At 43.4% G+C, this 144,179-nt stretch overlaps 3 protein-coding genes across 4 annotated transcripts in view; 1 reads left to right on the forward strand and 2 right to left on the reverse strand.

Moving 5' to 3' along the window:
* Positions 1-6,757: 6,757 nt before the first annotated feature.
* Positions 6,758-30,551, reverse strand: Mogat1 (monoacylglycerol O-acyltransferase 1). 2 transcript variants are annotated; one of them, XM_059278073.1, is made up of 6 exons: positions 30,458-30,551; positions 23,019-23,197; positions 22,111-22,315; positions 17,598-17,772; positions 15,094-15,293; positions 6,758-6,985 (listed from the first exon to the last, which is right to left on the reverse strand). In XM_059278073.1, the coding sequence occupies exons 1-6, from the start codon at positions 30,549-30,551 to the stop codon at positions 6,831-6,833; spliced, it is 1,008 nt and encodes a 335-aa protein (XP_059134056.1). In that variant the 3' UTR covers positions 6,758-6,830. The 2 variants fall into 2 exon arrangements, 1 of the variants encoding a protein (XP_059134056.1); XR_009382531.1 differs by lacking the exons at positions 15,094-15,293; positions 22,111-22,315; positions 23,019-23,197; positions 30,458-30,551 and adding an exon at positions 18,855-19,072 and having other exon boundaries at positions 6,883-6,985.
* A 14,495-nt stretch (positions 30,552-45,046) lies between these two features.
* Farsb (phenylalanyl-tRNA synthetase subunit beta) lies at positions 45,047-113,086 on the forward strand. Its single transcript, XM_059278188.1, has 17 exons — positions 45,047-45,142; positions 52,479-52,534; positions 54,952-55,106; positions 56,809-56,878; positions 57,928-58,043; positions 61,655-61,805; positions 64,277-64,385; positions 66,163-66,233; positions 67,864-67,925; positions 68,808-68,859; positions 73,098-73,159; positions 73,384-73,591; positions 74,036-74,116; positions 78,522-78,614; positions 83,228-83,345; positions 94,757-94,912; positions 112,532-113,086. The coding sequence occupies exons 1-17, from the start codon at positions 45,085-45,087 to the stop codon at positions 112,681-112,683; spliced, it is 1,770 nt and encodes a 589-aa protein (XP_059134171.1). The 5' UTR covers positions 45,047-45,084; the 3' UTR covers positions 112,684-113,086.
* An 8,758-nt stretch (positions 113,087-121,844) lies between these two features.
* The window catches only part of Sgpp2 (sphingosine-1-phosphate phosphatase 2), a 110,629-nt gene continuing 88,294 nt past the window's right edge, over positions 121,845-144,179 (reverse strand). Inside the window, exons 5-6 of the mRNA XM_059278509.1 lie at positions 144,137-144,179; positions 121,845-122,495 (exon numbers count right to left, since the gene is read on the reverse strand). The exon at positions 144,137-144,179 is cut by the window's right edge and continues 47 nt beyond it. Coding sequence (XP_059134492.1) covers positions 121,944-122,495; positions 144,137-144,179 — 595 coding nt within the window. The 3' untranslated portion in view covers positions 121,845-121,943. The remainder of the gene's footprint in view (positions 122,496-144,136) is intronic.

The raw sequence follows: 144,179 nt of genomic DNA on the forward strand, positions 1-144,179 counted from the left end.
TTAATCTACAAAACAATAAAACCCGCATATTCTCTTTCAAATAATGTGTTTGACTTTTTAAAGAATGGTTAAAATCAACAAGCTAGCTGATCTCCCAATATGAACAACTACTGAAAAGTTTAAGTGACATTTTATTCATTTTGTTTGTTTGTTTGGAGACAGGACCTCCCACATCCTAGGCTGGCTTCAAACTCCTCACTGTAGTTGTGGATGACCTTAAACTTTCGGTCTTTCTGCCTCTACCTCCTGAGTACCAGGACTACAGGCATGCACCACCATTAACGGTTTACGCAGGGCTGGGGATGGAAATCCAGAGCTTTGGACATGCTAGGAAAACAGTCTGCCGGCTGAGCTCCATCCTCAGCCCCAAGTGATGTTTTCCATGTAATTGCTACTTTACATATCTTTCCTAAGATTACCTATTCACCATGCAGAAATTTTAGGAAGGGAATAAAAGTGCTCTACCAACCGAGCACTGGCCCCAGACCTGTGTGCAGTATCTAACCTAGCTGGTACTCAGTTGGTTGAATGCTTGCCTAACTCAGGAGGCAGCACAGGATGATCATGCATGGTCAGTCTCAGTTACACAAGAATATAGCTAAGTTCAAGGCCAGCCTGGGATATGTAAGAGGCTATCTCAAAAAAACAAAATAAGGGCTAGGGAGACACATTGGTTGCTAAAGTGCCTGCCACGAAAGCATGAGTGTCCTAGATAGTTTTATGTCAATGTGACACAAGCTAAAGTCATCTGAGAGAAGGGAACCTCAGAAAAGAAAAAGCCTCTGCCCTGGTGGTGGTGGTGGCGGCGGCGGCGGCGGCGGCGGCGGCGGCGGCAGCGCACGCCTTTAATCCCAGTACTCGGGAGGCAGAGCCAGGCAGATCTCTGTGAGTTTGAGGCCAGCCTGGGCTACAGAGTGAGTTCCAGAACAGGCAGCAAAACTACACAGAGAAACCCTGTCTCGAAAAAAAACGAAAGAAAAAAAAAAGAAAGAAAGAAAGAAAGAAAGAAAGAAAGAAAGAAAGAAAGAAAGAAAGAAAGAAAAGAAAATGCCTCCTTAAGACTGGACTTTTTGCAAGCCTGTAGGGCATTTTCTTAATTAGTGATTGATGGGGAGAACATAGCCTATTGTGGGTGGTGTCATCCCTGGGCTGGTGGTCCTGGGTTCTGTAAAAAAGCAGGCTGAGCAAGCCATGGAGAGCAAGACAGTAAGCAGCACCCTCCATGGCTCCTGCCTCCAGGTTCCTCACCTGCTGGATGAGTTCCTGTCCTGACTTCTTTTGATGATGAAAGGTACTGTGGGAGTGCAAGCAGACTAAACCCGCTCCTCCCCAATTTGCTTTTTTGGTTATGGTATTTCATCCCACCAACAGAAATCCTAAGTGAAATGTAGGTCTCCTTCCTCCTGGGGCATCATTGGCTACTGGTCCCCAAGGGAGGGGGGAGCAGAAGCTGCGAGCAGAGTTCAGACAGCTGGGACTATGACAGAAATAGCCTCTGGCAGTCAGCTTCAGTGAAACAGCTCAACTTTCAGAGTGAGGGGAAGATATAGAGTGGGGACAGTAGCTGGGGCAGTGTGGTCCTATCACACAACTGGAGCAGAACACCTAATTATCGTGTAGTCGACAGGGAGGTGGCATCTGCAGGGAACTGTGTCAAAGGTCACACTTAAGATAAGTCAGGCACCCAAGCCCAGGGACAGCTTCTAAATAAGGTCAGGCAGAGAGCAGGAGGCGCTGCTGCTGGGGGAGGGGAGTCCTCCATTTTGTGCTGAGCTCAGAGAGCTGTCCCCGACATGGTGGGCTGCAACCTTGAGCAGCAGGGATCTGAGTTCAGACTCCCAGGACCCATCTAAAAAGCCAGGGTTAGCAGCCTATTCATGTAACAGGGCAGGTCAAGGCAGTCTCGCTAAATAGATGTGCTTGAGATTCAGTGAGAGACCCTGTCTCAAAAAAAATAAAGGTGGAGCGTGGAGACAGAAAGATGCCTGAACACATGTGAGCATCTACATACATGCATGCCTGCGTACACCCACACAAACTAGTACAGCACACACATTAAAACAAGCAAGGGTGCTAGAAGTATAGCTCATGTGCTGGCTGGTTTTATGTCAGGTCAAAACAAGCTAGAGTCATCTGAAAGGAGGAAATTTCTACTGAGAAAATGCCCCCACAAGATCTGGCTGTAGGGGAGTTTCTTAGTGATTGATGGGGGAGGACCCAGCCCACAATGTGTGGTGCCATCCTTGGGCTGGTGGTTCTAAGTTCTATAAGAAAGCAGGCTGAAGCCAGGCAGTGGTGACACACACCTTTAATCCCAGCACTCGGGAGGCAGAGGCAGGTGGATCTCTGTGAGTTTGAAGCCAGTCTAGTCTACAAAGTGAGTTCCAGGACAGCCAGAGCTGTAACAGAGAGAAACCAAACCAAGCTAAACAAAAAACAAAAAACAGAGAGAGAGAGAGAGAGAGAGAGAGAGAGAGAGAGAGAGAGAGAGAGAGAGAGAGGAAAGAGAAAGCAGGCCGAGCAACGTCATGGGAAATAAACTGGTAAGCAAGACCCTCCATGGCCTCTGCATCAGCTCCTGCCTCCAGGTTCCTGCTCTGCTTGGGTTCCTGTCCTGATTTTCTTCTGTGGTGAACAGTGATGTGGGAGTGTAAACTGGATAAACACTTTCCTCCCCATGTTGCTTTTGGCCATGGTGTTTCATCACAGCAATAGTAACCCTAACTAAGACAGCTCATCCTTTTTTATCTTAAAAGTTTTTGAATATTCTATTATTTATTTTAGAGATTATATTATAATTACAATTTCACCTCCCCTTCCTCCTTCCAACCCTCCCAGATACCCTTCTTTTTGCTCTCTTTCAAATTCATAGCCTTTTTCCTCATTACTTGTTGCTATATACATATATGTACACACACACACACACACACACACACACACACACACACACACATATTCCTAAATACATGTGTATAACTCCTTTAGTCTGTATAATGTTACTTGTATGTATGTTTTCAGGGCTGACCCTTTGTTATTGGATAACCAGTTGATGTGCTCTTCCCTGGGGAAGACTATGTCTCTCACTCTTAGCATTCTTAGTTACCTGCCGCTTTCTGTAGGGTTGAGGCCTCAGAGTCTTTCTCTTGTCCGCTTTGCATGTCTGACACTGTCCTCATTCAGCTCCTGTTTGGGAGGTTTGGTCCCACAGGAAACTCCCTGATTCTCTCTCTGTCTCTTGTCATCTTCCTGCCCCCTCTTCTGAACTGTTCCTGGATAGCTCATCATTTAAGAGTCTTACTGCTCTTCAGGAGGGCCTGAGTATGGTAGGTGGTTCTCACTTCACCTAACTTCAGCCTCAGGGGGTCCAACCTGGTCTTCTGGACTCCACAGGCACTTGTACTCATATACATACACACATAGACAGTGTGTGTGTGTGTGTGTGTGTGTGTGTGTGTGAGAGAGAGAGAGAGAGAGAGAGAGAGAGAGAGAGAGAGAGAGAGAGAGAGCTACACATAATAAAAAATAAAAACATGTCTTAAAAACAATTATAAAACCAACCCCAAAACTGGTACAAACACAATTATCACTTGGACATAAAAACACACTTATTAAATTTAATTTAAACTTTGTGAAACTTTAGTTAAACCCTCACCATCAGAGAGAGATTTAGAAATACCCAGAAGCACATGCAGTGTAGGAACTACAGAAGTTCATCACTCCTAAAAAAGGATTTTTAACAAGCAATAAATGATGTCACAGCAGTCTTCTTATACTGGGATCACAGGAACGAGCCGCTGTTCCTGGCTTCATGCCCTACCTCTTGACACAGACTTCCAAAAACCTATGTGGAACTTCCAGCTGTGCGCTACGTATCTGAAAGACTACTGGCACGGCTTGATTAAGTCTTCGGGAGACCCTAAGAAGTTGAGACGTAAGCCTACCCTCTTCCATATATACTGAAAATGACATTTTTCCACACGCCAAGTTTTGAGTCATTTATGTCTACGTTTTGAAGATCAAAATTTGTATGAACGCACAAGGGAGTGTTTTCCTCAATGTGCAAACTCTGCTTTGCCAAGCCTAGGCTCCAACTGCCCACTGGGTAACCTAGCTAATGATGGATGATCAGCCTGGCCTCTTCACTAAATGTGGTATTAAAATTCGGGCCTCCTTGAAATCGAGAAATTATGATCCTGGGCCTGTAATAACTTTTTTTTTTTTTTTTTTTTTTTTTTTTCGAGACAGGGTTTCTCTGTGTAGCTTTGCACCTTTCCTGGAGCTAGCTCTGTAGACCAGGCTGGCTTCGAACTCACAAAGATCCACCTGCCTCTGCCTCCCAAGTGCTGGGATTAAAGGCGTGAGCCACCACTGCCCGCTGTAATAAAAAGACTCTGCTTTGGCAAAAATAATGGATTCCAAAGCTTTGGGGCAATGGATTCTCAGACTGCCCATTCAGAACGACTGGAAGGATCATGTTCTCCTACGCGAAATATTTCCTACTCTTGCTGTTGTGTGGCATGATTTTTTTTACATGCAGTATGCATGTGTGTACAGATGCATGCGTGGGGACGCATGTTGTGTGTGCGTAGCATGCGCGTGGAGACCAGAGGACAATCTCCACTGCCCTTCCATGGGTGCCGTCCACCATGTTTTCTGAGTTGAGATTTTTCACTTGGCTGCCTGGCAGCTCCAGGGGTCTACTTGTCTTTATCTCCTCAGGGCTGGGATTCCAAGCACACACCACCGTGCCTGGCTTTTTATGTGCATTCTCTGGGTGCTGAGAGCTCAAGTTCTCATGCTTGAAATCCACAGCCGGATTGACGGTGAACTTGTAGTTTCATGGAAACAGCTCTAGTTGCTAGTGAGAGTGTCTCAGTGAGGGAGGTCAGAGCGAAAATGTAGGGTGCAGTGGGGACTGATGGAGAGCCGGTGCTGTCTAAGACTGTGGCCAGTGAGCTGCCCACAGCATACTGTCCCGGGGTTCGTGATCTCTGATCAGGGCATCTTCTTCCCTAAGAACGACACCATGGCTGGGTTCAGTCCTATTCCCTTCTTGTGAAGTTTCTTTAAATTTCAGTGGGTTCTTCCAGGTACTCAAATATGCCCTTTTCTAGTGAATTAATCACAAGACCTCCTCTTATAAGAAGCCTGTAGCCCATTTGTCTTTCTCTGAGATGCTGAAAGTTCCAACCTTGCCCCCCTAACCTCCAGGAAGTCAATATTTAAGCCTAGCATTCTTATTAGAAGGTTTAAAAAAAAAAAGTCTCCATTGCTTTTTAGGGATAAAAAGGAAACTTGAACCCTGAAGGTATAGGAATATAGGAACAAATTGTGATTGGATGGGCTTACCCGTAGATACTACCAGGCAGAAGATAAAGAAGCAAACATCTCGTGCTGGAGGCGTTTGGAAAGGACGGTGTTTTTGGTGCCGTTCTTCTTACCTAACACCGAGTGACTGAACAGCAGAAACCTGACTTGCTTATGACAGTGTGTAGGACTGTTGTTTATTGCTCTGGGCCAATTAGATAACAGGAAATGGTCCTGTTTCATGTCGGTCTTGGCTTATAACAGGTTTCACTACTATGGACCAGCTTCAGAAAAAATCTTCACATTATAGCAACGTTATTTGTTACACCCACTGGGCCAGTACTTATGTTACACCCTCTGATTGCCCCAAGCTGTGCCAGGCTCCGGGGAGATACCAGTGAACAAAGATGGCTCAACTCTGGTCAACTGAACTGGACAGCACGCAGCAGAGAGGGCACTTTCAGAGCTTGTCTTAAGTGAAAAGGCCACCTGGGGAAGAGAGTGACAAGTACTTCTGCTGTGCCACACAGCTCCAGCATCCCTCCAACGTGTCCTAAAACAGAGAGAATGTCGTCTTCCAAATATAGGCCTGCTTTTCCATTGCAAATACCCAAAGAGAAATAATACAGGTTCTCGTCCATACGGGATTCCAAGTGTTAGACTCATCCTGCTTCAGAAATGCATAATTCTGCACTGATAAAAAAACAAACGAACAAACCCAAACCAAAAAGCACTGATATGACCTGAAGGACCTACGTCATCTAGTATTAAAATTGGCATTGGTCAGGGCCGGGCGGTGGTGGCAAATGCCTTTAATCCCAGCACTCGGGAGGCAGAGGCAGGTGGATCTCTGTGAGTTCTCGGCCAGCCTGGGCTACCAAGTGAGTTCCAAAAAAGGCGCAAAGCTACACAGAGAAACCCTGTCTCGAAAAACCAGAAAAAAAAAAAAAATTGGCATTAGTCAGCGACAGATGTTGTTTTTAAGTGGAGGCCTGCCTCTTCGGCTTTCTATGTGGCAAGTTACACGGTCTCTAAATGTTCAGCTGTGCTGAGCATCAGCTGCCTCGCTCTGTGAAGACCCCACCCCAAGCCACAGTGGTGCACAGAGGCTGGAGTCTCTTTGGAGTTGGTATTTTGCTTTTGCTCTGAGCGCATGAGTAATTCTAACCCTCTTAGGAACCCGAAGAACAGCGCAGTCTCCCTAAATTCAGAAGGTTCTTAGTCATCTCCAATCCTATCCTGTAATCATCTACTGTATTTTTGTTTTCCAGTGTTAAGGAGCCTTGCCCATGCTAGGTGAGCATTCTACCCAGCCCTCCGTTTACTGTGTTTTTAGTTGCCACCGTATACAATAACAGCAGATGTCTCCACGACTGATACCTTTCAGTTACAATTCGATTCTATAGTCAAACAGAAAGACAAACAAACAAACAAACAAAAACAAAACCTCCACAGTGAACTTATTTAAAATATTTATTTTCTCAGTGCTCTCTGGCCTTCCTTTATGCCTTGGGGGAGGAGAGTCATTTAAAAACCAGGGTTTTGTGCTCTGGAATGCCGTACTTCGCTTTGTGCTCATCGAATAGTCTCCTCAGCTCCTCCATGTAGGTCTGATGCAGCTCCTCCATCTGCTCTGGGGTCGGGTGCAGAGTCTGCCGGACAGGGATGGGGCGGCCAACTGGGAAAACAGAGCACACATCACCCTCGAGGAACAACACCCCTTGCTGGGGCCCCAGCCCGGGTCTCCAGTGGGCAGCTGAGGGCTGGGCTGCCAATCAACACCCCTCCAGCCCGCTGGCTCCGCTCCTCTCCCCAGCTCACTGGCTGCCTGCCTCAGTCACACCATCCCACTTGACAGCAAAAAAAAAAAAAAAAAAAAAAAAAAAAAAAAAAAAAAAAAAAAAAGAGTCTCCCTTCTCAGCAGACACTGGGCTGTCCTTCTCCTGGTGGTTTGACTTCTGAGTCAAAGGCGCTGCTGTGCAGGCTGCAGCTGTGAGCGGAGTAGGCGTTGCTGGGTGCCACGTCACCCCCATTCTCCTCTGGGCACAGCTGGCAGCAGCCAGACCACAGTGTTCTTATTATGACTGACTGAAATGCTCAGGTCACACGGCATCCCCTCTAGTCTGACTCACTTTTTTTTTTTTTTTTTTATCTTTCGGAACAATTGAAAGTGTCACATATCTTTAAGGGCAGCAGCTGTATGAGAGAAAAGTCATAGAATCATAAAACCGAAAGCAACCACAGCTCAATAGAAATACGGTTACGTAAGTTACATAAGTTGATCGACATTACTCCCTGGAATTCTAGGCAAAGCTATCTTTTTAAAAGAAACAGCAAATAATGTGGGATGCGCAATGTCTCAAATGTCAAAGAAAAGTTGCAAAATAAAGTGTGATCTTGTCCATGAAAAAAAATTATATTTCTAGGTGCACCAGTATTTTTAGTGCACAGAAAAAAAAATCTGGGAAGATCAACATTTCCCTGTGAGGAAGGAGACAGGGATAGGGAAAGATTCATCTTATCTGTATCGTATGAATGTTCTACAAAAAAAAAAAAGCATTTACTTCATCTGTATAATTACAAAAATACTGATTAGTTGTAAATAAATCTGGCGGCTTCTGTACATATTTTAAAAGCGGTTTCTGTACACATATTTTAAAAGATGTTTACGTAATAAGCAACCTCAGAATTGTAAAGAGTTCGGAACAAGTCTTTGGCGCCTGTATACGCTGCGCCATCTGCTGGCCCGATGCTGCTACTGCTCCAAGGCCAGGATAAGCAGGGTCAACGTCAATCCTCATTGCAAACCGCTTCTTCTAAAGTCGTTAGCTTGGGCATGAGGCCTGTGCATGTGACCGTAAGGGGAAATTCGAGCACACAAGGGGAGGGACCCCCTTTGTCTTTCTCCCAAGCTACATACAAGGGTGAACCGGTGCCAGAAACAGAAGGTGGTTATTTAAGAAAAAGATGAACAAATGTGAAGAAATAGAACGGATAGCTAGTGATAAAGAGCATGAGTATGGGAGTTGAGGGGCACAGAGAAAGAAGGGACACAACCACACCCGGAATTGCCGAGTGTTTCAGCAGATGGAGCCTTCAAATGCTCATGGACGGGTTTTCTTTGATCGTTTGGAAGTCAAATTTCTGCACGGTAGACATCAGCCCTCTGATGAAATAAACCAGGCAGGTGTGGGGGGCACATGCCTGTGGTTCCAGCCCTCAGGAGGCAGAGGCCGGAGGATCAGGAGTTCCAGAGCAGCCTTGGGGTAGCCTGGGTCCATCTTAGCTTTCCCTCTGCTCTAAATTTTCTTGGGCATGGGATGAGAGAGTACAAATGAAGTTTCTCAAAGCTTCCTCGAAGTTCTGAACTTTAAGGAAGGAAAACTGAGAAATCTACACCCGGATTGACGGTGAACTTGTAGTTTCATGGAAACGGCTCTAGTTGCTAGTGAGAGTGTCTCAGTGAGGGAGGTCAGAGCGAAAATGTAGGGTGCAGTGGGGACTGATGGAGAGCCAGTGCTGTCTAAGACTGTGGGCCAGTGAGCTGCCCCCAGCATACTGTCCCGGGGTTCGTGATCTCTGAATCAGGGCATCTTCTTCCCTAAGAACGACACCGTGGCTGGGTTCAGTCCCATTCCCTTCTTGTGAAGTTTCTTTAGATTTTAGCGGGTTCTTCCAGGTGCTCAAATACGCCCTTTTCTAGTGAATTAATCACAAGACCTCCTCTTATAAGATGTCCATAGCCCGCCTGTCTTTCTCTGAGATGCTAAACCCTGGCCCCCTAACCTCCAGGAAGTCAATATTTAATCTGAGCATTATTAGAAGGTTAAAAAAAAGTCTCCATTGCTATTTAGGAATAAGCTAGAGATAACAAAGCAAAAATTTGATCATTGAGACCACACTTAGACTAAAAACTCAAGGAAGTTCATCTGGCAGCTGCGAGGTGAAAACCGCCCAAGCAGTAGCAGTGGGACCAAGCTCCTGCCTGGGTTCAGTTGGACTCTTGCCTCTTGAAAATGAACTGAGCCCTTACTGGAAACCTTAATGCTTATGGGTGTCTATCAGATGTCATTCAATCCAATGCTAGAACAACCTAGAGAGGTCTCCCGGCTGGTTTTGTGTATCAATGTGACACAAGCTAGAGTCATCAGAGGGGAAGAGCCTCAGTTGAGGAAATGCCTTCATGAGATCCAGCTGTAAGGCTTTTTCTCATTTAGTGATCGGTGGGTGAGGGCCCAGCCCATGGTGGGTGGTGCCATCCCTGGGCTGTTGGTCCTGGATTCTATAAGAAAGCAGGCTGAGTAAGCCATGTGAAGCAAGCCAGTAAGCAGCACCCCACCATGACCTCTGCATCAGCTCCTGCCTCCAGGATCCTGCCCTGTTTGAGTTCCTGTCCTGACTTCCTCCAATGGAGGACTATGATCTGGAAGTGTAAGCCAAATAAACCCTTTCCTCCTCACCTTGCTTTTTGGTCATAGTATTTTGACCCAGTAAATAGAAACCCCAACTAAGTCAGGAGGTTACCACAGCTGCCTCTGCTTCACAGATAAGAAAGGATCAAGATCCAAACCAGCCTGGGCTACAGAGTGAGACCTGGGCTCAGAAAAATGGAGGAAAAACCCCACCTGGTGTGGTCTAAGTTTTCATTACATTGTGGCTGCCACGCTCCAATGTTGCAGCATTCGATTTTGTGCGACAGTTGGAGTTTGGCTGCTCATCTGTGGTCTTCCACGGCAGTCGTTTCTATATGCTGTGCTAAATTTATCTGGGATAGAGAAGGGGAAAAGCCCAGCCCAGGGGACCATGACTCCAGGGATCCCTATCTTGCTTCAAATCCATGCTACCACTGTGCGACATGCACCTAGGACAGAGGATGAGGAGTTTCATGAGCCAGTGCAGACAGCAGCAGGAGGGGTTGAAATGAATGCTAATTCTTTTCTCATGGGAGTAAAGAATAAATCTTTCAAAATAAAAACACCATCTTCTGTTTGTCTGTGGGTAGAAAGATTCTATTGAGTTTAGAACCCTCGTGGGTTATTTTGCTTTTAGACATAGTCTCTCTACATAGTCGAGCTAGCCTTGAACTCACTAATAGCCCAGACTGGCCTCAAACTGCTCCAGTCTCTCAAGCATCAGGATTATAAACTTGTATCATCAGGTTAGGCAAAACTCTCCTAGTCTCATGTTGAAAGTTTCCCCAAAAGAACAGGTGAGCATGTGTGACCAAGAGTTGTGGAGAATCTTGGGAGCTAGAAGAACCGAGTTCAGATCCAGTCTCTGATGGAAGTTCAAAGGATGGCCTGTGTATGTACATTCATGCATATGTGCATTCTGTGTGCATGGAAGTACGTACACGCTCACTTAGGAGCTTTCATTGAACAGTTAGCATGTTGTACTAGGGACTGAAGTGCCCTAAATATGTGGTGGGATATGCCACTTTGGCATGGGGATTATTTGAGCTAAAGGCACTGAGAGCATTGTGATGATACTTCTGTGATGTGAGAAGGGCGTTGTGGGCTTCCCTTTTCTTCCTGAGAGAAGGAACTAAAGCTTTCCTAGACCAGGAAAAAAGAAAGTCTTTTCAGCCGACAGAGGAAGTTAGCCAGGAGAGACCCCTGCAGACGCTGTAACAAGAACTCTTCCCTGTCTATAGTTTCTGTGTACATTTTAGCTACTTGTCCATCACTGCCTGTCTTTGGCAAACCTGGCATATAAATGTGTCCCCTATCCACTCTGTGAGTCTTCATCTTCCGTGGGGCCCCTTCGTACATGGGAGTTCTGAATGCTTTTCTCTTTTCATCTGGCTCATGCCAGTGAAAGCTTGGGCCCTGCTGGGAACGCTAAAACCTCAGAGAGAGTTCCACCTCCTCTGCCTTGTCCTCATGACATCATTCTCTTTCAATCTTTCCCATTTTTATAAATACAACAAATTCCCTTCCCTTCCTTTCCTTCGATTTCAGAAATCCCTTAGCCCATGCTTCCCCCACCAGTATATGATAAGTTGGAATCAGTTTTATTAAAATAAAACCTATTTCCTTATCTTTTTTTATTTAAAAAAACTCAAGGCTACCAGAAGCACTTGCATCCCCTCAGGTACATTCAGTCATTCATGTGTGCTTTGCATGCATAAGTACACATATGTACATCAACATACATGGGGATTATTATCTTTTTAATGTTTTTTTTTTTTTTTTGAGACAAGGTCTCATTTAGCCCAGGCTGGCCTTGAACTGATTATGTAGCTGAGAATGGCCATGAACTTTGGATCCTCTTGCTTCTAACTTCCAAGTGATGGGATTACAGGTATTCACCCACCCTACCTGTTTTATGCTGGCAATCAAATCTAAGCTTTGTGCTTGCTAGGCAAGCATTCCACCAACCAAGTTACCCACCTTGCCCCTCATTAGAGCTTTGGCTTCTCTGTTCATTTGTCGGTTTGGTTTTGAGGCCCTGGCTATGTATGTAGCCCTGGCTATGTATGTAGCCCTGGCTATGTATGTAGCCCTGGCTATGTATGTAGCCCTGGCTAGCCTTAAACTTGAAACAATCGCCAGGCCTGCTTTTTAATCTCTAACAGCATCTGTAGGGCGTGGATGGCACTAACTCAGTCATATGAATCTTCCCTGACTATTTTAGTTCCTAAGAACGAGAACAGTATCCTACACATTGCCACGATCACACCCACAAGAGACATACCATCATGCGACATTTTACACATAATCCACATTCAAACTCTGCCAACGGCTTCATTAGCTATGTTTGCTACCTCAGCCCATGACAGCTGTGTGTCTCTGGGTGTTTCCTCCTCTCTCTGTCCTTCCAGAAGCTGAGGTTTTGTTTTTTTAATGAACCGTTTGTCTATTTCCTCACACTTGGATTCGGGTTAATGTTTTTGGCAGGAATTCCTGCTCAGGGAAAACTCAATACACTGGAGACTGTCGGCAAGCTGGGCGGGAAGGCTCTGCCCCGTGCATCTGCCTCCCCCTCCCAACACTGGGGTGGCACAGTGTTGCACACATTGTGACATGTTATCCCTCGAGAAGCCCAAGAGAAGATAAGCCAGTTACAGGCACTTTCCCTCTTAGAATTAGAAAATCTAAGAGTGAGAGAAAAGGAAACACTCCGAGTAACTCAGAGTCAGACCTCACCACTTTCTTCAGCCCACCCCCATGATGCATAGTGTGGATCCTTTTTTTTTTTTTTTTTTTTTTTTTCCTAGAGCTAAGGACCGAACCCAGGGCCTTACGCTTGCTAGGCAAGTGCTCTACCACTGAGCTAAATCCCCAACCCTTATAGTGTGGATTCTTAATGTCAATATTACTCTGTGTACAGCTGGGGCTGTGCTAGACACAGTCCATTATGACAAGCCTACCAAGAACCACCCCCTCCCTCCTTCCTTCCCTCCCTCCCTCCCTCCCTCCCTCCTTCCCTCCCTCCCTTCCTCCTTTCCTTATCTCTTTCTCTTTCCTTCCCTCTCTCTTTCTTTTCCTTCTTTCTTGGAGTACTGGGAACTGTCTTTCACATGCTAGGCGGGTCCTCTACCACTAAACTATATAGAATCTAACCATGTAGCTTATGTCCAGGCTGGCCTTGACCTTACTCTGCAGCCCAGGTCAGCTTTGAACTTGTGATCTTCCTGCCTCAGCTGCCTACACATAGGGATTACAGGCCTATGCTTGGTCTGGTTCCCACAAGTTGGGCTGTTTTGAATCTTTGATTCCTCCTCTGTTGTCCTAAGAGTATGAGAGCTGGGCCTTTATGAAATGTTCATATTATTAGCTTCATTTAAAGGTTTCAAAAAAGCACAGGCTGCTGGAGATGCCTCAGACTCAGAACCACTGGAAGTAAGCAGAGGGATGAGCTGGTGGCATGTCCCCTTATTCTGAGTCTTCCAAAGGAGCACAATACACAGTATGAATGAAAATGTCCTGACAGCTAGCTCACATTAGGCAACTCCATTTGACTCTGGCTTTGTCAGGAAAGGCACAATTTAACGACATCAGATACCAAAGTCACTCTACTTAAAAAAAAAAAAAAAGTTAATGCAATGAGATAATAACTGCAGTCATTTAACTCAACAGAATGCCCTTTATTTTCAGCATTTGCAATTTTATGTGCGCATATGCACTACATCTAATTAAACGTATTCCCCAAATCGTAACTTGTAATTTCCATTATATCTCTCCCCCAAATCAACAGTACAACATAAGGGGACAGAAATGATGAACTGATACGATGCCAAAGAAATGGGCCAGTCGATCGTGAAAGTACAGTTGTACTCTGAAACGCATCTCAGGGTTCCCCGGAGTAACTAACCGACAGGGTGCTGCATGCCATCTGAGTTAAATATGGCAGCTAAAAACAGCATCGTGTGACACCATCTGAACTGCAAAGCTCATATAAACTGACGGCAAAAAACGCTATGTGTGTACTCCTAGCAGAAGGGGGTCCTGGGGAGGCAGGAGGATTAGAAGTTCAAGATCACATGGCTACATAATGAGTCAGGCTAGCCTGGGCTACATGAAACTCTGTTGTGAAAAGAAAAAGAAAGGGGAGGAGGGGGAAGAGGAGGAGGAGGAGGAATGAAAGAAGTCCTTTTCTAGTGACACTAACCTAAAAAAGAAGCCACTATGTTCAGATTTTAGTTACTGCTTATTGAGGTAAAAATATTATTTCCATTTCATATTAAATGCAAAGCTATGGTTAATTCTTCATGGTTTGGCATGTCCTCATTTTCAACTTCCTCGTCTCTTCCAAACCTCAGAAGGAAATTACTTCACTGTTGCCATTTATTTATTTGTTTATTATTTTGTTTTGTTTTTTCAAGACTGGGTTTCTCTGTGTAGCTTTGGTGCCTGTCCTGGATCTCGCTCTGTAAACCAGGCTGGCCTTGAACTCCGAGAGATCCACCTGGCTCTGCCTCTCAAGTGCTGGGATTAAAGGCGTGAGCCACCACCGCCCAGGCTACTTGTTTACTTTTTGAGACAGCCTTGAGTGTTGCTCAGGCTAGCCTTGACCCTGGATCCCTCCTGCCTCAGTATCCCAAGCAGGTGACACTACATACACATCACCAGGCTGGGCTCTACCCTTTTCCTTTCCACTTCTTCTCCCCATCTCTAGTCAATCAAACATGCACCTTTTATAAATAGAATCATTCGATACTAGAACACATATAAGCAAAATTAGTGGCACAAAGCATGCTTTTAGTAAGAAACGGGTGCTGGGCTGTGTGTGGCTATCAGCCTTTGAGCGGGTTTGTCTATCTGTCAACCACTGAGATACTGACATGTGCCATAGGCACGTGCAGAGAAACAGGTTCACTGAGGAGCACTAGAAACTTCGAGTCTAAACTTGGACTCTAGTTCAACAGTGGAAGTATACAAGGTGACCAATTCCCACACAAATATGAAATAGAGATGATTTATTAGATGTCCATACCATGGTTAAAGTTCAATCAGGGTCTAAGAACGATTCTCAACCCATGGGTCGTGACCCTTTCACAGGGGCCGCCTAAGACCATTGGAAAGCACAGATATTTGCATTGTGATTCATAACAGTAGCAAAATTACAGTTATGAAGTAGCAATGAAAATAAGCTTGTAGTTGGGGGTCACCACTGCATGAGGAACTGTATTAAAGGGTCACAGCATTAGGAAGGTTGAGAACCACTGGTCGAAGACATTAGGAAATCCAAACTCAAGGCTACTTCTTTTGAATTATTAGCCCCTAGACAATAACAGTAAACACTGTACAAGGTAAGATCATTTTATTTGTTTCATGTACGTACCAACGGTGTAAATTGGTTTCCGGTAGGGCACTAGGCCAAAGCTGTACTGGAAAAGTCCTCTGGCATAGAACAGTGGCAGGGGCAATCCCGTTAACTTCAGCACTCTATCTTGTATAGTCCGAAGCCATGAGCCTTCGGGGTTGTTAATTTGTTTATAAAGTTCATTTTCACCAAAAGAAAACACTGGGACCAAATGGGCACTGGAGAAACAGGGAAAGGAAGGATACGGGCTTTACAAACAGATGCGAAACGTTGGTTCCATTGCTTGTGCGAGCGCATGCACAAATGTGTCTGCAGGTGCACACACATGGGTACGCTGAGAAGCTGAAAGAGAGTGTCCCCCCCTCAGAGCTGGGGCCCTGTGCGTTTGCGGTGCTGAAGTCAAAAACTCCAGTCTTCATAATTGCACTGTTTAATCCTGGAGCCATTAATCTCTCCAGCCTTGAGGATATGAATTTAAATAAATGATTTACTTTCATCCAGATTTTTTTTTTAAAGATTTATTTATTTATTATGCATACAGTGTTCTGCCTGCATGTATGCCTGCCGGCCAGAAGAGGGCACCAGATCTCATTACAGATGGTTGTGAGCCACCATGTGGTTGCTGGGAATTGAACTCAGGACCTCTGGAAGAGCAAGCAGTCAGTGTTCCTAACCTCTGAGCCATCTCTCCAGCCCTCATCCAGATTTTTAAAGAAGACCTCCCAAATTCTAAACACGCTCGTGACACTGAATCTTCATTGTTAACTCGACTGGATTGGGAACCCCCTAGAAGACACACCTGGTGTGTCTGCGAAGTCTTAAACGAAGAGGGGAAGATGAACCCTGAGTATAAGTGGGAACATCCCATGGGGCCAGGGTCCTAGACTGAATAAAGAAGAAGGAAGGAGAAAGTGATTTGAGACCAATTGCTCATTGCTCTCTGCCTATAGTCTGTGGGTCCAACATGACCAGTGGATCCAACATGACCAACGGCTTCCTGCTCCCCAAATGCCTTCCCTACAAAATTGGACTGTAACCCCTGAGACAAGAAGCCTAAGTAAACCCTTTCTTCCTCAAACTGCTTTAAATTTATCTCATTATTTTATGTTCATTGGTATTTTGCCTGCATGTATGCCAGTGTGAAGGTGTCAGAAGCCCTGGAATGTCAGCTGCCATATGGGTGCTGGGAATTGAACCCAGGTCCTCTGGAAGAGCAGCCAGTGCTCTTCACCACTGAGCCATCTCACCAGCCCCCTTCAAACTGCTTTAGTCAGGCATTTTTCAGCAATGGGAAAAGTAACTACTATAGCATCGAAGCCTTCCCATGCTGCATCCCATCCACATCTGAAACACTGAAGCTGCATGAACTTCAAAACACTGCAAGCTATACTTGAAATCCTTAGGAAGTGCTTCAGCAAGCTAGCCATGGCCGGAATTTTATTCTGTAGAAAGCCAAGTTTGGGGTACACTATTCTTTTCATTGGCTGTGGTGATATATTGTGTATCAGATAAAGCTTGCCTGAGGATCAGAGGACAGAGCCAGCCATTAGATTAAACACAGAGGCCAGGCAATGGTGGCACACACCTTTAATCCTAGCACTCGGGGAGACAGAGATTTACGTGGATCTCTGTGAATTCAAAGCCACCCTGTACTACAAGAGATTGATTCAGTCTAGGAGAGAAACAGAGCCAGGCTGTGGTGGCACACACCTTTAATCCCAGTACTTGGGAGTCTCACACCTTTAATCCCAGCATTTGAGAGCTCTTGCCTTTCCTACCAGTATTTGGAAGCACACATGCCTTTAATCCCAGTGCTAGGAAGGAAGTGAAATGGCTGGGCGGAGGAAGGTATACAAGGCGTGAAGAGACAGAACTAGAGCCCTTTTTTGCTGACAACTCAGAGGCTTTCAGTCAGAGGATTCATGGAGATTGGATCTCGCCTTCCATTCGGCCTGAGGATTCGGTAGTGGTGAGCAATTTCTTTAGTGGCTTGTTCCTCTGTCTCTCTGATCTTTCAGCATGTACCCCAATATCTGGCTCCGGGTTTTTATTAAAAGACCATTTAGAATTCCTGCAACAGTTGGCTTCTGTTCATTTTGTTGTAAATTTGCACTGAGTATGTAAAATGTTGTGTCTACTGCTGTTTTTTTTTAAATTGCTGCATGCTGTGACATTCCACTTACCTTGGTAGAAAGCTCATCCTCCATTTCCAACCTGTCCACTTGTCTTTATTGGAACCTTGATATGGAGACTGTTCTTTAAGGACTAGAAAAAGTATTATCATTCTTTGCCCTCATTTAATGTCTTATCCATTTAAAACATACTTACCCTAAACAAACAGCCACTTGACTAGGCCAGGGCGGGTGGCTCATACCTGTAATCCCAGGATTTGACGGGCTCAGCAGCAGACTCACCACAAGTTTGAGGCCAGCCTGAGCTACATGGTGAGTTCCAGTCTAGCCTAAGCTGCATATCAAGACCCTGTCTCCAACAAAACTGGAAAAAAAAAAAAAGCCACTTACCCATGGGTCAAGGCAATCTTAACAAATCCTTTGCGCTGGCGGATACAGAGGGTGTATTTTCCTGGCTGGGCCTCCAGTGATTCCCTTGCACCCCCAAGGACAATGACGGAAATGTTCCCACCGCCATTCTTGCTCAACACATGGGACACACTCTTCTTAGAAACGGAAACCATCCCTTAGTGAAACAAATAGAAAGTATAACTAGCCATTCCTTCTGAAGAATTATTTTTTTAAAAATAATATTCTACAGCAATGGTGATGATTTGATTATGATTCCCAACTCTTAGAGAAACGTAAGGTTCTGAATGACTCATTCTCTCTCTCTTTTTCTCTACAGGGTCACACTAGGCTTGCTGGCCCTCGACTCATTACCCTCAGCTCATATCAACCTCCCGGCAATCACTCCACCTCAGCCTCCAGTATGTCACATCTGGCTTTGAATGGCCCTTGAGAGAAAAGGCAGGGGCTGATGAGTGACAGGACGAGAGAATCTGACCCTGCTTGGGTGGCTTGGAACTTCACCTGAGTTCAAGACGTGTCATTTTGCTTGGAGTAACCTGAGTGACAAATAATGCATCTCTTCTCTCGCAAAGACAGCCCCCCCCCCCCAGCTCTCTCCCAGACATTTCTTGTGTGCTGCTAGGTTCCATTTCTGGCCCATTCTGTAAGCGGCGATTTCTGAGAGTCCCTTCATTATTTCTATTGTCTTCTAGCCTCATCTAGACTCACGAACACAACTACCACTTCTGTGTGCTGAGTTCTGTAAAACCCATCTCCTGGAATATATCCACCAGCTTCCAGGTCCACCGCGCCAATGGTCAAGTGGAAATCTCCACTTTGAGAGCTCAAAGACACCCCAAGTTCATGTCTCCAAATCCAGTGTATCAAACTATGCCCCAGAGCAGAGCCTGCTCTAACATTAACAATTAAGACAAAGAATTCCATCACCCATCCAAGTCATCCAGGTCGAGATATCAGTCTGTTGTACAAATCCCCTTCTGCCAGCCATCAGCTGACTGGTCACTCACTCATTCCAAAGCATTTATCTGTAATATCAGATGCCGATAATAATGATAATACATACACAGCTGCTGTCTACCCGAAGACCACTCAAACGTGAAGTCTTGGTACTCTATCAAACATTCTTCCCATCTGGATTTCTACCATCAGAGCACTGTGCCAATGTATCCCTCACTGGGTCTCCCTGATCTCTGCCATAGGTCTATTCCGTTGTTCTAGTGTTCAGATTCCACCCACCTATCTAATCAGCCTCCATGCTGCTGTGTGAAAGATCTCTTATCACAAAACAAACAGACAGATAGCTTTCTTGCTCAAAGCCCCTCAACAGATTGTCTGTGGCTTTACCCGGAGGGTAAAATCTAAAGTCCTCTGCACGAGGCAAGAGGCAATTGTGACTCAGTCCCTGCTGCCTGCCCCAGCTTAATAGGCACACAGATAGAACGTAAGTCTGGAAACACATACTAGTGTGGCTGTCACCTGGTGGTGGCCTACCCACCAAAGTGGGCCAAGAGGAATGGGTTGTACTTAGAGTTTAAGAGAATCTGTAGCCATAGAAACCATGTGCGGAAGGTAGGTCACAGGAGGAAGCCTTGGACCACACACTGTCCTTGCGAGCTGGTACTGGAAAATGCCGCTGAGAATTTATAGACAGTAACAGCCTAATTCATCATTGGCTACAAGTTGGGGTATTCTTATTTGGCTTTTAAGATGTGATGGCTGCAGCATTGTATGATATTATACACCAATATCGATCATACACACACACACACACCACACACAGCAGGTGGATCTCTGTGAGTTCGAGGCCAGCCTGGTCTACGCAGCAAGCGCCAGGGCAGTCATGGCTACAGAGAGACCCAGTCTCAAAAGATCCAATAAGTAAATACGCTAATGATGGCACATAGCACACAGATTTAATCACAGCATCAGCTCTAGTCAACAAGAATGGCTGGGATCACTATATTGAAAGACTCTGAGACTGTGTCTGACGTGGCCATGGAGAGGGAAATGCCCGCCTGTCTCTGCCACACCTGTTCTCAACTACTCAAATTTACTGGTGATTCTACTTTCAATCAGCGAAAAGTAAATTTAAAATCTATTTCTGTGACGTTTAGGAAATTAAAAATTTATCTTTAATTTTGTTCCTTTTATAAAACTCTAACTCAATGTCTACCACGCATTTGATAGTTTGGGGTGTTAGTGCGCCCTCTAGAGGCCATATGGTAGATCACTCGGTAGTTCGGGGGATAGGGCGCCCTCTAGTGTGTCCTGCAGCACTCACTGGACTGAGTTCTGCTTTTGAGGCCACAAACAGGCACAGTCCCTGCAAAGCCAGCACGATCCTAGTGCCCTGTGTTGTAAAGATCTCCAAACAGACATAACGACGGAAGTGGCTATAGAGGAAGCCATGAAAATCTGGAAGGTTACATAACGACGGAAGTGGCTATAGAGGAAGCCATGACAATCTGGAAGGCAAAAGAAACAAACTCTGTTACTAATAGATACTGAAGTTACAATTTTCTCAAAAAGGCTACTCGCTTTTCTTTATACTCAGGAGCTGCAAACGCAATTATTTCCAACCACCCTACATAATTTTGACAAGTGTAAAATATTCTGTAAGCTACTGAAGCGCATAGTCAGAAAGCCGGTCAAGTTGGAAAAGCAAATAAGAGTCTCTTGAGTTAAAAATGAAGGCTACTGGCCTGTGTTCAGGCTTCTTTATGTGTTTATAAAGCATTGCTAAAGCATTCCAGACTGATTATGTTCTCAGAACTAGTGATTCCAGAGGATTCCATTGACTCATAGGCGTAGTGACACACACCTACAATCTCAGAATGTAGAGGTAGAAGCGGTACTGTTGGGAATTCAGGGCCAGAAGCCCAGCCTGGGTTATAGAGTGAGGTTCTGTCTCAACAAGAGCAAACTGCACCAAACCAAACCAAATAGCAGAATAGCAGAGGGGTTCCTTTTTTTTTTTTTTTTTTTTTTTTTTTTGGAGACAGTTTCTCTGTGTAGCCCTGGCTGTCCTGGAACTCCCTCTGTAGACCAGGCTGTCGAGGGGTTACTTTATTTCTCCCCTCCCTCCCCTTCCCTTCTTTTCCCTCCCCCTCCCCCTCCTCTCCCTTTTCTTTTCCTTCCTTACAGATCTGGGGGTAGAACCAGGCCTTGCTCATGCTAGATAAACACTGTACCACCACCAACATCCACAGCCCCAGGAGGCACAGATGACCTAGGATGACCAAGCCAGCAGAGAGTAGTTTATGTCACTATCAATACTGCGAGACCCAACAGAGGACATTTTCCAGTTCTAACATCGATAAGAGAATGCAAAGTGCCTCTCCAAAGTATGATTTATCCTTTATTTGATAGATGACTTTTTTCACATTTGAATGTACTAAATGCATTACCAATTTTTTTTCCCATTGAATTAGTGTTTATTGAAAATTCCTGTGTTCCATCACAAAACCAAATACCTGGGATGGACAGAAGAATAAAAGGCAGAAGTGGGGGGTGTGAGGAAAATCCACAGAGCGTAGGGAGTGTAAAATCAAGGGGGTGCTATATGTGCTGCTGCCACCCCAGAGCACTGCTGCACTGTGGGGACAGTGGCTGTGTCACTGGATGCTGTGGACACAGTGGCTGTGTCACTGGATGCTGTGGGAGCAGTGGCTGTGTCACTGGATGCTGTGGACACAGTGGCTGTGTCACTGGGTGCTGTGGGAACAGTGGCTGTGTCACTGGATGCTGTGGGAGCAGTGGCTGTGTCACTGGATGCTGTGGGAGCAGTGGCTGTGTCACTGGATGCTGTGGACACAGTGGCTGTGTCACTGGATGCTGTGGGAACAGTGGCTGTGTCATTGGATGCTGTGGACACAGTGGCTGTGTCACTGGATGCTGTGGGAACAGTGGCTGTGTCACTGGATGCTGTGGGAACAGTGGCTGTGTCACTGGATGCTGTGGACACAGTGGCTGTGTCACTGGATGCTGTGGGAGCAGTGGCTGTGTCAGTGGATGCTGTGGACACAGTGGCTGTGCCATTGGATGCTGTGGACACAGTGGCTCTGTCACTGGATGCTGTGGACACAGTGACTGTGTCACTGGATGCTGTGGACACAGTGGCTGTGTCACTGGATGCTGTGGGAGCAGTGGCTGTGTCACTGGATGCTGTGGACACAGTGGCTGTGTCACTGGATGCTGTGGGAGCAGTGGCTGTGTCACTGGATGCTGTGGACACAGTGGCTGTGTCACTGGGTGCTGTGGGAACAGTGGCTGTGTCACTGGATGCTGTGGGAGCAGTGGCTGTGTCACTGGATGCTGTGGACACAGTGGCTGTGTCACTGGGTGCTGTGGACACAGTGGCTGTGTCACTGGATGCTGTGGGAGCAGTGGCTGTGTCAGTGGATGCTGTGGACACAGTGGCTGTGTCACTGGATGCTGTGGGAACAATGGATGTGTCACTGGATGCTGTGGATGCAGTGGCTCCATCACTTACCAAAGCTCATCAGATAATCTCGGAAGAATGGGGCTGGGAGCCAGTAGGAGGTCACATGGAGATATGACGTAAAACCAGGAAACAGCTTCTTGAAGTCCGAGTAATTTGTGCAAAAATTTCCAAAGGCTCCAGGCACGAGTATTCCATGAGGGTGAAATCCAAATATATAATTGTGCCCTGGATCCAAATCCTGGGTTTTGATGAGCTACAGCACGTTCACATTGAGATAAGGAAATGAAATGACCCCCATCACTGAGAAGCGGAAGGGTTCCCCTCTACTCCTTATGTCAGCGGGAAATGAAGAACCTGATTCATCTTACTTTCCTGGGATACAGATGTTCTGACATTTCTAAACCATCCACTGAGCCCAGTCTTCTAGACTTTGTCAACTTGGCTTAAGACTCATTTATTAACTTGAACCAAAGTGCAAGCTTTCTCTGGGATGATTTGAATCTGTCTGTCAATCACCCACAAAACAAGGATAACTCACTCTCCAGTGCAACAGTATAGGGATGTGAGGCTTCATGAGGCGGGGTGGCTAGATCATGAGAGCAGAGAGAGTAGAGACCAACCCCTTACTGCTGGTGTGGATGGGTTCTTCCTAAAAGGACAAGTTGGACCCCTCTTACTCTGCCTTTTGTATCTGCCATGAGATCATGGGGCAAGATGATACTGGTTGAATATTGGAACCTTAATATTAGACATCCCACCACCATGCCAGATTTCAGAACTGTGAGAAATAAATTTTCTTTATGTGGATCTGAAGCTCTGGTATTCACTATAAGAGCACAAAACGGACAGAGGAGCACTCTGTCTGGAAAGGAATAAGGTGGAGCTACACAAGATGAAATCACACTCCCACTGTCCTCCCAACTCAAAAGAAGACTTCAGAAGACAGTTCTACTCACATGGATCGGAAAATAGTCCTTAAAATGCCTCCACACAGTCCAGCTTTGGACCCAGTTGAATCTCCTGCCTCCTTGCTCTGGGGTTTGCCAGTCGAAGTAGAGCCAAGTCAGATATGGGATGTAAAGGAACCAGTAGTTGTATATGATGAGCATCACCATAATCCCAAAACATATCTCCGCTGTAAGAGAGGGAAAAGCCAGGTGGAATTGGTCCATCAGTCACTGCTCCCCATACTTCACATCCACTGGTCATGGAAAGTAGAAGATTCGCTACTGTAGGAAATCTTTTCTTCCTACTTTGGCTCTACAACATAGTTCATGTACCCTTGAAGAGGGTCTATGTTGCCGGGCGGTGGTGGTGCACACCTTTAATCCCAGCACTTGGGAGGCAGAGGTAGGCAGATCTTTGTGAGTTCAAGGCCAGCCTGGGCTATAGCATGAGTTCCAGGAAAGGCACAAAGCTACACAGAGAAACCCTGACTCAAAAAAAAAAAAAAAAAAAAAAAAGAAAGAAAGAAAAAAAAAAGAGGGCCTATGTGGGCCACAGCCTCCATTTTTGAGAACTCTATTGTCAGAAACAGAAATAGCAATGTATTAGTTACTTTTCTATTGCTGTGACAAAATGTCATGACCAAGTGAACTTATAGAAGAAAGTGTTTCGTTTGGATCTTATTGTTTCAGGCCATGATTAGGGAGCAAAGGCTTGGAGGCAAGAACAGTTGGGCTCACCTCTGCAAGCAGGAGGCAGAGAGGGTACACCAGGACTAGCACTTGGCTTTGAGAGCCTCAAAAACCTGCTGGCAGTGATACACCCCCTCCAACAAGGCCACATCTCCCAGTCCTTCCCAAACAGTTCCACTAAGGACCAAGTATTTAAACAGATGAGCCTATGGGGGCCATTCTCATTTAAAACACCACAAACATAAAAGGGGGCACTTCAGGTTCTAGTGCCTATGAGTTCTTGCTCTGTTTTATGAGAGTCATTCCAATCTTTTATGCATTAACAATATTGCTTAAAAATATGGGGAGGGGGTGAAGAAAACTTGACCTGAATATTGACAACAAAAAAGATAACTTTACAATAACCCATTATGTTTAAGGTATACTTTTGGTTTTTGAGACAGGGTCTTACTATATATCTCTGGTTGGCATGGAACTTACTATATAGAGCATGCTGGCCTCAAATTTACAGAGCTTTGCCTGCCTCTGCCTCCCAAGTGTTAGGATTAAAAGGTGTGTGCCACCACACTTGGCCCAAAGAATACAGTTCTAAATGTTTGACTTATATATTATAGATGAACACATTTATAAGCCAGGTGTGGTGCTGTGTACCTGGGAGAATTAGGTAAGAGGACTGAATTCCAGGCCAACTTAGACCACATAGGAAATCCCTGTTTTGAAATGAATAATAATAAGAAATCTATCAATAAGAGAGAGGAGGGCAGAATAAAAGCTTAAAGCCTAGTAGATGATGAGTGTTCACTAGTGTAGGTCCCTTTAGGGAGTCATGCTTCAGCCTGCTCTTATGCAGTGAGGCCTCCTATCTAGAGGGCTCTCCAGACCCCAAACTCCTGTCTACTCCTTTTCAACCTTGTTAAAAAGAGTCCTGTACCAAAGATACATCACGGTGTCTTGGTGACAGCCACTGGATCTCACCCTGAGACACCACAGCTCCTTCTTCTCTATGACCTAATGTGTAGGGATACCCCTAGTGGTTGCCTGAAGCTACTGGTTGCTGGCCAAGGATACTATGCTTTTACCAACATATACATATCTGTGCTAAAAAGTCAACTAATAAATCAGGCGCAGTAAGAGACTAACAAAAATCAGTAGCAATAAAACAGAACAATTAAAAGCAATATACCAAAATATTAAATATTATTCAAGAATTAATGTAGGTAGAGTTTTTCATTGGGACCATCAGCTCACCAATAACCACACAGAAACTTATTATTAATTATAAATGCTTGGCCAATAGCTTAGGCTTGTTAGTAGCTAGCTCTTACATCTTAAATTAACCCGTATTTCTTATCTATGCTCTACCACATGGTGGTACCTTTTTTCAGAATGGCATGTTGATCTTGCTTCTTTCCGTGTCTCCTGGAGAGTCCCATAACTCTGCCCTTCTTCACCACACTCTCTTTTTTTTCCTGCAAGTCACGCCTAACCTTTTGCTGTCCAGCTATTGGCCAGTCAGCTCTTTATTAACCAATGAGAGTAATACATACCCACAATGTACAAAAAGATTGTTCCACAGCAAATTAATCATCTTTAATTCATTTATTCCTTTTAATCTTTTGTTCTGGAATTTCCTATTTAATATTTTCAGACCTTGGTTGATACTAGATAATTAAAACCAGGGAAGTAAAAACTATATATAAATACATAGATTAGGAGGGGCTACTATATACTATACATAAATACACAGATATATATGGACATGTATGACCCAAACTAGAATTTTATTTCTATTCTATTTCCATATGTACGTGTGTGTGTGTGTGTGTGTGTGTGTGTGTGTGTGTGTGTGTGTGTGTGTATCATTGCTTTTCCCACTATGGATCTGACCAAAATATACATGTGGATGTGGTCAAGGACTGGCTTGTTACTGGTCTCCAATGTGAACAATGTTAAATGTCAACAGACTAAAGGTTGAGGAGGCCTGTATTCTCTTCTTCTTGTGGGCTGTCTTACTGCTTTCTAGAACTACCAAGAGTGTATTCAGAAGCAGGGCAGAGAGGCTGCCCTCTGCTCCTATTCCTAGCAGGACCATTTCATTTTACTTCACCTACTTCTCTCCACCTGGGTTGGAATACTGAAAATTCACTGCTTTGGTTAATTTTTCTCTTTATCTCAGTAAGGTGTGTGAAAGATTTACAAGACACGTAAACACAGCTCATTCTGTGTTGAGAGTTCTAGTGGGTGAGCTAAGGTGAAGTGGGAAAGGAAAGAGCCAGTATTGGGTGGGAGTCAATTCCTGACAGTTCATAAGGTAACTCATCTCTTCCTCCTTGCAACCTACTGCTGCTCACAATCCACATTTGTGAAAACGGATGCCCTTGGAATGTGGCTGTCCAAAGGATTTGGACTGGGGTCTGTCTAGTGCCTAAATCTGAGCACTGAAAACAACACCACCACAACCAAACCAAGCAAAACCACAAACACCCAAACCGCTATCTTCCCACGAGTAGTTGAGCTTAGACATATTTGTTATAAGTTCATATGTGGGTTCATAGCATAAAGGATCAGGCACATAGAAACGTGTGTTTGTTTCCACGAAGATGGAGAAACTGCCTTCAATAGCAAACTGACTTCCTTTTTCAGTTGCAGAGGTATCCAAAAAGAGGTCGAGAAACAGAATCCACCCCCCCCACCCCTGCTTCACATGCAGAGTACCCCAACCCAGCTGCACAGGCTCCATTTGAATATATCCCGCATATCTCTTTCATATCTATCACACATTTCATATGTACAGTACCTAAGTGGTGAGTCTGAAATTGGACTTCCTCTGGTAGAATTCACCACTGACCAAGCTGCCTAGCCTGGGGCAGGTTTCTTTACCTCTTGAGTCTCAGTGCCTCCGCCTGTGAAGTGGGTGTCTGCGGGAGCCCGTTCTCGGGTTCCTCGTGGTTTACCCAGCATGTCCGCATAGAAGAGGATGATTAGGACCACGGGCCTGAGTGCAGGTGTCTGAGATGGTCTGCACTTGGCTGTGCTGGGGGAGGAGGTCTTTTGCTCCACCCCTTGGCGTCTCTATAAAAACCCTGGGGCAAAGACAGTCGGGACCCGTTGGAATAGGTTCCAGGCCCTCTCGAGGCTATCCTTTATTTTCTATCTGTTTATTTCCGCCATATAAATCCTCCTATCTAATATTTCCTGCTGCTCGTACTCAAGAAAACTCTGGGGAACTGTGGGGTTGGTGGGTAAATGCCCCACAGGTGTCCAAGCTAGAATGTGGGGTGTCTTCCGTTGGCTCATGTGTCTGCACACTTGGTCCCCATATAGCGGTGCTGTTTTGGAAAGTTGTAGACTCTTTAAGAGGTGATGTCTACCCGGAGGAAGTGGGTTCTAGCCCACCCTAGATGTGGCTCAAGCCTTCTCTGCTGTCTGGTCCACCAAGATGTAATAAAAAGCCCTAGTCATATGCTCCTGCCATCATGACTCAGCCATGGTGACTGCACCTTCTCAGGCTGTGTGCCAAGGTAGATCCATCCTCCCTGAAGTCACTCCTGGTGGGTTCTTTGTCTCAGTGCAGAGTAATTACTACATGGTCTAATGATGTGCTGGGCAGTGGTGGCACACACCTCTAATTCCAGCACTCAGGCAGCAGAGGCAGACAGATCTCTCTGAGTTCGAGACCAGCCTGGTCTATGGAGTGAGTTCCAGGACAGCCAAGGCTACACAGAGAGACCCTGTCTCAAAAAACAAAACAAAGGGCTGGAGAGATGGCTCAGAGGTTAAGAGCACTGACTGCTCTTCCAGAGGTCCTGAGTTCAATTTCTAGCAACCACATGGTGGCTCACAACCATCTGTAATGAGATCTGGCGCCCTTGTCTGGCCTGCAGTCACATATGCTGTATACATAATAAATAAATTAAACAAAACAAAACAAAACACTAAGCAATAAATAAACAAACAAATAATCATGGGCTAAGGACAACATCTGCTTTCAGAGGCTGCTGAGGGCAAGTGCCTGGCACAGAATAAGTGATCGAGCAATCTGAACCATTATCACAAAATATTCCTTACCATCGTACTTGGAAGAATGAGGAGAAAATAACAGGCAGAGAAGAGTATCAGCCTTATTCCTGGTAGTGTGTACATGCATGTGTGCGTGCATGTATAGGTCTGTGTGCCTGTGCACGCACAGAGGCCGGAGGAGGGTGTCAGGTGTCCGTCTCTGTCACTCTTCACCTTATTCCTTTGAGGCAGGGTCTCTCTCTGGACCCAAAGCTCTAGCTCTTTGGCGAAAATGGCAGACAGGAAGCCCCAGGGGTCCCTGTACCTGCCCATCACTGCACTGGAGTTACAGGTGTGCACGGGCCTGCTGCCAGGCTTGTTACACAGGTAACAAGCACTCTTTATCTGTCAAGCCGTCATGTCTCCAGCCCCATGTTAGGTTTTTTTTTTTAACATGGAAGGTCACATGCCATTATTAATTCTAAATTTCAAGAATTAGGATATTCTTATACCAGCTGTTTGATGAGTCTGGTATTATAACTTCTTCACCAGTGTTATACTTAATCAAAATACTGCAATGGTTGTCAGCACTAATGCAACCGTTGTCTTAGTTTTGCCCGTTTGGGTTTCTAATAAATTTTCTCTGTAAATGTGTATCAATGCATTTCCCCACATTTTCACGTATTTCATGGGACAAAAAGTAACAACTAGACCACTGTGCGGAAACACCTTAGTCACATGACCTGCTCTGCCGCTTCGCTGTCCAGCGACTGTCTAAGTTAAAGCCAATTCTCCACACTGCTTGCGCCCTCTACAGTTTATATCAGAAATAGAACACAGTTTTTAAATTTTCTAAGTATAATTGGCTTGAAATAAGAGAACACTACACAAACTACATGGCTATGTAGCCCTCTTTTTTATTTTTATCTCATTAAGCAATCCAGAGTAACTTGATTCTCTTTTTTTCTTTTTTTGTTTTGTTTTGTTTTGAGACAGGGTTTCTCTGTGTAGTTTTGGTGCCTGTCCTGGATCTCGCTCTGTAGACCAGGCTGGCTTCGAACTCACAGAGATCCGCCTGCTTCTGTGAGTGCTGAGATTAAAGGCATGCGCCTCCCCCCTTCTCTTAAATTGGAAGTCCCTGAGTCCCTTCCTCATCTATGGCAGTAACGGTGGACCCCTTAAAGCACCTTCATGCTTCCTTTGTGCTCCCTTGTAACAATCCCTCACCCATGTAACCCTAAACTCTACATTCTGTAACCCCAAAACCATTTCCTCCTCATCATCACCTCTGGTGCCTCTTTGCTCTCTGGAGATACCAGGTGACCGTCTCTTTAAGAATTGCTCTCAGTCCTGCTCTTCATCAGTACCAACTTCAGGAACTTTCTTAGCCCCTGAAGGAGGATGGCATGCCTAGGTGCTTGGAGGCCTAGTGGCAGTACCGAATGCTGGATATAGTGTCCCCAGCATGTCTTCCGGCTCTTGGTCCAGAGCAGAATGGAATGCACTGTCACCAGCCCAGCCTCTGGGGGTTTGGGCTCTGAGGACCTAATGAGTTAGTTAATGCTTTGAATTGCCTTTTCATAAGCCCTGGCTGCACGCTTGGAGAGTTTTGTTTCTGTTTTTGTTTTTATAAGTCTCAGTGAAGGCTGAATTCCAAGACAAATGAGCTAGAAATACCAGGGCTGGCACCTGGGCATCCCAGTGTTTAAGAAGCTTTTTTTTGGAAAGAGATCCTCATATGCAGTCACAGTTGAGATCTGTGAGTGCGTTGAACAAATGGAACGACTTCCAATGTGCAAAAGCAGAATGCAATGAATATTGTTCTTATCACTTGGCACAACCAGTGTGCAGTTCACTGTCTTAGCCCATCTGGACGAGTTCTGCTTTCAGCCAAGTTTAGCCATGGAAGCTCTTAGTCCGTCCTCTTTTTCTCCAAGAGCACGGCACAGGAAGGACAGGCTTCCCCCAGGAGCTGTCCACAGAGATCTGATTCCTGTACTGCCTTAGCACGAGAATACTCCGGAACACAACCCTGGGTGGTTTGTTTCCAAACGGGACTCGCAAACCCAACCCAACCCAACCAGGTAGTTGGGTCGAGGCAGAAAAGCCTGATTCTGCACCCAGGAGCCGATGTAACTGGAAAAGTTAAGGCTAAACACAGAAAACTAACTGTAGCTCTTTGTCTTGAGATAGAGGAGGCAAAGACTTCAGGTTTTAAATACCTTAGAGGCATTACCCATTTAAGAGTCCAGATCCAGAAACAAATTGACAGCCTTTGAGGTGCAAAAATGCAACTTTCTATAACACCCATTTTCTAGATAGGGTCATGGCTATATATGGGGGATTATAGTTACCCAAATTCACCCAGCTGTATATTTAAAACCTGTTGTAAGTAAGACACACCTCACTTTATAAGTAAAATAGCGTAAACTAGGCATAGTGGAACATGCCTTTAATCCTAGTACTCGGGAGGCAGAGGCAGACAGAGGACCTGTGAGTTTGAGGCCAGCCTGGTTCTAGGACAACCAGAGCTACACAGAGAAACCTTGTCTCGAAAAACCAAGAAAGGTAAGGAAGGAAGGAAGGAAGGAAGGGAGGGAGGGAAGAGAAAAAGAAAACAGTAGAAGGCAAATAAAGTTGGCAAAGTGAGAAAGAATCCAAACCATTGTAGGTGAATGCCCTTTCTGATCTGGCTGACCGGGAACCAGTGGGGTGAGAACTGTGCATGGGAAGAGAAGGTAACACCGCGGGGCTCTTACTCAGCAGGATGAAGCTCAGGACCCATTGAAAAACCGCAAAGGTCTGCAGGCGCCGGGCCAGCGGGATGTTGAGTGGAGCGAACTCGATCTTCATGGTCTCACCCGGAGGACAGTACCTTCCACAAGGTCTGCAGTACTGATACTGACCCGGAGGCAGTGGCTCCAGCGGGCGGGGGTTGAGGGGTGTGTGTGTGTCAACCTGCCTCTTACCGACCCGGCTAGGGCCTGGGTTTCCACAGGCTTTGACCATTTGCTCATGTGATCTACCACACTGCGCTGGGCTCCAGAATCCGCCCTTAAACCCACCCCTTCCTTCGAACCCAGCAACTGGGGAATGGTTAGTTTGGTTGTTTGGGGCTTAGAGCACCAGCTGGAGGTAGATGTGGGACTTAAGTTTATTGGTCTGGGTCTTCACACTACCCTCACGCTGTGTGTGTGTGTGTGTGTGTGTGTGTGCGCGCGCGCGTGTGCTTTCTTTTGTGTCCTAAAATTCTTACACAAATCTTGGGTAATTTTCTTTCGTTCATTCTCTCTCAATCCATTTTTACTGAAAGCCTACCAAATTACCATTATCTTGTTTGCAGAGAAAAATGACTCTTGGGGAAAGGACAAATCTAAGCAAAATAACCACACAACTGAATAGTATATAATTTCAAGACCCTGTTATGGGCACAAGACTGAAAGATCCAGAATCTGGAGGGACTTGACCTCTGGTGTCTGCCGGTCCTTCTTAGAGATTACCTGAGTAACAGTGACGTGTGTGGTGGCCAGAGGTCAGCCTCAGATACGTTTCTCAAGACTACTGCCTCCCCTTTCCACTTTGTTGAGATAGGACAGCACCACTGGAGCCTGGGACTCACCCAATTAGGCTATGCTGGCTATCCAACAATCCCCAGGAATCCTCTGTTATCACCTCCCCAGCCTGACTTTTTACCTGATTCTGGGCACAAGACTCAGATCCTCACGCTTGCAAGCATTTTAACAATTGAGCTATCTCTCCAGCCCTTGACCCGAGTTTTAAACGATTAATTGATGGAGATCTACCGAGCAAAGAGAAATGTGTGCGCAAAGGTCGTCCTAAGAAAAGAGGAAGGGAACCATTTATGACTTCTTGCTGGCAAAATTGGTTTTGTTGTTGATGTTGTTTTTGTTTTACTTTTCTGGTTGAAGAGTTATTTTCTTCTCTGATTTTTTCTAAACCATCTTCGATGCTAGGTGGGGACACTGTGATTATAAACTGTGTCCCACAGTGTGAAGATCCCTTGCTAGGTTGGACCTGGCTCCATAGCAACACTTCAAAGTATCCATTCCGCTTTGCAGCTAAGGAAATCAGGGCTCAAAGTAGAGGCCAGCCTGAGCTACACCAGATACTGTCTCAAAAATTAAAACAACCTTGTGTATGTGGGGGGGTGAGGGGCTGTTGTAGGGCAAGTGCTAAGGACCATGGCTTACCCTGTCCTGGAAGCTAGGCAGAACAGAGATGGATTGAGACAAGGATGAAAGACACAAACAGTAGGAGAAGCTGAACACCTAAAACTCCTGGTCCTAATCACTTAGAATGTTACTGATGATGCCTTTGTCATTATCCCACAGAAATCAGCTGGTAAATAACAATCAAATCTTTTGTTGAGTATGGAGGACGGATTTAAGAGAGGGACTCTTGTAGCTTAAGTGAGCCTTGAACTCCATGTGTTCATGGACTTGAACTCCTGATCCACCTGCTCTGTCTCCCTAGTGCTAAGGGGCTACCAGCATGCAATGTAGTGATCAGCAAGAACGATTATATATTTTTATTTATTTATTTATTTTTTTGGTTTTTCGAGACAGGGTTTCTCTGTGTAAGGACGATTATATTTTTTAAAAGACTTATTTTTATTTTAAAAGTGTGAATGGATTTTTTTACATTTTGATTTTATGTATATAGGTGTTCTGCCTGCATGCCTGTCTATCTGTGCACTATATGTATGTCTGGGGCCCACAGAAGACAGAAGAGGGCATTAGATCCTCTGGAACTGGAGTTACAGACAGCTGTGAACTGTCATATGGGTACTGGAAATTGGACCCAAGTCTTCAGGTAGAGCAGCAACTTATTTATTTATTCACTTTACATACCAACCACAGATCCCCTCTCATCCCTCCTCCGGCTCCACCCACCCCCCACATTCTCTCCTCCAACAAGGTAAGTTCTTCTACAGGGTGACAGCTAAGTCTGGTACATCCAGTTGAGGCAGGAACAAGCCCCTCCCCGATTTATCAGGGGTGAGCAAGGTGTCTGACCATAGGTAATGGGATCCAGAAAGCTGGCTCATGCACCAGGGTTAGATCCTGATCACACTGCCAGAGGTCCCTCAAACAGACCCAGCTACACAACTGTCTCCCGTATGCAGAGGGTCTAGTCCGGTCCCATGCTGGCTCTACAGCTGTCAGTCTAAGGTTTGTGAGTTCCTTTGAGCTTGGTTCAATTGTCTCTGTAGATTTCCCCATAACGGTCTTGAGGCCCCTTGCTTATATAATCCCTCTTCCCTCTCTTCCACTGGACTCCCAGAGCTTGGTCTGGTGCTTGGTTGTGGATCTCTGCATCTGCTTCCATCCATTACTAGATGAAGGCTCTATAATGACAGTTAGGATATTCACCAATCTAATTACCAGGGTAGGCCAGTTCAGGCACCACCACCACTGTTGCTAGTAGTCTAATCTGGGGTTGTCCTTGTGGATTCCTGGGAATTTCCCTAGCACCGGGTTTCTCCCTTACACCATAATTTCTCCTTCTATCAAGATATCTCTTTCATGGTCTCCCACTCTGTCCCTCCCCCAGTTTGACCATCCCATTCCCTCATGTTCTCATCCCCCATCCTCTACCCTCTATTGTCCACCCCTCATCCCCAGTTTACTCATCGGGATCTCCTCTGTTTCCCCTTCCCAAGGTGATCCATACACCCCTCTTAGGGTGCTCCTTGTTTCCTAGCTTTTCTGGAGCTGTGGGTTGTAGTCTGGTTATCCCTTACCATCTAGTGTCCACTTATGAGTGAGTACATACCATGTTTGTCCTTCTGAGTCTGAGTTACCTCACTCAGGATGATATTTTCTTGCAAATTTCATGATGTCATTTTTTTTTTTTTTTTTTTTTTTACAGCTGAGTAATACTCCACTGTGTACCACATTTTCTTAATTCATTCTTTGGTTGAGGGACATCTAGATTGTTTCCAGGTTCTTGCTATTATGAACAATGCGAGTAGCAACTATGTTTAAACTCTCCAGCGCAACCACGTATTATCACAGTCCACTGGAGCCATCCTCAGATCCAATAGGGCCAACCAGTTCATTGGCCTATCATCATGTTGTTGTTGGGTTTTTTTTTTTTTTTTTTTTAGACAGGGTCTCACTATATAGCCTTGGCTGGCCTGGAACTCACTTATGTGGACCAGACTGACTTTCAACTCACAGAGATCCACCTGCCTCTGCCTTCTAAGTGCTGCGATTAAAGGTGTGTGCTGCCACACCCGACTCCATCTTCCTTTAATCAACAATTAAATCATTACTCAGTCTTTGGCCAATCAGTGTGTGTCCATCTGTGTTTGTGCTGTGTGGGCACTGGACTTGGGTGTTTACTGGGTTGAAATGGTGAGAAAGTTCTAACTCTTCAAACAATTGTTGCTTATAAGTTTCCTTGATCTGTAGAATTAAAACTAATAGGAAGCCATGCATGGTGGTAGATGCCTGTAATCCCAGCACTTGGGAGATGAGGAAGGAAGAGCAGGAGTTCAAGGTCATGTTTGGCTATGTAGTAATTTTGAAGCCAGCTTGGACTATATGAGACCCTGTCTCAAGAAAACCAAAACAAACCAAACAACCCACCCCTCACCAAATATCAACCTTTGATATTATCCTTCAACAGGAACCTTTGATATTATCCTTCCAAGATACACACTTCACGGAAGAGGAAACTGAGAGCATAGAAACTGAATAGTTTGGCCAAAACCACCAGCTACTTACTGGTCATTGGTAAGCCTAGATCTCTTTCTAGCCCTTCAAGCCATCCCTGTTTTTAAGGATTAGAACTGATGAAGAAGAAAAGCTAAGAAAAGTTAAGACACCGGTTTCAGACTTTTTTCCCCCCACAGAAATATTTTTTAACACTTGAAACCTTCCAGTTTATAAAACAAAGTGAAGCAAAGCATCTGTGGCAGAACCAGCAGAGACACCGACTCCCACCAAATCCACATCTTCCTCCTTTGGGAGACCATATTTTTAGTGAAATGAAACCTACATATACCAACCACCAACAGTTTCAGCTTTTCTGAGTCCAGCAAGAACCACTGCTTCGTTCATTCTTTCTTGGGTGTTGATCTTATTTTGTGAGTGGCTCGATATTTGGAGAAATGCAGTTCAAAGAGGGGGTTGCATTTCAAAATCCAACATACATACCCTCCATGTAGAGTGCCACATACTTTACGATGCATATCTGACTTCAACCCTATAGGGACCTTCTGGAAAAAGTTTATTCCTTTTATTAATGAAGAAACTGAGTTGAAAAGCTGAGCAAATTTCCACACAGGATGGGTTAAGATAGGAAAGAACAGAACCATGTTTCTACTTTTGAGAAACAACTTTGTTTCTAGCACCCAAGCAAGTAGCTACCGTAGTAAGGCTTTTCTCAAACAGAAGGGAAAGAGTGTGGTAGTGATCTGTGGGTAGAAGAGTGCACTCTCCACATCACCAAGACCAAGAGAGAGAGAGAGAGATTTTTTAAAATGAATTAATGGGGTTGGAGAGATAGCTCAGTGCTTAAGAGCACTTGCTACTCTTGCAGAGGACCTGGGGATGTGGGTTCGGGGCGGGCATGCAGGAGGGCTGCCTAGCATACCTTGGCTGTCATACCATCACCAGGCAGCAATCTGTCTTTCGGTCCGTGTTTTCCTGTTGCTAGAGTTCTCACGAGGACTTGGATCCGCAATCCCAATCCTTTCCACGCCTCCTCTGAAAGCTTCATGGGACTAGCTTCAGTTGTTTCCTCCACTAGTGTGTCGCTAATACACGAGGACCACTTTACAAAGCAGGTCCTTCCCTGGCTGCCTTTCTTTTTCTTTCTTTCTTTCTTTCTTTCTTTCTTTCTTTCTTTCTTTCTTTCTTTCTTTCTTTCTTTCTTTCTTTTTTGAGACAAAGTCTCTCTATGTAGTCCTGGCTGTCCTGGAACTTATTAAGTAGACCAGGCTGCCCTCAAACTCACAGATATCCTCCTGCCTCTGTCTCCCAATTGCTAGGATTAAAGGCATGCACCACCACACCTGGTCACTGGTTGCTCTTTTAAATTATATGTCATGACACCATAAGCTACGGCTCCTAGAAATTATTATGGTCATTGCATTCTTCCCATGACAACACCACTTTCAGGTATACCAGACCTGTGAATTTGGAGCACCATCCAGCCAATCAAGTCAGGGGCAATGAGAGACTGGGGAGGCATATTGAAACTGTGTGCAGGCACATTCTTGAGACAGGCAGCCAGTAACTAAACAGCTGTGGGACAAAGCAGCTGCCATCTGTTAGTTCCAGCTTCTGAGAAGGTTTACTTCATGGTCTGAATATTTGCATCTCCCTCAAAATTCACACAGAAATCCTACCCACTAAGTTGATAGCATTAAGAGGTGAAGGTAACTGGGAGGTAATTCTGTCTTTTAATTATTATTACATTTTATTTTGTGTATGCATGTTTATGTGTTGTTATGTATATGTTTATGTGTTTATCCATTGCATATGTTTGGAGATCAGAGAACAACTTGAAGGAATTGGTTCTTTTCTTCCACCGAGTGGTTTCTGGGGGTTGAACTCAGGTTGTCAGGCTTGGTGGCAGGCACCTTTACCTGTTGAGCAATCTTACTGATTAGCAATTAGGGGAAGAGTCGTTATGAATGGGATATTGTCCCAAAGAAAGAGGCCTAAGGGAGCTCATTTAGGCTTTCTATGTGAGTACTCATGAGGAAGTCAGCTGTATGCAATACACCCACCCACAGGCTCTTATCAGAACTCAACAATGGCACCTTGATCTTGGGTTTTCCAGCCTCCAGAGCTGTGATGAATAAACTTTGTTATTTATCCGCTGCTATGCCTATGGTTCATTGATATAGCAGCCAGAACCATCTGACACAGTCCACTCCAGAAGATGGGGTTTGTGCGGGGCCATCCCACCCCCCCCAGGGTATTCTTGAGCAGGAGCAGCAGGAAATATTAGGTAGAAATATAGCTAGAGAGAAACAGAAAACACAGGATAGCCTTGGGAGGGCCTGGATCCTAAGCCATAGGGCCCTGACTGTCTCTGCCAAAGGGCTTTTAAAAGAATGCCAAGGGGAGGAGAAAAAACCTCCCCCTAGGCACAGCCAAGTGCAGACCCTTCCAACCACCTGGCAACCTCGCCCATGGTCAAATCATCCCCTTATGCAGCTCTGCTGTGTCAGGCAAACTCAGATCTCAGAAGGAAACTTCTGTGCGCTCCCACAGGGGTTGAACTAGAGCTTGTGTCTTTCTGGTTGTTTGTGTCTTCTTGTTGCCTTCCCTGATGCCCCTCCATCATCATCAAAATCACCACCATCACCACCATCATCATCATCTTATGGTTGTGTTTCTTCTACACATATTTTCCCCCTGTCCTGGCCACTATCATCTCCCCCTTATATTACTGCAACCTCCTCACTTGTCTCCCCACCATGAAATTTTCTCTCTCAACTATCCCCTGATTTATTTTCCATAGTATATCTGCTATGGTTTGGGTGAATGTCCCCCAGAGATCCATGTTAAAGAATTGCTTCCTTGTGGGGGTGGAATACTTAGGGGAGGTGCCTAGACCTTGAAGAAGTAAGGTCTGGTACGTCTCTAAGTATTGTGGCATAAATTCCAAGGGGATTGTAAGACCTTCTGTTTTTGTTATTTTGTACATACTGTGACAAAACCTTTAATATAAACAACTTAAGAGAGGGAAGATTTATTTTGGCACAGTTAAGAGATGTCTGTCAATCATGGCTGGGAAGGCATTGGAGCAAGAACTCGTGTGTTCACATGGCCCCAGAACAGGAGGCAGAAAACACAGGGTCTAACCAGGAATGCTTACCTTCAAAGGTCCTTTCCCAGGGACCTATTTCAAACCAGCCAGGTCCCATCTCATGAAGGCTCCACAGCTTTCAAACTAGTGCTGTACACAAAGGATCCAGTGTTCAAAATATGAGCCTTTGGGGGACATTTCAAATTTAAACAGTAGCACCCTGGCTATTCCCTCACCTTCCTGACTCAAGATGTGAACTGTCACCTCAGTGTAGACTCCTGCCCTCTTTCCCATGAGTTGCCACTCTCACCAGAAAACAAAAGGGCCTGCTGGATCTTGAGCTTGATGCTCTGGGGTTGTGAGCCAATGTAAACCTATGCCAGGAGTCATCTTAATATTCTATTTCTGTGAAGAGATGCTACGACCAAGGCAACTTATAGAAGAGTTTATCTGGGGCTTACAGTTTCAGAGGGTGAGTCCGTGACCATTATAGCAGGAAGCATGGCAGCAGGCAGGCAGGCATGGCTTTAGCGCAGTAGCTGAGAGCTTATGTCTTGAAACACAACCATGAGGCAGAGAGAGAAAACAGGAATTGGCCTGGGCTTTTGAAACCTCAAAGCCCAGCACAGTAACACACCTCCTGCAACAAGTCCATACCTCCAAATACTTCCCAAACAGTTCCACCAAACAGGCCAAACATCATTCCCATTCAAACACCACAGGTACTTTGCTTAGAATGATGAGAAACTAAAACAATGATTACTGTGAGTTTTTCAAAATACCAAACTTTAATCTTGTCATTTACAAAAATCCCAGAATTTCTTTCCAATTCTCTCACAATGAAGTATCAACTTTTTAAAAAGATTTACTCATTTATTTATTATGTATACAGTGCTCTGCCTGCATGCCAGAAGAGGGTGCCCGATCTCATTACAGATGGTTGTGAGCCACCATGTGGTTGCTGGGAATTGAACTCAGGACCCCTGGAAGAACAGCTAGTGCTCTTAACTGCTGAGCCATCTCTCCAGCCCGAAGTGTCAATTTTTAAAACAAGACTTAATTTTGTTTATGTGTTTATGTGTGTCATGCAAACCTTTGGAAGAAGACCATGTCATATCCTCTGGAGCTGTTACAGTTGGTTGTGAGCACTTCAACAGGAGTGCGGGGAACCAAACTTGGGTCCTCTGGAAGGGCAGCAAGCCTTTTTAGCCTTTGAGCCCTTGCTCCTGATCTTCAACTTTTTAATATGGTTTTGGACCCCCACATTATAGGTTACCTATGTATTTCTTGACTCTCAACTATAACTTTCCAGCTTGCAACGCTGTAAGCTTTATCACTTTGAACATCTTCCTGTTGAAAAAGCAGGTTTCAGGAAGCATAAAGGGATACACATGTCTTAAAAACTGCCAGGGGCACGCCTTTAATCCCAGCATTCGGGAGGCAGAGCCAGGCGGATCTCTGTGAGTTCGAGGCCAGCCTGGACTACCAAGTGAGTTCCAGGAAAGGCGCAAAGCTACACAGAGAAACCCTGTCTCGAAAAACCAAAATAAATAAATAAATAAATAAATAAATAAATAAATAAATAAAAATAAATAAATAAATAGAAAAACTGCCAGGGATTTCAGCCTTTTAAAGAGGTCCCACTCATTTTCCTTCTATCTTGTCAGTTATTTTCTCCCACTGAGAACTAGTTTTGGGTTTATTCTAGGGTCACAGCCTCACTGTGTTGCCCAGGCTAACACTGAAATCACAGTCTTATAGCTTCCTGAATGAGTAGTTGGGGTTAAGGGAATGTGCATAGGTTGTTTTTGTCTTTGGTACTCAGGATAGAATGGGGTCTCATACTTGCTGGGGAAGTAAGTGCTCTACCACTGAATTACATTCCCTAGAAAATAGAAAGAGCATGTGAGATTTTGATTACAGGTAGTAAGGATACACAATGAGTATAGACTAGACAATTAGAGTAAATTGTATAATCTGCCTGCACCGTCTTACTTCTGGAAGACAGTAGATCAAATTCCATTTGACTTAACATTAGAGAGAGGTTATAGCTTTGGATCACTTGGACTGCTGGCTTCAGTGTAAATATCTAATATTCAAATAGTGCTTTGCAGGTTTAAAATGGTTTCTACATACTTTATTCTGACTGTCATCAGAGGAAGTGCTGTGTCCTTTTTATGAACGAGGGAATGAAGGCTGGCAGTGGACAACACACACGTGAAAACATATGCAGTATCTGTGTCGTGTTAATCCCCTTCTGCTCTAGTTTAAAATGTACTGTCTTCTAGGTCCTACGCAGAAAGAAGTTCATACCTGACAGTATCACTTTCTCAACTACTTTCTGAGCCACAAGCATCACAGTTACACGTTCCTGTCAGCAATGTTTTCTATGAATATTAAATCACTGACAGGCAAAATCAATCAGTCCCTGAGCCTATGTGGCGGTGACACCGAGACTGTCTACCAGTGATTGGACATGGAAAAGAAATAAGCATGATTGTGTTGTGTTTCATGATGACACTTTTCCTCATAATAAAAGCAATAACTATTAACTACAGTTCTGTAAACTATAAAATATATAATGAAGAAAATAATTGCATCACCTAGAGATAGCTATTAATAACACAAGGTGTATATCATGCACTAGTCTATTTTCAGTCATATTCATTTAGACAAAATTAATCATTTAAGCATAATACTTAATAACTGTCTTTATACTATTTGTTGAAGAGTTTTTTTACATTAAAAATTTCTCAGCATACATAGGGCTATGTTGGTATATGCCTTTGATTCTAGCATTTGGGAGGCAGAGGCAGGTGGATCTCTATGAGCTCCAGGCCACCTGCTCTATCATATCAAGTTCCAGGACAGCCAGGGCTACATAGAGTGATCCTCTCTTTTAAAAAAAAAATCTCCCAGCACTATACACATACATAATATATGCATGTGTGTACCACAAGCAGATGGTTATCTTAGTTTTTTCCCTGTTGCTGTGATAAAATATTCTGACAAAGCAATTTAAGGGAAAAGTGTCCATTTTAGCTCACTTTTCAAGGTACAGTCCATCGAAGACAGGAGGTCAAGCCAGTAAGAGCTTGAAGCAGCTGGTAACATCGCATCCCTAATTAAGAACTAGGAAGGGATGCATTGCTCACTTTGTTTTCACTACTTTCTACAGTCCAGAATCCCCTGCTCAGGAAATAGTCCCATCCACAGTTAAGATGAGTCTTTCCACGTCACAGTCAATAACCCCTCACAGGCATGCTCAGGGGCCCATCTAGATTCTGTCAAGTTGAAAACACTGACCACCTCAATAGTTAACGTTATTCTACTTATATTTTACTTTGGGGTGTTGGGCTTCAAACCAGGGATGTGATGCATGCTGCATAAGCACTCTACCACTGAGCTGAATCTGTGGCCTTCTACATTATTTTTTAATAGTTTCATATTAGGTTGTATCGAAATACTTTAATCAAGCCACACTGTTAGACGTTTCTGCTGTTTCAGGTTTTTTCCTATATTACAAAGAAATGATACCATTTTGTTTCTTTAGAATAATTCCAAGACTGGAATTTCATGATGAAAGAGAAACATGCTTAAGAAAGTTTTATCATTGCCAACTTGACTGGAACACCTAGGAGATGGCGAGGCACACCTCTGGCTATGCTTGTGAAGGCTGACGCCAGAGAGGGAAAGATCTGTTTTGCATGTGGGTTTTTGCACCATTCTATGGGCTAGAGGCCTGGCCAGAGTGAAGGGCTGAAGGGAGAAAGCTAAGTGAGCACCCACATTTCCCTCCCTGCTTCCTGGCCCTCTATGAAGTGAACTGAACTGCCTCTCCATGCCTCACCCACCATGACGGGCTGAACCCTCTGAAAGCATGCCAAAACGAAATTTTTCTCCCTTGAATTATTTCTTTTGAGTAGTTTTGGTCACAGCAATGTGAAAAGTAACTAGAGAAGGAGGGTCACTGGTGTAACTAAATGACAATGTGGTTCTTTGGCCTTTGGAATTGGTTCCCAGGAGGGATTTGGAAAATGACACCATAATCATTAAAATAGCTTGGTACTGGCATTGAAACAAGCACTTTGGCAGTAGAGTCAAATATATGTGGAAATTTAATATGCAATATTACAAACTGGAGGGGGAAAAGACGCTTTTTAATAAGTGGTATTGGCATTTCTGTTTGAAAAGAAAATAAAACTGGCTTGTTCATTAACTCCAAAAACCAAAACAAATTTCAAAAAAGATCTGAGATTTCAATGGAAAAGAATTCTACTGATGTACTCAAAGAGGAAAACAGGATTTTAAACAAATTGTGTGGAGGAAGACTTTTAGAAATACAACTTAAGATCCAGAATCAATAGAAAAAATAATTTAAACTGGGCTGAAACTTTATAAATAACTCTCTGTGGGGAAACAAACCTTAAAAGAAAAATATCAAGAATTATTCCTCTTTGACTTCTCAAATAGCATCATTTACAGCCTTTGTTGCCCATATCCACCTATAATTTCTTAAAATACACCTATGGTAACGTATCAGGTAAAACAAAGCAGTATTTTTTAAACCTCTAATGTATTAGGAGGGTTAGTTTTGGTTGTGAGCCTATCCTTTAACGGCTGAGCCATCTCTCTAGCCCAAGGTAAACTGTATGGTCACATGATTGAGTTAAAAGATCCCTAGATAACTGGTCAAATATTTGTGTGCTTCTGAGAGATGAGCATTTGAGTTGGAGAACTAAGTGGAGTAGATACTGTCTAATGTGAGTGGGCACCATTCAACTCATCAAAGGCTTGGATAGAGCATGGAGCGGAGGGAGTGGGAACTCACTCTTTGAGACTGAGCTAAGACACTGATCTCTTCCAGCCCTCGGTGTTCCTGGGCCTCAGATGTTCAGATGGGGTTCCTCAGACCCTCAGAGAGGTTCTTTGCTTCCAGACCTTCAAGCCAGCTTATGCACTTTTCTGGGTGTCCAGTCTGTAGACAACAGATTGTAGAACTTCTCAGCCTCCTTATTTGCGTGGGCCACTACATCTGTCTGTCTGTCCTGCCTGTCTATCTGCTCACTCTCTTTCTCTGTGTGAACACTAATGCTCACCTTCCTAGGCTTCACTCCTTCCATCACACTCACAACTAACTGGTTTGCATTTGTTGCTACAGGCTTTTATTTTATCTTATAGCTCCACCATTTATATATGCCGGAAAATATATCTTTATGTTCATGCATTCACTGCCTGTTACTGTAACAACATTTCGTCTTTCAGGTTGGCCCCAAAACAATGACACTTATTTGTATTTTGTGATGCACTACTTCAGTTTTTCCCCCAATTATCTTGTCTATCAATCAGCTAATGTCATTTGTGATGAGCATTCATGTGCTACTTTTGTTTATTCCCCTAGAGTCTTCTAACGGCTTTTTTAAGGCACACAGTAATTGTAATGTAATGAGAAAAAGCATGATGTATTATTGGAGAGATGATAGATGGAAACAGATTTTGTCACAGACACTCTGAGAGTAGAACATTGATGAGGAAAAACAAAAAATGATGCCTGACCTATTTCCAGATTCAATGGCTTAAGATCTGTGCTAGTTAATTAGGAGAATCATTTCTAACCCTTACATTAATTTTCTAAGGTACGTATAACCATCTCTATTTTATAGGTAAGACAACTGAGGTTATGGCCATGGAAAATTCTGCAGTGAGTGTCCCAAAGAACATATTAACATGCAGTAATTTGGGGGCAGAAAGCTACATGTGGTACTTGCTGTAAGTGGAAATTACTACATTGAAAAACTCTTGGGGTAGGGTGGGGCTGGAGAGATGGCTCAGAGGTTAAGAGCACTGGCTGCTCTTCCAGAGGTCCTGAGTTCAATTCCCAGCAACTATATGGTGGCTCACAACCTTCTATAGTGAGATCTGGTGCCCATACATATATTATGTATACAGCAGAACACTGTATACATAATAAATAGATAAATCTTGTTTTTTTTTTTTTTTAAAGAAAAACTCTTAGTAAGAGTCAAGGTGGTCTAAATCTGGTCCTGCTTCTGCTTCCTCAGGTAATGGGCAGCAGAGGCCCTTGCTGCATGGTAGAAAGGGCAGAGTTTCCTTGAGGAAGCAAGGTCTCTGATCTGCCTTACAGGTTGGGTGAGTCCCACAGTCCATGCCTGTTTATCTCTTAAAGGGAGGTACTACTAGTACTTTGCTTTGGTATATTTGTTTTTTATGGATGCTGAAAGAAAGTACCACAAACTTGATTTCAAATAGAAACTTGAGCCTGGTGAGGTGACTCATACTGCCGTCTCAAGACAGGCTCGAAGCAGGAGACTCTAAAATTTCAGGCTGGCCAGGTCTACAGGATGAGCTCCAGGCTGGCTTGAGCTACAGAGTTGGGACTCTGTCTCCAAATGAAAACAGTAATAAATAAACCGAGACAGGAATCTGTTGTATTTCAGTTCTGGAGCAGGCCAGAAGCCCAAAAGCAGTTTCAAAGTGTTTCGGGGGCTGCTCCATTCGCTAGGAGATAATCCTCTTCTTGTCGCTTCCAGTTTCTGACGGCCACTGACTTTTTTATTTTATTTTATTTTATTTTTTTTTTATTTTTTTTTTATTTTTTGGTTTTTTGAGACAGGGTTTCTCTGTGTAGCTTTGCGCCTTTCCTGGAACTCACTTGGTAGCCCAGGCTGGCCTCGAACTCACAGAGATCCGCCTGGCTCTGCCTCCCGAGTGCTGGGATTAAAGGCGTGCGCCACCACCGCCCGGCTATTTTATTTTTTATAGTGACCTCACTCCAACTACTGCCTTCCACTTATCAAGGCTACACGTATTTGCATTTACAGCCTATCTTAATAACCCTGGCTAAGGTCCATCTCAAAACCCTTAACTTACTCTCCACACAGACGCTGTACCACATAAACTGGCATTTACAGGCTCCAGGGATGAAGTCCTGACATCTCTGCGTGCCGCTGTTTGATCTACCCTGACTCGGGCTTGATCTAGGGAGGAAATCTGCTCATGCTGGACTTAGACTGAGTACAGAATTTGACAGTGGGCAGTTCTGAGGTCTCTAACAACGTCTACCTATTTAAGGTTTCTGTTGCGTTCAAACAAAGCTCGGGTATAAAATCTGTAGCGTTTCAAGGTTAAAGAACGAAGCCAAAACTGGTCTGTTAACAGATCTTGCCATCCGCATTTGCACATTCTTCTTTCCAGAAAGCTTTGCACCAGGTTAACTCGCTTTTCAACACCTCAGGGAAGGATTTCTACCTGGGAGTCCTTGCCACCTCTGTACCCGCCCCTCTAGCACTCCGCCCACCCAATCCGGGCCTATCCCTACTGTTGCCTGTCGGAATAGAGATAATTCCACCCAATTATTTTTATTTCCCAAACTCTTCAGTTAGCAACATAATACATCTATATTCAATGGTCCAGAGAGTGGCATTTTTCTTGTATTCAGTTGAAAAACGGGAGTGCAAATTGTTGGGTTTACACAGGCATTTCGTGAGACAGCCCAGAAGAGGAGCGGCGGGTCCTTCGCCCTACGGCCGCTGAGGCCCCGCACGGGGCGCAGGCGCAGTGTCCGCGATTCGCCATGCCGACTGTCAGCGTGAAGCGAGACCTGCTCTTCCAAGCCCTGGGCCGGACCTACAGTGAGTGCCCGCCCCGTGGCCTGGGCTCGGTGCCTGGGGGAGCCTGACTCGCCCGGCAGAAGGGCGTTCTGGCGGCGTTCGTGCCGCCACGCGGGCTTTGGTCTTGCCGGGCGGGAGTCCGCAGGGCACGGTGCGGTGACGGGCGAGGAAGCTGGGCTGGGCTGGAGTAGCTTATGGGAACCAGCCCTACGGCGGCTGCCGTTGCATCATCCGCCCGTGTCGGGACCTCCGTGTGATCCATTCAGAGACAGCTCCTACTGCATGCCTAGCACCGACTTCGGTGTCGGGACACAGAGGAGGAAGGATGCCCTGGGTTGCATCACCGGTGTGGGCAAGCTCGGTGGAACCAGGTTGACAGCGAAGGGGACACGTTTGAGAAAGACGTGGGCCAGGCTGCCTTCGAACCCGCCTCTTGGAACTCAGCTTCTCGAGTGCTGGGATAACAAGCGTGTGCCACCAAGCCCGGCATTCGCTTTGTTTAGTGTAGACTGGGCACCCGTTGCGTGCCAGGCACTGTTAGAGAGTAGAGCTGTCTGTGCACATGACACGCGAGATCTCATTTTGGTGAGACGGCGACAAACCAGTACGTTAGTAAGACAGTTTATTGGAAATGCTGAGTGTTTTCTAGGAAAGGAAACCCGGTGGTGTGCGGGAGCAGCATTTGACAGGTAACATTGATTTGAGAACTGAACAGAGCCTCTTCTATGGGCTTAGTATTCACAAGACACTTCATTTCTTTCTCAGTTCTAAACTAAACCATTGGAGGAAAAGGGAGGTAAATATTAAGCAAATTATCATTTTCTACACAGATGTAGTAGTTGAAATGATATCTGCCCCATCCTGTAATTATCAGCTTTGAAGGTCATAACAAGTGACTTATGAGAGCCCGTTTTTGGGGTATTAAATGTACTTAATGATGTATTTAGCAAGGGGTACAGCTGCTCTTAAGAAGATAGTATTGACGCTGTGCAACTAAACTTTTGAAAAAGTTTTCTAAAGATGTACTCTCAGGTATAACCCATTCCATGTTAATCCTCATCTACTTGTTTGTAGGTTTTTGTTGTTCTTTTGAGACAGAAGCTTATTTTGTAGTCCAGGCTGGCCTTAAACTTGTGGCCATCCTCTTGACTCAGTCTCCCAAGTGATACAGTTATAGTTGTGAGCAGGAACTGTCCCGCATCCTTAGAAGTAGAGGAAATAGCTTTGCCTCTGGAACGTGTCCCTAGTTTCTTAACCACTTTATATGCTTTTTTATATTCCTCACTTACCCTACACCATATTCTCTCTAGTGGTATTTGCCATATCTGAACTACACAAGATGGTGTGTGGTGAGTTTTATAATCAGTTCCCAGCCAGGTCCTTTTCTCTGGAAAAGTAAGAAATTATCTGAATTTTGAAAAGGTAATGGGACTTATAACCTGTTTGCCATTGTCAGATAATATTTAAATAAATTCTCTGTCTGCTTTTTTCCCCACTTTCAAATGGTGAATGATCAAACCAGCTTGGTTTTCCCCACAGATTGTTGACTATAGGATCTTTGGAAACTCTTCGTGTTATTGAGATACACATCAGATGGGTTAGTGGTACTCTTCATTGTGTTCTTTTCTCTTTAAGTGTCAGTTGAATGGCGGCTGGAGTTGGAAAAGCCCATTCACCAGACCATCTAGTTTGCAAAGGAAGTGTGGGTCCCGCCTGTGTCTTCCTCCTTTTCCTCGTTCTTCTTGTTTTCAGATGTCTCATTGGTGTTCTTCCATTTTCCTTCCTCATTTAGACCCTGCCAAGGCCGCTCTCCATCTGAAATCCCATTGTTATTTCCAGTCGCCGCTGTCACCTTCCATGTCTTTTTTCCGTAGAGCACATTTCTCTCCAGTTTTTTGTTACGCAGCATTTGTCTTCTCTGCCTTCCTGGGAGCAGCGCTGTCTTTTTTGTCGGTCTCGGTCTTTTGATAGCCTTTCTATTCGGTTTTCTTTTGCTACTCATTTTCTTGTCAACTGGTTTCTTATCATTGCTTTTCAGTGTGGGCCCTGTTCTAGTTTGGTATAGTAAGTACTGCCAGAGCCATCTGTGTGCCACAGAAGCAGATAGTTTTTTTAGGTCTACCATTTTTATTGGAGGAAATTATTCATGACTTTATTTTTGGTTCTTTTGTCTAAATTAAAAAATATATAGCTTAAAGGAATAAGGCATAATTAAGATTCAGTATATTTTAATAGATCCATATGATTTGATTCATTGCCGTTTAGCTGACAAAAGTTTTGCATGTTATAACAATAATTGTTTGTTATTTAGTTTCTGATGGTCAAGAATCAAGGTTTTGTGATCCTGGTCTGAATCTTACTCTAGGTTGCAGATCTGTGGTCAAGAGTTCATTGGGGCTGGAGAAGCTGCTTCTAAGTTGTTGTCGTGTGTTTGTTTTCTTTCTTTTTTTAGTTTCTCAAGACAGAGTTTCTCTGTAGATCTGGCTGCCGTGGAACTCCCTCTGTGGACCAGGCTGGCCCTCTAACTCTAAGAGATCTGCCTGTCTCTGCCTCCTGAGTGGGATTTAAGGCACGTGCCACCACTACCCAGCTAAGTTGTTTTCAAAATTATTATTATTATTTAGACTTACACATTTTATTTTATATGTATAAGTGTTTTGCTGTGCACCATGTACATGTATGGTACTTGTGGATGCAAGAAGAAGGCAGATCCCTTACTCTTGGTTGTAAGCCACCATGTGAGTTTTGAAAATCGAACCTGGGTCCTCTGTAAGACCAACAAATGCTCTAAACTGCTGAGCTCTCTCTCTGCCCCCTAAGTTTTCTTAAGCAGGCCCTGTTTACCTGCAGACTTTTGGCCAGAGGCTTCAGTTCCTTCTACCTTGGCTTTGTCAGTTTGTCCCAGAAGGGCAGCTCCGAGAGAGCAGGTGGATGGGAGAGCTCCACTAGTATCCTCAGTGAGTGATAATTGCTCAGAAGTGCTGTTTTTCCCCATATGTTCTTGCTCACACAGACCAATCCTGACCTGGTGTGAAAGGGAGCTAGATAAGCAGTTAGATATCACTGGTATCATTATCTCCCCCTCAACCACTGAATGGTTCATGTTCATCTGCATGCAAAGTATGCTCGGCCCGGAAGTGTCATCTTACAGCAGCAGTTCAAAGTCCACAATCACATCATTTCAGATGGATGAGGGACTGGGGATGTAGTTCTCTGAGTTTAGCATCTTGTGATGAGTTAACTAGTGATCTGAGAAGCTCAAGCACCATGGTAGGTTGTCCTTCATACATCTAAGATGCCATAGAGGGACAGGCCTGGGGTAACTACTAAAGGGAAGAAAATGGAACTCAAAAAGGAGCCACTGGTCCATGGCAGTTCTGAAATCGGATGGCAAATGCTGGATGGTCTTGATTAGGTCTCAGGCCTGGGATAATTCTCCATGGCGCTGTGCCTTGCCCTCTAGGCTCTGCTTCCACTCTCTGAGTATCCCCAGAAAGCATGTGCTTCACAGCTGATTAGTTTTCTCAGTCTACTTCCTGTTAATAGAATTTTCGGGGCTCAAAGACTTCCTTTTGTCTTGTTTCCGCCCCTTTCAGTTCAAGCAGGCTATGTCTGCCTAAGTGTTTTTTCTGAAAACTTTCTGGGTCTTTGGTGAATTTTTGCTGGATTCCTTTTCATTAGTTAAAAACCACAGACTCCAAAAACCTCTGAAATTAGCTGTTTCAGAACTTTGGGCTTTTTCATACCGTGCTCTTAATTAAGCTTTATTGTTTTATTAATTGGATTTGTGAGGTGCATCCTTAATTTCTTTATTGCACCTTTTGTTTGAATGAATTGTGCCTTTGATCTGACTGAAGGTTTTCAGTCATACCCTCGATTCTATCTTAAGCCTAGGATTTGGTCTCTGCCCAGAACTTATTTAATTTTAGGATTGCTTTACATTTGGAAGGCCAAACTTTTTACTGATCAACATCCTGGCTCTTTGTGTTTAATAGCTCTTGCTCTGTTAATCTCCTCTTACATAAGTGGTAAGAATCAAACTAGTCAACAAACAGCTGCTCGGGGAGCACTGATCCCAAGTCTCAGTTCCATCAGGTAAGTGCGTTTTCTCAGTCCGTGTACCTGCAGGAATGGTACGGATCACATTTCTCCCTTATGTAACCAGGGGGCCCTTCTCTTTTCCTGCAGCACTACCTCACTGTCCTCCCTGCCTTCCCCTGCATCCTGACTCACGCCCACGAGTCTTCAGTTAATAGTGTTTTGAGGCCCTTGGCTTTTCTCATGCAGCCCTCCAAGCCTGCCGTCTGATTCCAGATCCGTTCTCACAGAGTTGTAAGAGGACCACTCCCTTCGCAGAGACTAAGATTTGTGTCACTTATCTGGTGCTACATAACAGATTATCCCAGTTCTTAGGAGTAGGAAAAAATACGCCTTTGTTGCTGCCCACAATATCTGAGTGACAGGAATCAGGGGGTTAGCTGGGTGATTCTGGCTCTAGGGCTCTTGCTAGGTTGCAAGCAAGCTGTCATCTGGAACTACAGTCACCTCAAGGGTTGGCTGAGCCTGAGCATCTGCTTCCTAGCTAACTCATGTGATTGCATCATATGTAAGTTCACACAGAGGCAGGATCGTTGCAGGCCATGTTGGAGGCTAGCTACCTCAGTTACTACATACACAAGTTAATGGTGGCATTACCCTTTTCACCAAAGCCAGAGAGCTGGGAGCCATACTAGTCTTGCTCACTCACTCACTCTTCCTCCAGTAATTAGCCAACCATTAAGCCTTACACTTTCAGCTTCGAACATTTCTCATGTTCCTTCTTCTCTATACGCTGTTGGCTTAAGTGAATACCTCTGCACTTTACTTGTGGGAGGCTCCCTCAGTCATCCTCCACCCTGCCACCAGTCTTAAAAGTGCAGATGTAAGGAACCAAGCTTGGTGCCTCACGACTGATAGAAATACATGCGAGCCTGAGGCAGGAGGATCTGGAGTCAGAGGCCAGCCCTGGTATATATAAGTGGCAGGCTGACCTGGTCTACCTGTGAGGCCTTGTTTTAGAAAAACACCAAAACAAAATAAAATGAAGATCTAGAGCCAAGGATGAAAAAGGGAAAAAGCAAAAAAAACAAAACAAAACAAAACAAAAAACAAAAAACAAAACAAAAAAAACCAAACAAACAAACCAAAAACCAAACCTAGTCCTGTTTTGCCCACCTGAAAAGCTCCTGAGTGCAACTCCCATTGCCTGCAGGTAGGACAGAGGGCAAGTCCCTTGGCATGTTATGAGCTGCCTTTTTCTGCTTGTATCATATTTCTTCCCAACACAAACTTGATTATTTATATTGAAAGCACTTGATTCACTCCCTCCAAGTTTTGACTGGTGAAGACATCCTTTGTGTAGCTTTAAGTGAACCAAAGAGGAGCTCTGTGCTACCCCTGCGCCTTGTACTGGGTATATTTATTTATGTTTATATACACTTAGGATTCCTTTGCAAGAGAAGGAAGTAGTTCAGGCAGGAGTTGTTATTTATCTTTGTAGCCCTGGCATCTAGTACTGTTGCTTGGCACATAATGGCAGTAAATATTTGTTAAATTGAATTGAAGTTTGATATCTAGATCAGACAAGTCTTTCGTTGTTTTCATTTGATGTTGGGAATTGAACCTAGGGCCTGTGACACACTAAGCATTCATTATGCCACCGAGACCAACTCCTCATCCTGGATCAGGAAATCAAAGACATCTAGTTCTTCACTAGAATATAGTGGTAATCGATGTATGTTCAATGTTGGATAAATGAAGACCTTGAAAATGCTGTATTGTATTAGAGCAAAGTGAAATAAGGCATGGAAGTATTAGGGTTTTTTGTTTGTTTGTTTGTTTGTTTTGTTTTTTTCTGAGACAGGGTTTCTCTGTGTAGCTTTGTACCTTTCCTGGATCTCACTCTGTAGCCCAGGCTGGCCTCGAACTCACAGATATCTGCCTGCTTCTGCCTCCCCAGTGCTGGGATTAAAGGTGTGCACCACCACCGCCCGGCGTGAAGTATTAGTTTTTACAGACTCACTGTGTTTCAGGGTACTATGCCAGCTCCATTTACGTCTTTTTAAGGTTCCATGCTAAAAATGGTGGCAAAAGGTTGCTTTACAGATTAGGGTGTTGGTGAAGTTTACGTGAGGTGCTGAGTCTTCCTCATGAGTGAGGTAGAAGTCAAAACCCTGGTTAGTGTGGTTCCAAAAACAAGTATCAGGCCACCTGAGAGATGCTTAAATGAATACTAAGATTTAGTGGCATTCCTTTGTAATTATAGGTCCTATGATTTTGAGCCTGCTTTCTCATTTAATCTCTACTTAATGATCCTTTTTTACCCTGAGTCTGAACAGACATCTCAGCACTAGTAACCAAATTCTATAGTTGATATTACTATAGAGTAATCAGCCCTTTAATTGTTTTGTTTGATGTTTGCATCAGGCAAATTTTTTCTTAATGTTTTGATGCTAGAGAATGGGCTCAGAATCTCTGACTTCCTAAGTCCCACCCTTTACCTTGGAACTTAAGACATCTCTCCAGATTTTCACTCGTATGTGGTGGCTTTGATGCTGTGTTCAGTGTTCGATAACCTGAAAACCCTGGAGATGCTATATTAGGTGAAAAAGCAAAGCACATAAGAGAATTTTGTCAGTTATAGACCCATTTTACTTCAGGCTATTAAGTGTGTTTCTTAGCTTTCTAAAAAACACTGGTAGCCGGGCGGTGGTGGTGCATGCCTTTAATCCCAGCACTCAGGGGGCAGAGGCAGGTGGATCTCTGAGTTCAAGGCTAGCCTGGTCTACAGAGTGAGTTACAGGCCAGCCAAGGCTGCACAGAAAAACCCTCCAAAAACAAAAACAAAAACAAACAAACCCAAAACAAAACAAAACAAACAAACAAAAAACAAACCAAAACAAAACCCACGGGCAACCCTTTCTGTTTTTTTAAAAATATTTATTTATTTATTTATTTATTTATTTATTTATTTATTTATTTATTTATTATGTTGTTTATTTATTATGTTTACTGTGTTCTGTTTGCATATATTCCTGCAAGCCAGAAGAGGGCACCAGATCTCATTACAGATGGTTGTGAGCTACCAGGTGGTTGCTGGGAATTGAACTCAGGACCTCTGGAAGAACAGTCAGTGCTCTTAACCTCTGAGCCATCTCTTCAGCCCCCCTTTTTGTTTTTATAGTGATAGCTGATGCCTGATAGAATGTTCAGGGTTAGAAAATTAAGCAGTAGGTAAGAGTCATAGATTCATATGCAGTTTTCATGCATACAGAACACACTAAAATTAACATTCTTTTTTTTTTTTTTTTCTTTCTAGCTGATGAAGAATTTGACGAACTATGTTTTGAATTTGGCCTGGAACTTGATGAAATTGTATGTATAAGATTTTTAAAAAGATATTCTGTCTATGAGCTCATTTTAAAAATATTATTTCTGTTAAATAAGCCCTGAGGTTTTGTTGTTGTTGTTGTTTGATAAATTTGCATTGTAAATTTTATCCGTTAAAAAAAGCTTTATTTAAAATAATTTTTTGTTTTTGAGATTATAGTAGAATTATATCATTTCTGCCTTCCCTTTCCTCCCTCTAAACCGTTCCATGTATCCATCCTTCCGCTCTTAAATACATGGCTTTTTTTTTGTTGTTACATACATATATGTATGCACACACATACATTTATTTCCAAATATATAAATATAACCTCACTCTGTATAGTGTCGCTTGTATGTATTTGCTTTCAGGATATTGGAAAAACCAATTGGTTTGTATGAGCTCTTTTTTTTTTTTTTTTTTTTTTTTTTTAAAGAGTTTGCTGTGTTATTGACTTATATTTAGACTCTGGCAATGTGGAGATTTCGGGAGGATTACTTACCTTTTTGAACTCACAATTTACCTTGCCAGGCCTCATTTTTGAGAAACAGATGATTTGCTTTATATGATCATACACCCCTTCCAGCTCTGAAATATATTTCAGGCTCTTTGATTTCTGTCAGGTAGTAGTCCAAGCTTAGCCTTCACATATGAGCTTCGTGAACCGAGTCTGAAAATGACATGAATGCCCCCCGCAAGTATCAGGCTACTTTTTATTCAGATACCTTCAGTTCTCTGGTTACCATGTTATGTCTTCATTTAGAGCTCTTCTGATATCTGCCATCCCAGCAGCGTATCTTAGCTTTCTTCCCTGAAAAACATTAATCTTATTACTGCATCAATCAAACATGATTCACTTTTTTTTTTTTTTTTTTTGGTTTTTCGAGACAGAGTTTCTCTGTGTAGCTTTGCGCCTCTCCTGGAACTCACTTGGTAGCCCAGGCTGGCCTCGAACTCACAGAAATCCGCCTGGCTCTGCCTCCCGAGTGCTGAATGGATTAATGGCGTGCGCCACCACTTTTAATTCTTTTTCTTTGGCCTCTTTCCATTCTCTTCTTTCCTTTCCCCTCTTCTTTCTTTCCTCATTTTTATCATTTTCTCTGATTTTCAATTTTGAGTTTGAGTTTGAGTACCAGGTTAGATGTGTTTTAGAGCCTGGAACAACCTTAAACAGTCCCAGCACTGTGTGGACCCATGGATTTCTCAAGGATGACAAGGCCCACAGTTCCTAGTAGCCAAAGTGAGGTCCCCCACCCATGTAAATACAGATTGTAATTATTCCCCCCCTCTGCCCCCAGTTTTGAGTATCATATGAAGAAATGGGTTTCAGTGTGATATTTTCATACATATGTCATTGTGCATCGCCCTCCTCTGTTCCCCTCTGCATGGCTTGCTGACGATCTCCCTTTCCCCAGGTAACAGGTTGTAATTACTGTGGACGGGCTTGAGTAGTCAGTGTGCAGCAGCAGGAAGGTGTCATATCAAGCAAAAAGCATGGCGTGTTGCTGAACTCTCTCTGTTACTTTGGCAGGTCCTTGATGGGATTCCCATTAAGTAGGATTTCCACATACAGGCTAACAGTAACACTTGAAATTTAACTTTTACCACCGTTCAATCTTTTGGCTAAGGTCACATGTTGACTCTAACTTTGAGTTGTTATGATTGAAAATTTCTTAAATGTATTTATAGTGCCCTGCTTTTGTAAATGTAAATATAAAAATAGGAGTGGAGTTTAACTTTTTGGCTGACGATCATCTTCAAACATCTGTTGTTCTCTGCTATAACATGCCTAAGGTCTTCAAAGCTCTGCTGCTGCATCAAGATCAGGCCGTGGTGGACTCCTTGCCTCCTTCCATTTGCCCTCTCTGTGGCTTCCCATTGCTTCTGTTGTCCTTCCAGTTTTCACACAGCTCTGCTCTCTGGATGGACTGTCACTCTTGTCCTCATGTTCCTTCTAGGCGTGTGTGCCTGTGGGGCTACTTGCCAGGGTGTTGCGGGAGTGCTGTTTCTGTCATGTGACTCATCTGGACCTTTTGGACACTTATGTTGTCCTCTGTGTTCTGGACGATGTCTTCCATTTCCTTTGCATGGCAAAACTTTGTGTATGATATGGCAGATACTGTATGGCTTTAGAGGTTATTGTCTCTGCCATAACTGAGTTGTCTCAGTGTATGATAGTAGGTAATAACATATGTAATTGTGTTTATTTGTGTTCCAGTAAAACATTATTTGCAAAAACAGGTGGAGTACATGATTTGGCTGGTGGGCTACTGTTTGCTGATGTTGCTTTAGATGGATTATAGTGTTCTGGGGTGAAAAAACAGTATTTTTCTGTCTGCTGTGATTATGACGTGTAGCATTTTTTTGTTTTGTTGCAGAAAAGATATTTTGTAGTTTATTAAACTTCTTTGGTTTGTTTTAGACTTCTGAGAAGCAAATCATAAGTAAGGAACAAGGTAATGTAAAGGCACAGGGGGCCTCAGATGTTGTACTTTACAAGGTTGACGTCCCTGCCAACAGATATGATCTCCTGTGTCTGGAAGGATTGGCTCGGGGACTTCAAGTCTTCAAAGAAAGGTAAGGAACTGTGCACATTTCTAAGTCGACTCTCCTCTTTTCTCCCCTTGTTATCAGCAATCAGGCTTAAATTTCTAGGAAAAACCTCATATGGGTAACAAAGCTTTAGGTCAGCATAAATGGTGATTGGAAGATAAGAGTCATGTGGACTGTAGCCATTTCAAAATTGGGAAACATAGTTTAAAGCTGGGAATACATGATCTTAGGGTTGCCTTGAAAGTCCTTCAGCAAGGTTCTGTGGTTTCCCTCAGTAATTCTGGTGCAGTGGATAGTTCATTAGATTTACTGAAGCATGAGGGGAAAGTGGAGGTGACAGTGGACTTTATTTCCCTCTACCTTAATAATCATGAGAAGCCTGGGTAGAGCCCCTTGTGGAAATTGTGAATATCTTATGGCGGGTCTGTGGTCTTGGGCATGCTGATTGTGGCTTCTCTAGTTTTAGTCTCCTGATATGTGTAATGACGATTTCTAAGGCTCTTCACACCCAGCATGCAATAGAAAAGGCAATAAAAATATAAGATGAAGAAGATGAAAATAGAGCCATCAGAATTAATTTTTTTTGTTTTTATTTACTTACACATCTGATCAGTTGCTAAGAGAATGTGCCTTTGGTTGCTGGGCTACATTCAGAACTTACTAAATGTTTGGGTGAATGTAGATATTTGAAATGATGATTGGTTAATTGGTTAAGTGTTTTGAGTTTGGGGGTTTGTTCAGTTGCTTTCATACTTGACAATAAAATGACTGGATTTGAGGACTACGGGTCAGGATCTTTTATTTATTTATTTATTTATTTATTTATTTATTTATTTATTTATTTTTAATTCATGGATATAGGTGTTTATGTGTATGTGTGGAAAAAGGTGTCTTTTTTATATATCCCTGGCTGGCCTGGAACTTAGTATGCACATCAGGCAGGCCTTGATTCCATGGGTAGTCCTCCTGTCCCTGCCTTCTGGATGCTGGGATTATACACACGTCCAGCCATTCCTGTCTAGGGTCTGTATTTTCAATTAACACCTTAGGAATGTTTATGTCTAGAGAAAGTTAGGACACGATTTCAGCCTTTGCAATTACTGGTATGGCCCATAAGCCAGTAGCATCTCCATCACAAGAAAGCTTGCCACAAGTGTAGGCCTAGCCGTCAGGACCCATTGAGCCAGGATCCAAGCTTCAGCCAACTCCTCAGGGGGCTGTAGAGGTACTGACTTAGAGCGGTACCTGGCGTCAGGTGACATCAGTCTGCCCAGAAATGCCTTCAGTCTGCACCAGTTCCCAAGCTATCACACTGCCTTCTCTGGTTCAGTAACTTTGGATAGAAGCAGGGGCGCATTATTCTCAGTTTCAGTGAGCTTTCTGTAGTCTTAGGAACTGAGAATGTTGGGGTTGCAATGAAACTTAAACCACAGTCTAGTCCAGGCCCTGGAGCAGTTACTCTGTTAATGGATTCGTGGTCTTTGCTGGGACTCCAGTGAGAGACTCATTACCATGAGTATTCTGTGCATCTTTGGACATTGTAAATGTGAGGAAGCTTGCAGTTTTTTGTTTCCTTATTTTTAATATTCAGCAAAGCTGACTTACTATAACCTATTTCCCTAGTTCTGTTGATTTTATATATGTACTTCTTCATATTTACAAGCATAAGATGTAATTATCAAATAGTCTTACTGTTTTGAGTAACTTTGTTTTAACACTATTTTAGGATAAAAGCTCCAGTATATAAACGAGTAATTCCTCAGGGAGAAATCCAGAAATTGATTATCACAGAAGAGGTAATAAGGAAAGTTCTTATTTTTCCCTGAACCCCCCACTTTATGAATGTATGAATAAGGTACGAAGGAAAAAGCAGCAAAACCAGCCTTTCTGCCAATGTCATTTCCTGTGGTCAGGGCTTAAGATTGCTGTGTTTTCAGTTTCTCAGTTTTAAAAATGGTCAGTTTACGGGGCTGGAGAGATAGCTCAACAGTTAAGAGCACTGGCTGCTCTTCTACGGGACCTGGGCTTCATTCCCAGCACCCAAATGGCAGCTCACAACCATCTGTAATTCCGTTTGCAGGGGGTCTGATGGGCACCAACTATACGTGTGATGTACAGGCATATATGCAGGCAAAACATATCAAATAAAATAAAAGATTGTCGGTTTACTTCTGAGAAATGAAAGAAAACGCAATCAGTTGCTATTATAAAGCACATCTGAGCTAGGTATGGTGGTGCAAGCCTGTAATTGCAGAACTTGGGAGATGGAGGCAGGAAGATGAGTTCAAGGCCAGCATCATCTGTGCAGTGAGTTTGGGGCTAGCCTGAGTACATGAGAAACCGTTGAAAAGTCCAAACCAAAACAAAGTAAAAGCATGAGGGTTGGGATGTAGCTCAGTGGTAGAGCACTAGCTTAGTCTGAGAGATGCCCTGTTCAATGTCTGCTACAAAAAAAAATTTTGATTAAACAGATAAGACATATTTCAGATACAGTTTAAATTGTAGTAAATTAATTTTACCACGTTTATAAATATAAATACAATTAGTAAAATTTATAAAGGTAAAATGAGGGATTCTTTTGGTAAAAGTAAGGCCTATGAACAAATTATTTTTATTTCTCCTTGATTATTTAGTATTCAGAAATTGTACTGAAATGTAAATTTGGCTTGTAGAGTACCTTTATCTCCTGCTTACCACCTAACTCCTCGTTGATTGACTACATGTATATATGTCTGTTTGAATCAAAATTTGTGACCCTGTCAGGAGTGCAGCCACTTTTCTGTGGTGAAATGTCGACAAAGGAAAGCCGTAGTACTAACTGTCTTGATGGTGTTCTGATTTCCAGACAGCTAAAGTACGCCCTTTTGCCGTAGCAGCGGTTCTCCGGAATATCAAGTTCACTAAAGATCGATATGACAGCTTCATTGAACTTCAAGAGAAACTACACCAGAACATTTGCAGGTTCGTAGGGCTTCGTCCTGTTTCCTCCTGGTCTTCCCCTTCTCCTACTTCCTTTCCATCCCTTCTGTTTCCCATCTTGTCTCATGGATCTACTTGTCTTAGTTACTATTCTAGTACTGAAAAGAGACACCATGTCCAAGACAACTTACAGTAAAAGGAAGCATTTAGTTGGGGGGCTTGCTTACAATTCTGGAGGGTTAGTCTGTGGTCATCATGTCAAGAGCATGGTGGCAGGCAGGGTGCTGAGAGCTTTACATCCTCGTCTACAGATAGCAAGTAGAGAGAGACTGAGCATGGCATGAGCTTTTGAAAGTTCAAAGTTCACCCCCAGAGACACATGTCCTCTAGCACGGCCACGCCTCCTAATCTTTCCCAAATAATTCCACTACCTGGGGACCAAGCACTCAAACACGTGAGCGTACAGGGCCATTCTCATTCCAACCACCACACTGCCTTCTGCAGATCATTTTTCAAAACATTTCTAAAGGAGGTCATGGGAGATTTCACTTTGTGTACCAGATAGATGTTTGTTACTGTTTAAAACTGGTGTGTGTGGGGTTGGAGAGTTGGTGCAGTGGTAGGAGGACTTGCTGCTCTTGCTTTTGGTTCCCAGCACCCACATGCTGCAGCTTATAACCGTGAGGCTGTAACTCCAGCGCCAGATCATCTGACAGTGCAGGGCTGCTTGGAGCCTACACATGTTTGTGTATATACAGAGACATGCATAAAACATAAATAAAAAGAGAAATATTAAGAATGGTATATGTGTGATATGTAGAGGATTTTTATTCCTAGAGGTTTTCTTGTTTATTTTCTTTCAAATCACTTTAAAAATTATGTTTGTAAGTATGATTTGTTTGTTTATGCATGCTGGAAGTCAAACCAAGGGCCATGTGCATGTAAATATTTTACCATTGAGCTATATTCCCCCAACCTTGTTCAGATCCTTATTAATAGATTCCATTACCAAATGGAAACCATGGTAATTGGAAGGATAGTTTCTTTGCTTGGCCCACTTTTGAATAAATATGGTTAAATTTTGACACATAGAACTTGAGCAGGGGTAGACATAGACCTAGCATGTAGTGTGGGCCTAGGCTTGATCACAACACTAGAAAAAAAAATTAAATAAATGAAGCAACCTGAACTTAAGTGACTAAAGTTTGCTTTATTTTATCTCTTTTGGTTGTGCTGCGTGCCAGTCCCAGGGCCTCACTCGCGTTAGGCGGATATCCTGGCCTGAGCTTTGCTGAGCTGCTCCGGCACGTCACTTCCTGTGCTGTTTTCTCTAGTGCAGTGATCTTTAAACCTTTTATTCCCCGGCCCTAACAGTCAGGGAAGGTAAAAATGGGAGCTCTGGAAGTAATTTCAGTACTTCAGTCTGGTCTAAGGATTGAGTTTGGGGCCAGCTACATAGGGAGACTTTGTCTTAGAAAAGGGGGAAATGTAATGGATTTCATGGCCAGGTATGGTGGTACACATTGTAATCCTAGCATTTAGGAGACAGGCAGGAAGTTCGTTGTATACTCAAGGCTAGGCTAGTTCCAAGACAGCCAGTACTGCATGGGTGGACCCTGTCTAAACAAACAACAAAAAAAGAAAATTACATATTTATTAATGGTGAGAAACTGTAGTTTTAGCTAATTTGTGTTGATCTTGAAACAAATTATTTTGATCCAAAGATAATACTGACAGTTACATTACTTATTCTTAAATAAAATAAATGAAAAAGATAGAAAAAGCAAATTTTTATTTCTTTTTTTTTTTTTTTTTTTTTTTTTTTTTTGAGACAGGGTTTCTCTGTGTAGCTTTGTGCCTTTCCTTGAACTCACTTGGTAGCCCAGGCTGGCTTTGAACTCACAGAGATCTGCCTGGCTCTGCCTCCCGAGTGCTGGGATTAAAGGCGTGCGCCACCACCGCCTGGCAAATTTTTATTTCTTAATAATTGAATCTCGTCAAGCTGCACTGACTTGAAGGGATGTATATGTGGTATATATGGGAAGAGAACTCTAGATATTTTCTTCAGTGGTGAAAAATGCTTAAAACTACAAATCAAATTTGGCAGCTAGTGCTTAGGTATTTTCTTCTTTGTAAAATGTCTTTGCTCAGTTAATAGAAACATGTTCCTAGCATCCCAAATAACGTTCTTATTCTTTTATATTAAAAATCTATGTATTAGCTTGTTGATATCTGTCATTACTAAGCAAAATCATAAGAAATAAACTAAATTTATTTTTTTTTATTTTTTTATTTTTTTTTAAATTTTTATTTTGCAATACAATTAAGTTCTACATACAGGCACAGATTCCCTTGTTCTCCCCCCTCCCGCCCCCCTCCTGAATTTATTTTGAAGAAAAAGTTTGTTGTACATTGTTAAGAATGCAGCAGGCAAGGGCAGTAAAATGGGAACAGCCTGCCTGCAGCAAAGTAGATGTTTTTTAAAGAAAAGGTACAAGGTTTGACAAGCATGGAAGCTAGGAAGTGATTGGCAGATTGTATGTTTTGGACATATTTATTATAAAATTCTCCCCTCCTTCCCTTCCTCCTTTTTGTGGAGTTGTAGCTCAGGCTGGCCTGGAACTTGCCTTGATCTTTCTACTGCAGCCTCCTGAGCACTGGTATTGGAGGTGTGAACTCCTGTACTTGGCTGAAAATCTCTTCAGCATCAGAAGGCATTGCTTTATTTTATTCCACTTCAGCCTCTGTCTTACTTACTGTTTCTGGAAATGGTGAACTTTAACTACCTGGGAGAAGAGAGCAGCACCTCCTAATCCTCAGGCATGCTAGAGTCAGTCCCTGCCAGTCAGGAACTCCTGAGTAATGTCTGCAGAGAGTTTTGGAACTTGACATTCTGGTTATCACAGATTGCCATGAAGTTCTTTCTAATGCTCCCTTAGCCTTTGATGTCTGTACCGTCTGTTGCAATGCTTCCTCTGCAATTCCCACTTTGGTCCATGTAGAAGCTTATTAGTTTGATTAGTCTTTCAGAGAACACTTTTAGTTTCCTTGCTCCCCACCCTTGATTTTCATAGATCAAACATTGTCCTTTTCCTTTTTTTTTTTTAAAGGTCTGATTAGTTTCTACTTTGTTATCCATGGGTTTGACAATTGTTCATTTATCTAAACTCACGGACCCATGTATTTCATCATATGGTAGTTCTGTGTTTATTACTAACTCATTGAATAACAAATGCTTTCTACTTGCTAGTAATTCTGCCCAGTGCAGCCATAGTTATTCCAGTTTTTATTTACCCATACCTTTTTGTTTGTTTGTTTGTTTTGGTTCAGTACTGGGACTTCAGCCCAGGGCTTTATGCATGCAAGGCAAGAAATCTGCCAATGAGCTACACCCCTAGCTTTATCTAGTATTATACATTTTATCTGAACGTAATACTTAGAGGAAAGTATGTGCTTCCTATAGAACGTTTTGTTCTCACTATTTTAATGACTGGGAATTGGTTATATTGCAATAAAGATGTTGTAGAGCAGCGATGGGCTGTTTTAAGGAAGTGTTTAAAATACAGTTTTATACATATGGTCTGTTATCTTCAGAATATTAAGATCTCCCGCTCTCATTTCCCTCTCCTCCTCCTTTGCCCTTGAACGTTTAGAAAAAGAGCCTTGGTCGCTATTGGCACTCATGACTTGGACACTTTATCAGGCCCATTTACCTTCACTGCGAAACGTCCTTCAGATATCAAATTCAAGCCTCTGAGTAAGACCAAGGAGTATACAGCTTGTGAACTAATGAATATATACAAGGTAAAAAAGTCTTGTGTGTGTGTGTGTGTGTGTGTGTGTGTGTGTGTGTGTGTGTGTACACGTACCCCATAGCTGGATGTAGAGATCAGAGAGAGGCCTATTGGAAGTTGGTTCTCTCCTTCCAGAATGGATTCTGAGGATTGAACTCAGGTTGCCTGGCTTGTAGGAGGAAGGCATCTTTACCTCCTAAGCCGTCTTACTGGCTCAGTATTCTTTTTGTTTTTGTTTTTTAACCAAAAATAAAATAGACATATATGTGTTCCTTCTCAATTTGCAGTTAACATACATGGCTTACAACAGTAGTTTTGAAGGAGTCACTATACTTACCTTACAAATGAGGTTGTTATTATTGCTATTATCCTGTAGCTTTGCATAAATCATGAAATGCCTTTAGTGTTAAGTCTTGAGTTAGGAAAAGATAGTGAATGCTTTTAAAAAAAAAAAGAGGAGTGTCTGGGCTCTGTCCCAAACAGATGAACTCATCTGATTTAGAAAAGGGTCTGCACCAAGGATTTTTGAGCTTTCCCACTCTATGACCTCTTCTCATGTGACTGTGGGGATACAGGTACAGCACACAGGTACGGAAATCAAGTACTTGCTGATAATAAATCATAAACTTATTTTAAATAACTTTTAAAAATAATATCCATTTATTTAAATAATTTATTGAATTATTCATTCAGATAATAAATAATACTTATTGAAATATATATTAAATAATACTTAATATGTATTCAATATTTAAATAATATATTTAAAATATATAAACTTATTTTAAATACAGTTTGTGGTATATATGTATACATTTATTAAAGGTGAGAGCAAATTATATACTAATGAGATTGATATGCTTGTTTATTTTTACTTAAAGACTGAAATACTAAATGAATATTTGATACTGGAGGATGTGGAACATCTTAGTGTTTTTCAGAGTTGATATTTTGATTTATAATTGTCAATGCTTCATGTAAATGTTGAACACAGAATGACAGAGATTTGTTCAGAAAATTTCAGAAATGTTTGAGAATCCTATTCTACTCCTAAGCCAGAATTCATTCTGACACAGTATAATCTAAGGATAAATAATTTTATATGGGCTAAGGAATAACAAGAAAATATTAGGTCTTTGTTAGCTGGCAAGGGGTGCATGTGTGGAATCCCAGCATTTTGGAGGCAGAGGCAGGAAACCTTCAAGTTTATAAAGTCTTTGTTCTCCGTAATTAAACTATTGTGTTTCTACAAGATCCGATTTCCTGTGTTCAGTGTAATCACTGCAGTTCATAGCATGCAATAGTATTGAGTCTGGGTTGAGGTACATATGGGATGCTATGCCCCTACTTTCTATGTGTTCTGAAGCCAGACTGCATTGAAGGCATGACAGCTTGGGTAAGCACTGCCAGAAACACATCACATTCATCACATGTTTGATTTTGAATTAGTTTTTGGTTGATGTGTCTTTAAAAACCTTTCACTGTTGCCAAATTTTACTTAACATCTACATTCAGTCATGTGGCCCATATAAAGTTGTGACCCACAGTTTAAGTAGCTGTGGCCTGGATCACAATTTGGTTTTGTTTATTGTTTTTTGTTTTGTTTTGTTTTTCGAGACAGGGTCTGTGTAGTTTTGGGGCCTGCCCTGGAACTTGTTTTGTAGACCAGGCTGGCCTCGAACTTACAGAGATCCGCGTGCCTCTGCCCCCCAAGTGCTGGGATCAAAGGCATGCACCACCACCACCACCTGGCTGGTTTTGTTTATTGTTAGCTTTTGGTTTTTTGTTTGTTCGTTTGTTTGTTTTGAGACAGCGTCTATATATGTAACCCTGGCTGTCCTGGAACTCACTATTAGACCAGGCTGGCCTTGGACTCATGAGGATCCTTCTGCCTCTGCCTCCTGAATGCTGAGACTAAAGGCATAAGCCACTATGTCTGGGTTATTCAAGAATTGAGAGCCAGTAAGTAAACTATATTCTATTTTTAATTTTCACATTTGTGTTGAATTAACACTCTTGCATGTATAATTAGAAATTTAGCTATTTTGTGTATGTGAGGAATACCATTGTAAAATATCTATCCCTGTTATTAGCATCTTAGAGCCTCAACAGTGAGGATGGATTCAGCCATCATTTAACATTGAAAATAACAAGTAGAAATCGTACCATTTCTCTTAGCTTACCAGTGACTTAATTTGTCTTTCGGAATTTTGTGATGGCTGCATTTTGTTTGTGATGACTTGGCAGTGCCAATGCCAATCTATTTTCACTCTGGGAAAGTGACCAGTTCCTCATCTCACAGTAGGAGAGACTGTATGCAAACATTGAGATGCCCATTTATACTGAAAAAGTTTCTAAGTTTATAGCTTCCTGTCATTTGGAACATTTTTGATGTTTTTCTGACTTTTTTTTTTAATAGCAGATTAATGTCAGCTGGCTAAAGTAGAAATAAATCATTTTGTTTGACTTAATTCTTTTCAGACTGACAACCACCTTAAGCATTATTTACATATCATTGAAAATAAGCCCCTGTATCCAGTTATCTATGACAGCAATGGTGTGGTCCTCTCGATGCCTCCGATTATAAATGGTGAGTAAGTTCAGGAAGAGCATGGATCTTTGCAGTTTCTTCTTTCTAGTGCTTTTGTAGAAGTCTCAATAGGCTGACTGAGGCAGTTATTAACTTTAGATCTGAATCTCAGGTCTTTTGAAGATGTTATTTAAAAATGAAAAAAATTTTTATGTGTATGACTGTTTTGCTTGCATGTATGCCTCTGCACCACATCTGTACCTGGTACCTTTGGAGGCCAGAAGAGAGATCCTCTGGAACAGGAGTTACAGATGGTTGGTTATGAATTACCACGTGGGTGCTGGGAACAGAACCCAGGTCCTTTAAGAGCAACAAGTGCTCTAAGCCACTGAGCCATCTCTCCAGCCCCATAGATTTTATTTTAAAAGTTCTTTGTATATATTTTTCCAAACCTTTAGTTTAACTGCTGATTTTTATGTAAAAAACTATATTATTTAGAATGACATAGGGTATACATTTAATTTGTAACTGTAAAAATATTTGTGCATGTGAAGGATATTCTGATACTAATCTATGGGTTCTGTCCCGTTCTTCAGGGTTTTAGATATTTTTAGTGTCTGGCTAGCGTATGTAGCTGGGCTTGTGCGTGAACATGTATACCATGGCATGCGGAGGTCAGAGGACAGCTTTCAAGAGTCGGTTCTCCTCCCACCACGTGGGTTCCAGGATTGAACTCAGGCTGCCAGGCCTAAGTGGCAAGTGCACTGGTCCTTTGGGTAAAAGAAGAGAAAGAGAGAAGTTTTTGTTTACTTTGTTTAGGTGTTTTGGTATTAACAGCAGGTCTCTTTGTTGAACTCAAGCTCTGATTTGTAATTTTATAAACTAAAAGTGTTATTTAAATGTTGTACTCTTAATTCCTTTGTGCAGGGAGCTTATGAAGCAGTTTAAATGTGTTTACTTGATTTAATGATGCCTCAGCTGCAGATGTGTGTCTTTGGGGAGACCAGAAGGAGGTTTAGCTGACTCAGGATGACAAGGAATTGTTGAGATTGCAGATGCCCACAGTTTCTCTGGTCAAGGATGTGGACCAAGTTAACTAGATCCAAACTCATCTTAACCTTACTGCTTCATAGTTTGTGATCATGATCGGGTAGTTTAATCTTTCTAAACCTTAGTGATTTGTTTGTAGTTGTTTGTTTTCTATTTTGACACAGGGTTTCTCCACGTCGCCCTGGATGTCCTGAAACTGGTGTCTAGACCAGGCTTGCCTTAAACTCCCAGAAGTCCACCTGCCTTTCCTTCCTGAGTGCTGGGATTATTTGCAATTATGTTATAAGATGGTAAAGATTATCTGTATTTTCCAGTTTGCAATGGGAGCTTAAAAGTCTGCTATCCCAGGTCTGGTGGCATGGCTCAGGGGAGGTAAAGGCACTTGGCTTCCCACCTGCCGAGCTCTGTTTGATTCCTGGAAGCTCCATGGTCGAAAGAGAACAACTCTTGAAGCTGTCCTCTGACCTCCACACGTGTGCCATGGCATGCACACTAAATAAATAATTGTGTAAAGAAATGCACATATCCTAGAGCCAGGCATAGTGGCTCTTATCTATAATCTCAGTACGTGGGAAGTTGAGGCAGGAGGACCACTGTAGCCTGGGCTATATAGTGGATTCTAGGTTAACCTGGGCTAATGATACCCTGTCTACAAAAATCAAAGGAAAAAAGTTGTATATCCCCTTACTTCTAGGGTATTTAGATTGTTTTCTAAGTTTAAAAGTGATGTTTTTAAATTAAGGTTTGTATTATTTCATGTCTCTGAAATTTTTGTTATTGTTTATAGGGAATCATTCAAAAATAACAGTAAATACTAAGAATATATTTATTGAATGCACAGGAACTGACCTCACTAAGGTAAATAAAATCTTTAGTTAACTTACATACTGTTAGACAAGACACATTTTACTTCTAGGCCAAGACTGATTTTAAAGTTTAAAATGTTATAAGAGGTGGGAACATATTGTTGAAACTTAGAAAATTAAAATGATGTGGATAATCTACAGCTTGTTTATGGTACTTGCATTAATTTACAAATGCTTACTGATCAACTAATGTCTTTCCAGTACTAGGAACTTAATAAGTATATGCTTCTTGGCTTAGCAATATAGACATGTGACTGGAGAGTCTGCAATTGTATTACTTCATCAGCTTAATTTAAGTGAATAGTCTGTGCTCTTATGTACATGGAGAGTTTTTCTTAAAAAAAAAAGATCTGGTTGTGCTGGGTATGGGAAAGTGGTATGCCCAGAATCCCAACCCTTGAGAGGGGCAGGAAGATAGGGAACTGAGGGTCCTCTTTGGCTACATAAGTTCAAAGCTAGCCTGGGCTACCTGAGACATTGTGTCGAAAAACCAACCAACTAACCAACCAACCAGAAGAATTGGGTAAAAAGGACTTTTATCCCTAGTGACTTCATAGCTGACATTCCTGACTGTATCTAGACTGTGTAGCTTACTAGTTGTCTGCTCACTTTCAATTACTACAAATGTTGGATTTGATTGCAAGGAAAGCTTCATTGTTTATGCATGGTAAGTAAAGCTGAGAGAGTATGCAGGTAAGCAAATGAAGAGAGATCCTATAGCAATAGGAGTTTGGCATGTGGAAACAGGACCCTGAAGAGACTCTCCCCTAGATCTGCAGCGTTGGAGACTGAGGCACTTGATTTGTATCTCTTAACTGTGCTATTTGCCTTTGATATCGTTGTTGTTTTCTAAAGATTTATTTATTTTATGTGTATAAGTGTTTTGTCTGCATGTATATATATGCACTGCGTACATGCCTGGTGGCTGCAGAGGCCAGAAAATGGTGCCAGATTCCCTAGAACTGGAGTTGCCTTAAACAGTTGTGAGTTGCCATGTGGGTGCTGGGGACTGAGTTGAGTGCTCTGTAAGAGCAGCAAGTGCTCTTAGCTATTAAACCATCTCTCCAGGCTCCCAGTAAGGTTTGTTTAGCCTAAGAACTTATAGGGCTCTTACTGCCTAGCGATGTTCTGTGTACTTTGTGTTTGTGTGTTCATTCATATAGTTAACAAAGGTCAGAATTGTTATTATCTCTACTTAACCAGTGAGAGAATTGGGATGCAGAGAGAATAAAGTAGATCATCTAAAGTCACATTGTTAGTAAGTGGTTGAGCCAGGATTCCAGCAGTCTGGCTTCAGAGACTTACGAAATTGATAACATTTACTTCAGTAACTAGCCATTTGTCTCTCTTGAAACCTCATAATCCAGGGTTGGGGTGGGGGAACTAAACGATTTGTCTCAGTCATGGATTGTAACTCTCAGAGAGCTGCATAAATAGAGAACACCTGAAGATAAGAACAAGCCTGTTCCTAAGTTTTTATTCTACTTCCTTTCTTAGAATGTGTATGCAAGGGTTCATTTTTAGGTGTTTGAACACTAAATTATAATAAATATTCATTACATCTGAATTGAGTGAGAATATACTTATAAATTACCATAATATTTATATGTTTTCTTTTGCAGGCAAAAATCGTGCTTGACGTTATTGTCACCATGTTCAGTGAATACTGTGAAAATCAGTTTACGTAAGTTGACTCAGCACCATCATTGACCAGTCCTCTGAAACCAAGGCTCTAACGCCTCCTGTACTATTTATAACAATTAGTATACATATATACATGCAGGCAAAACATTCATACATAAAACCCTGATTGGGACATAGGCTTTACTCTTATATGTCTAGCTTAGATATAAGCTTCAAGGAATACAGCTAAGGTCTGTCAGTGCGTAGATTTATTTAGATGTGGTTCCTGTAGCTAGAACACATCTGGGGAGATGACAGAGCTCTAAACAGTATGCGTTCTGGTGTTTTTAAGGCCAGTCTGGCAAGACCTCACAGAAGCAATGAAATTTAAGAGGTATTTAACAACCAGTAGGCTTGAGGATGGAAAGATGGAGGAATAGCTAAATAGAGGGTTAGTAGTACATGACAGAGCTGCATGTCCTTACCTATGTATTAGCATTAGCTTATTCTAGACTCCCAGTTATAATTCACAGTAAATGCGTAAGAATAAAAATGACTGAAGTTAGGAAGTTTTCTTTTTTTTATAATTTGTATTTCAGGGATTTATGTGTTAGCTTCTGTCTTGCAACATAATATCCTGGTAAAGTTGGGGGTATACATCAGTGTTGTTAAAGAGTCCATGTAGGATGCATGTCTTCCACACTGGGAAATAAGCTTTCCAGGTGGCCACTGCCTAAAGGGATAGGGGAAGGGAGCTTTGAGGCCTGGAGTGGTAGAATAATATAGTATGTAGGAAGATTGGTCAAAATGATGGTGTTAGGATGTGAGTGATCAAACATGTTGTGGCTGGAGTTATAAAACAGTTATTAATCATAAGCATTTGAAGAATTTGTAGCTCATTTATGAAGCATTTTATTTCTGACCTATTTTCTTTTATTTTTAGAGTTGAAGCAGTTGAAGTAGTTTCTCCTAATGGAAAATCAAGTACCTTTCCAGTAAGTTCTTAAAAGTTGATGATAATGGTAGTCCTGGCTATATTACCCATAGTGGTTGTTGAGTGTTTGTTTCTCTGTGTTGACTAATCCATCTGTACATCTACTCAGCCTTGCAACACACACTGCACCGTGTCTCAGGGATTCAGTTCTCAGTGTGGGGGAGTGGTGTGCTGCCTTTCTGTAGAGAGATGGTGAGGCCTGGAATGTTTAATAGATTGTCTGTTAGTAAGTGTGGCAAGGATTTAAGTGCAGGTGCCTGACTGTAGCTGTCCTCACAGTGTGTTACATGGTAACGTAATACTGTGATCTCTCCTCTTAACTAGGTAGCTGGGTGATTTCTAGTCTCATCCCTTTTATGATTACTTGGTTAGTATGTTCACATTGGAATCTGTAAATTGCTGAAGACCATCACTGTAGTGACTCTGAATGTATTCAGACTGGATTAGAAGTAAGCAGTTATTGTTAAACGTTGGGTCTTGGTAGAAAACACCTAAGCCATTATTCTTTATTTTTGGTTGCTTTTTAGACAGGGTCTTGCTTTGTAGCTGAGGCTGACCTTGAATTCACTATATAGCTGAAGCTATTTTTGAATTCATGATCCTCCTGTCTCCCTCCCCAAGAACTGGAGTATGACACCATATCCATTGTAAGGTTGTCATTTTGAATAGAACATTATCACAATCGTTTAGTTGTAATTCTGGTTCGGTGAGACAATTCTCTGATCAGCTTGTGTTCCTTTGAGAGTTTTCTTTTTTCTTTCTTTTCTTTTCTTTTTTAAACTGTTCTGTCATTTATGAAGTGAATCAGAACATAAAATTGCTTTTTTTAAATTAAAAATTTTAATGAGTGTTATGGAGGAGGGTGTCAGATCCCTGGAACTGAGTTACAGATGGTTGTGAGCTGCCATGTGGGTGCTGGGGACAGAACTTGGATCCCAGAGCACCAGTGCTCTTAACCCTGAACCATCTCTCCAGCCCCTGAATTACATTTATTTGTATATGAGTGTGCGTGCCCCACAGTTCATAGAAGTTGATTCTCTTTCCACCATGTGGGTACCAGGAATGGAACTGAAGTCATTAGACTTGGTGGGAAATGCCTTTTTCTACTTCTCCCAGCCAGTAAAATAGTTTTATAAGTAGGATAATGTCTGCTAAGATAAAAACATTACCCTTCCTAAAAACATTAGTGTTTAGTATGGTATTCTTTTAGAAATTTTTGGTATTATTAGTGTGTGTACGCACTCGTGCGTGCATGTGCACGATGTCTGTGGAGGCCGGAGGACAATGTCATGGAGTTATTCTCTGTATCCACCTTTACATGGATTCTGGGGTTTGCCAGGCTGATGTAGCAAACACCTCTGTCCACTGAGCCAGATCACTGCCCCAACATCCTATTTCTAGATTATCATGGAGAAAGTGGGTAAGTACTCTACAGCTGAAATCACAGTGTCAGCTTTTGTTGATATAGAGATTCTATAGTTTTTTTTGTTGTTGTTGTTGTTTTGGTTTTTTTTCCCCGGTGTTTCAAGACAGGGTTTCTCTGTGTAGTGTTGGTACCTGTCCTGGATCTCGCTCTGTAGACCAGGCTGGCCTTGAACTCACAAGAGATCTGCCTGGCTTTGCCTCCCAAGTGCTGGGATTAAAGGTGTGTGCCACCGCCGCCCTGTGAGATTCTGTAGTTTCTATTTGGGCTTTTTATAATGTTGGGCATGGAACCCAGGGTACCACAAATGTGAGGCAAGGACTGTACTACTAAACTATATGTTCACTTGATTTGCATTGTAATGGTGATTGTTGGTTAACTTTTATTAACAAACAAAACAAGAAAGAAAGAAAAAGGAAAAAAAAGGACGCCCCGGCTTTCACTGGGACATGGCCTCATGGGTGCCAGGGCAGAGCTTGGAACAGCAGCAACACAGCAGCGTTGCTAAGGTGAGGGACAGAAAAGGGCTTAGGTTTTTTTAAACGTGACATTTCAGGGATACCCATTATAAGAGAGCAAGTCCAGTGCCTTCCCAGCAGGATGTCCAGCCCTAGGGCTGGATTTGAGGGGTTTGTGAAATGAAAAAATAGGTGCCGTCTGTGTGGTGGGAAAATCTTCAGTGCTTCATTCCAAGTCCATGCATGTGGACAAAGGAAGAATTTCTGGTTGCCTTTTGTTTTTTTCTGAGACCAGAACCTTAGCCCATGCTGGCATCAAACTCATGATCCTCCCACTTCACTCCTTCGGTGCTGTGACCCAGGTGAGCACAGCTTCATAATGATTTCTTAAATGTCTAATTTGAAGAACATTGTTCAAAAACCAAAAAGTATTCTATGTGTATGGGAGCTCTGCCTGCATGTGTATCTGCACCATGTGCATTCAGTGCTTATAGAGGCCAGAAGAGGACATCAAATCTCTTCTCTTGGAACTGGAGTTACAGTTGGTTTTGAACCATCATGTAGATGCCAGGGATTGAACTTGGGTCCCATGAAGAGCATCTCTCCATCAAAGTTTGTTTTTTTCTTTCTTTCTTTCTTTCTTTCTTTCTTTCTTTCTTTCTTTCTTTCTTTCTCTCTCTCTCTCTCTCTCTCTCTCTCTCTCTCTCTCTCTCTCTCTTTCTTTCTTTTTTAATATGAGGAATTATCAGGTTTTAATAAAACAATATATATATTTGTAAAGAAGAGGAGAAAAATAAAGTTTTGTTTGCTTTTTCCTTGTGTAGATAGCCTCATGAAAGCACTTACGTGTTATAGAGCACTTTTGTAAATTTACAGTTGTGAGTTTCTGAAAAGGAGGGCTGGGCATTTGTGAAGGGTTTCTCTTAAACTTATCCTAGAGGAGTGCCAGCGCTGTTCACAGATAAGATGTCCCAAGGGGCAGTACTCCTTCTGTCTATGATACCGAGAAGGTTGTTGTCTTTCACTAGCCTTGTTGCCACCTAGAAAGGAGTCAGGTTTTGGAGGTCAGTAATTAACAGTGTGAGCTTTGAAGCTAGACTGCCTCTTCATTATTTCATGCATGCACTGTGTGCACTCGTTGACAGTGTGCACACCGAGAATAATTTGGGTAAGTGTTCGTAAGCTGTTTGCAAAGGTGATGGAGAGCCTCGGGTTTATGCGTGTATGTTTTCACTGAAGATAGTAAGGTCGTGTGCCATTTGAAGGAGAGTGAATGGCAGTTTATGACATGTTCCCATCCGTTTTACTGTCTCCTGGAGCAGATTGATAGGCAGGTCTGGGGACATCATAGTGTTTTTCTACTTGGGAAATGATAACAGAAATTTGTTCTTTTAAAAAATTTAATTATGGGAATTGGGGATTTAGCTCAGTGGTAGAGCAGACTCTCAGTTCCAGGAAATAGATAGATAGATAGATAGATAGATAGATAGATAGATAGATAGATCGGAAATAGATAGATAGATAGATAGATAGATAGATAGATAGATAGATAGATAGATCGGAAATAGATAGATAGATAGATCGGAGATAGATAGATAGATAGATAGATCGGAAATAGATAGATAGATAGATAGATCGATCAATAGATAGATGATAGATAGTGTTTATTTAGGGTGTATGAACTATAGCACCCAAGTGGAAGTCCCAGGACAGCTTGCAGGAGACATCTCTCCTATCATGTGGGATTCAGGTCATCTGATATGGCAGCAAGCTCTTTTACTCACAGCGCCATTTGGCTGACCTGAGATATGTGCTCCCTAGGTCTCACTAGTACAATGAATGGTACATTATGACAGTTGGATTGTTGTCCCCTGGTCATATACTTTAATTGCATAAGACCAAACATTTGTAAACATCTTAGAAATGATACAATATGATAGTGTTATACTGTAGGAGTGGGATGACCTTGTAAAAGAAAAATGTTCGGGATTTATATTATTTCCAAACAGTAAAAAAAATAATTTCGGATGGAAAATATTCATACATGAATCAGGTTTAACAAATTGATTCTATAATAAAATTTAGAAACCTCAGGTTTAGTCTGGGCAGTGGTGGCACATGCCTTTAATCCCAGCACAGAGGCAGAGGTAAGCGGAGTTCAAGGCCAGCCAGGGCTGTTACACAGAGAAACCCTGTCTCGAAAAACCGAAACAAAACCCCCCTCAGGTGTATTTCAGTGTGTGGCTCTAAGAGCAGTCTCTTGGCTGGGTAACAGAGCTGCAACAACTGACTGACTAAGAAAGACTAAAAAACTGCATCTGATGAGGAGTGATTAAGTTTTCAAACTTTCTTTCTCAGGAGCTGGCTTACAGAAAGGAGATGGTGAGAGCTGATTTCATTAATAAGAAAGTTGGAATCAGGTATGCTTTGAAACTTATTTCTGGTGGGAGAGAAGAGAATTCAAGCATAAAGTATACAGTGAGTTATTTTTCTTGAAAGAATGCTTGATAGTAAGCTAGGATATTTGATACCTAACAGAACTCAGAAAGAGAGGTTACTATTTCAGGTCAAAACTATCTTGGAACAGAATGTAAGCGTGTTTCACCTACTCCAGGGAAGCTTATGGTTTGTGCGTTTTTTTTAGGGAATCTCCTGCAAACCTTGCCAAGCTCCTGACCAGGATGTGTCTGAAGTCAGAAGTCATAGGTGATGGCAATCAGATTGAGGTTGAAATTCCTCCCACCAGAGCCGACGTTATCCATGCATGTGATATTGTGGAGGACGCAGCTATTGCTTATGGATATAACAACATTCAGATGACTCTGCCGAAAGCATACACCATAGCTAATCAAGTAAGATTGCACCTTTAAATAAACACTCCTCTTGTTAGCAACTGACTGTTGAATGCCAGGAAGGCTTCGAGACAAACAGAACCCGGGAATTAAGCAGCAGTGGATGTGCTTTGCTAGGAGAGGTGTTTGCTGTGGGGAAGGACACAAAGCAGATGCCCAGGTGCTTAGAGAACCTGTGATGACTAGTTCTTTGAAGAAGGACAGCTTTCAAGTGTGGCACTCCGGTTGACTCTCTTTAACTGGAAGATTCATTTTCTCAGCTGGGGCCCGAAGGCAGATGCTGTCTGTGTGAGCGAGGCGGGGTGGGAGGCTGTTGGCTAGCTGTGATGGGGATGTTAGCTGGGGAGGGGAGGGGTTGGTTCCTTTGAGGGGTGTGTTCTGCAGGAATCTGTTGAAGAAAACAAAGCAGGTTGGAGATGTCGTGGTGTGTTGCTTTCCTCTCAGGTTCCTATCAACAAGCTCACAGAACTCCTCAGACTCGACATGGCGGCTGCCGGCTTCACTGAGGCGCTTACCTTTGCTCTGGTACGTTTTCAACTCACTTCGATCTGGCTGCAGGTTTTCTTGGAATCACTGAATTGTCTATTCTGTGATTCCTTATGTAAATCTATAAAGTCTAGACTGCTGAAACTTCCAGATTCTAGAAGAGAAACTTTGTTACTTGAGATCGTACAATTTTTAGTAAAGAAAAATGGGGAGTTTTTCTTTGACTAGTCATAGAAAACTGTGAAAGCCTAGGGAAAAAAAATCCGAAGGACAGATGACCATGTGCTTTATATTTGATGTAAGTGTGGAAGGTGCACAGTGAATTTCATAAAAAGATTTGTTAGGTTAGAGTATTCGGTCTTAATTTGGTTGTGGCTGTACCCACTAGATGCCGCCCTGGTTAAGGTCTTGGGAACTGTTCCACATTAGACTTACTTCTTTGTCTTTGAACATGTTCACAAACATTTGCTTTGAGTTGAAAAGCTGACATAAAAGGCCTAAATCAGGAAATGAATGTTATTACAGAATCAGAAGGAACTTGGCCTCTCTCTCTCTCTCTCCTCAGGCTGACCACTGAACGAAGTAAATGTGCCTGTAGTTTGTATGGTTTCCCCTGGCTGAGAATGTCTGTGGTGCCCAGACTCCTCTTGGCTAGCCCAATGAGCTCAATTTAACAAGCTGTGGATGAGGCAGCTGCCTCGCTTCCTGATGCCCAGCCCTAGCTCTGAGGTTCTAACCCTTCAGAACATTAGGTGATTGGTCTGAGGCAGCATCTGTTGTTAGCAGGCACTGCACCTGTGGGAAGCGGAGCTGGAAAGGGATAGCTGACACAGTGCACACAACAGTCCTCAGAGTCAGGGCTAGGGGGCCAGTGCTTGACCCCCCCCCCCCAGCTCGCGTGCACTAGCCTTAGAGTGCCATGTCTCTCTCTCATGTGTAGACATTCATTCCCGTTTGTGAGCAGTCACCATTTTACACACGGTGACATATAAAACTTAGCATTGAGAAATGTGTGTGCTTTTTTAAAATACACAGTGACAGAGGAAACAATACAGTATCATTTTGAAGGATTTCAACTTTATAAAATACAAAGTTGCTGTCTCCACTTGTGATTCTGTTTTTCTTCTCCAAACTAACTACAGTTAAAACTTTGGCTTGTAGTTCTCACTGCCTTCTATTAGTGCTTTTTGGTTTTGTGATTGAGTCCATGTATCTTGTAGGAGCACAGAAGCTGTCTCTTGCCTAGGGCCTGCTCTGCAGGGAGGGTTTACCCCCCACTGATAACTGTATGTACGTGGTACCAGTTCTTCTCAGGCAGAGTTCCTATCCTCCATAGCAGTTAGAATAACTTCTCTGTCAGTCCCTCCATCCCCCATGCAACCACAGGTATGCGCCCAAGATTCCAGCCCAGGCCTGTTATGAGCCAAAGCTTGTGACTGAATTATAGCACCAAGAGTGTCATACTGAGCAGTCTGCTCAGCTGTCCAGTCACACATTTATGTTCATTGTCTGGTAGGAAAGGAGTGAGGGGCTGGAGAGGATAGATTTCACATAAAGTTTCCTGTTAAAAGTCTTTATAGGGGCTGGAGGTTTAGAGCACTGGCTACTCTTGCAGGGGACCCAGGTTTAATCTCTAGCACCCCATGGTAGCTCACAACTGTCTGTAACTCCAGTCCTAGGGCATCCAATACCTTCTTCTGGCTTCTGTGGGCACCATGCACTCATGTAGTGTACAGACATACATGCAAGACAAAACACCTATGTGCATAAAATGAACAAATAAATAATCAAATTTAAAAGTCTATAAAGTTCTGCATTTTCTAAACAGCTCAACATTGCTAGTCTGTATTGTTAAATCCAGTTTGCACAAGAGTGATGACAGTCTTCCAGAGCTGGTCCTTGACTTCTTAACAGGCAGTTCACTTTTCAGCATTAGGATTTTTTTTACTAATACTGCATACTAGTTGTAATATTTTCTTTTATAAATTGACTCAGTTTTAGAATTAAATGTCTACTTTAACCTTAAGAGTAACACTTATAATGATTGTGGGTTTTGTTTGTTTGTTTTTGTTTTGTTTTTCGAGACAGGGTTTCTCTGTGTAGCCCTGGCTGTCTTGGAACTCACTGTGTAGACCAGGTTGGCCACTAACTGAGAGATCCGCCTACCTTCTGCCTCTCGAGTGCTGGGATTAAAGGCATGTGCCACCACCGCCTGGCTATGATTATGGCTTTTGTACTTGTTCTATTCCCTAACCTTATAGTAGACACATAAATGCTAATATTGAAGACAGTCTTCCTTCCTAGGCCTTAGCTACTGTCACTTGAGGGAAGCTTACTGAAAATGCTTCAGATTGTCTTGATTGTTTCCCATTACATTATGAAGCACAAGGTCACTCAGATGCACTGGGATGTTGACCTGTGTCTGGGGAGCCTTTTTTCCTTGCACACAGCCAGAGCTAGTTCTGTTTGAGAGCCGCCGGTAGCTTCATGTAAATGCATTTGTAAAATGACTGATCACAGTGTATTTAAATCTTGTTACAAAAACTCCCCTCGGCACTGGACAAAGTGGTGTTTTTTTCAGTATGGTACAGGCTTTCCCTCTGGAGCACAGTAGTGTGGACTCTGCTCTGTTACAGTTTGAGGACTTTTTCAACAAAGTATGGCAGAGCTGGGTATGGCGGTACACACTAGCACAGATGTAATATCAGTGCTGAGGAGGCTGAGGTAGGATGGTAAAATCAGTGCCAGCCTGGGCCTTGAGTGAGCTCAGGCAGGAGTTGCTAGGGCAGGCATCAGGATGCAGTGAAGACGGAATTCTTCTCAGGTGAGCTGGCTGTTTACCTTCTCTCAGCTCCAGGCTTTCTACTGGTGCCTGGAAACAACAGCTCTTTAGTGCTTTGAAGGCCTCTACTTGAAGGTGCCTTTTAGAACAGTTCCATGAGCAATATTGCCTAAAGTTTGGAGAAGCCTCGAGTAACTTGACGGCACTAGCTTTTCATGTTAAGTTTTTAATTATTTTTAAAAATGGGGTAATTTGTTATTTTCTTGTGGTGATTTGTTGTCATCACTTGATCATTTTATATATATTTCTAGTACTTTCTGTCAGGCCTTGGAGGTAGATTATCTCTAAATCTTTTTTTTTTTTTTTTTTTTTTGGTTTTTCGAGACAGGGTTTCTCTGCGTAGCTTTGCGCCTTTCCTGGGACTCACTTGGTAGCCCAGGCTGGCCTCGAACTCACAGAGATCCGCCTGGCTCTGCCTCCCGAGTGCTGGGATTAAAGGCGTGCGCCACCACCGCCCGGCTTATCTCTAAATCTTGATCCTCACTAGATTTGTTGGATCTAAGAGTGAGTTTTGTTCTAACATCTGCCTACTGCTCTAGTTTCTGCTGGTGGATAAGAATGAAGCAGTTGATTTGTCTTAGGAGCTACATGGGCCATGTGTAGGGAAAGTTAAATGGTAAGCATCTCAAAGAACAGTGAGCAGAGTTCAGTCATGTGAATTCTCCCAGTTCCACAGCCTGCCCCAAATCAGTGCAGACTTCTCTGGGATCGCACTGGGAGTCAGAAAGCCTGAGGAAACCAAGGAAGGGAACTGTCTTAGTTAGGGTCCTATTGCTGTGAAGAGACACCATGACCACAGCAACTCTTAGAAAGGAAAACATTGAATAGAGGGGGCTTGTTTATAGTTTTAGAGGTTTAGTCCATTATCGTCATGGTGAAGAACATGGCGGCATGCAGGCAGACATCATGCTGGAGCTGAGAGTGCTACATCTTGACTTAGAGGTAACAGGAAGTCGACTGGCTGTCACACTGAGGGAAGCTTGAGCCAAAGAGACCTCAAAGCCTGACCCCACAGTGACACACTTCCTCCAACAAGGCCACATCTCCTAATGGTGCCACTCCCTTTGGGAGCCATTTTCTTTCAAACCACCACAGAGACTCTTAATGGTACTGCTAGAGATATTTCTACATAAGAGGTGCAAGAGAAGTCACTTATGTAGATAGAGCCTTGGGTTGGCCTGAATGTGGTGCTGGGACAGTAGTCTACATAAAGGCCGGCAAAAATGTAGTGTTCAGAAAACAGATAGGAATCAGGAACTTAGACTGGAAAGGTCAATGCGGGCCTAGTACAGAAAGGACTGGGTGTGGGTTAAACCTTCACCTCTATAGGAAATGTTAACCAGCTCCATGTTGTGGCTATAGCTCATCATAGAGAGCTGTTCGTGGTTAATTGTATCTTCTGTGGGCCTAAGCTTGGTGAATTACAAGTGATAAATTATTGTCAGACTTAATAGATAAGACTCTTAGCTTATTATTAACTTACTGATTTATATAGAGAAGGTGCATTGCTAAGAAACCACTGTAAATTGAATGATAGCATTAAATACTTTTAAATTTTGAGTTAGCCATTGCCCATACTAATCTATTTTATGTGTTCTTAAGTGCTCCCAAGAAGATATTGCTGATAAACTTGGCTTGGATATCTCTGAAACAAAGGCAGTTCACATAAGTAATCCCAAAACTGCTGAGTTCCAGGTAAGAATTTTAAGTAGATAAGAATTGGGGTAAAAGTCGAGTTTGTGGTAAATGACATAGGAAAGCTCTCTTCAGTTATTGTACGTTGGGGTGAATCCTTAGAACATTTTAATGAACTTTCTTTAGATAATTTGCAGTTGGTCAGCCCTACCCTGCCCTTCTGCCCCTCTGCCCTCTGGCCTTCTGCTCCCCTGCCCCCCGGGCCCCCCCCCCCCGTGTGTGTGTGTGTGTGTGTGTGTATTAGTATTGAGTCTAGAGCCTTGTGTTTGGTAGAAGTTGGCTCGTTTAAAAAATACATAATATTTATTATTATTATTAATTATTATTATTATTATTATTGTCTTTGAGATGGTGTCTACACTGTACCCCAGGCTGCCCTGGAACTCACTGCATAGCCCAGGCTGGACTCCCAACTGCTCACATTCAGCCTATTCTTAGTTCTTAAATGCTTTGAACTAGTTGGCTCAGCCACTCTTACCTGCATTTTCCACTTCATAATTGATGTTTACTTACCGTTCTCAGCTTCCTGTCTTTCCCATTCATTTGTAGTAAATGGAGTAAAATGTATTCCTTCAGTCCCCATAAGCCATTACGCCAGGTTTTGACTGTAGGTGGATTTTTTTTTTTTTTTTGGTGCTGTCAGCTCACAAATAACAATATCGAGACTTACTATTAATTATTAAAGCTTGGCCTTAGCTTAGGCTTGTTCCTAACTAGTTCTTATAACTTAAATTAGCCCATATCTTTTGATCTACATTCTTTTTTTTTTTTTTTTTTTTGTTTTTTTGTTTTTCGAGACAGGGTTTCTCTGTATAGCTTTGCGCCTTTCCTGGAACTCACTGTGTAGTCCAGGCTGGCCTTGAACTCACAGAGATCCTCCTGGCTCTGCCTCCCGAGTACTGGGATTAAAGGGGTGCGCCACCACCGCCCGGCTTGATCTACGCTCTTTTATGTGGCTCAGTTACCTTTACTCTGTATTGCCCATCCTGCTTCCTCTGCATCTGGCTGGTGACTCTGTTTTTCTTCTTCCCAGTGTTCCTGTCTGCCTGGAAGTCTCACCTAGCTCTCCTGCCTAGCTGTGGGCCGTTCAGCTTTTTATTACACCAATTAAACATTACATTTTCACAGTGTACAAATATCCCACGACATTTGACTATGCTTTGTGTCTTTCTTGTCATCTAAGCTTATCAGCAGTTCTGACAGGGTTTAGGAAGAAGTGAATGAGAATGATACTGTACTAAGAGTCAGTGTTACTGACTGCTAGTGTGGGTTAGGATATTCGCTATAGAAGTGCATTTGCACAACATCTGTGCATGTGTGTGAGCTCTTGCTCTCTTGCATGTGCAGTCCTGTGTGTGTGCAAAATCTTAAAAGCCAAGGATCTGCATTTAGGAAACTTAGCACTGGTGTAGAGCATGCCTCAGCTGTGATCTGTGATAGTTTCCTTGGCTTTGGGTCTCGCTTTCATAAAAGTTAGATCCTGGATTAGTGTTTTGGGAAATCCTACAGGCTCTGGAAATGTTTACATGTAAAAATTCTGAATTTCATCTATAGAACTACCTGCTGTGGCAAATGAGCTATACAGATATTTACTCAGCACACTTTCATTGAATCTGGGTGCATTTTTATTTGTTTATGCTAAATATATTTCCCTCCCTCAGTTTCATTTATTGAGTGTGACACAAATTTTGTATTTCTCAAGATTTCTGTAACTGTTACATTCTTCAGAGTTTGTGTCCTGTCTGCTCTGCTTTATATAAATGGAGGAACAGCAGATCAGAGATGCATTAGCTGCTGCCATAAATAGCTGCAACTTAGCGCTCTCAGGAGTCAGTTTTTCTGGAGAGGTACATTGGAGATGACAGAATATCCTTAAACCTGGCAGCTTTTGTGTCACCCTGCTTCACCTCCCATTCTGCCATTACTAATGCACTGAGCAGTTTGTACTTGCTCATGGGGAACTTTAGTGTAAAGTGGCTTGCAGTTTGGGTATAGGCCTGTTCTTTTCCTGTGTGATTCTTAACTGTGGGTTCTTCTCCGACAGTGGGTGTGCTATAGAATGGGCGGGAGAAGAGAAACATTATTTAGGGAAACTGTGTGGATTTTTATCGCAATTATTGTAAACAAGATTATCAAATATCCTCACTTGTCCTGGGTTAGCAGTGATACTAAGTAAGCCTTCAAATGGCTATCACTGCAAGTCTTCCTGGCTGTAGTTGGTGTTTTTCTTTTTAGTTGGGATTCACTTGAGGGTATACATTAAAGTTGATTGATTAATCTGTAGGTTATTAGTCCATTATTTACTCCATATCCCTTAGTCTTTCACACATACATCCTTTTCTTTCAACTTTGTTAAAAAAATAACGGATCCTTTGTTCTGTAGGCTTTCCATATTTAGGATTTCATTGAATATATTCTGATAATCTTCTATTTCTCATAAACTAGTAGTTAGATCTAGAAGTTTGACCAGATTCAGGTTTATTTATTTATTTATTTATTTATTTATTTATTTATTTATTTATTTATTTTTGGTATTTCTACACAGGGTTTCTCTGTGTAGTTTTGGTGCCTGTCCTGGAGCTCGCTCTGTAGACCAGGCCGGCCTCGAACTCACAGAGATCCGTCTGGCTCTGCCTCCCAAGTGCTGGGATTAGAGGCGTGCACCACCACCACCACCCGGCCAGGTTTTAAATTTTTATGTTGCTGATGGTTTTAGACAGAAAACATTATTAATAAATGGGGATATTTTCCACCATACCAAGGAGGATGACAAACTTGAAGGGTTTTTGTTTGCTTTTGGACAGTCTCATTGTGCTGGCTAGTTTTATGTCAACTTGACACAATTTCGGGTCATTTTAAAAAGTAGATCTTCAATGGAGAAAATGCCCACCAGATTGGCCTGTGGAAAAGTGTATGATGCTTTTTCTTGATTGATGATTGATGGGGGAGGGCCCAGTTAGTTCACTGTGGATGGTGCTACCCTGGTCTGGTGGTTTTAGGTACTGTAAGAAGGGAGGTTGAGCAAGCCCCGAGGAACAAGCGATAAGCAGCACCCCTCCAGGGCCTCTGCTTCAGTTCCCACCTCCAGGTTCCTGCCCTGCTTGAGTTCTTGCCCTGACTTACCTCAGCAATGGGCTGTTAACTAGAAGTGTGAAAAGAAAGAAACCCTTTCCTCTGCTTTTGTTCGTGGTGTTTATCATAGCAATAGAAACCCTAAGTCACTCATGTAGCTCAGGCAGGCTGAGCTGTAAGAGCTGAAGATGACCTTGAAACCTCCTAATCCTCATGCCTCTACCTCCAGGTGTTGAGATTACAGACACACACCAGCACATCTGGTTAGAGAAAAAATATCTTTAAGTGTAGTACTTGAGCTGGCAAGATGGCACAGTGGAAGCGTACCAGCAAGCCTGACAACCTGAGTTTGATCCCTGGTACCCACATGGTCAATAGGCCAGACAGTTAATACTCCTTTAAAAGGTTACAATTTCTAATTTACGAAGTAAAAAACCGAAGACCCAAGAAACAGTATAATGAGTTTGCTAAGATCTATAATAGTGTAAGATATCTTGAAACAAGAGATTGTGTTAACTAACCTTTACTATGCTGCCATTAATCTTCCTAAGTCATCTCTTACCATGCCCAGCAGAGACACTAAGTGTCATCATTGGTACCAAGGTATGGGCTTGGTCTCTGATATCACTAGAGCATCTGGAACACATCCTATGTAGAAAGGAGGGTGCTCCAGTGTGAGAGGTAAAAAGCAGGTCCAACAGCTAAAAGTCAGGAAACCACTTTGCTTCCTGGTTGAGAGAGGGTCTTCCCGGCCCAGCACTCACTGTATATCCCAGACTGCTCATGAACTCATCACAGTCTTCTTCCTTGGCTCAGCTTTCCAGTGCAGGGATTCTGTGTTCTTGACTGTGGCAGGCTGGAGACACAAGGTCTTGCGAAGCGCCTGACACTGACTTTAAACTATGTTGCCCAAGCTAGCCTTGAACTCACAGTTCCCACTCTCTAGTCTCCAAAGCACTGGGATTATAGGCTTACAACCATGCCAGGATCGGAGAACTACATTTATTTGTTTATTTTACATTTACTATAAACGGATGGGAAAGAGAGGAAAGCTGAGAATAGTAAGTAAAGGTCAATTATGAAGTGGAAGACTCAGTAAGAATGATTGAGTGAGCTAGTTCAAATCATGTAAGAGCCACGTATAGACTGAATGTGAGCGTCCAGCCCGGGCTACTTCAGTTACGTTGTGGAAGGAGATAGGATATAAAATGTTTCATATGTACAACCTTGAGAGCTCAGTTTAATTTTTAAAATTATAATGAAAAACCAGTCTTTAGGTATGAATAGTCATTGAGTTGTGTTTGCTTCTCACTTTGATTTTAATCAGATTTATTGGTGTTTATTCTGTTAATTTGGAATGGAGAATATTTCAGTTCTTTCAGTGAGTTGGATTTTAAAATTGGAAGGGACTCAGACATCTAGGCTTTGCCCTGTCCGAAAGTGTTTTCCTGGGAAGCCGGGGAGTTGGCCTGCTTTGTCTCCTTCAACAGTGAGCTTGTTGGCTGTTCTCAAGTCAGTGCAAATTCCCATCTTTCCTGTAGGTGGCGCGTACTACCCTTCTTCCTGGCCTTCTAAAGACCATTGCAGCAAACCGGAAGATGCCACTTCCTCTCAAACTGTTTGAAATCTCTGACATTGTAGTGAAAGATTCTAGCAAAGGTAAGAGTGAGCTACCTGTGATTTGCATACTTACGCATTTTTTATTGTTGAATTTCAGCTCTGTGGAGAAGTTAGCATGCTTACACATGTACATGCGACCATGGGTCTTTCTTCCACGTTGCTACCACCCTCCTCCTAGTATTTTAGTGTCAGTCGAGTTAGTACATCATTTTATCAGCACAGCCTTGAGATGCAATTCTAAACCTAAGCTCTACCACAGCTGTGTTGTTTGTTGTTAAATAAAAACATCACACTCTTATCAAATATCCCATTTAAGTGTCCCAGGCCCCCCTCCTGCCATTTGATCAATTGATTTTAGTGATTGACTTATTTGAATCTGAATGCTCGCAGTGCCTAGGCTTTGGTGGTTATGTCTCTCGTTTCCTGGAATGGAAAGTACATGTTCATAAAGAATTTATTAATTTGTGGGAGGCGGTGGTGGCACATGCCTTTAGTCCCAGCACTCGGGAGGCAGAGCCAGTTGGATCTCTGTGAGCTCGAGGCCAGCCTGGTCTACAGAGTGAGATCCAGGACAGACACTGAAACTATACAGAGAAACCCTGTCTCAAAAAACAACAACAAAAACCAACAAAAAAACGAATTTAATAATTATGAGGAGCCCTAATGAAACTTTACCTTAAAAAACACCATAGAGAGAACGGGAAATGTAGTTCAGTGGCAACATGTATGATGTGAATATGCATATAAGTATGCACGGGTCCCTGAACTCACCTGAGTACACCCCTCTCCCCCACCCAGAGGGCTGGGGAGGGGAAGGAAGGAAGGACAGAAGGTCACCAGAGCACTCCGAAGACTTTCTTTCCTTCACTCTGGCACACATAGCATGGCATTGTTGTCGGGCTTTGAGGACCCCACACTGTTGTTGTAACAGTGATTGTGAATGTGTTTTATAGTTTTTCCTTTGAAATATCTAAGTTCAGAGTTCTTAGTCCAGAGAGTATTTTGGTCCAACACTTGGAATGCATGGTTATTTAATAAATATAAATTTAGGAGTTTTGGAAGCCTGATTTTCCTGAAGTCTGTCTTTCTAATGCAAACTAAAGTTCAATTGATTGTCTAGACCTGTAAGTGCTGTGGTCCCTGGGTGAGCAGTGCCTCAAGTGACTGCTTTGCTGGTAGCCTTCCTTGGCCCTTTCATACATCAGTCCTCATGATTATGAGTGGTTCTTAAGTCCAGGCTGTTGTCCGTAGAATTTTCTTGCGGGGGCAAATCTATACTAAAAAATAGGAAATTATTATTATTATTTTTTAGTGTTAGGTGCAGAGTTTTGAGAATTCAGTTTCCCACGAGTATAGGCAGTGAAAGTGCAGGGTTGCATTCATCTGTTCATTCTGACTGTTTCCTTCCACATTTATTCTTTGAGCCTCATAGTGTCTTGATCTTCTCCGGGGTCCTCGTAATTATAAATACAGGATTAGGTAGCCACACTCTTTCAGCAGTGGGCCCTTTGCAGTAACTGACGGGGCTCACCGAAGGCTCTTCACAGCTGGGTGTGCTCACAGTCTGAGGGCGAGAGTGAGGGGCAGCTGTGGGTCCCGCACTGGCTGCACAGTTTGACTGTAGCCATGGAGGAGTACATTGTTGTGTTTTAGGCCTGGGTGCGTGTGCCTGACGTGGGTTTTGTTGTTAATTGTTTTAGCTCAGATTTTTGCGTTCTGTTGTGCTTTTTTCTCATCAGGAAGGACGTCTCTGTAGCCAACCTCTGTTGTGCCTGTCTTAGTTGAGACCGTTCTACTGTTTTCTTCATGGTTCATTTCCATTCAGTGCAGCTTTACCCTTTGTCTTGCATTGGCTTATTCTTTTTCTTTAATATTTTCTGTCGTATCAATAGCATTTGAAAAATGAAGGGAAGTAAATTGCTCACTGAGTCTGCAATCGTGAAAACACATTTCCTTTCGTTGAGATGAAGTATGTTTTCTGTTTAGGTGGGCCTGGATCTTATTTCATAACAAAACCTTTTCTGATGCAGTATTCTAAATATGTGCATGTGGATTCCCTCCTAGTCATTGGCCTACAGGAAAGGGTCTACAGCATCTGGAGCAGGGGCAGCAGTGACTCTGGGTTCTGCAGACTGCAGCTGCAAGGCGTGAGTTTAGTCAGGCTTCCTGTGGTGCACAGTTTATTTGAACCCTGTGGCTGTCTTCTCATCTGTACAATGGGGTAATGACAGCCCTTATTTTATTAGTTGCTGTAAGGATCCAGCGAAACTGCATTTGGAAAGTTTCGGCCAAATAGTAAGTGGTGGCTGCTGTTCTTGTTAGGGTGGTGGCAGTCCCAGGGCCAGATGCTGCTGGCCTGGGTCATACCCATTTTTTGCCATATGCTTGAAAGGCCAGGATGGCCAGCAGTGTTACTGTACTTTGCTCAGACAATGGAGTTTGATTTTTATCCTAACCTCTAAGGGACCTTGTGTCATAGGATTTTCTTCTTTTGTGGTTTTTTTTTTTTTTTTCCCTTTATGAGAAACCCAAATCATACTAATATAAGACTTCACTTTTAAAAATAAATCACAGAAATGTTGTTCTTGGAGTGACTTATGATATTTCTCTCTCTTTATTTTTTGGGTGACAAGCTAGAAGTCCTCTCTCTCTTAGATATATGCTAAGCCATGTGTTCCTAAATGAAACTTTCTGAGTGAAAAAGTTGAAACCACCAATAGTTAAATGATCAAGGGATTTTCCAGTTAATATGAAAGTTCCCAAATTCTCCTTAGTAATCAGTCCCCAGATTATTAGTGAAGATGTGTAGCAAGCATGAGCCAGGTTGTCTCATTCACCGTGGTGATAGAAAAGTAGAAACTATCTTCGACTGTAAGAGTGCTTGCCAAGCAAGCATAAGATCTGAGTTTGGATCCTCAGAACCCCTGTGCCTGTCATCTCAGGGCTAAGGAGGCAGAGACTGGCGGGACCCTGGAGCTCACTGGGCACCCAGCTTAGCCAAGCTCAGTTTGGAGGGAATGTGCAGACTGTCCTGGGAATGTAGAGAAAGAGCTCCAACTGCCAGGAGCTCATTGTTGAGAAAACCCTAGCACTCCTAAACCTCACGTCAATGTCTGCTTGGCAAATGGCTTCTGAAATAAAAATGGAAGTAGAGTCTTGTGTGGATTTCCGTGTTTTCCTGTCTATCTCAAGTTCCTCTGAGAGCAGGCAAAGACAACTCCCATTTTCCTGCTTGACCTAGTCGAACATTCCCTCTACTGTGGAGTCCTCTCACTAGCCATCGTGATGAACGAGGCTGTCAGGCTGCCAGTTTGGAACCGACTCAGGCGCACTTTTCAAGCGTTAAGACTTCCCCTGTAAATCAGGCCCATTCGGCCTGTCTGAGGCTGAGCCAGCCACTGCATTTGTTGAGCCTCAAGAGCCGAAGTTGCTGTAACACTTTTAAAAATTAGTCATGACTCAGGGGACTAAGCTGATTTATCCCTTTTGTTGGGCAGAGTGGCATGTGTTTTTGGAACAAGAAACTGAGTGCAGACTCTGCCCTGGGGTAAGTTTTTCAGTTTTGGAGCAGGGAGGGTAGCAATGGAGACCATGCGAGGCTGCTGTGTGAGTTACCGGTTGGTTTCAGACGTTAATAGCGCATTCATTTCAATATCAGGAAGAACCAAACTGTAAACAAAATATTTTTAAAAGCCAGAAAAACTGCAGAGATAAGCAAAGGACCGTCTGCCTGGAAAAGCTAGCTCATTTTGCACAATCCAGCTTTCCACTTTTTAAACACAATTGAATTCTGCAGTCACAGTTTTTCCCTCAGTGCTCAGGGAAGCTGCCAGAATCTCACTGAAGTGACAAGAGAAAACAGGTCTCTAGGTTAAAGAGGGTTAAGTCTAAAATGGAGCAAGAGCCTAAGAACATGAGCTGGGCTGTGTAAAGGGTCTCAGTGATTTCTACCAGCAAGATCCAACCATCAGGATCTATTCATCCACGGTTCAGTGTGCCATGCCTCTGTGGCCAAATCTCAGAATCAGGTGCCTACACTTGGTTTCAGCATCATCATCTCAGAAAGTTTGGACCTGAGTAGCTGCTGTGCTCAGTGGAGTGGGTTAGAGCACTTACCCAGGGCTCTAGATACCCTTCCTCTCTTCTCGAAGCACGATTATTCTAAGTTTTGACTTGCTTAGAACTTCTTCCTCCATCCTCAAGAGCGCTTAGCAGTCCTGCTTTGAACTCCATTCCCCTGCCTCCAGGTTCCAGTTAAATAGTTCCCAAACTTTGACATTGTGCCATAAGCTTCTCTAAGTGAGAGGATGGTCTGTTTTTCCTTACCTTCCTCAATGCATGTGGAAATAAAGCATTTTGGGTTGAAGCCTTTAATTGAAAGATCTGTTTCAGGGTTCTCATTTCTTCCTCCTCCCTTGAGCACCATGGCTGCCACAGAACCGAACTGTTGGTCTTTCTACGTGTTTGTTTCCTCAGCTTACTGTACATACACATGCAAACATGGGTGTGAGTGTCTTCTGTCTTGCATTACAGAATATTAAATATAGGTGCAGACATAAGGCCTTTGGTTAACAGAGTGAAGGAACAGGTTAGGTCTTTAGAACTTTTGATATAACTATGTGTTTGTAAAGGCTCAGTAAGAGCATTTTGTTATAGGCTTGTGAGTTCCTGTCTTCTGAGACATTGTCCATCAATTCTGGAGCTTCAGATAATGGAAGATTATCCAGCATCCACATGTGGAATGCGGCTCTCTGAAGAGGGCTTATGTCATCAGTCTGGATTAATTTAATTTCACCAGTTCATATTTTTGGCATGTAGAATTTCCAATTAATAATTCAAAAAACGTGGGTGTAAGGAGACTGACGTTAACAATTTTTGAAGTAGCATCCTTCGCATATGTGATGGCATCTTAGCTGTGTAAATAAATCATTTTTAATATAGAAAGTTATTTTAGTGTGCTTGGTTCCACATAGTTAAGATCTGCTAACGTGAGTATAATGTACCCTGTCATGCATCCAGTACTATATTTTTTTATAGATAAAAATCCATTCCAGGTTTATGTTAACTAAATAAAATCCAACCCTCAGGAATATAATTTTTTCCCTGTATGCATTGAAAATTTTAGAGATTTCTTTTCACATTTGTTTCTTGGCTTTTCAGCATCATTTTAAAAGAAAAATGTGACCTTTGGTGCTTCAATATAGAGGCATTTTAGGGAAGTTGTTGGTATTTTTTTTATGATTGAACATTTTTTTTTTTTTTTTTTGGTTTTTCGAGACAGGGTTTCTCTGTGTAGCTTTGCGCCTTTCCTGGGACTCACTTGGTAGCCCAGGCTGGCCTCGAACTCACAGAGATCCGCCTGGCTCTGCCTCCCGAGTGCTGGGATTAAAGGCGTGTGCCACCACCGCCCGGCTGAACATATATTTATAATCTTAAAATTTCATGAATGTGTGTTATTGATTTAAGAATATTTTTTAATTAAAAAAAAAATCACCAAGCAGTGGTGGTGCACATCTTTAATTCCAACACTTGGGAGGTAGAGGCAGGTGGATCTCTGTGAGTTCAAGGCCAGCCTGGTCTACAGAGCGAGTTCCAGGACAGCAAGGCTATATAGAGAGAAACCTTGTCTTGCAGTCGGGGGTGAGGGGAGGGAGATTCTTCAACTTCTCCTTTGTTCCACACCTAGAATTCACTGCCAGACCTCATGCATACCTGCAGCCATATTTTGCACTTCTGTGTGTAGCTGTAGAGCTTTTATAGTAGACACAAATGTGGTCATACATGGTCCAGCCATGCATGCTATCAATTTCATTTTTAATTCTTACATAATATTCTACCATATGGAAGCAGAGGATGTTCTTACTATGAGGATGAATGTATAGATTACAAGACTTCCTAAAGTATGTCTTACAATGAGTATCATTTTCTCTTGTACAAATACATGTTTTTAGAAATGCAATTTGCTAGTCCCTAGGTATACACATTTAAATATTTGACAATTTAGTAAATTCTTTTCTAAAATATTTTTAACTGATTATTTTTTTCTTTTTTGTTTTGTTTTGGTTGGTTTGAGATACATCTTGCTGTGTGACCCTGACTTTCTTCAAACTTACAACCTGCTTTCACTTTCTGAGTGGTAGGATTACAGCTGTGAACCAATATACCCAGCATATATTATTAATACATTGCATATGTTACTATATTGCGTATATTAATTATACCTATAGAATGGACTTCACGATGCCATTTTCTTCTTGTTCTCCTCCCCCTCCTTTCTTCTTGAAACAAGTACCTCTGCCTGAGTTGGAACTTGCTATGTAGACCAGGCTGGCCTCAAATCTGACTTCCTTTGCCTGCCAAGTGCTGCGATTAAAGACCATTATGCCATTTTCATACATGCATGCAATGTGTTTTCATACCACCACTGCTTGTCCCTGTCTCACTGCTGCCGGTCTCCTCATCTAGCCCCTCTTGTGTTTCCATGTTTTCATTTTATTTATTTATCGTCCTATCAGGAGTATATCAGGGTTCTTGTTTTTCTGTGTCAGCCGTGGTTTTTCAAGGTGTTGTGTTTTTGTGGGATTCTTGGGGCTTTTGTAGGTCATTTAGATTGTGCTAAAATTCTTTAGGAGCATGAGGGTATAGTTCTGTAGGTGCTGGTGTTGAAACATCAGTGGTAGGCCAGACTTAGAAATGAGTGATCTGCTTCATTTTCCGAGGCTAGCTAACTGTTCATCTCTAGCTCAAGCACAATATCCAGCCCTAGATTATTCTAGAAGCTTTTTTGTTCTCCACATCCACTTTCTTTCTAACGACATCTTTTCTTAGGCTTCTGGGTGCATGTGAGAGTAAGGAAGACTCCGTGCCCTGGATAATATGCTACCAGAAACCACTAATTCACCTCTAACCATTGGTGCAGACAGGGTATATACTACATGGGAGCCTATGCCAAAGCCTAGAAAATTTGTCTAAGTCACATGCTAGGGACATCATGTACCATTCCCTTTTATTTTTCTTTAAAAAAAAAAAAAAGTCATTTGTTTTGTATCCTTTGAGCTCACAGAACTGCATCTAGCCATCCTCCTTTGGGTGGTTTAGATCCGCTCTCTCCGGGCAGTACTTTGAAGTCTGTGAAATACACGGATAATTTAGGCTGACATACTTGGCAGGCCCATTGAAAAAGCAGATTGTTTGATGGCATGACACAAGAGGTCTGTTAACTGAGTTATAAAGAACTGAGGCATTTCCAACAAAACCCTAGCTTTGGCACGAAGTCTAAATAGTTCTTACTTTGTGGCATGCAGTCGGTACTTCCTGTGATGTAATATGGCCTCTGCGCAGAAGGCAAGGAGATGGGAATTTTAGGGTCGGACCTTTGAGGAACGTGAAAAACAATCAGTGATAGAGTAGGGAGGGGACACCTAAATAATGAGGTTCATACATAGTCCTAAAAGTCAGTGGCTTTTTGTAAGCTTATTGCAAAATTAAACCTAGAAGTTAATTTTTTTTCCATGTATGTTGTAAACATCTTGAAACCTTTATTAAATGGAATAAGCTTTGATTTTAATTATTATCTTTTTGGAGACAAGGTCTCACACAGCTTAGGATAGCTTCAAACTCACTGTGTACCCACGAATGACCTTGATCTTCTGATGCCCCTGATGGGCATGTACCACCATGTCTTGGCAAGCACTCTATCAACTAGGCCACATCTCCAGCTCTTTCTTTAAACTGTATTTATTTATTTATTTATTTATTTATTTTTTTGCTACAGTCGCTCAAAGCACTTAATTTGCTTTAAAAAAATTCTGTTTTTGGTCTAGATATTTGACTGTTATCAGAAATGTTCATTTAAAATAATTTGGAGATTAGGAAAAAATAGTCCAAGACAAAGGTTCCCCAAACCAAGCGCCTTTTCGTTTGCATTGGTAAGCTCTCTGAATGGTGGCCTTACTGTCGGCCTGCTCTCACAGCGAATATGGAACTACAAAGTCGTTTCAATACATGCCTGTGTGTTAAAGTGGAAGCATGTGACACCAACAAATGGGTACCACATGGCAGGAATACCCAGAAGCAAGTCAGTAGTATGAAAGGGATAATTTAGTTCTGTTTCATTTAATTTTTTCCCTTCAGGAGGAGAGAGACAGAATGTGTGTGTGTGTGTGTGTGTGTGTGTGTGTGTGTGTGTGTGTGTGTGTTCACGTTCCTGCAGCAGAATTAGGCTTCTCACTTCAGTTTGTGCGTGCTGCTGGGTTACCCGGCATTTCTGCCTGCCTGCCTGCCTTTAATATTGATCCTTCTCCTTGCACCTTTGATTATAGAGTTTGGATAGCGGAGTTCTTTGTCATGGAAGATGGAAACAACAGTGAGGGGTGGCAATATGGAGTCACGTCACCTCAGCTGTCCCTTGTGTTGCCTTGGAATTTGGCTCACTCTGTGCTCCTGGCCTGATGCAGTAGTTGCTTCCCTGTGCTTACCTCTTTTTCCAAACTTTAGTTGTCTATTCAGAAAATAAGTGTTGAGTTTGTGTGAGCCCCAGAGTGGCATTGACCTCCACTATCTAAGGAAAGCTAGAGTGCCTTAAGCATAGTATGCACCAAGAGGTGTTAAATGGTGAGAAGCAGTTCTTTCTCTGTGTCTATTTACTCAGAATATAATCTCCATAAATTAACATACTGTTGATGGACACAAATTCCAGTTTTAAAAAAAATAATTTATTTCAGTGACTTAAATGAAATTCTTGAGAATCGTGAAAACTTTGGAGAAGTAAAACATCTGTTCGTTGTACTGAAAACGTTTCAAGAATGCACATCTTCGACTATACATATATAAGCAGCTATATATGGCCACACATGCATTTACCCTTATACTGTTTCCCTTCTAAATCCTTTATGGCACACTGTAGGGTAGTGGAGAGGGTGTGGGTTTTAGTCAGTCCTGAGCAGGTCCTCGTTTGTAACTTCATAGCTGTGGAATTGATAATGATTAGCCCTCGCTAGTTAGCTTGACTTCGGGCAACTTGACTTAATTGCCTTGAGGTTTGGCTTCCATCTGTTCCCCAGCAGTAGTAATCCTGGCTAAGGAGGGTCTTGAGCTAAGTAACGGCACTGAGGGGTGCCTGATCGACACTCGTACCTGGCCAGAGATTGCCAGTGCTATGAGTGTCGCAGTGTCTTGCTGTTTGTGCCAGCCTTGGTAGTAGCTCTCACCTGTGGAAAAGCTGTGGAAGAGCTTTTGTTCAGTCCATGTGCACAGGAAGCAAGCAGCTTGTTGTTTTCACTTTATTTCCAAAGACAGATGTTATCTTCTTTCTTTTTCCCTAATTTAAAAAGCACAGTGAGGCCAAATGCATTCAGAATTTGTAAGAGCTGTGTGGCTTTAGGATCTGTTGAAGGGTCGTGGTATATACCTAAGTTATATGCCAGTTTTAAAGCTAAATGATGCTGTTGACTTTAAATCTCCCTTCATGTGCTATGTACTTTTTAAAGCACCACTGTGAAATCCCCAGCAGCATCCCCCTGAAAACCCCCCATGTTTTCCCATGTTAGCCACATTCGCCACATCTTACTCCACGCAGCTGCCGTCCAGTCTCAGTTACTTCAAGTCTGCTTTGCTCACCTTGGCTCGGGTGGATCATGCATCCTCCAGCCTCTGTGGCTGGCTGCTTTCATGCGGTACAGTGCCTCTGAGAGCTAGCCAGCCGCGTGAAGACCTTGACAGTTGCTGAGGTTTTTTCAGTGGTAGTTAGTATCTCACTGTGTTTCTACTACGTTGGTTCATTATCCAGTTTTCATTGGGGTTCATCTCAAGTTGTGATTCTTATTTGTCTTATTTTTATAGAAGATAATGTATTGATCATGGAAAGATTTTGAAATAGACATAACCTGTCGATCTGTTTCTTTGGAGTCTTTTTCCTCAGTATGTGGCGCTGTCTGATTATGGCTATGTTTGTATAGTTTGAGCCTTCCCACGTTTGTAGAAGTTGTGGTCATTTAAAACACAGCTAAGCTACCTTCTTCCTGAGCTCTGAAGTGCGCAGCACAGCAGCAGCGCTGCATACTCTTGTGTGGAAGACCACTGGATCTTCCTCATCGCCCGTGGCTGCGGCCCTGTGATCAACAGGGGCAGTTCTCCACTTTCCTTCCCGTCAGCCCTGGAGGTCACCTTCTCATTCTTTCTGTGGTGGTGGGACTGTGAGGTGTGAGCTTGTGGTAGTGTCCTTGCCTTGCACACAGAAGACTTCAGTACCTTACATATGGGGATCATGTAATTTTGTCCTGCTGTGACTGTTTCTCTTGCCATCATGTCTTCAGGGTTGAGCTATATTACAGTAGCTTCATCTCCTTTGTTTCACTGCTTCCATGTAAAAAAAGATGATTTTATTTTATGCGTATGAGTGTTTAGCTTGCATGTTTGTCTGTGTACCACATACGTGCCTGGTGCCCTTGGAGTTCAGAAGAGGGGGTCCGATTCCCAGGAACTGGAGTTCTGGATGGTTGTGAGCCATCATGTGGGTGCTAGGAACCAAACCTGGGTACTCCGTAAGAGCAACAAGTGCTGAGTCATCTGTCCAGCCTCTCATTCCACGTTTTAATTGTGAAGGTTTATATAGAATTTTATATGTATAACTTACACAGCTTTTCAAAGGTTATAAAACAGACAATACTGTAACTCCAACCTGGCTAAGAAGTGGACTCCTGGCGGCCTCAGCATTTGGTGTGATGCATCTGTTACAGTACCTCCCTGTTCTGGGGCAGCCTCCCTCTAACTTTGCTGATAGCCATTGCCTTGCTCTGCTTCATAGTTTTCCAACCTATGTGGGTTCTTTTAACAACATAATTTAGTTTGCTCTACTTTTTAACTGGTTGGCCTCCTTTAAAAATAGAGGATCTAGAGGTCCTGAGTTCAACCCCTGGCACACTGTCTCCATGTTTTTGTTTGTATTATTATTATAAGTGTTTGCTCTTGTCCATTAAGATAAGTTTTCACAGAATGCTTTCCCACAGCCACCAAAATACTCTGAGAAGTGACTTGCTGTACTTCATCCCTGTCTATGTCTCTAGTTCCCTATTGGAAATAATATAGGAAGTATTTCTGCAGAAGCCTTTTTGGTATTTAGTGTGATTATTTAGGTGGTATCATGAATAAAGAATATGAATCATTAACTGGTACATTTTGCTAGAGTGTTTACAGCACGTTTTACAAGCAGGTTCTATAGTGAAGCTTTGGACCTGGGGCCAACACTCCTCCCCTCCAAAGTAAACACCTTTGAGAATTTGGTGGCTGAAAAGTTTGATCTGACCGTGAATTTCTGAGGCTGAATGCTTCTCTTCATGCTGAATAATCTGTTATCTCTTTTTGTTAGCTTTGTCCACGTTTGGTTGGGATAAGCCAGTTTCTTAAATAATGGTTACTGTGACCTGATGATCAATCCTTTCTTGCTTTTCTAGATGTAGGTGCGAAAAACTACAGGCATCTCTGTGCTGTTTATTACAACAAGAACCCTGGGTTTGAGATCATCCATGGGCTGCTGGACAGAATTATGCAGCTGCTCGATGTGCCTCCCAGTGAGGAGAAGGGGGGCTATGTGATCAAAGCATCCGCAGGTAAGATGCCAGAGTCGGCGAAATGCGATCAAAGGCCACATCCTGTTGTTGATAAAGTCCTGTTTGTTTCTTTTGCTTTTGAGTTAGAGAGTATGGGCAGTAAAGGGGAGAGAACTTTATTCTAATGAACTGTTAGTTGTTGCTAGAAAATATTCCTCCCTTTTCCTCAGCACCTCGGGAGGTTGTTTTTCAGAGCTGTTAGGAGCTGCACAGTGTTGCTTCTGCACTAGCTGAGCTGTAGTAACCCCAGCACCCCTGTGCTGCCAGCACTGGTGAGCCGGAAAGCCCGGGCCGCAGGCTCGGATGACCTGAGATGCAGTCTGTACTCAGCCGCATGGCTGAAGCTTTGAGACAAGGCGGGAAAGCTATTGCGAAAACGTCACTCGTTAGTCAAGCCGAAAGGCGGGATCGGCTGCCCAAAGCCCAGGCCGGTCTCTGGCTTTCATCTAGGCCAACTCAACGCTACATGTGCCCTCATGTGCTGGCTTGTCCTTGTCCTAGGAGGTCTGAAGCTTTTGCTTTTCCTTGACTTGTAGATTGAATCTAAGTTTATTTTCTTTGACAAGAGACCTAGAAACAATTGAAGGAAAATATTTTTACCACTTATTCCTGTTCTTTACCTTGCTGTTTTTTATGCCTGCATTTGGCATCCTAACTTGCCACCACAACTTTCATTTTTAAAGTATTACTTAGCAGTTATTTATAGTGAGATTTGGTGAGTAAATATTTTGGGGTTTTACTTATATTTGTTTTTCTTAATCCTCAGATTTTTTTTTTATTGTGGCTTGTTTTCATTTTGATTTTGAGCCATTTTTTGAAAATAGCTCTGAAATATATAGCTATGTTGGGTTATTTGCTCAGCTAAATTGAGAGGTTTAGTAGTAGAAGAAATTAGGCATTTTCATTGGAAATGACCCAGTAAAGATGTGTTATGCTTACATAATAGAGTCCAGTGCTGGGACTGGATCATGCTGTCCCTCCAGTGTAACATCTGGGCTTTACAAGTGAAGGAATTAAGGGGAGGCAAGTTGTAGGAGTTGGGCCTGCTTACTTGTGTTCAAACCCAGGCTTCTCTACCAGTTGCCTCCAGAGTTCATTGTCCATGGTCAGCAGCTTACCATTCTAAAAATCTACTCCAAGATCAAAACATTAGTGAGCTTGTGGGAAGTGATAGGGATTGGAAACAATAGGTGGAGCCAGGGTCTAAAGGTGGGTGCTGTGGGATGTGTGTGTGTCGTAGAGTGCCATTTGTTTGACTATAAGCTGGGGAAGGAGTTCTACATGCTGGCAAGGGGCTTCAGCTAGCTAGAGGGAAAGTGTTGAAGCTACTGATTCTTTGGAAGCAGGTGAGTGATGGACGTCCGCACTTCAGTGGGGTTAGTGTGTCAGCAGTGAGGGTGGGTCAGGAGCATGGAGAGTGGTGAAGAAACGGTGGGGAGGCTTTGCAGTGTGCTGTACAGCAGTGATGAGTGCTCCGTGTGACTGAGAAGACTGATGGAAGGCTCCACTAGAAGATAAGAGCAGCAGTGGCCAGTGTGGTGCTGGAGATTTCCTAGTCCATACCACTGAGAGCCGTGTGTGACAGACAAGCCAGTAGGTGTTGATCTTAACATTACATTGTTGTATTCTAAACTTAGGTAATTTGAATCCTGTGAATATTAAAGTTCAAGCAATAGAGAACTTATTAGCATCTAACTTCCCTGATAGCAGATAATCTGCTGTTTTGGCCCAAAATTGTTTTTAAATTACAAGGTGCATCCATAAGTTCTAACCGCCCCTCTTTCATTTTTTGAGACAGTCTCACTGTGTAACTCTGAACTCACTATGTAGCCCTGTCTGGCTTGAACTCAGAGATTGATCTGCTTCTCCCTCCTATTGAATCTAGGATAAAAAGTGTATGCCACCACACCCACCCAGCAATTATAGCTTTCTTAATTACTTGTAAGTCTTCATGTGCCTTTGATTAGGGTAAATTGTTACTATTTCCTTCTTTTCAGTGCTAGAGAATACACCCAGGACCTTGGGCTGTTTAAGCAAAGTCTCTGCACTGAGCTACACCCCCAGCCCTTGGCTTTTTGATGCAGGATCTGCTTGCTTAGCCTAAGCTTGCCTTACATTTTCAGCCCTCTCTCCTTTGCCTCCTGAGTGCAGAGGTGATTGGTAGGAGCGACCACACCTAGCTTACTTTGTTGTTTTCATATGAGTATTTAAGGCTCAGATTTAATTCTCTTTTTGAATCTACGTTTGGCTCTCAAATGCCAAAGTTTAAACTTTTATGACTTTGAAAAGCTTTGATAGAACTTCTATACATGGGTAGCCTGGATCAGTATTTTCTAATATGTCTAACTGCTTTTCTTGCAAAGAGTAGGGAAATTACTTTTGTTTACTGTCACCATCAGTGGCCACATCCAGCTCCCTGGATTCTGGGGCATGTGCCTAGTTCCTGAGTGCTTTTTCTTAGGATGCTTTTTGTAAGAGCCACCAAGCCAAGGACAGTTAGTGTCATTATAAATAATGGTTCTTTGTTTTTCATAGGGATTTCTTAGTCTGTTTTGATTATCTAATGACAAATATGATTATTTTTTTATGGTCAGAAAAATCAAGGTCTAAATAAATGGCTTGTCCAAATAAGTCAGCAGAAAGCCAGGATTTGTTCTCTCTGTGATATGTATGCACATACACCATAACTAAGGAACAAGAGCTGTTTTCCAGACTCCAGAGTCAGTCTGTAAGCACAGGGATTTAGTTGTTGGAATGCTTTTATCTATGTCTTTTCTTCAAGCTTACTGTTATTTTGCATATACATACATATATATGTGCATACACACACCTATATAAGTGTGTGTATATGTGTTAGGAAAAATGTGTATGTTAGGAAAAGCTCTTCAGAGGAGGGCGGGTGCAGCCAGAGTAAGAACTACTGTTTGATGCCAGTTTTGATTATTGAGCTGTCTTCTGTTACTCCAGCATATGGTTTACTTGTTAATAATTAAAGATCCCTAGCGGCTTTGCAGTTATAATTTGGCTTAGTCAGTTTAGTAGAGTTTCTTGCTCATATCAGTTGGGCCTTATCTCTTTCTGTCTCTTAATGTGTACTACCAAGCTCCCTTTGTGCTGCTTTGCTGGGAAGGTAAGTAGAGTAGAGCTTAATCTTCTATGAAAGTTGGCCCTGCCCATTGTGAGAGAAAGAAATCTGGAAATTCGTTTGGCTGATCATCACATCGATCCTGAGGAAGGTGATGATGATAGACCGTAACCAAATGATCATGTAGTAGCAGCTCCGCAGCCAGAGGGAAAAACCATGGTTGCTAATCATACAGAGTTCTCATTTTCACCATAACGTGATGTCGATCGTCAAGTTGATGATAGAATGGGGTCAAGTTGAGTGAAAAGGAAAAAAAAAAGAGCCTTTACTTGTTAGCAGACTACAGAGCATTTTAAGGGTTTCAAAAGTTCAGCACAGAGTTTTTTAGTGGCATTTGATCAGATCATTATAGCAAATATATGTTTTCATTTTTTTCAGCTTTCCCTTCATTTCTGTGGTTTTGTTGCAAACTAAATTATGTATGTTAAGATGCACTTAGCCTTTTAAAAAACCACTTCTGGGCAAGGAAAATTCTCAACATATTTGTGTTTAGAACAGTAATGTGGTTGCTGGGCAAATCAGTGGCAAAAATAATTTCTTGTCGAATGTGGTGGGCTTTGTGACTGCCTCATTGACTCCAGCATGTGGTTTTTCCTCCTTAGCTTGTTAACCTAGTTCAGTTTTGATTTTTTTTTTTTTTTTTTTTTTTACAATTCTGCAGAAAGTTCAGTTTAGCTTGAGACAAGATCCTTGATGAACAGACAGGTTTCAGAGCTTTAGTTTTGACAGTCTTGAGTTATTCATGCTGTTCAGAATTGATTTCAGGAAATGAAAAATGACCTTGTCATGCCCACATGTAGCCCAACACCATATGTACTCACCCTAGTTATTAGGTGCCTTCTGTTACAGTAACACCTAGTGGTCATTGGCTTGACCTGAGGTCATGACCTTATTCCCTTTTCAGGACACCTGTGAAAGATCTCAGATGCTGAAATATATGGGTGAAATTGTTTCCCTTGTCACTCTGTCTTAGTGTAATATGAGCTTGGAAATTCAGTGGGAAAGTACCTGTTGACTAGCTTGTTGAAGTAAAAGTGTTCAGTTTGTGGTTTGGTTTATACAGAGCATCCTAGAGTATAATATAGGGGTTCTAGAGAGCATACCCACACTCAGTACCATCAGCAAAGACTAGTCTGTTAAGGCATTGGCTTTGGTAAAAAGTTTAAAAGCTTGGGACCTTACGACAAAGGGACCTCTTCTGCAGTTGTCTGCGGCTTGCAGGTGAGGTTCCCAGTCCTGCACCGTCCATTTGTTTTGAAGTGATGACAGACTGGGAGGGCTGCCGGACTCACTCAGGACTCACTCAGCCTGCCTTACTTGTGAATGAGCGTTCCTTGTTCCCGCCTCACCTCTGTGCAGAAAGTAAAGGGCTCCCCACTCATGGACACTTACTTAACTTTCTTTCTATGTGTTCTTGTTCTGAAAATCGTATAAATCACAAATCCCACACTGATTGGCTTAGTTCAGTGCTCTAATACAGTTGTAACACAGTGTGGCAAGCTTTGTGTTATTGTTGTGATTATTATGACTATTACTATATCTCCTAAAGACTTTTTTAGACATTCTCTTTTTTCCAAAATTCAAAACTGTTTCTTTACCCTCTGCTTAGGCCAGCTCCTGTGTATGATACAGAGATACATAGCACATAGCTCTTTTCTGTTAATAAGAGGTTCCTCTCAGGCCTTTGTCGGAAATGCTCTTCCTGGGGATGGTAAAGCCTCCCTTCATCAGGTCCCAGGCTCTCAGGAGGAAACTGCTTCAGTGGCTGTACTTATGAAGGGAGAACTGGTCTCAAATTCCCCAGTGTTCATACCTTGATCCTAAATGAGGAAGTGCATCCATGGGCTGATGGATTTTCTTAACTATCCTCAGACAAAGAAGAGAATTAGCATACCCCAGCTTGAGAAAAGGAATTGGTCCTGCCCAGATCTACCCAGGACTGACTCTGCATCAAGAATACCTTCTAGGCCGGGCGGTGGTGGCACACGCCTTTAATCCCAGCACTCGGGAGGCAGAGCCAGGCGGATCTCTGTGAGTTCAAGGCCAGCCTGGACTACCAAGTGAGTTCCAGGAAAGGCGCAAAGCTACACAGAGAAACCCTGTCTCGAAAAACCAAAAAAAAAAAAAAAAAAAAAAAAGAAAGAAAAAGAAAAAAAAAAGAATACCTTCTAGTCTTCCCAGTTACTAGCCAGACATTATATACTGTGTATTGCTTATGTGCTGTATGTATAGCTGTGTATATAAAATCTATAAGAGTTAATAATTCTATGTATGTGAATACATGCACCACTGGGGTCAAACCTACAGACTGTCACATACTAAGCAAGTGCTCTATAAAACTTGCTTTGCTTTGTTCAGTGGAAAGTTAACATTGACCAAACAAATTTAAACTTTTAAAATTGTTTATTTATACAATAGATTATGCATCCTTGTCACATCTTTGTACAAGCCCAATATACAAAGTACTTTGATCTTCTTTAAAAGCTAGATTCTGTGGATGAGAAACCATGCAGCATTTATCTTACTGAGTCTTGCTTGTTTCACTTAAAATGAGGTTCAATCCATTATCTGGTGAATGATCAGTTCCATTCTTCTTTATGGGTAGATAGCACTCCACCACCAAGCTAAACTTATAATTTGGAAGTCAAATTTAAAAACTATTTGCTTTTAGGTTTATATCTGCTGAAAAAGTTTGGTTTTTATTTTTGTTTTGTTTAATGTTGCTTGGTTTTGATTTTTGAGACAGGTCTCATAGCATAGGTTGGCCTTAAACTTGTTGCTTGGGCTAAAGATCTTAAATTATTGATCCTTCTACTATATTTTTTTCTTTACTTATTCTTGTGGGAGGTCTGGGGCACACATACCCAATGTCTGTTGTAGAAATCAGTTCTCTTTCCCCTGTGTGGGTCCTTGGGGATGAAACTCAGGCTTGGTGATAAGCATGGTTACCCACTGAGCCCTTTCACTGCCCAAACTCCAGATCCTGCTGCTGCTACCTTCCGAGTGAGCACCAGGATTACAGGCATGTGTCACCATACCTAGTTTATGAGGTGCTTGAGATTGAACCCTGGTCTCTGCATGCTTGTCCTCAGACCTCTTCTGAAATTTTTAAATATTATTTACTCATGTAAATAATGGTGTATCAAATTACCTATGCAATGCATAAAAGTATGTAAATGAGAAAGTAATTCAATTAGTTGATAGATATTTGTAATGTTATGTTTTTAACACTTGACAAAGATAAATTCAAAACTTTTTAAATGAAGTGATAAAATATGAACTTTTTAGCTAGGTCTCAAAGCCTAAGGCACACACAAATGGTGTCAGAAGAAACAAGCAGCACACACAGGACAGGGCAGTAGCCTTAGGTGTGTTTGTACTTCCTCTCAGTGGGTCTCATTTCCTGTCTTGTTTTGGTTTTGAGACACAATCTTGTTTTGTAGACCAGGCTGTCCTTGAGCTTGTGACCCTTCTTCTCAGCCTCCTGAGAACTGGGATCACAGACAAGCCTGTGCCATCATGGTCAGCTCAGCGTGGCCTTGACATAGAACAGTTTTGGGAGTTTTCCCATCATAGTCACATATTGCTGGATTGTGTAACACAACTACTGCATTCATCTGCTGTGTTCCATGTCTGTATTGCTTGTGTGAAAATCCAGTGAGAGGAATTAAACTTTGAATCAAATTTTTGTCAAGCTGAGCTTAGCTTTGAAGGATGCAAACAGTAGGAGACTGAGGGGACCTGGCCTCCTTATCCTTGCCTTACTTGAGATCAATACCTTCTATACAAACTCTTCGTCAACACCCTCTTCTCCCTGGGGAGTTTGCACTACTCAGCACCAGCTGCTCTTGCAGGGTTCTGTTTCGTCCCGAGTGCCATCTTGCATTCTGTCCCTCATCTGAGACCCTGAGTGAGTCCCTCTCTGCTGAATCCAGATAGGTTTTTCTGTCTCCCTCATCCATGTAAGGGCCACACTGTATGGGAAACAGAAAGGGAAGTCTATAAATGGAGGGGGATGGTCACATGTAGCAGGCTTTTGTGACGGGGACGGGAATAGGATGCTTCCAGACCCCTTTTCATAGCAGCTCCATCTGGAACTGGAGTCAGCTATGCGCCCAAGGGTCCCCGGCTCCTTTTAGTGAGAGATCAAGTTCAGATCACCATGTGCACGCTGTGGTTGTCCTCTGCTTCTGAGTGCAGCTCTGTTCCTAGGCTTTTGGTGTACGGAGATTATGGAGATGCAGAAAATACTCGTTCGTTTTAGTTTTGTTTTTCAAATAGAACACTTTTGTTTGCCTTTTAGTTCTGGTTCACTAGGGCTTCCGGCTTGTTAGGCAAGAACTCTACCACTGAGCTACATCCTCACCCCAGCATGGATATTTTCAGTTGACATTCAGAACTTGAGGATATTTATGAATATACTTGACTTTACAGTTCTCCTAGTTTACACTGAAACTCTGGGTTCTTAACACATATTCATCGTTGTTTGCTTACACTCATCTGGCTATTTATGTCATTATAGTTTCAAAATGAAAGTTCTAGTATTATTAACTGTATGACTGCTGAAAATAATTAAAAACTAGTCACTTCTTTTTATTCTTAGAATGTAACCTACTAAGTATGTTTAGATAATCATCTTCAGCTTTTTTCCCCATCTTTGATTCCTTTCCCGCCTTCCAAGCCTGTGTTTTTTGTTATTGCTTTTTGGTAGGCTTTTGTTCTGTCTTTTGAATCAGAGTGTTTCTACATAGCCATGACTGACTGGCCTTGAACCCATGATTCCTCTGCCTTCGCCTCCCAGATGCTGGAATTAATTACATGTGTGCTCCACTGACCTCAGCCTTCTTATTTTCCTTTATCCTTGTGTGGTTTGCTTTCAGACATAAGTGCACATGTATGTGTATACACCTCTGCCTTCTCAACTGAGCGGGCAATGCTGTGTGTACTGTTCCATAACTGACTTCTCGTCCCAGCAGCCTACGCAGAGGCAACCTGTGGGGTCTTGTTCTTTGGCTCAGGTGAACTGCTCCTTTACGTGGTCCAGAGTTGGACCAGTTCTCTGTTGTTGAACATTGGCTTGTTTCCAGTCAGTACTGCACTGTAGCCTTATGCTCATCCTTTCTGATGCTTTGTCTGTGGGTTTTGGGAACAATTTCTAGAAGTATGGAGTTATTGGGACAAAGGGTATGTTGTTATTGCACTAAGTATGGCTAGATACCCATCTCTTAGACCTTTGATTCTCACATTGTAGGTGCAGTAGACGAGAAGACCTTGTTTATACGAAACTGTAGGTCCTGTGATTGGTTGGTTGGTTTTTTTTCTGTTGTGTCTAGTCTCATAGATGGGAAATGGCATCTCACTAACTTTTGACTTGGACCTTGTATGAACAAATGTGAGCAAAGTTTCTCATTTATGTCAGCAAAGTTTCTCATTTATGTCAGCTTTTAAACATCATATAGTCAGTTATTCATTTTTCTTTTGGGATCTGACTTTCTTTGTTGGGAAGTGTTGCCCACTCTGAGATCAGAAAGGAGTCCCCATGTTCCCATTAGCAACACATTCCAGTCTCCCAGACAGTCGCCGCTTACTCTGACCACAGTAACGAAGACTGGGTTTCAGCTTTCTCACAGAGTGCTTCCTAGGTTATTTGTGCTTACCGTTTTGCAGTTATTACTGTGATTTTTATTAAATTGTACTAATTAAGTTCCCAAATTTCCCATATTTTATTGTACATGCCTTTTGAAATTCATGAAGAGATTGAGGGAACAGTATCTTATGATCATCCTTCCATTTGTATATTTAAAAGGCAAAATAACTTTGAAAGGTCCTTCAGTCAAATTGGAGAGGTCCAAAAGGAAAGATGATTATAGTGAAAGTAGGTAAGAAGTAGAATAAAGACCTGACTCATACCAGGATGGAGGGCACAGAGCCGCAGCATCACACAGCTTGTTAGAGGCTCCTGGTTCATTGCTGAAGGCCTGCAATATTCAGCTTCTTTCTTGAGAAGTATTTTAATAATCTTACATATATAATAATATATACATATATAATAGAGTTAGTATCGTGATCTCTTTAATCAGCCAAGTCCATCTCAGAACATTAAAAGTCCCTTTTCTCAGCATTAAAAATCAATTTATCCATCGTTAAAGTAGACTTTGAGCTGAGACCTTATTTTTCAAAGTTTCATATTTAATCTGTGACTTTCAGATTTCCCGAAGGTGTAATATGTAGTCAGTGTAAGATTCAGAGTGATTATGAAATAGTGGTTATGCTATAGCCAAGGAGGGCCAAATGCTGAGCTGCTGCCCTCTTGGATGCTGGGAGTTCTGTAGCAGTTTTGACTGTAGTATGCATCCAGGTGGCAGCTTGTGTGCAGGTTCCCTGGTGTTCACACTGGAGCTGGAGCGAACCGTAGCATCTCTTTGTCAGAGCACTTTGCCAACAGACCAATTCCTCATCCATGGGATTTGTTGAGAGCAAGATATTTGGACCACTTTCCTTCTTTCTGATGTAGCTTCTGCCATTTCCCCCCAGCAAAGGGAAGGTATTCCACTGTCCCCATCCCCAGCAAAGGGAAGGTATTCCACTGTCCCCATCCCCAGCAAAGGGAAGGTATTTCACTGTCCCCATCCCCAGCAAAGGGAAGGTATTCCACTGTCCCCATCCCCAGCAAAGGGAAGGTGTTCCACTGTCCCCATCCCCAGCAAAGGGAAGGTGTTCCACTGTCCCCATCCCCAGCAAAGGGAAGGTGTTCCACTGTCCCCATCCCCAGCAAAGGGAAGGTGTTCCACTGTCCAGCTCTTCTCCCTTTCACTTCCTCTTTGCTCGGTTTGAAATGAAGGAATTGCTTTGTAATCCCACTGCCCAGAAGCTAGTAGCTTATCTGGTAAAGGTTGTTAAAGATCGATTTTCACATTTTTTGTAGGACATTGAGACAGGGTCTTGTGTACCCCAGGCTGGCCTCAGACTTCCTAGTAGCTGAGGCTGGCCTTAAAACTCCTGATCCTCCCACCTCTACCTTTAGAAATGTGTATATATATGTATGTGTGTGTGTGTGTGTGTGTGTGTGTGTGTGTGTGTGTATGCCTTTGTAACTCCATTTACTCTGATTTTATTGTATTAATTCATAATCTGCTTTGTTTAAAAATTAGAAATGTATATTTTGTGAATTTGAGGGCAGTGGTTTAGTTTTTTCTTTTGTATGCTACAACTTTTGGGAAACTAAAGAAAGAACAAGTGATACATGTTTATAGAAGCCCATTTACAATAATAAATAAACAACTCTAATATAAAGTACTGAAGGAATTATTTGACAAACTGATATGTGAACATAATGGAAGGAACGTGACAAAAATATCTTTAAACATGTGACTATGAACAAAATTGGAGTTAGAGGCTTTTAACCTATTTACTTTTAGGTAGGTCTTCACTGTGGTAGCCCAGGCTAGGCTTAAACTCAGACTCCTTCAGCCTCAGTTTCCCAAGTAGCTGGGACTACAATGAATGGTGCTGTTGAATTCAGAGGATTTTGTTTCTTTGTTGTAAAATAAGAAGTGTGTGTCCTGTCTACACCAGTTTTATTAGGAAAGGAAGATGCAGAAATGAGTGTGGGTATCAGAGATGGGCAAATTGCTTCTCAGAGTGACCTTAGAAATTTTAGGTCTGCCACCAGGAAGCAGCCCTGGATGAGAAGGCTTCCTGCTAGGATTTAGGACCTGGATTCCAGTCTGGAATGTGCGGCTCACCTGCCGCAGGACTCACTTCTCCTGGGTCCACTGTGGGACAGGCAGGGCCGTCTGCTAGGTCGGCTCCTGTTCTGAGGAGGTCTGCAGTTGCATCAGAAGTGGCCTCTGCTGCAGGCTCTGCTGCACCTGCTCCTTTACACCTGCCCAAACTTTACATGGGGTTAGTGTGTGCTTATTTATCAGCTCAAATCATTCAAGCCTTGATTTAAGAATCTAGACTGAGCAAGGCGGCGGTGGCGGTGAACGCCTTTAATCCTAGGACTTGGGAGGTAGAGCCAGGTGAATCTCTGTGAGTTCGAGGCCAGCCTGGTCTACAGAGCAAGATCCAGGACAGGTACCAAAACTACACAGGGAAACCCTGTCTTGAACCGCCCCCCCCAAAAAAAAAAAAAAAAAAAGAAAAAGAAAAAAGAAAAAATGCAGTTCTGGGGCAGGAGACATAGCTCAGTGGTTAAGAGTACTTGCTGCTCTTCTAGAGGACCTGGGTTCGTTTCTCAGCATCCACAAAGGTGGCTCAGAACTCTATGTAACTCTTCTGACCTCTAAGACATGAATGTTGTGTCCCTACATATATGCAGGTAAAACACTCATTTACAAGTTTTAAAAATCAGTATTTTTTTTAAAATGTAATTTTATTTCCCCAAATGAGTGCTGTGGGTTGTAATGCTGCTGGTGTTCTGTTGTATTAATAGCATTACAGAGTGTACTGTGTATGTGCTAAGGTTAGAGGTGACACACTGTCATTCTGCTCTGTTCCCTCTTTAAACTGTATGTATTTACTTATTGTAAAGCAGAGGAAGTTTGCAGACCTGAGGTGGTGGGCAGCTTGAGCAGCAGCTTACGAGCATCATGCTGCAGCCTCATCTGCCGCTGGCCCTTCTTCACCTTTGGCTTGCACTCCAGCCTCTGGTATTGCTTGCCTTGGGCAAGGTTCCTAATCTCCTAGTGCTGCTCTTCTTCCCATCTGTAACTTACATTGCGCAAAGGGCTTGGGCAGGTCCACGCTCTGAGACATCTCACTCTCATGGGGGGGTGTGGAGGGGGGAGGGAGGGGCTGAGCAGAAAGGATACAGCACCTTTCCCTCTCTGCTCATTAAGTTAACTCTTTTTTGGTTTTTCGAGACAGGGTTTCTCTGTGTAGCTTTGCGCCTTTTCCTGGAACTCACTTGGTAGCCCAGGCTGGCCTCGAACTCACAGAGATCCACCTGGCTCTGCCTCCCGAGTGCTGGGATTAAAGGCGTGCGCCACCACCGCCCGGCAAGTTAACTCTTAGGAAGTGACAGCCATGGAAGCAAAGACTGGATTTGGTGTTAGAATTTGAAATATTTCATTAGAAGATTTTAGTGAATGAAAGGGGTCTATATCCTTCTGACATTGTCCACTGAGGAGTCCAGACTGGTCTCAACCTGGCAGTCTTTTGCTTCCTGAGTGAAGACAGATGTGAACTACCATGCCTGACAAAAGATGGTTCTCTGTTGAGGACATTTCTTATCTGGGTTTTGCTGATTTCTTGTAAGAGTAAGGTCCCAGGTCCCTGGCCTCATTTGCAGTAGAGCACACGGTGCCTAGTCTTGATCCAAGCAATGAGTTGGTAAGTTCCAATTCTCTCTAGTCCCACTGCTTCCCTGTAAGAGTTAATGGTGTCTGCAGGTGTGTTGGGATTAGCACTGTAAAGTTGTGTAAGGGGTTTTTCTTTCTTTTGATCTTCAGAAAGGGATGAAAGATGGCCATTAAATTCAAAGGATTAGGTCCCCTCTCTTTATAGACTTTAGGTACCATAAATATTCACTTCAAATGCAAGGTGAAGAATTGTATACATCTGGGAGAAAATGGGTGTTTTATATTACCAGTCGGAAATTATTCAGTCTCCCTTTACAAATTAAATGGTCTTTGCAGAGGCCTTTTCTCCCGAGTGCACCGAGATCAGGGGAAAAAAAGTGTTTTTGTATTCATATCTTGGTTGGGATGCTTTGGCTCCTTAGAGCGCTAAAGCCTTTTCTTTACAAATTAATGGTTACCTGTGGTGGACCTCTTTCCCCTTGTAGGATTCTGTCATGTCCTCAAAAATCGGCTTGTGCTAAAACCTGAGAACAATGGCCCCATAAGAATGAAATTCTGCATACATGCGTGGAGGGTGTAATTGAGTAGGATTTATTTATCTGTTTGTTTGTTTACTTACCCTCTGAGAAGTGTGTAGGTTTGGATAGGCACCAACAATGAAGCTGTTAGACTAGTAACGTATTTTTTCTTTTATCCATATTACATAATCAGTCATTTTGAACAGACGTAAGACATATTCAGTTGGTATCTACAGTTAATACATTTTCCATTTCATACCTGAATTTGAGGATATGTGTGGTGAAAGCTAATGAGGATAATTTCTGTTGTTAGCAACAGCACACTACTTTACCAACGTTCTCTGCCCGGTCATTTCGTTGTTTGATGATATTCTTTTTTTACACTTGGATAATAAGTACCCAGTTACAGTCACTTGTGAGTTTGAATCCTAAAGTGTGTATTGACAGTATGAAGAAAAGGAAGAGTGCAATGAAATGAGCAGCTGACATTTCAGAGCATGTCAAATAAAGTGTTTAGGAGTAACCTGGCTCTAGCCAGTGGCAAGAGTGTGAGGAGGGCCTCATGCTTGGTCACACACACACACACACACACACACACACACACACACACACACACCCCGGTGCTCTCAGATGAAGGGTCTGCTCAGTTATCATCGAAAGCTTCTACTTCCGATGCTTCATGAAATTAAAGGAAGGAGTGAGTGTGTGGAAAGCTCCTGCCAACTCTAGGCTGTAATACAGCTCCAAAACGATGGGGGCAAAAGGAAACTGTGAAAAGTGTTTGGCAACGGGCAAGAGAAGGCACTCCCAAACGCTTTGATGGTCAGTTAGCCAGAAAACGCGCTAAAGACGGGGTGCTGCGCTAGATTATGGGCCCAGGGATGACCCCAAGGACACAAAGACTTTAATTAAGGGGCTTATTCACACCCCACTAAGTTTGGGAAATTAAGCTCTTCTTTGTGCCTAACTGGTGTTTCTTTTATCTGGGCTTCTATGTCTGTTGCAATAGAGAGCAACATTTTCCCAAAATGTGTTCTGCCTTAGAAGCGATAACTGGGCCAGATTTCAGGTAAAGCCTTGAGTTTCTCGTGGCATGGAATTCATGCAGATGTGGGTTGGAGCTGGTGCACTGGACCTTTGCATCGTGCTCTTACACAGTAGAAGAGAGTGAAGGGACTCCAGCATCTGAATGTTAGTTCCCGTTCACAGGGTGGTGGGTAGTGCGCTTGCTATAAACACAGCATGTTGCCTTTTCTCCAGAAATACATTTGTGTGTGTGATTTGATAAAGGCAGCTTTGGCTGCAGTCCAGGTCTGACTTTCTGAAAGCCTAGGCCGTGGCCTTCAGATGTGATGTTATGTGTTTTCAGACAGACTTTATGATATATTAGTTCTAGTTGGAGCTTTTAGGTCATATCCATCCAACTGGGTACTGAGCTGAACCACCTCCTTTGGCCAGCAGTGGACATTGTGAATGAAAATTCCTGAGAAGAAACTATCTGTCTGTAAACAAAAAACTCCCACAAGGAGTTCGTGTGTCTGCACACTTGTGGACCAATTGGAATTTCAGTAGTGTAAAGAGACTGGAATTTTTGTAGATCCAGAGGCTAATTAATTACTTTATCTTGGGCTAGTGTTAGCCTTCTGGAGCAGCCATTCCTTGCCCACCTCTGTACTGTATCTGAACTAACACCTCATGATAATAAATCAAAACCTCTTAGAAGCTGTTAACAGAACACCAGCTTCCACCAATCCAAATGCTGAGAGTGTCATCAGGTAATACTTTAGGCCTGTAGAAAAGCTTCCGTCATCTTGATGTACCCACCTCTCTGGTGTACCCACCACTGCATTTTAAGCTTGCCTTGATTTATGACTTTCTTTGTTCTGTAAAACTATAAAAACCCTGTAAAACTGCTTCCATGTTAAAACATGGAATTTGGGGTAACATAAATCTGTGTTCCCAGACAATGGTCACTCAAAATGCTCCAGAATAAACTGTCTCTTATTCCTTTTAAGATGAGAGGTGTGGTCTTTTCTGTTGACAGCATTCTTACATCTAGAAGGCCTTGGACCCTTAATGTGGTCTCTGTGTCCTTCGTTTCATTAATGAGGCAGTTCTGCCTGTGGACTTTGGTTTGCTCTGTAAGTTTTAAAAATACTAAGAATGCTTCAGGTTTTGTAATTTTACCCTACACCAACATTTCTAGTTCACCTGCACCATCAGTCAAGTGGAGGGTTTGTTTCTTAAGGTTCTCTCTGCCCTTGATGTCAGAAGGCCCCTTTGCATGCTTTTTAATTTGTGTATTTGGAGAACAGAACCTCAGCTTGAGCTAATTGAACTGGAAATATGAGACTCCTAGGTAGGTGTTTACCCATCATCTGAACTTGTTAGAAGTGAAGAATGGAAAATGGCAGAGCAAGACAAGGTCGTCCCCACAAGTCCAGGGAGGGGTGCAGTTCGGCAGGACAGAGAGAGCTGCTTGGTGCTGATGTGAGTGGGGAGCCTGGTGGCCGAGGACCGTGAAGCAGCACTTGTGACTTTGGGCCCATGGGAAAGTGGCAACTTTTAACATTTTAATCATTTTTTATACTCTTTTACTTTGGAACATGTTACATAGCTTTGAATATGAATTTTCTTTGTTTTTCTCTGGAAAAAGAGAAAATTACATTTACTGGTACAAATATTTTTGTTACTATGTACCTAGCTGATTGGTCCAAATTTATAGGCGAAGTAAACCTGGCAACTGAAGAATATAACTGAATTTTACTGGAAAAAAAAATGCTGAATCAAAATGTTATATGAGGTAAAAGTTTGATTTCTTATCTTAGGCTTTATTTTGCTAACATTGTCAAAACCAGCACATCTGGCTTAGATTCTAAAATAGTTTGGTTTTATGCTTCAGTAAAAATGAATCCAATCAAATTGGAATTGAAAATAGATAAAAGGAAATCTTTGGTACAGCAAGGCTGTCAGGAAGGTCTTGGGCATTTCCTTTCCTGGTGGCCTTTCAGAACAGGCCAGAGCCCTTGCCTGGTAGTGCGTGTGCACTTACAGCTCTGTCTACAGGGAGGAGCGGGGTCTGGGCACACCGCAGCCCTGGGGTGCTTTGAAAAGTCCCTTTCATTCCACCTTTAGGACAGCTAGCCCTCCCTCCCTCCCTCCCTCCCTCCCCATTTTCCTGTTGTTGGGGTGGAGTTGACAGTCTTGTCTTTTTAATTTTGTTAGTAATGGGTGGTGTTGTCTTTTAAGTTATATTTTCATTTTGACAGGATGAAAGTGTGTCATCTTTTCAGATTCAACCGGAATTACTGTCCCTGCCAGGCTCTCTGTTATCTGTCCAGTTTGGGTTCTGAGTTGTTTTATACATTTTTTTCCTCACCCCTTGCTGGCTGTGGATAGTGCACAGTGCCAATGCAGCACTTAAATGGGCAGCTTGCTTCGACTGGGAAGCAGAGTCACTGAGCTTGATGAGATGTGGAAAAAACAAAACAACAAAACTCAGCCATGTTGCTTTGGGGTTCAGAATGACAGAAATGTTTTCCTGTTCTTTGCTGAGAATAGAAACAAGTATCTCTCCATGCTGGACAGTCGGTGTAAGTCTGTCTCTATGGTATCAACTCAATAGTAGCAGATTCCCTTATCCGCCCATCCAACTCTGTGTTCTTAATTATGCTGACCTTGGAGCTATTAGAGACACAGCAGTTTGCTCCCCCATAAATAATGCACTCGCCCTGAGTGGCAGGCTGCAGGCTTGTGGCTCAGCTCTGCTGGGTATTTATAGTTCAAGCCAGTAAACATTTTGCTTGAATCCTTCAGGAGCCTTGGGCCTGATCCCTTTTCAAGTGGGTGTTGAGAGAAATGAATCAGCATTGTTTTTAAACTACAGCAGAGTCCAGCGTGTTGATAAGCCTCCTGTGGCACTGGTAATTTAGTGGCTTGGGAGTGGGCCTCCGGGCTTGTTGGTTCATTTTCAGCTGGTTGAGCCTCAAGAATGGTTACTGGGTGGGAAGCTGGAGCAGTGCTCTGGCAGCAGATGAAGAAAGCTCTCGGGCTGCCTTGAAGTAAAACAAGAATCAGCTAGGACTGGTGCGGGGCTGGCATGGGGTGGGCCTTCACTGGGGCTTTACAGACGGTACTCCTGATATGCGTAGGGGCTCTTTTCAGGCCTGTGATCACGTGTGCAGGTCTCTGTGGCAGTGGTATTTCATCGTGGGTTTCTTGTGTGATAAGGTGAAGTGTGACATAAGGAGAGAATGGAGTACGTACGTACTGGTGTAGGAAAGCCTGCTTCTCAGCATGTTCCATCCGTGCAGGCTCATTTTTCTTTTCCCTGTGTCCTTTTTGGGACTTAGTTCCCCTAAGACTCCGATGATACTCCTGCAGCCCCCTCCCAGCTCAGCCCCCATGATCAGAAGTATAGGCTCTCATTTTCATATTTGTTCCCGATTTGTTTTTTTCCTGTAGGAGTTTCTTGGTATAACACAGTAAGTGCTTCCTTCTTACTACTAGAAAGTGTGAGGACACATTTTCATAGCCAGTGGCTTCAAGAAGAATGGTTATTTTTAAAGGAGACCTGTAGGCTTTTAGTGTTAAATGGCTATTGACTTTTTCCCCCCAGAAGAAACATTGATTTTCTCTCCCTCTGTTTCAGGTTCTGCATTCTTCCCTGGGCGGTGTGCTGAAATCTTTGCCCGGGGTCAAAGCATCGGGAAGCTTGGCGTCCTTCATCCCGATGTTATCACCAAATTTGAGCTGACCATGCCCTGTTCCTCTCTAGAAATCAATATTGAGCCTTTTTTGTGAAGCTGGTCTTGGTTGTGTGGTTGTGCCTCTAGTGTCCCTTTCCCTCCTGTGGGGTCCTTCAGCCCTCCTTTACAGGGAACATCCATTTGTGCTTTAATGTTTAATAAAGTGAAATGTGCTATCTGGCTCCTTGGGTAGCTGCATTAGGCCAGCTTGTGGGACAGCCAGTGTGTATCTATGCACTGCATTGGGGAGGGGTGCCCTGGACAGGCAGGGTGAGTTCTGGAAGTGGAAGTATTGCTTGGACATCAGAGTGTCACTGTTACTCATGACTCCAGTGTAGCAGGATTCCATGTTTTCCTTATTAATGAAACAAGTGATTGATAAAACACACATTGTACATGTTTAAGCCTTTTCTACACTTGACATGTATTAATCAATAAAATCAGTACTTTAAGAAAAATTTTAAGAATCCGTTATGGTCAAGCAGTGACAGCCTTTCAAGTCATCTTTTTTTTAAGTTGATTTATGTGTGAATATATGTGTATATGACTGTAGTGTGTGTGCTGTGTGTGTGTGTCTGTGTGTGTGTCTGTGTCTGTGTCCTGTCTATCCTAGTTAGGGTTACTATTGCTGTGTTGAAACACCATGACCGAAAGGAAGCTGGGGAGGAAAGAGTTTATTTGGCTTATACTTCCACATCATAGTCCATCATTAAAGGAAGTCAGGGTAGGAATTCAAACAGGGCAGGAACCTGGAGGCAGGAGCTGATGCAGAGGCCATGGGTGGTGGGGCATGCTGCTTACCCCCAACCCCAAGGCTTTCTCACAACTCAGAACTACCAACCCCATGGGTGACCCCACCCACAATGAACGGAGCCCTCCTACATCAATCACTAATTAAGAAAATACACAACAGGCTTGCCTAAAGCCTGATGTTATGGAGACACTTACTCAATTGAGGCTCCCTCCTCTCTGATGACTCTAGCCTATGCCAAATTGACATAAAAACCAGTTAGCACAGAGATGTGCGTGCACACGTGTGTATACATGTGTGTGTGCAGTTTTCTATAACTTAGTAAGATGAGGTTATTAGTGTGTTGTGGAATATTCCTTTACACTGTGTGAAGATGTGTGACTGTGATTGGTTTAATAAAGAGCTGAATGGCCAATAGCTAGGCAAGAAGAGTTTAGGCAGGACTCCTGGGGACAGAGAGGTCTCTGGAAGAAAGGTGGAGTTGCCAGCCTGACGCAGAGGGAGCAAGACATGCAGGAAGAGAGATAAATGGCACGAGTCACATGACAGCACGTAGATGAGTAGAAATGGGTTAATTTAAGTTTTAAGAACTAGTTAGAAACAAGCCTAAGCTATAGGCTGAGCTTTCATAATTAATAATAAGTCTCTGTGTCATTTTCTGTGAGCTGGCAGCCCCCCAAAAAATCCAGCTCCATTAGTCCTCATTGAAATACAAATAAAGACCACATTGATAAACTGTTCATACTCATTAAAATGGCTAATGTTGGAGCTGGAGAGGTCTTAATAGCATTGGCTGCTCTTGCAAATTTCTCGGTTTATTTCCCATCATCCACGTGGCGGCTCGCAACCATCTGTAATTCCAGATTGATACTCTCTTCTGGTCTCCAAGGGCACCAGACACATAAGTGCTGTGCGGACATAATGTAGGTAAAACACCAATACATATTTTTTAAAAATGTTAAGGGTTCGTGCTTAAATGATGGATCAAATGGTGGTGGTACAAGTGGAACTGTTGGGCACTGCTGTTGAGGACATAAAATGATCCAGCCAGGAAAGTAGTTTACTAGTTTCCTGAAACCTGAAACATCATCTAGCTATTTCACCCATGTGATCATACACCAGTTTTTATACAAGATACTCAGTATTATTTATAGTAGCCACAGACCACATAGCCCATTCTATGAAGGGCATGCAGTTCTTAAGAGGAATGAATTCCTGATAGCACAAATGAGTCCAAGCATGCTAAGGGAAAGGAGCCATACATAAAAGACTGCACATGGTCTCATTTATGTAGAAATCAAAAGAGATGATGGGGGCTGGTGAGATGTCTTGGTGGCTAAGAGTACTGCATTTGCCCAGGACCTGGGTTTGGTTTCCAGCTATGTGATGGCTCGTAATTGTCTGCAAGCTGGTTCCAGGGGCTCCAGTACCTTCTGACTGGCTCAGGTACCAGATACACACATAATAAGTATCTAAATCTGTAAACAGGAGTACATTGAGTAGAAACCAGCCAGTCACACTGCTGCCTCTGCTCTAAGCAAGAGAGGCTCAGTGGCTTAGGAGGGAAACATTGCTGAGGGTTGTCCTTGTACTGACCTCTTAACTGTACTTGTTGGGTATCAACAACCCCGATGCTTTGGTACTGACTTTGACTCTTCCATATGTTTTACCAAAAGGAGGCTAATGACCTGAAAAAGGACATTAATTGCCTTAAGCAAAATAGAACCTCGCATTTAGAGCATTTGACCCATCTGATAACTCCCAAGTTCTGGCTGGTTCCGTTACTAGGACTTGGAGCAGCTTGATGTATATTACTGGGGACCCAATGCCCTTCCCTAATATGCCTAGTGTGGTGGTTCTTACAAATGAGGTCTTTGGGAGATAGTTAGGGCTAGGTGAGGTCATGAGGATGAAGCCTTCCTGGTGGGATTAGCAGCCTTCAGAAGAGATGCCAGAGAGCTTGCTTTCCCATCCCTGCCCCATGCATACATGAAAAAAGAGGTCCCGTGTGCATAGGCCAGATGGTGGCCCCCTACAAGCCACCTTGATTTTGAACCTTCATTCTCCAGAACAGTGAGAAAGAAACTTCTGTTCTTTATGAGCCACTGTCTCTGTGCTATCTTGGCGGCCTCAGCAGGTGAAGAAATAAAAATAGAGACTGGCCTGCATAATAAAACTCAGGGTGGTGGTCCACTTCTGGGAACACCAGCAGCTCCCTAAGACACCTGCCGGAAGTTGCTGTGGGGAGCATGGTCTCCTTAGACAAAAGCAGAGGAATTAAACCCTTCGTGACAAGCTGAACAAGACGGACAAGTGGGCACAAAACGGGCCCAGTGTCCGTGACAGACTGTGAGTACAGATAGTCTGCTTGGCTCCGAATGTCCCGAAAGCAGAAAGGATGCCTGTGGACATGGCAGCCAGACTTGGTTGAATTACCTCCAGCAGTGGGTCAAGTGGAATCATGTCTGGCCAAAGCAAGCCCCGTGCTCGTGTGGTTACCCTTGGGAGTACTTCAGTGCTGAGTGTCTTCCAGGATTGCCCTTTATTTCTGTTTATGGATGCCAGCCTAGGGCTGTGCCATGGCTGTGTGTTAGAAAGCGTTAGAAACAGCTTAGTTCAAGAATGTGGGGAGGTGGGGGACGCAGCTGAGGGAGAAGTCAGAGGCCTTGTCAGACTTTATGAAGTTAGCCCTTTCAGACAGAAGTGACGACAAAGACACAAGGAGCCCTTTTGATACCAAACTTGGTAGCAAAGGAATTCCACCTTCCAGAAGCAGCCATGTTGTGTCATGAAGGAGGAGACTATGGTGGTCTCCTCCTTCAAACAAGCCCTTCCTGAGAGCCAGCGAGAGGGCAGTTCCACTGGAGGCAAGTCTGGGTGAACTACTCACTTGGTCTGGGCAGGTAAGGAGTAAACACCCAGACAGAAATGGGTGGTGTTACCCCGAGATCTCAACGAGAACTGGGTGTTTCGGTCACTAGAAGGCGCAGGGCTAGGATCTGTGTAGGGCGCAATGGATGTCGTTCTTTGATCTTCTCAGCCCCCCAACAGCTTTTTATCAGTGTTGAATTGAGATGGGCAAGATGGTGTGTGTTTGGGGGGGGCTTTGCATAATTTGTCCCCCTCAGGGCCACCCATATGGCTTCCAGGTGACAGCTGCCGCAGACCAGAAGCCCAGCAGCCCCTCCTCTCTTGGCGCACGGCTTCCTGGGCACATTATGAAGTCCTGCGAGACCAGGTGTTAAGGCCGCATCAAGTTGTCACCCTGCCCTGCCCTCCAGGAGAGGACCGAGTCGGGCTTGTTACGGAAGTGTTGGCTTCCTTTGAACACCTTCACGGGAAGAATCTGGCTTTGCTCCAGCCAAGGGGACCCTGGTGTCCTAGCAAGAGGAGAAGCAGCAAGGTTGGCAGATGCGTTGAGCGGGTAAAAAAGCGTCCCAGCCGGAAGTCCTCACACCACCGTTGCTTTTCTTGTTTGGTTTTGCACGCCACAGAGACAGGCGTGGAGAAGGGAAGAGGAATTTTTGGCTCCACGGAGCTCGCTTGTCTCATGTGGCTATGGTTTTGTAAGAATTTAACATTCTATTCATGGCCCACATTCAGCTCTCGTTCTTAGTATGCATGTAAGTGTGGAAGTCTGTACTACAGGTGTGCCCCACTTTAAGAAAACAACGGATGTATAGGAAGTCCAAACTAATTTATTAAAGTCTTATGTTTGCGAGGAATGAAGAATTGCCATATGACTCTGAAACAGCAAAGCCTTCAGCACAGTCAGAGTTTACAATACAAGCAAGGCTAGGCAGATGGCTTACTGGATTAATGGTTGCTGTGAGAGCTGGAGGACCTGAGTTTGAATCCCCCAGAACCCATTAAAAGTGGGGTATCGGCTGGGCAGTGGTGGTGCACGCCTTTAATCCCAGCACTCGGGAGGCAGAGGCAGGCGGATCTCTGTGAGTTCGAGGCCAGCCTAGGCTACAGAGTGAGTTCCAGGAAAGGCGCAAAGCTACACAGAGAAACCCTGTCTCGAGAAACAAAAAAAAAAAAAAAAAGTGGGGTATCATGTCATATGTCTATGACCCCAATGCTAGGGGGCAGAGACAGGAAGATCCGTAGGGGCCTGCTGGCCCCAGCCAAAATAGTGAGCCTTGGGTTCAGTGGGGGGACTTTGAGACATACGGTGAGAAGCAATGGGAAGATGTGCCAGGCATTCATGTCAGCATACACACTCCTACAAGCAAAGTAAACACAAGTGGCTTTGAGGAGGACACTGTCTAAAATGAAGTGTGCTTGGCTCGGTCCGTGTAACCGTGTGCTGGAGAGATGGATCCAATCATCAGAGAGATGGAGGACAGTGAGGAGTCCCGGCAGAGCCCTCCCTGATCACAGCAAAACAATTCAGTTTTGGAGGAGAGTTTGAGGAACTGAGAAGACTACGGGATGTGGTGGGCACAAGGGACACACAGCTGCTTTTTTTTTTAAAAAACAAGCAAGGGGACCTGGGAAGAAGTGGTTCAGAGGTGCAGAGGGGAAGGTATCCAAGGCAGACTGAAATAGTTGAATGAGGATGTCACCACATCCGTCACCCGATTCTTACATAGTGACTTGGTCTAGGTTTTCCAAGTAAGAGCTGGGGTGCGTGCCTCCATCCAGCTGGTCCCTAGAGACAGTATCTTCTTGTACCTTGTCACCCCCCTGCTGAGGCAACCTGGTCTCTTCTTTAAATCTCTAGAAAGCCTTCCTGGACTTGTTCTGCATGCCCAAATAAAACCTTTTCTGGTCCCACCCCATCCCATGGCCTACGCTTTTCCACACAACTTGGACACTTCAGCTTGACTTGAAATTCTCTGAGCCGGTGTCTTCTCTGACCTGGGAGAACTCTACAGCACAGATTGGAGCTTTACAGCTCTTAGGTGTCCAGCAAGTATGAGTGACAAGTATATCCTGGTCACAGTAGAAATACAGCCTTGCATGTGCCCTTGTACATAGGCACTTTAGAAGAGAAAACTGGGGTGCTTAAAGACAGACAAAGCGTTGTAGTGATGCAGATTTGACTCGGGAAAGTGTTCAGTTGGCTCAGGCACTAGGGTAGTCATCTATGAAAACGTTTCAGTTCCCTTCAGTAGCAGCACCTATGACAGTTTCCTTTTGAACACAGTGAGTGACATCCATCTCCACATAGCAAAAGGATTCTCTCATCAAGGAGTTAGAAGGACTTAAGCATACCTCCGTGACACACTTATTTCCTGCTAGACAAATCTGTGGCCACTATGAAGTTGACCAGTATTTGCATGCAGAGGGATTCTGGAAGCAGAAACTTCTGCAGCTTGTCATTGACTTTTCTCCACTCTCTTCACTTCAGGCCCAACAAACCTAAGGAAAAAACCCAGGTTAGGAAAAAAACTACCTGGGCAGAGCAGATCACACCCATAATTCCAGCACCTGGGAAACTGAGGCAGGAGGATTAGCGTGTGCTACGTTAAAGACCAGCTGGGACTACATAGCGAGCTCTTGGCTAACCTGGGTCATAGAATGAGACCTTGTCTCAAAAAATAAAAAAAATAAAAAAATTAAAAAAAGAAAGAAAGAAAGAAAAGAAAAGATCCACAGAAACAGCCATTAGATTTTAAAGCATTTAACAATCACAGTCAAACAAAAGAGATTTTATTTTAAAAAGAATAAATTTACATACAGTGCATAAGCAGGACAGCTGAAGACTTCCAAAATAGAAACCTGAAACATATGGTCTGAAATACCACGTGCTGTGATTACCCTGGGAAGATGAGCTGTGTACTGGGGCAAGAAAATCCCGTTACCAGGCACAGTGTGGAAGGGTTTTAGTGGCTTCCGTCAAAGGGTATTAGTGTAAGGGTCTTGCCTATGTCTTTTTCCAGCATATTCGGCTATGGCACAGGTCTGAGCAAATAGGACACAAAAATGACAGCTCTTTGGAAAGCAAGTTCTAGATGGATGCTTTGGCCTTGGAGTAGAAGCAAGATGGGAGAAGAGTGTGTTATTCTTCCCGATTCCCGGAGGGGCCAATATGCCTAAAAGCTTTGGTGTCAAGGTTGGTCCGGCCTAGGTTGACAGTGGACACCTTCTGGTGAGCATGACTGCCTTTGGACTGAGACTGGATCTTAACCAGCAGGGGGCACTCTTTCCCCAGAGAGAAAATCCAAGTGTTTCGAGGGGACACAAGAGAATTCACTAGGGTGAGGTGCTCTGAGAAGTGAACGAAGTGGATTGAGAGGGATCAAGCAATAGCTTTTAAAACCAGTACTGTAGGAATCCAGAACTAAACTTGGCATCATCTCCAACAAATAATTTCTCCATCCATTTGAGGTTATCAAGTACATCCAAGAGTGGCCAGTCATGACCACTTCTCAGGCCACTGCTTAATGCTGTGTTTGTGGCTAATATATTCATCCTCCATCTAAATTATGTAAACACGGCCTTAAATGCACCCAGACAGTGGTCAGCTTCCCTGTTGTTGGGACTAAAACTTCTTAATCACCACGCCCCGCGGCTGTGACAGTAGATGTAGCCCTTCTTTTGCAAAGATATACACGGAGGAAGCCAAGTCTTTTATCACTAGGCTTCAGACAAACCAACTAAAATCATCCTGAGTAAATATTAGCCAGGATTATAAGCTCTCGTTTGGTAGCTGGGAGTGGGGAGAAGGGAGAAAGTGCCCCATCAACAGCTATGCCCTAGAGAGGCTGGCCTAGGTGAGAGAACCTGTAAGCCGGGCTTACAGCACCCCAGCCATGGAGCTGAAACACCGTCAGAGCAAGACCAGGCGAATGATGGGTTATTTTGACCCCTGCTCTTAACTCTGATAAATGAGAGAATTGTCAAGTTAAACGTGGGCACTTTGTGAAGGATATTTGTTATTCTTTTTGTTTGTGTGTTTGTGTCTTCAAGACAGGGTTTCTCTTTGTGGCCCTGGAACTTGATCTCTGGACCAGGCTGGTCTCGAACTCAGAGATCTGCCTGCCTTTGCCTCCTGAGTGCTGGAATTAAAGGCGTGTGCCACCATGCCCAGTCCAAGAACTATTCTTGAGAAATTAAAACACTGTGTTCAGTACCAAGGAACATCATTCCAAAATCAGAGAACATCATTCCCAAATCAGAGAATATGTTGCTCTTGGTTTTCACACTGAATGCAAAGGTCTGAACCTTGGTAACTTTTAAGGGGAGTTAATTTTGTTCAGTGTGTGTGGATAGTGTGGAGGTGTTAGGATCATGAAACACTGGCTTCAGGGGCACCATCCCTCAAAAGATCGGTAACTCTGCATTTACAGCATCTCTTCAGGATGGGCTGATACCTGATCATGGTTCTGCAGAGGAGTCCAGGGAAGGAGCTCTTTACCGCTGTCATCCTAAAAAACTGCTACATCTAAGGAGGACCATGCTAGGTTTAATGGGTGCTATAATTAATTGGATTATTTTCCCAAAATAGGCTGAAATTGTTCTTGCATGAATGGCCCTTAAAACTGCCAAGAGATAAGAGGTGGGAAGACTGAGAGGGAGTCCCTGATTCTGCCTAGCAGGTGAATAATTAAAAACCAAAAACAAAAAAGTATAGAACATAGCTGAGCAATGATGAGGTAACGTTAGGGGTATTGTGGGGGGGATGAGGCAATGTCAGGGCTGCCTAGCCTCTCTTGGTCAGACTTCCAGAGGACATAGCTCATCCATTCTCATGCTGATCCAGTGCTTTCTAAGTTTATATGGCTACTTAAACTGCAGGTGCCAAAGACCAAGCAAGATCCAGCGGGAATCTCAGCTGTCCTGTTTTCACCTGCGAGGAGGTAGCAGCCTGTCCTGTGTGGCTTAGACTAGTGTGTGGCTTAGACTAGTGCAGGAACTGAAGCCTGGGATGCTGTGAACTCTGTGCAAGGGGGATCAGCTTCTTGTTTCACTAACAATGCCTGGAGGAGGAGGTGGGCTGATAGAGAGAGAGCAAGCTCTTCCTGGGGGCCTCTTAGCTCTGCTACTGTCTTACAGTCTCTTCACAGGAAACTGTTCCAGAAGAGTCTCACCACCCACTCAGGCACAGTTTAGTCTGATTACAGCACAAAACGTCACATGCCCAAGGAGTGCCGTTTTCCATGGTGCTATTCTTTCTCCCAAACCCAGTGTCAGGTTGGGGAATGAGACTAGGCATTCGGCAAGGTTGGAACTGAAGTGTTCTGCCTCCATATTACCTCAAGTCTGTTGGCCCTCTGGAACCCAGCAGGGCTTGAAGCCGTTCCAAGCCAGGCCACAAATTCCTATCCACCCAAGACTGGGTCCTAAGTCCATGTAACAGAAAGGGGAGGGGTTGATTGCCTTACAGACCTCAGGTGTGGTTTCAGGCTGGGGTCAGCGGGAGCACAGTCCTTGCAGACCAAACCCATTGCTGGTGCCACCGCAGCAGTTATCACTATGATATCAGCAAAACAAAACAAAAATATTACCTAAGATTTCCTTACACAGGAGGGGTTGAGATCGCCCCAACCGACGGCTTTCTCACGTTTTTTTGCCTTTCACATTAGCGGACTAGGTTCCAACTGTTTGGGGGCTCAGAGCAGTCCCAAAAACCTGTGCAGCATGGGCACAAACGTTGTGGCACAGATGCCGACAGACGTGTAGGTGACAAATTTGTAGGGGACTTCGATCTCCAGCCTTCGCCTGGCCTCCTTGTTCCTCGTCACCACCCTGAACCACGAGAATAACACTTGCAGGGAGAGGTTTTGCACCAGCTGCCGGACCAGGACGATCAGCACGATGCCCACCATAAATTTGGTCACCCCCAAAACCAGCATGTCTGTGGTGAGGGGTGGGATGCTCTGAATCACAGGGAGGGACGGGGTGGGCTTGGACACCAGCTGGAAGAAGTGATTAATCCAGAATCCCAGGGTCACCCCAGCCCCGGCAGCCACGATGGTGGTGGTGTCCGCCCTGGTTGGGCTGTAGTAGTCCGACACAGGGTAGTTGTAGCACAGGAAGAACGGCACGACTATGACACACACCGGGAAGAGGGGGCTGGCAGAGTCCAGCGAGTCGATGAGGGTCCAGGCCGGGTAGGTGAGGGTAATGAGGACTGCAGTGATCAGCACGCCGCCCAGCACATCCTGCCGGAGAAAAGAACAGGGGTTTATTGAGCCTTGAAATTCAGTCTTCGCACTGTTTTATTTTATTGTATGTATTCAAGGAAAATGAAAATCAAAGAATTTGAAGTGAAAACAGGAAATAACATATATAGATAGCCACCATGTTACCTATGTTATATACTTTCTTACAGGAGTGTTTCTATATTTTAGAATAAATTCTGGATTTTTTTTTCTGAATGGTGATAGTCTTGTAGTCATTGAATCTGACTTTGTTATATATATATATATATCTCAGGTCATAAGAATTGTCATAGTCTTCACAGATGTGACATCATCCTTTCTTGGCAGCACTGTGAGGGCACTAAACTCCAGTACTGCATTTTGAAAGACTGAATATTAAATATTACCAATTGGATGGCCCGTCAGCTCCTTAAACCCTTGTCTAGAATAAAAACCACAGGAGAAGTGCATGCCCAATAAGTACCTGGCAGTTATATACTCCATTTAATATTTTCTTTCTAATATTTAAAATACTTCAATATTAACTCATAATAAGAGAGATGAACCAAACCATACTGGGGAAAAGTGAAAACTTGAGTTTCTGTAACAGCTGGTATTTGAATGTTTATAGAGATTATATTAATTCCCAAACTGGAGACAACCCCAGATTCTTGAATGGGTAAATAACCTGTGGTATATTTATGTCCTAGAATACTTTTCAGCAATTAAAAAGCAATGAACTACTGATGCATATAGTACAGCTCAGATAAAATCTCCAGGAAATACTGCCGAATGGAACAAGCCACCAAGCTTCATGGGTACATACAGTATGGTTCTGTTTATATGGCATTTCTAAAAGACAAGACCACAGTGACAGAGAAGAGGGTCAGCTGTTGCCTAGGGGACTTGGGTTATCTGGTGTGACCATAAAGGATGTCAAGAGGCAGTCTGGGGATAATGAAACTATTCTATACTGAGATGGTGATTATAAAAATGTATGTGTGCTACAATTCATAAAACATTAAGCAATGGTTACATTATTTTATATGTATGCATGCACACATGTGCACGCTACAGCAGGCCTGTGGAGGTCAAAGCGAGCTGGGTCCTTCTCCCCTTCTGTGTGGGTCCCGAGGATTGCTCAGGTCATCAGCTTTGGTGGCAAACATCTTTACCTCCTGCACCATCTCGCCAGCCCCAAATTCACAAAATTTCATGCCAACAACAGTCACTCTTTTTAATTAAACATTTCAAACAAATGAAAATGAAAATGCTAGTGGGCTCCTTTGTTCCCATTGACTAACCTTGCCACGTGCCAATTGCTACAGCTTAAGAGAGTCCCAGAGACCTGGAGAGGGTCTCTAATTTCATCCTTCTCCCTTCTCAGAGTGTGCTGAGAATCCACTAGAATCATTACCTAGTTCTTCTGACAGAATTCTGTTAGCTGGGCATGGTGGTGCACGTGTGTGATCTCAGCATTTAGGAAGTGGAGGCAGGAAGATGCTGAGTTCCAGATCCATTTGGACTGTATAGGGAGACTTTGATTCAAGAAACTGAAGGGCCAGGTGGTGGTGGCACAGGCCTTGAATCCCAGCACCTGGGAGGCAGAGGAGGTGATCTCTGTGAGTTTGAGTCTTGCCTGGTCTACAGAGTGAGATCCAAGACAGCCAGGGTTATGCAGAGAAACTCTGTCTCGAAAAGCCAAAGCCAAAGCCAAAAAAAAAAAAAAAAAAAAAAAAAAAAAAAAAGAAAAGAAAAGAAAGAAAGAAGGAAAACTTAAATCTATTAATGAAGCTATCTTCCACTCATCCCCTGGATGCAAAATGCCGCATGCTTTCTGGGGAAGGAACTTGTCAGTAGCTTTTAAAAGTATGCATTTATAGCGGGGCGGTGGTGGTGGTGGTGATGGTGGTGGTGGTGGTGGTGGTGGTGGTGCACACCTTTAATCCCAGCACTTGGGAGGCAGAGGCAGGTGGATCTCTGTGAGTTCAAAGCCGGCCTGGTCTATAGAGCGAGTTCCTGGACAGCTAAGGCTAGGACACTTTCATGGTCTGACCTAGCAGCCTCACCCTGGGACCTAGCCCCAGGGCTGTAACTGCCCACAGCGGAAGTGAGACATCATGTTCTTTAAGGCAGTGTTGCTGGAAGTAGCTCACCAAGTCTCCCTCTAGTAGGTCATTCCACTGAACTGTGGTATAGTCACACCATGGAGTCCTATGCAGCTGTGGCAAGGAGAATGCTCTCAGGAGTTTCAAAAGGCAAGATGGGCCCGGGGCTGCCGGGGTCACGAGCAGTGGCAGGGCACAGCCGCAGCTCTGTGCTGACGACATTCAGTCGGTCTGGCAACAGGTCCAGATGGAGTCTGCGTGAGTAGTGCGCTTAGGCCATCTCGACCTGTCAAGTTCTCAGAGCAAGCGCCTACGGCTCAGCTCTAGAGCTGTGCCTCTCTGTCACGCATCTCCACAGGTGGCGATGATTTCTCTCCTCCCTAAACTGAAGCTAAAGAACCATACTTCATATGCTTTCCCATTTTTATCTTTGCTGTGATTAGATACTTTCCTTTGGGCCAGAAAGTCAAGGTTGAGCCAAGATTGCTTATTTGCGTTCTTCCTTAAAGCTCCCGGACTAGTGGCCAGACATTCTCTTACAGAGTCAGGAGACAATAGCGTTCTCATACCAGAATGTCTGGGGTATTGGCTATCCATTGTTTCAAAGTAGAGCTAAGAATTTACCCTGTTTCCTTCTGTCTTCTTCTGTGATTACAATTACCAAAGTCCCTGACATCTGGTTGGAATAGCCTTTACAAGCTAACTGTGTTCATCTTCAACCCAAACTACATCATTCTGGTCCACATCCCCAGCATTGCAGGCAAAACTAATTTTAGCCAACATGGCTGATGATGGAGTTTTTCTCCTCCCTCCTAGGCACACACTTAGATTTTCATCAAAGGTGATGCTATAATAAAGATATTTAGGTATTAGTAAGAAAAATACTTGAGCCATAACTAGTGAGAGTTCCAGGTTGGAGATGTAAATTTCTTATAACAAAATTATTTTTTAAATACTTCTAAATAGAAGAATTGTAAATGCTCCAAATTTTATTTTTAAATAACTTTTTTTTTGAGACAGGGTCTTCTCATTCTGTAGCTCAGGCTGGCCCTAGCACTGGTCCAAAAATAAAAAAATTCAACAACAAAAACCAAACCCAAAACCAAAAAATTCAAAAATACTTCCAGAGATGAAGATAATTAAACTACCGAGCATACTACATTATATAAACCTGTAGACCTATGATTCTACTCAAGGAGTTTGAAGAAAATGAAGAGAATAAAACAAAAGTTCACATCACAGGGTGCTGGGGAGACAGCTTTGTAGCATGAATCTTAAAAGGCCTTATTAATAAAATCAAACCTGAGGCCTTGTATTGGGGTAAATGCTGGAAGATCAGAAAAGCAGAACAAGCCACAGCCACCTCACCTAGCTGATCCTGTTTCCTCAGACTCAAGCTTCGGAGTCCTCATCCAAATGGATCTCAGCTGAACTGCTTCTCGAAAGCCTGAAGCTTAACCAGCCTAGTTCCTGGTCCTCACGCCTTATATACTTTTCTGCTTTCTGCCATCACTTCCTGGGAATAAAGGCTCACTTCCTGGGATTAAAGGCGTGAGTCACCATGCCTGACTGTTTCCAGTGTGGCTTTAAACTCACAGAGATCCAGATGGATATCTGCCTCCCAAGTGATAGGATTAAAGGCGTGTGTGCCACCATTTTCTGGCCTCTATGTCTGTCTAGTGGCTGTTCTGTTCTCTGACCCTAGATAAATTTATTAGGGTGCACGGTATATTGGGGAACACAATATCACCACACAGCTCAGTTGATGGGGTGCTTGCCCAACATGCAGAGACCCCCCAGCATCAGCACAGTATCAACCTAGGACATAGTGCCATACATCTGTCATCCTAGAAAACAGGGCACCCAAGGCAGGAGGGTCAAAAGTTCAAGGTCATCATCAGTCACAGAGTGAGTCCAGTGACAGCTTAGAATATATCAGACTAGGTCTCAAGAAGGAATGAAAGAGGGAAGGATTATTTTACTCTTAAAGCTGGTTCTTTCTGGGTTATTTCCACTCATGCAGCCAAGACCAAAGGTAACATGATCTAATAGAGAAAAATCAGAAAATACAAGCAAGCAAAATTAGCATAAAGAAAGGGGCATACATCACAGACTCTGAAAAGGCACGAATCTGTGGCTCACACAAAAAATGAGATGTGCTGTGGATGATTGATTGATAAATAAAACGCTGATTGGCCAGTAACCAGGCAGGAAGTATAGGTGGGACAAAGAGAGAGGAGAAGTCTGGGAAGTAGAAGGCTGAGGGGAGGAGATGCCAGCCTGCCGTCCAAGGAGCAGCATGTAAAGGCAGCAGGTAAAGCAATGGAACACGTGGCGACATATAGATTAACAGAAATGGGCTGAGTTTAAGTATAAGAGCTAGACAGTGTTAGGCCTGAGCTAATGGCTGAACAGTTTAATTAATATGAGCTTCTGAGTGATTATTTTATAAGCAGTTGTGGGGTCTGTGGGGCTGGGCAGGACTGGAGAAAACTCCAGCTACAGAGACAAGCAAACACTGCTTCCTTATTAATAATAGAGGAAGACCATTTTCCATGTGAAAAGACACATTTCTGAAAGTCTCATTTCCCTCCCATGGCTTCAACTTTAACAGTTAGTGAGATGTATTGAAGAGAACACAAAATCTAAAGTATATGCATACCTATACACACACATATATGTATATATGCACACATGCATGCACACAAACACTTGTAGCCACAGATGAAATATCAGAAGGAAATAAAATGATGGAGGGTGGGTTTCCTGTGTAGGAATATTACAGATGACTTCTGTCTTCACTTTACTGACTCACTGCCATATTTTCCTGAATTTTCTGCAATTAATATGTTTTTCTTTTTTCTACCGCAATAGTATTTATTTGTTTGTTTATAGAAAAATGTTTCCTGAAGCTTGCTATGTTGCCAAAGATGACTCTGAACTCTTAATCCTCCTGCCTCCACCTCCAGAGTGCTGGCATGACAGTGTGCATCACTATGCCCAGCTTAGTATTTTCATATTAATAAAAATGCCCTCAGACTCGTCACAATAGCCAAGCTACGGAATCAGCCTAGGTGTCTGCCAACAGGTGAATGGATAAAGAAAATGATATATATATATATACACATAAACACACACACACACACACACACACACACACACACACGTACACACACATACACGTACATACAGTGGAGTTTCATCCAGCCAAAAAGCAGAATGAAATCGTGTCATTTCAGGACAATAGATGGTAGTAGATGTCACTGCTTTAAGCAAGAGAAGCCAGATACAAAAAGACAAGTGTCAGAAGCAACATCAGGACAAAGTTTAGTGAAGAAGGCTATTAACACGGACATTGTACATTCTTATCCTTAGCCTAACAGCAAGGACTCATTCACTCTTTGGTGAACATCTCTGGAGTTCCTACAGTGTGCCCTTACTCCTCAAGAACCGTCTACATTTGTGAATTCTGACCCTCCATCCCTTTCCCATGTGTGGTTTACTGGGAAAAGCTTTCATCCTATCTCCCAACATGTCCCCTGAAGAACACTGAGGGGCTGGTGCTGCCCAAAGTTATCTGCCTGGAAAGAGGGGCAGAGCCAGCCCTTGGCTCATTTGTTTGCAAAGAATGCTTGCAGGTCCCTGGACTATTCAGGCATCTAGGCTGGGGAACTCTGACTCTAGCATCTCCCTCTCTGCCAGGTCCCCTGCTGAGAATGCGAAGGGCCTGCTCTGCCCTGGACGGCCTCACCGAGTGGGCTGAAGCCAGGAACCCAGACAAAGCCAAGATATGATGAACGCTTGGAAAGCCGCTACACTGACAAGGAGCAAGCCAGATCTGGCCTTTGTCTCGAGAGTAACTGCTATGAATCTGTCAGTGTTTCCCTCTGAACATCTCGGAATATGCTTTCCTGTGCTAGCAAAGGTTTAATTTGATTGCTCGGAATAATGAAGACAGGCCTCCAGGGCCTCCGTAGCTGCCTCAGCCGGCAGGAGGCTGCAGGGCTCATGCATATGCATATCAGTGATTTCAGGAACCTGTGTGTTATGTCATTAGCATTTGGGGGGAAGAAAAGTGAACGCCTAAGTTCAAAAGTATTTATTTCCAATGGTCACACAGGAAGGTCTAATCTATAGGATGTAGAACCCATTTCCTTATAGGATGTAGACCCCATGTATAGCCCAGCAGTATATAATAATGTACTTCTTATTATACTTCTGAGAAGATCTAGTTATTCCTTCATTAAAACTTACTGGCAGAGTCACTATTCAATGAATTGAAGAAAATCTTTGAGCTAGGGCTGGTAAGATGGCTCAGCCATTCAGAGCACTGGCTGGTCTTGCAGAGGACCCAGGTTCAGTTCCCAGGACCCACGTGGTGGCTCACAACCATCTGCAACTCTGGTTTCAAGGGACCTGATACCCTCTTTGGCAGCACCGGGCACATGCATGGTACACATACATATATGCAAACCAATATGTCTACACATAAAATAAAAATAAATGTTAAAAAAACCATCGGCCCATGTTAATTTTGTATTCGGAAGACGTGTAATTTGGAAAGGTTTAAAAAAGATGTTCTATTAAGCAGATAAGTATTTGATGCTATTCAGATGGACTGAAATATTTGTAAGTAAAACTATCTGTGAAGATTTTGTGTCCTGTGCTAAAGAATTTACTTGAATCTATTTTCCTTATATATTATCTGTTTTTATCACTTATTTGTGTGTCTGTGTGTGTGTGTGTGTGTGTGTGTGTGTGTGTGTGTGCGCGCGCGCGTGCGTGTGGGTGCCCACAGAAACCAGGAGAGGGTGTTGGATTCCTGAAGCTGGAATTACAGGCAGCTGTGGACCAGCCACCATGGATGCTGGGAACCCTACCCTGGTTCTCTGCAAGAGCAGTATTCACTCTTGACTGGGACGCCATGTCTCCAGGCCTCTCACTTTCATTTTAGCCCAGGGTATCTCACTGACCCAACCTTGTGCTTTAGTTAGACCAGCTGGCCACTTGACCTGCTCTCTCTGCCTCATCAGCCCTGGGGTCACGGGCATGGGCTTCTGCTCCTCCTGGCTTTTTTGTGGGTACCAGGGTTGCAAACTTAGGTCCCCATGCTTGTATAGCAGGTACTTTACCCCCGGGTCATCTCTCCAACCCCTGTATGTTTTCATTAAATGATTCTAGAACACTTAAAAGTAAGGCAGGCATTATAGTTCTTAAGATAATTATATAATCTGGTATTATTATAGCTTTGTATGATATCAGTATTATCTAGGAAGATTAGAGGATGGTGTGCTAAACAGTCTTATTAATAAAAAACCCAGAGCTAGATATTGGGGTGAAAAGCTGAGAGATCAGAAAAGCAGAAAGAAGCCAGCCACCTTCTTACCACTTGGAGATCCTCCGCCAAAGAGAGCTACTTCTGGTATACCCACACCTACGTGCTTTTCTGTTTGGCATTTTACTTCCTCTCTCCACCCAGCTACATCACTTCCTCTTTCTGCCCAGTTCTGTCACTTCCTGTCTGTCTGTACAGACCTCCAGAACTTTATGGTTAACTAGTGTTGGAATTCAAGGCATGGGCCACCACGCCTGGCTCTGTTCCCAGTGTGGCCTTGATCTCACAGAGATCCAGACAGATCCCTGCCTCTCGAGTGATAGGATTAAATGTGTGTGCTACCATTGCCTGACTTGTATGTTTAATATGGTGGCTGGCTTTTCCCTCTTATCCTCAGATAAACTTTATTGGGGACACAGATAAAATGTCAACACAGCAGATACTGGTACAGTGTCCGTTTCTAAACTTTACCTGGACCTAGCCAGATTTAGGAAATCACTTGCTTCTCTTAGTCTCCACAGAGTCTAGTGAGTCTGAGCAGTCGTTCTTCAGGAGGCACACCAACTTCCCCACCCCGAATTCCCATGTGTATGAACAGTCGAGCTGTGATGAATGGCAGGGCTTGGCAGGCCCGTCGGATTATGATAGCAGCTCAGACATGTTTCCAGGCAGGTTTTAACATCATCTCTGACAACGGCTAAGGAGCTCACAGGAATGGCAGGTCCAAGGAAGGACAATCTGCCGGGAGACACAAAAGACACTGTCAAACTCTTCAGTGATCTTTCTCAAGCCTGGGTGGGCAGCAGGGTCTCAGAGTAACCAGAGAACAGAGCAGAGTCAGGTTCCGTGTAACGTAAGTGGCCAACAGGCCTGAGCAGGTTGTGTGTAGTCGGCATCTCCGCTGCCTTGTCAGGGGATATGTGTGGACTGCTTTCCAAACTGCACCTTGCACAGAACCCCACAGGCAAGCTCTTGAATGCGGCTTCCGATGATGTAGGTCCAGGTGGGACCTGAGATGGCATTTCTAGCGAACTCTCAAATGACGCCGAGGGGACAAGGCTCCCATGGGTGAATGACCAAGTCCGTCTTGACTCGCTAAATTACAGGGGCCATCACAGGGTCAGGTTTATGCAGCATGGAAGGGCCTCTCACTTTCTTTGGTGAAACACACATGTGAATAAAAGCTTCAGAATGTACTGGAGAGTGATCTGGTCATCTTTGAAAATGAAATTCGGATAGAGCGATACTTGTGCATACCAAGGTAAAAGGGGAATCTCCATTCTTGGTGGTCTTGGTGTCAGGACTGTTCACACATGCTGTGTGAAGTCTACTGTTGTCCCTTTTCATGCTCCTGAGGAATGTTGGCTTGTGCCCTGGATGCCGGGTCTGTGAGCAACAGCTAAGCTCCCCAGGGGAGTCCTGTGCGGCTCTCCTAACATCTGAGAGCCAGACTCCTGGCCTTTTGCTTTGCAGAGTGTCAGAAGATGTAAATATGGCCATGCTCTCTCTGTGGTGAGGCTGGACATCTCCATCACAGAGAGTTCTGATTTAACTTCTCATCATTTGGAAAAATGGAGTAAAAGAAGGACACCCCCCCATAAGGTTGCTGTGAACTAGCCTATGGAGTAGCTAATACATGTAGAATGCTTAGAACAATGGTTCTCGATCTGTGACCTTTTAATACAGTTCTTCATGTTGTGGTGACCCCCAACCATAAATTATTTTTTTGCTACTCCATAACTGTAAGTTTGCTACTGTTATGAGTCATGATGTAAATATCTGATATGCAGGATATCTGATATGAGACCTCCAAAGGGGTTGAGACCCACAGGTTGAGAACTACTGGGTTAGAACAATGCCTAGCCAGATGCCATACTTATAAACACATAAGATATGCCATGTAATATATGATACGTAACATCTCTACCCAGAAAACTACAATGATCCTGAGAAACAGCCAAGATCTGAATACGTCCATGAGTAGGACTGCTCAGGTTTGCAAGGTGTTTCCTCTCTGAAGACTTTACCCACACTCCATTTAATCTCAGTAAGAGCCCGGCAGTGGAGAAAATGATAAGCTATGCTGAGTGCAAAATTAATATGGAAATACAAAGAGCCAGAAGAGCAAGGGTGAGGGATGCGGGGTCCCCACCACCTGCCATCAATACTCAGAGAACAGTGGTCTTAGCAAGAAGACAGACAGAGCAATGAGAAAGAGCATGGAGTATATGTAGACAGAGGGCCTATACATAGTCACCTGACTTATGATGAAGGTGATCCCTCCATAAGTGTGTAAAGAACAACACTCTCATGTGCAGAGTGGACTGGATATTCATATAGAACAAACATCACAAGATGGATTCCAAATGGAGTATAGATATAAATGAGCAAGCCAGGTGGTGGTGGCACATGCCTTTAATCCCAGCACTCGGGAGGCAGAGCTAGGCAGATTTCTGTGAGTTCGAGGCCAGCCTGGTCTACAGAGCAAGATCCAGGACAGGCATCAAAACTATACAGAGAAACTCTGTCTTGCAAAACAAAAACAAAAACAAACAAACAAATAAAAAGATATAAATGAGCAAAGTAAAATAATTAAATCTTTACAAATAAAATATAAAATAATATTTTTGTGACTTGTGGTATGCAAAATATCATCTTAGGACATAGAATTTTACCCATCAGCTGAAGTTGCATACATTGGACTCCACTGAAATTTCAAACTTCTCTTCACCAAAGGTGTCAACATAAGAGTAAAAAAAAAAAAAGCAAGTTATAAAGTGGGGGAAAGAATTAATAATACATTTAACTAGCAATGTATTGGTAATACTAATAAAAAGACAAATGATCCAGTTAAATGGGATAAAGACAACGAGGACCTCACAAAGATAAGTATCTAATGGCCAATAAACATATAAAAGGGGTCAAAATCAAATGAGAGACTGAGACATCTCACTGGGATGATAAGATGGAAGAGACCGTGGAGGTGGGACATGCCATATGCTTCTGGTGAGAGTGTGAACGCAGTGGCTAATCTTGAAGCTGAACACTCGCACAACTTATGAGATACACTGTACTCTTGCATGCAGACTCGAATAAAATGCATCTCTCTGCACTGAAAGGCGTGTAAAGGAAAGTTCAAAGCAGTACCGTTTATAGCTGCCTCTCTGGAAGCAACCCAAAGGTGCATAATAATGAGCATAGTCACACAGTTGAATACTATATAACAATAAACACTGCGGGACATGTGTGGCATGTGCCTGCAGATTCAGCCATTCAGGAGGCTGAGGGTGGAGGATTGCTTGAGCCTAAGACTTTGAAGCCAGGCTGGGTAACAGCAAGACCTGGTCTCAAGAGTATCCACTACTAATGCATGCTGCTGATGAACACGAAGCTGCGTGCAATAAGAGGAAGATAAGGGGGATTGAAAGACACCATCGAGATGCTCCTGGTTATGGGCAGTTAAACAAGGGGACAGTGCTGGTGATCTGGGGAGTGGTGCCTCTAGGGAGATGCAGAGCCGAGGCCCTGAGCGGACTTCTGGAGTGCTGCTGATATTGTCTTCTGATGCTGGTTGTGTTTACACGCAGCAAAGTATGCTCTCTAACTCCGTGTATGAACGGCAAACAAACACTAGCTCGCAAGAAACACAAGAAACACAATCTGCTTTTGAGAAAAGAGCACTCTTCTACTCTACTGTGTTTCCTATAGGGACAGAACTGTGAGCTTGCTTAAAACAAAAGAACTGTGTTTCCAACAAACACGGGACATATCTAGTTCAACTATGTTTGGTATTCTTACAAGAATGGCCAGAAGAATGAGCTTGCTCAGAACAAAATAAGTTCAGGAGGGAACATGGAACTTCCTTCTCCATTTCTGGCTGCTCTGTCAATCCCACTGATTAAATGAGATGTGCCCAGCATGTCCTGAGGACCTCTTGTGAGGTGTCCTTCCCTCCTAAGAACTGGTTTGGGGGAGCTGGCTCAGTGGGTAAAGTGGGTGCTATCCTAGCACAAGAACCCGAGTGAAGACCCCAGCTCCCATGTAAAAAGCTAAGCATGGCCATGCATTACTGCAACCCTGGTGCTGGGGGCGGTGGGGGTGGGGGGTGGGGGGCATGGGATGGAGACTGAAGGATCACTGGGGGCTTGCTCCACCCAGGCCCAGGTGCAGTTAGGACTCTGTCTTAAGGGTATGAGATAGAGATCAATAGAGCAGAACATTTGATGTTCTCCCTTGTTCTCTGTGTTCAGAGAGAGAGAGAGAGAGAGAGAGAGAGAGAGAGAGAGAGAGAGAGAGAGAGATGAGGATGAGAATGAGAATGAATTGATCTCCCATATAGCTAAAATTCACATGATACTAACTTGGAGATAATTTTGTACACATCCCTCCAAGGTCACTAAGCCTGCCACCCTCTATCTTACAGATTTAGAGGCATAGATACAAGCATCCATGCTGACACAGTATTTGCTATCGTACGACACTTTCTATTTCATATTTTTATAGGATAAAGGTTTTTCTCACAAGCAAAGCAGAATAATGCTGAAAAAAAAAAGTAGTCTGTGATCAGATGAACTCAGACCCATAGCTGAATCTTTTACAGTCTGACTCAATAAACTGCAAGGAAGTAGGAGGGAAAAAATGAGATCAACAGATGTTAATCTGTTAATACTGGTGACAACCCAGTGAACATTACTGGGAGCCAGGGATCCTGCTGGGAACTGGGGTGGGAGGCGATGGCATGGAAAAGTAAGGAAAATAGGACTGTTTTCCTCTAAGGACTCACAGCCTAAGAGGCCAAACAGACTGACTATATTCAAGCACACACTTACACCAGTTTGCACTTCCTCCTAACAAGATGCACATTCAGCGTGAACTCAAATCCTCAGTGACCCTTAACTCCTGGGCCATCTCTCTAGCCCCTCTGTTATTACTTCCAAAACATCCCTGAAAATACAAATGAAGTTACAATATTCATTGAATATTTAAATTTCTTTTGAGGGAACTGTCTGTTCCTGGCAACTGGTAAGCTAGCCTTTGCTTCGTGGATCTTTACATTAATCCATTTTCTGGGTGGCTTTGAATGTCATGAAGAACATGGGAAGCTTCCTGCTGGGGCAGACTAAAGAGTCTCAGTCCCTGTCCTGCCCCCCCCCCGCCCCCCCCCCCCCCCGAGATACAGTCTCAGTCTCACTATGTAGCCCTGGCTGGCCTCTAATTCACCGAGATCCACCTGCCTCTGCCTCTGGAGTGCTGGGATTGAAGGCGTGCGCCACCACAACTGGCTAGAACCTTATTCTTGATGTACTGTGTTTCTGCCTTCATGACACTGAACTTCTGACCTTTAACATTTGAGGGGTTGGAGAGATGGCTCAGCAGTTAGGAGAACTTGCTGCTCTTTTAAAAGACCCAAGTTGGGTTCCCAGGACTCATGTTGGGTGGCTCAGAACCGCTTATAACTGTAGCTCCAGGAGATACAAGACCTTCTTCTGGCCTCTGGGGGCATCTGCACACATGTGGCACATGCATGTAAACACACACAATGGGACCGAGAGGTCACTCAGCAGTTAAGAGTCTGTACACCTCTTTCACAGGACCCAAGTTTGGTTCCCAGCACCCATGTCGGGTGACTCACAACCACCGATCACTCCAGCTTCAGGGGAATCCGTTGACTTTGGCCCCCTTCGTATGCACAAACTGCCTTCCCAACATGTAACAAAAATAGTAAAAAAAAAAAACAAAAAAAAACAAACAATAGTTTTTTAAAAGCCTCAAGCCATTTGAGATTCTCCAAAGGAGTGCCTGACCTCTGAAATGGTGGACACTGTATTGACATTTGTCCTCAAGATGGGTATAGTGGCCGAAGCCTGTAGTGCCAGGATTTTCAGGGCTCAGGTCGAGGCAGAAGGATGGTGAGCCACTGCCTCTGAAGACAAGGAAGAGAGTTTGCTTTTAGATCTGATGGGACCTAGAAATGGGACTTATTTTCAGGTTTCAGGAGCTAGTTGAAGAACTGTACCCAGCCTTGGATTTCGTCATTTTATCCCCCCCGCCCCATGTGACAAAAGAAGCAATGATTACAGTGTACTTTCACATGGAAGGTCATTTTATTTCAATTACGCCAATTAAGGAAAAGTCAAACTAAGTTTTGAAAAGCTAACTTCACAAAATTCAAGGATGGACCATGCTGTTTCCATTGGAGAGGCCATGGGCTTAAGACAAGCCCCACCCTCCAGTGGATCCACCACACATTTCACAATCCCAAAGGGCGTGCCCAATAAAAGAAACACACACACACACACACACACACACACACACACACACACACACACACACACTTGGAAGCCTGCTTCTGTGGAAAGCTCAGCCCATCCCTTCATTTTCTTTTCCCCGTAACTAGGACTCGCATAACCATCGGATGCACCATGCAGAAATGCTAGGTCCCAATCCGTGCTCTGTCCCTGAAGGTAGCCTTCTACATTTTATTTGGGGAAACTGGAGATGTTTTCAGTATGACCTACAGTTAATACAGGGTTTAGGACGCACCTGTGGCCTTCTCATAGCCATGAACTGCATGCTTCCCAACAGTTACCTCGGAGGTTTGTCTCAGCATCCTTAGACCAGTTCTAACGGGAGCCCAGCTGCCATCCAGCTAGGAGGTCAGGGAGCCCTTCTCCTAGCCTTCCACACGGGGCTCTTGCCCAGCTTTTTCCTAGAATCAAAGCACTTCCGGAACCCTGCTCATCCCACGTCTATAGAACAGAGAACAGTGCCACAATTGTGGCTTTGGGGTCAGTATTGAAAAAACAAAGTAAAAAGAAATTAAGTTGTCTATGCTTGCTATTGGCATTGTACACTATAAACAGTTCTTGCTAAGCCCTAACTTCTGTTTCTCTGATAAAATGCCTCAGTTTACCTTATCACCCCCAACAATGGCTGTCTAGACTTCTGGTTACTGAATAATAATGATGTTTTTTTTTTTTTTTTGTCTTAACAAAAGAAGAAAACAACTCAAAACTTTATAAACAACAGAGGTTGAAGTACCATGAACACTGACTACTTTTGCAACCAGAAATAATTCTCTATTTTTACAAAAGGATAAAAATATTTGTGCTCAGCGTAAAGAGAAAAGAACAGACCTAATAAATAACATGGTGACAGAGGCTGGGACATGCGACCCAAGTCCCTCTTCATCTCAGAAACAGACTTACCTAACAGTATAAGAGGAAGTTGGGCTTGGTGAGACGTGATTTATGTTGTCATTGGGTCTTTCCTCGTATTAAAGGAGGGACTTTAAAGGCAGTTCTTTCCTTCTTCTAAGTGGTTTCTGACAACTTGAAAAACACACCCAGAATATTGTCGGCCAGAGCCAGAACCCAGCTCCTATGATCTGCAGATAATTTAATATTTGACAATCCTTTTCAACATCCTCCAACTCCAACCAAAACTAAAACCTTACTTGGGGCGTGGGTGGGTGGAGAGAAGTCAGCAAATAAAACCTAATACCTAAATAATTAACCCACAGATCAATTTGGAGACAATAAAAACACAGCAGCATTTCGGCTTGTCCAAGACAAAATGAGGGACTGTCTGCCATTTGCTCACAGTTCCCGACAAAAACATCAGGCTAATTTTACTGTTAATACATGGGGATGTTGCTTCATCACTCAGTGGATTTAAAACTGGTCCTCTGTAGTTGCATCAGTCAGGATATCACAAATAATATAGTGTGGCCAGCCTTCCACATGAGTACAGACACAGTGCCCCGTCTATTTTTTGAGCCTTTGACAGAGCAGGAAGAATGCCGCACTGGACTTTGAGATCTTCTTCTGATAACTGAGGGCGCTTTACTTGGGAGAACTGCCCGTGCTTAGGCATGGCTCAAACCCTGAACCTACTGCCAGTTCTAGTTCTCACTAAACAGGCTGGCTCCTGAGCCAGCTGGCCTAGTCCCAGAGAGCCCTTGGCCCGATGATGTAGCTGAGGGAGTCATCGTCCAGTAAGATGTTTCCTGAAGCTCTCATCACGGGCATCCTTTCAGGAGAGGAAGTGAGGCAATCTATGCCCAGAGTTCTTAAGCTCTGGCTTCAGGTTAAAGAACAGCCAGACAGCATGAATCACCTTTGCAGAGATGAGCTGGGGGGGGGGGAGGCGTGGAGAAGGAGCTTTTGGAAGGTCCAGACATCAGCCTTTCTCTCCCAATGGCCACTAGTGCTTCTTTTTATCATGGGTACAAAAGCCAATGCATTTTCCTCCAGGCTTAAAGTGGGTTGAACAAGGATCTGCTATCTGCATTCCTGACCAGGCAGATGGTGACCAACTGATGTCTGACCTCACTGGGTTCACTCCAGTCTCTGTTCTCAGGGCACTGCTTTGCAGCCCACAGGGATGGCTCCCAATATTCCATCCTTGTGTTTGGACCTCTCCCACAGCCAAATGTCAGGTTCCACCAAAGTCTCACATTCATACGTCCAAGTTTTAACCGGAGAGCTGTTGGGAGATAGGCTATACCAACAGGGAGAGCTAGCCTCCTCACAGCCACGTGCTTCTGGTCCTTGATGTTCAGCGGTGGGAACCAGTTGTCCATGAACTGTTACTCCAATCACTTCAAGACATTTCCTCTCCTCTCCTCTCTCCCCTCTCTCCCCTCCCCTCTTCTTTCCCTTCCTTCCTCGCCTCCAACTGGCTAGAACTGGTTTATTCTTCGAACCAAGAAAACATGAAATTAAACACCAAGGCGGGGGGGGGGGGGGAGATTCTGCAAGTCACCGCATCATTTCAAATGCTTTTCACTGCAGCAAATAAGAAATGTCAGACTCAATACAAACTGCCTTATGAAGGAAAGAACCCTGATTTGTTGTTTTATCTTGAACAGTGAACCTGGAGGTAGGATGGCCCTGGACGTGGTACCGTCAGCCAGTCAAGGATGTCAGTGGTGGCCCTGTGTTTTGTTTCCATGTTTGATCTAACAGTGCTGACATCTCCAAAGGCCCCTGAAGGCATCATATACTGCCCAGCCTAGATGGAGCTGTGCCACTGTGCACACTCAACAGCAGAGCAACTTCTCTGTGCATGGAACAGGTAATCATAAAATAATATCCTGTTCATGAGGTAAGGACATAGTTAGGAGTCAGAATCAACTCGTCACGGTGACTACTTGGATGTCAGAGGTGTGGGAGGGAAGGGCTAGGGTTTTGCCCATATTTCTTTTGTGGGTATATTGGTCATAGGGAGGTCCTTCACTGAGACAGGGCCAGAGCTGGTTTGGCAAGGATGGCACCATAGCTAAGCAGATCTACAGCTCTCTGTGTTTTATGTGGGTCTGCCCAGGAGTCTAACTGGGGCTTATTAAGAAAACCTTGTCCTGGACAACCAGGCATTCATACCTGACAGGCAGTCCTGCAGGGGAAGCCACTCTTCCCCTTTATGTGCCAGTGGCCATTAATAGAAATCAGGAGCCACCTCAATGACACATTCATGTGCCCTGAGCACTGCAGCTGTCTCCACCTCCCCTTCATCTTACAACTGACCCTGTTCCGATGCGTGTCCGCCCCACACCAGATGTGATCATCCTTGATAGAGTCAATCCCTCTCAACCCTAAATTAAAATCAACCAGGGAGCTGCTGGTGTAGCTCAGGACCCATGTTCTGAGTGAGGTGTGTGTGTGTGTGTGTGTGTGTGTGTGTGTGTGTGTGTGTATTCATGTGTGTGAATGAGGGTACACCTACGAATACCATGGCACCCTTGTGAAGGTCAGAAGACATCCTAGGGTCTCAGTCCTTGCTTTCCACCTTGTTTGAGACAGAGTTGCTAGTTTGTTTTTATTTTGTTTTTTGCAACTTACACCAGGCTAGCTGGTCTGTGAGATTCCAGGGATTCTCCACCTCTCTCCCACTTCCCCATAGGAATTCTGGGATTGCTCCCTCAGGTTTTTCATGGGTTCTAGGGTTTCGCAGGTCTTCATGCTTGTGTGGCAAGCATTTTTACCCACTGAGCCATCTTCCCAGCCCCCGGAGGAAAACTGTTAAAGTTACTACAGACAAGCATCATATAAATTTCACGGTCTTCACCACTGTAAAGTGGTGTCAAGCATGACACTGCCGTGCCACCACCCCCAGCATGCATCTCCAGAACTTTTTCTAGGCCAGAATTGATCTTCTGTGCACAGGAAATAATCCCTATGCCCTCCTACCCAGCTCCAGGCAACAACTAGAGTGGATCTCCTGCCTCTTAAAACAACTGCTCGAAGTTCTCCAGGTAAGTGGAATCATACAACATTTGTCCTTCTGTTACTCGCTTATTTCACTTAACATGATACCTTTGGTACTTAGGATGCCGAATGAATCACACTTTCCTGCTCACTTGAAGCTGAATAATATTCTACTGTGAGTATATACATTTTATTTATCTATTCATTTACCAGTAGATATGGATTGCTTCTTTTTTTTTTTTTTTTTTGTCTTTTGCTATCGTGACTAATGCTGCTATGCTACATATCTGTAGCTGTGTCCAGAGGTATTTTTAGGATTTCCATGGGATAATGGAGTTTAATGGTTGCTGGTGGAGCAGGGGTCGGTTTCTTCAGTGGTGTAGCCACGGATCAGTTGTTCAGGGCTCCAGCAGATAATCTTCCACCTTGGACAAGGAGCTCTAACTAGATTCAGAGAGCCACACATAAAGAGGACATGAAAGTAAGAGGGAGACTTCTTGGGGACAAGAAGGGTTTCAGTTGGCAGGAGTGAGAGAGGCGAAAACAACTAAAACGTATTATCCGTGTGTATGAAACTGTCAAAGAATAAGAGAGAAAAGGAGTTTCATGGGATTGGAACAGTGGGATTGGCAGCAAGAGCGGGGATACCGTTGGTGTTGCTTCCTGTAGACTGTTTTGAGGGATCCTGGGAAGAGACCATATTACCTCAGTTGGCTCCTGCCAGCTGGGCCTTGCTAATTATAGCAGCCATGCCAAGTTATCTCCAACACGTACATCTGCCTCCTTCAGTAGACTCACAGACCCAGGAGAGTGGGTGGGTTTGCTCCCCTCGAGATCCCTAGATCTTGTTCCAAGCCTGACACCCATCAGAATTATCCAGTTGCTGCTGAATAAAGAGCTACAGGAACCTATAATTTTCCACCATCCCACACTGCAAACAGCGATTCCCTTCGCTGCCAGGACGTCGTGACTCATGGCCTCCTGAGCCCAGCTCTAGTCCTGCAGCCTGATGTACTCTGGGCCTGAGTCAATGTGGGGGTGCAAGATCTTCATGAGACAGAACTGCAAGTGTGAGAAAGCCAGTGGGCTCCAAGAGTGGAACAAGGCCAAGGAAGGAGTGGAGAAGCCTTGGTCCCTCACTCTATTCTCTTCTGGAGACATCCTTCCCAGGGAATGGCTACCGCCCTTTCTTGCATGTAAATAAGAGGCCCAATCAATCTTCCTGCAAATATCTGCTTCTCCATCTCCAAAAGCCACTTAAAAAGAAGAGAGAAAGAATGCAACTGAGTTTCACTGGAGTGGATTTGTGTGTTTTTTCCTCTCTGTGTGTCTGGAGCTCCACATTCCTGTGTTTTCTTTGGTTTTAATTTTAACCTGAGATCGATTTTTTTTTTTCCCTTCAAAATGGAAACCTATGGAAATTAAAAAGTAGCACTAGATAAAAGAAATGCCACAACACCCAGGAGAGTCCTGTGTAGTACCACACTGAGGTCTAGGAAGGGATTTGCAGAGAACGTCTTTGTCATGTGGAGAAGTGGTGTGGCGAATTGAGAATGCTCGGCTCCCCTCCCCGCCATCTCAGAAGCGAGCAGATGCAGCAGGGTGTGCTGGGACGGAGAGGCAGGAATGGTGTCTTGGTAGGCAGAGTAACACTGACTCTTCACTGCGTCTTTGGTATTTCTCACATCTGGGCTCCCTTTCACTCAAACAGTAAACTGCCTGGGGGCTGGATTAGCTGGGGTATACCTGGGAAAACATATGGCAGATGTCTTCATTTCTGCTTTATTTTGTTTACTGTGGAAATGGCTGCATTGATTTTAATTTGGAAATACTGCATTAAAATGATCGCTTGTGGCCCAGGATGGCCTCCAACTTGCTATCTAACTGAAGGCGACCTTGAACTGGTGATCCTTCTGCCTCTACCTTCCAAGTGCTGGGATCACAGCTGTGCACCACCCCACCCAGGTTTATTCAGTACTGGTGATGGAAACAAGGGCTTGCACAGGCTAGGCGAGCACTGCACCACTGCAGACTCATCCCAGCCTCCTACCCGTTCAGTTTTATGCCTCCCCTGCCTCAGCTGATGCCTCCAGTTGTCCTCATTGACATTCTGCCATGATGAGCCATCCTTCCACTGTTACATGATAACCCACTCCCGGCACCAGGGAGAAACTCAAGAAGGCCCGGGAAGATGGCCTTCCTTGACAAGACCTTTTGCGAATGTCATCTTGCAGTTTCACAGTTGAGATGAACACAATAATCAAAGGCCCGCTTGTTTTTAAAGGCATCGTCCTTACACAAAGTGGAATGAGAAATGGCGCCTCTGTAGCAAACTGTGACTATACTCTATGCTCTGCAGCTCCGTGGCTGGATGAGGCATTGGGCCCTGGATACTCTAGGACTTTTTACCACACTACCTGGGGCAACCCTGGATGGGGAGAATTTGCAATATGGTAGAAGGGTGGGACAACTTCTCAGTGCATATGTAACTCTCTGATTTACCACCGTCTCTAACCTAGAAAGGTATAAAAAGAAGGGAAGCTGTGGCTTCAGCCCTTCTGACTAGCAGAGGACAACAGAGACCCTTGTATCTCAGGTCAACTCTGTGAGGACCTATGTGGGACCAATGAGACGTCTCTCAGCTCTGCCCTGGTTACCGTACCAGTGGTGAACCAACCTGATAAGAAACTGCCTGAGTCCTGGCTGCTCTTAGACCGTCTTCAACGTCTGAAGCCAGCTCCTTATGATGGCCTGGATATGGACTATCCACCACAGGCTCATGTGCTTACACACCAAGTCTCCAGCTAGTGGTGCCATTTTCTGAAGTTGGGGAACCTCTTAGAAGACGCTGAGGAGAGAGCCATAAGGGTTGTAGCCTGAGTCTGCTTCTTGCCTAGCCTCACTCTGACTCCTGGTATGCTGGGGTGGGGTGGGGTGAGGTGGAGGGCTCCCATCCACACACTCCTGCCTCCATGCATCCCACCACATCTCCCCTGCTACAATGGAGTGGTGTACTCTTTCAAACCACAGACCAACAGAAACCTTTTCTCCCTTGAGCTGTTTCAGTAAGATATTGTCACAGTCCCAACTTCCAGTAAGTAATGCATTTCACCCTGGTGGCATTATTTTAATACGTTTTGTTGTTTTAAACCAGAATCTCACGTACACCCAAGCCTGCCTGGAACTATGTATGTATGGCTAACCTCAAGCACCTGCCTCCATCTCCTAAGTACTGAGATTCTAGGTGTGTCCTGCCAAGTGTGGCTTTATCTTAATACTTCCTTTGCTAGTCCCCTTTCCCTTCCTTCCCTCCCCTCCCCTCTTTCTGAGACTTTCCATGATGGAGTGATTGAGTTCGCAGTACTAAGGAACTGAACCAAGAGCCTTGAGCACAGAAGACAAGGGATCTGCCACTTAGCCATAGCTCTCATGGGGAGAAGAGGAAGTCCTGAGTGAATATATAAGGAGCCAGGGAAGTCCTGGGTGAATGTGTGTTGTGGACATTGGTATGGCCAAGTCAAGGACCCCAATGCCATAGACCCTGGAAACAGCAAAGCTTTCCTCTGATGTTGACAATGTGTGTAATAACAAGAAGACGCCCATCCCCACTCCATGAAACAGTTCCTCTACAGAGACCTCCCACTGAGACTAATTCCTCCTCCTTGTGGGATATGTGATAAGTGTGCTGAGTGTAGTAAGTGCCCTCCATCAGGGTGAGCACAGCTCATGGGATCCCAGCTTTCTCTAGGGACATCTGCCATTTCTTTGTCCCTTCGTTGCCCCATCTCACAAGCCCTATAGGATGCTGCAATCTCCAGCCTCCTTTTTACTTTTTACTCTGAGATAACATTCTTCTGTTGCGTAGACCTCGTGATCCTCCTGGCTCGGAATTCCTGAGTAGCGGGGATTCTAGAGAGACACCGATGAGCCAAGCTGAAGTAAGCAGCTTAAGGCACACGGAGACACTCAAACCAGTGCTGTTCAGTCCCGAGGCCTGCCCCACAGCCTTACCAGGACCGTGTGCATTCCAGTGTAGAGTCTGCTGAGACACACC

The sequence above is a fragment of the Peromyscus eremicus genome, chromosome 13, assembly GCF_949786415.1.
Source record: "Peromyscus eremicus chromosome 13, PerEre_H2_v1, whole genome shotgun sequence".
NCBI lineage: Eukaryota > Metazoa > Chordata > Mammalia > Rodentia > Cricetidae > Peromyscus > Peromyscus eremicus.

Coding starts and splice junctions, on each gene's coding strand:
- Mogat1 (XM_059278073.1), bottom strand. CDS start 30,551: ATGAAGATCGAGTTCGCTCCACTCAACATCCCGCTGGCCCGGCGCCTG. Junction 17,773..22,110: donor AGATTATCTGATGAGCTTTG/GTAAGTGATGGA, acceptor TGTTTCACTAAG/GGATGGTTTCCGTTTCTAAG. Junction 15,294..17,597: donor AAGATTGCCTTGACCCATGG/GTAAGTGGCTTT, acceptor CTGTTTCTCCAG/TGCCCATTTGGTCCCAGTGT.
- Farsb (XM_059278188.1), top strand. CDS start 45,085: ATGCCGACTGTCAGCGTGAAGCGAGACCTGCTCTTCCAAGCCCTGGGC. Junction 61,806..64,276: donor AACTAATGAATATATACAAG/GTAAAAAAGTCT, acceptor AATTCTTTTCAG/ACTGACAACCACCTTAAGCA. Junction 67,926..68,807: donor TACTGTGAAAATCAGTTTAC/GTAAGTTGACTC, acceptor TTTTATTTTTAG/AGTTGAAGCAGTTGAAGTAG.